The sequence below is a fragment of the Musca domestica genome, unplaced genomic scaffold (genome assembly GCF_030504385.1).
Source record: "Musca domestica strain aabys unplaced genomic scaffold, Musca_domestica.polishedcontigs.V.1.1 11, whole genome shotgun sequence".
Taxonomy (NCBI): Eukaryota; Metazoa; Arthropoda; class Insecta; order Diptera; family Muscidae; genus Musca; species Musca domestica.
This window is the reverse complement of record NW_026712133.1, coordinates 17,110,153-17,254,331: the sequence shown is the minus strand read 5'-3', so window position 1 is coordinate 17,254,331 and position 144,179 is coordinate 17,110,153. Positions and strand designations below refer to the sequence as shown.

Here is a 144,179-nt window from a genome sequence, read left to right as displayed (position 1 = left end):
CTTTAACATTTATTTATGTATAACTCTTATGAATAAGATGTAAATACCGCCACCCAACCCCCCCCCCCCCTTTATCCAATGTTAGTACAAATACTGAGAAGTACAATTATTCCAAATATTGACTCTTCTGGGTAAGATACCAGAAGGGGTGGGCCAACCAGTCCCATATTCAAACTAGATCTAATGTTAGCGGAAGTATAGCGTTTTGGAAAGTTAAAAGAAATATCGTTGAACTATATTACAAATGGTGAGAGCTATAATTATTCAAGAATTTAACCCTGTGTGGGGAAGGTACCGGAAGGAGAGGACTGATTTACTCCATATTCACACTTCACCCATGGATTGTAAAAATACTGAAACATACTAATAATAAAACAAGCTAAAAAAAAAACATTAAGTTCGGCCGGGCCGAACTTTGTATACCCTTCCAATTTAAGCCCATTCCAATAAAAAAAATGTGACTAAAATCATTACATTACCCAAAATAGGGAAATCATTGTGTGGGGGATATCCTGGACCTATATAGACAATTCTCTTTCAGGGGATTAAGAAGTCACAGAGAACTCCTTCTGTAGAATTTCAGAAAATTCCATTTAAAAATGTGGTTAAAATTATCAAAATAACGAATATCGGGGGCACCGTTATATAGGAGCTATACGATATCGTGGACCTATGTAGAAATTTCTTTTTCAGGGGGTAAAGTACTCACAGAAAACTTCTTGTGTAGAATTTCAGACAATGCCATTGAAAAATGTGACTAAAATCATGAAAATAACGAATATCGGGAGGCACCGTTATATGGGGGTTATACGATATCGAATATTTATATTGAAAATTCTCTTCCAGGGAGTAAAGTACCCACAAAGAACTCTTTGTGTAGAATTTTAATCATCTTAATTTAATGTAACTTAAATGATTCCAATTGTAATTCGCATTATTTCATTTGAAATTACAAATTGAAACATTCGAATTACAATTGGAATAATCCGAATTACTCCAATTGCACATTTTATAAGAGTGGTGAATATTTCAAATTTTTACCCTTTGCGGGAGATATTAAGAGAACAGGACCGTTATTTAAAAATTTCACGTCCGACCTTAGACTGGTATAAATATTAGGAATTAAAAAACTTGGGAAAATTGTATAATCCTTTCTCTTTGCATGATGTTAATATTTTTCTTGGAGAATTTTGATCTTTTGTATTGTCTCTTTTGAACAAAAGAGTTGGACCGATATGGCCCGATAATATTGTTATTATGCACCAAGTTTCAAAGAAACCGAATACTTCTTCGAGAGTTATCGTGCGCCTCAGCCTTAAAGACAGACGGACGGACACCGCAAGATCGACTCAAAATATCCTGAAACGGATTTTGTAGAAAGATATCCAAAAGGTAAAAACGTTATTTCGATGAGGTACGTTTTCGCGGCATTAAACCCACTGAAGTTATATTGCTGCGGTTAATAAGAACAATATCAGTGAAAAGGACACCTCGGGCGACATACTTAAAATTTGGAATAACCTAAATACAAAGTGACTGCCATATATGGTCGATAGCCTCACGAAGTCAACGCTGCACTTTAAGCGTATACCTTTTTTACGTGGCCCCAAGGAAAATCTTGACATTTGCACAAAGGCCAGTACAGCCTCGTAGGCATGTGCTAAGGCCAGGTTTTTGGAAATTCATACTAAAAGGGTACGAAAAGTACTTAGAGTCACTGATGGAGTGTGGGGTAAATGTACCAAAGGATTTTTAGAAACACGAACGGAAACATAATGAAAAGTTTTAAAATGGTACTAAACTTCTAAACGGTACCATTATGAGAACGGAAAGAGCAAAAAATATAAAATTTGGTACGAGAGTCAAGGTCGGAAAGTATGTTTGACATACGAAGGTGGTTTTGGACATTGTACGAAATGTACTGAATGGTACTATATTTGGTATTTGGTGAGGGGAAAGAGATACAATGCTGAAATATGATATTAAGATTACTGATGGTATCTGCGGTTGAGATTTGAAAGTGGTTTTGGATCTATGGTAGGGTTGAGATATGGAGGTGTTTTTGGAAATATGTAATATGATTGTACAAAAAATACTGAAGGGTACGGCATTTGGTCTTTGTTGAAAGGATAGAGATAAAATTCAGGAATTTAATATTTTGACAACTGTTGGTATCCGATGTTGAGATATGGGGGTGATTTTTGAAATAGTAGTACGTATTTCCAAAATTGTACGAATAGTACCAAATAGTACTGAATTTGGAATAAGGGGAAGGTGAACAGAGTGCTTGAAATCTAAAATTTGATATTAGAGCATTTTTTTTAATTGATATTCATGTGTAGCCTTGACATAACAATGTGCTTTCGGAAATGTGTAGTATAATTATACGAAAAGTATTAAATGATACTACATTTGGTATTGGGTGAAGACAAAAGTTTGAAATTTGATATTTAGATTACTTATGGTATCTGAGGTTGAGATTTGGCGGTGGTTTGGAAATACGTCCTATATTTCTACGAAAATTCCCAAATGGTACCAAATTTAGTATTGAGTGAAGGGATGGGGCTGGAAACCCCAAATTTAATATTGGAGTCTCCGTTGGTATCTGGAATTGAGTTATGGAGGTGGTTTAAGAGATGTGTAATACAATTGTACGAAAAGTACTAAATGGTACTACATTTGGTATTGGGTAAAGGAATGGAGCTGAAATTTAATATGGGAGTCGCTCTTGATTTTTGAGGTTGAGATATGTAGGTTATTTTGCAAATGTGTACTATAATACTCAATAGTATTATATTCGGTACAATTTAGTATTAGGTGAGCAGAGTGCTTGAAATCTTAAGTTTGTTATTAGAGTCGCTATTCTTGTGTAGCCTTGACATAACGATGTGGCTTCGGAAGTTTGGCATTGGGTGAAGAGATGGTATTTGGGTTTGAAATTTGGCGGTGGTTTGAAAATGCGTCCTATAAATGTTCGAAAAGTACTAAATTTTACTAAATTTGGCATTAGGTGACGGAATAGAGATAAATTCTGAAATTTGGTATTTGGACGCGGGTTTGAAAATGTGTACTATAGTTGATCGAAAGTACTAAATTGGACTAAATTTTGTATTAGGCTAAGGAATAGAGCTGAAACCATGAAATTTTATATTGCGATAACTGTTGGTGTCTAAGATTTCAATTAGTACTAAAATTATACGAATCGTACTGAATGGTACTAAATTTGGTAATGGGTAAAACTACAGAACTGAAATATGATATTGAGGACTTTGTTGGTATCTGGTTGTAGTTTTGCAATTGCGTACTATAACTGTTCAAAAAGATTTGGATTACACTTGGTGTGTAGGATGGGAGATGTACATGTTTTTGAATATGCGTAACAAATGTTACAAAACCTGGTATTGGGTGAAGGGATAGAGGTAAAACTTAAAAATTTGATATTGAAGTAACTATTGGTTTCTAGGGTTGGATTTGGTTTGGTTTCAACGGATTTTTGAAACGAATCTAAAATGTTCAGGTCGACTTTTCGATGAAGAAGAAGTGAGCAATTACTAGAGTTTTTACAAAATTTCTATCAATACAATCACTAGTCTCACAAAGCATGTGTGACGACCCGCGGCACATTTTAAAAGATGCAGAATCTTAATAAAAATATTTATTTCATTTAATACTCACTGTTTACAGTATACTCATCGCTATCAAGCGCTTGAAGGTTCTTTCTTTAATTCTTGGTTAAAAAATAATTGGGGAAGAACCTGAGAGAGAGAGAAATATGTTGATTATATGAGGAGAAAAAATTTTATAAAATATCAAACTAATTGATACTTTTCGCATGGGTAACTCTTTTATTTGTTTGACCGCCAGAACGAGGTTGTCAAAAATATAAAATATTGAAGCGTCTTATGGAAAATCAAAATTCTTAAAGATAATCCATTTTGTCGGCCTTAATCCCACTATTGATATTCGCTGGATATTGTTCGCAACATGTGAAGCCTGACAAAACTCTTGAAACATCCTTTCAAAATTATTTATGAAAGCCTTCTAATGTTGCAAGGCAATATCTTTTTTAAAATCCTTCAAAATACTTTTAGGAAGTATCCTGTTTAAAATTGTAGAAAACGTCCTTTGATATTCGTAGAAATCTTTGAAAAAGGTCTTCTTCAAATTATATGAAATCTTTTTCAAATTTCGTAACGACAATTCAAAATTTATGTATAGAATGCCAAAAAGTTTAACATAATTTTGGAATCAAAACTATTTTTAAACAAGTAAGCAAAGGCTACAGTCGAGCGGGGCCGACCGTTGAATAACCTACAACACTATAGTAAACGATACAGTTTATATAGGCGAGATCCTCGAAAGAATTCCAAAGATATTGTGACAAATAATAAAAGAAAACCATCAGGTTCCGTTCTCTAATTTTCGAATAATAGCAACTTAAACTAATTTGCTCATTTCCAATTTATTGGCAGATGTTGCACGTAAATGGTCTTCCTAGATCTGGAACCAATATTTCCCAAAGACCTATAATCTCTCAGAAGTGGCAAAAGATTAACATTTATTATTGGTTTTTCACTGACAGACATTTGACTATATTCTTCAACGAAATCAGCGTTAACGAAATAGTCGGAAGTGCGTCTTTCCTGTATTTGTGAATTATCCAAAAAGTCACCGGAATGGACATTTTCGTATTTTGTCTACAAAAGTTGGCAAACTATTTCACACATTGAATATTTTTGGATGGCCATCCGAAACTGCTTGGCTTTTGCAATGTGCGGTAACCCCCATTCAAATGTGTGTGAGGATCGGGCGATAATTACGACTTACCGACAATTTTGAAGTTTTTTGGTCCATTTCAACCCCTAAATATATGGCGATCATCTCCAAAAAGAGTAGGCTTCTATTCTGACCCTCATCTTATCCCCATGCAAAATTTCATAAGGATCGGGCCATAAATGCGATCTGTATACGATATCCTGATATCCTAACAACTTAGTTTTGTTAGCTGTAGAAATATTATCAAATATTTAATCCAAAATGAAAATATGCCAAAAATATAACAAAATTGAAAAAAATATGAGAAAATTTTACGAAATCAATATGTTCATCTTTAGAGAGATATTTTTATGCGATTTATTAGACGTTTTTTCTTTCCTGCCAAGAGGCCTTTCTGAATTAATGAGAACTGCCGAAATCAGTTCAGCCGTTCTCGACATATAAGAGATCTTTCAAGCATATCTCCTTTGGTAGACATATATATCGCACATATTTTGCTATATATCCGATTTGTTGGATAATAACATCAATGTAAAGGTCAGAAGTAACCTTGTGATGGCTTTGTGATTTCGCCGGGATTTAAAATATTCACGGTTTAATGAAAAATTTTGATTTTTTTCAACACAAAAGATATGGTCTATTTTACCCGCTAAATATTATCCGATTACCACCCAAATTAGTAGGCTTCTTCCCCGCCCTAAACTCTACCTATATGCGAAATTTCGCGTCGATTGGTCTATAATTGCGACCTGTATAGCTACTGCAAAATCCGACATTTTTTCAGTATTTGGTCCATTTCAACCCCTAAACATTTGGCGATCATCTCCAAAAGCAATTGGGTTCTATTCTGGTCCAAGCCCCACCTACATTCTAAATTTCGTGAAGATCGGGCCATAATTGCGACCTGTAGAGTGATTACAAATTAACATGGACAGACGGACAGACGGACAGACGGACGGACGGACATACATAGCTAGATCGACTCAGCTCGGCGAGCTAGGAAGATCCATATATACTTTCCTATGTGGGAAACCAATATTTCGAGGTGTTACATAATTTTTGGCCCAATCAAACTTATAATACCCCCAACACATAGTGTTGTAGGGTATAAAAACCAACTTTTCCTAAGGTTTCTATATTTCAATTTAAAAATACATTTAAAATAAAGTGTTTGTCTAGCTTTTGTGAAATGCAATATCGGTTTATCCTAGACTTGTTAATTTTGTTGTCTACTAACGTGGAAATTTCTGTTGCATCTAAATTTGAAACTATTCCAATTTTTTATACACTCCACCATACGTAGTATGAAGGGTAAATTAGTTCGTCATTTCGTTTGTCATTCATCGAAGTAGTAATTTTTGGCCCAACAAAGTATATTCAGGGCGAGTTTAAAAAAAACTGCAACAAAGTCAAACGCCATATTTTTTACATTTTTTTTTTAATTTTATTGAATGAAAGCAAAAACTGTCGGAAATAGCATCAAATTTTAGAAAAAGTTTAGATTTGTTCGAATTGATCACCTTTGCTCTGCGGTATTTTGGCACATTCCCGGCGAAGCGCTTGCTTGAGGTGATCGACACTTTTTTTTAGTGCCAACCTTGCTTTCCAAACTACTCCAGACACAATAGTCCAACGAATTGGTATCCGGAGATTTTGGTGGCCATTGTACGCTGGAAATGAAGCGAAGAACCTCATTTTGTAACCACTCTTGGGTGGCGCGCGCTGAGTGCGATTGTGCTGAGTCCTGTTGAAATGTCCAAGGTCTGCGGCCAAAATGTGCCCAAGGCTTTAATACACCCTCCAGAATATTTTCGCTATAATATTCGATATTTATTCTGATGCCACGGTCGATTAATACCAAAGGAGAGCGACCATCGGCTGTTATGGCGGCCCACACCATCACCATGGCCGGCGCTTGAGTTCTGGTGGCCAACCGAAGGTAAACATTTTCAGCTGATCTCTTTGGCAAGTAAACACGATCATTTTGTTTGTTTACAAACTGCTGGACAACGAATGTTTTCTCATCGGAGAATTCAAAATTCGCCAGTTCACCACTTTCGGCCAAGCGAAGCAACTCTATAGCTCTTTTGAGTCTATTTTCTTTCTGTTGCGGTGTAAGTTCTTGCACTTTTTGGAATTTCAATGGCTTTACCCCGAGCTCATTTTCCATATTTGCCGAATGGAATATTGCCATATGTTCAGCTCTCGAGCCATTTTTCGGTCACTGCGACGCGGGTTTTGGGCTACGTACGGGCTACGCTACCAGTATCACGGTAATGAGCGATGTTACGAGGAATTGTTTCAAATTTCGTGTTTAAAGTTCGTAATGGGTACTACAACCTACGACAAATCGTTTATGCAGCACCATGTCTTCGTATAGCCCCCATATAAAGGTTTTCATTTGTGTTATATCTTTCGCCAGGATTTTTTTTTTTGAAATTTTTCACGTTCCTTTCAATTCGTGGAGGGTATAAAAAGTTAGACCCGCTCGAACATAGCTGCTTTTTTACTTGTTCTTGTTTATTCAAAAAAAATACACATGCATATATGTAGCTTTGTTCTACCTAGAAACCAACCGAGACTTCGATACCACATTGCAGAATTATATCTCTATCCCAACACTCTATACAAAATTCCAAATTATTTAGTACTCTTCGAACAATTATAGTACGTATTTTCAAAACAATCTCCATATCTCAACCTCACATACCAAACAGTGACGTCCATATCACATTTCAGGATTTAACCTCAATTTCTTCACCCAATACCAAACTTAGTACTATTCGTTAATTTTATGGTACACATTTCCGAAGTCACCTCCATATCTCAATTCCAGATACCAACCGAGAACTCAATATCAAATTTGATTCCAGCCCTATCCCTTCACCCAATACCAAATTTAGTACCATTTAATACTGTTCCTAGGAATATAGAATGCATTTCCAAACCACCGCCACACATCTCAAACACAGATACCACCAGTAATCTAAATATAAAATTTCAGAATTTTATTCCTATCACTTCACCCAATACCATATATAGAACCATTCAATACTGTTCGTAAAATTTTAGTACACATTTCCGAATTCACCTCCATATGTCCAGGCTACACATGAACAGCGGCTCTAATATCAAATTTAAGATTTCAAGAACTGTCTGTTCATCCAATACCAAATAGTACGATTTAGTACTTTTCGTGCACTTGTAATACACATTTCCAAAACCACCTTTATCACAAACCTACTACCAACTGGGACCTCAATTCAAAATTTCAGATTCATCCGTTCACCTAAAACCAAACTGTACCAAATGTATATCAAAGTTTTGAGCTCTATCGCTTCACATAATACCAATTGATACTATTTTCGATGTTTAGTACCATTTCAGAACTTTTCGTAACCTTAAAGTTCGAGTTTCCAAAAGCCCTTTGGCTTATCTATCCTGCACTCATATTCAATGTTTAGTGCATTTTAGTGTTTTCGTGCCCTTTAGTACGATTTTCCAAATCCCTAGCCTTATCACACGCCTACCTTGATACTAGTGCCAAATTTCAAGATTCCGAATTCGGTCATTTCGTCTGGGCGCTGATGGTTTGGTCAGTCAGCCAGCCAGATAATTCACTGCCCTTGTTTATACCCTCCACCATTCTATGGAGGGTATATTAATTTTGTCATTCCGTTTGTAACTCCTCGAAATACTCATGTCAGACCCAACAAAGTATATATATTCTTGATCAGCATAAAATTCTAAGACGAATTAGCCATTTCCGTCTGTCTGTGTGTCTGTCTGTTTGTCTGTCTGTCTGTCTGTCTGTTGTAATCACGCTATCTTTCGAACAAATTGAGATAGAAGGTTAAAATTTTGCACACATGTATATTTTGCCAGTAGGCAGGTTAAGTTCTTAAATGGGCCATGTAGATCCAAGTTATCATGCAGCTCCATATAACGATACCTCCCGATATTCGGTATTTTGATAATTTTAGCGACATTATTCACCCGAATTGTTTCAAATTTGGCATTTGAAGTCGTGCTGGATACTACAGCATAAGACAGAAAATTATCTGTGCAGGTCCACGTCTTCGTGTAGCCCCCATATAACGGTACCACCCATATTCGGTATTTTGATGATTTTAGCGACATTGTTTACCGGAATCGTTTCAAATTTGGTATTTAAAGTTCGTAATGGATACTACATCCAAAGTCAAAAAATGAGCCATGTAGGTCCACGTCCTTATATAGTCCCCATATAACGGTACCCCCGATATTCGGTATTTTGATGATTTTAGCGACATTATTTAGCGGAATTGTTCCAAATCAGGTATTTGAAGTTCGTAATAGATACTGCAGCATAAAACAGAAAATGGGTCATGTAGGTCCACGTCTTCATATAGCCACCATCAAGTTTCGCATTTAAATATTGTAATAACTTATGACAAAAGTTGCCTATGCAGGTCCACGTCGTCGTATAAGCATTCGGTATTTTTAAGATTTTAACAGAATTTTTAACGGATTTTATTTATTTATTTTTTTTTTGGAAATTGCCAAATTTGTACCAAATGGTGGAGGGTATTAAAAGTTCGGCCCGGCCGAACTTACAGCTTTTTTACTTGTTTAAATATAGATTTACTCTAGACACCAATTATGTAATTCAAATGGTTGCCAGATGATAACTAAAACTAAAATAACATCCTAGTAAGAATATTTCAAATATGTCCACGAACTTTAACTTAATTCCCATGCATAGATATATTTGTTTTCCAATATGAGGAAATATGTACCAAAAAATGATTGCCCACATTGTGCCAGCCTAGCAGACGAAGCAGACGTCTGGTTAACAATTGCCGGGAGACGCAAAAACTTTCCTAGCAAAAATTACATGTAAAACTACAATTAAAATGAAAAGCGAAAAAAAAAAACCGAACCGGAAACGGATGTCTACAATTTCAATTGTGTGCGAAAAACTGTGTTTTATATACACACAGGCACATATATACACCAGCCCTCATTGTGGATTCGCATGTGTATATATATACTCTTTTTTTTTGATATATGTTCACACAGAAACTAGACAAATTTTCTGCAACTAGAATCGATTTGTATCCTTGAGGACACAGACCAACACAATGTAAAGCAAAAAGGGAGTCTGCAATAGCATGTATAGTGTATATATGTATGTAGTCGAATTCAGCTATATGTACATATATATTCCTCATCACATTCATAGCAAAAACTTTGTATATATAATTGCTAGGACTAGGAGTATCTGCCATGCTTAAATAGGACTATGTGTTTGCATGTGTTTGTTTGTGTGTGTATTTTGACTTTTGTTTGTAAGATCCTCTATATACACATACATATGTACGTCTGTGCAACAGTAAATAAATGGGCTGGTTGTTGACATTGGTTACGTATTTACAAAGGAAATCGATTAAATTTAATCGAAGTGGCGTGAAAATCTTCCAAGAGACAACATTTTACATAGGAAAGCCCAACCGAACGGAATAGACGACGTAAATATGTACATTCAGACATTAGAATTGGGCTTCCTATATACTTTTACGCCAATATATGTGTGAGGGTACGTTTGGCAACCAAGGTCAATGACTAAAAGTAAGAGACACAGAAAGCGTCGACAATTCACATTAAAAATCCTTAAAGATTGTTAACTTGCAATAAACTGGCTTTTATTTTTGGGGTTAAAGAAATTAAAGTAGCTAGTGAGTTAGATATCACATTTTAGGTGAAATAAATTTTCTAAATTTAAGTGGCCTACATGTTGATGGTATAATACCAATATGTTAAATTAGGTTCCTTCAAAAATCCACCACTTTTGCCACTTTTTTCGATATTCTAAAGCGAAAATCGGTTAACTTTTATATTTTTGCATTTTTGGAAAAGGACATAAAAAATAAGATAAACATTGAGGCAAATGTCTGATAGCAAAACTAAAGGTCCAATTGACATCACAAATATTTGGTTATTTGGAATTTATTGTCATAAGAGCGTAAAACTAACCCGAAGCTATATGGAGGTTAAGCTTGTTGAGCTATATTGGCAAATTCATGTTTGTGCCAAAATTATCTGTAACTTCTTATACCTCCTCGGCAACTCCTCTGGTACCGCAAATACAAAAAGTGAATGTTTTCAACAGATAGACCACTTGGTAATATGCCATATTTGGTGGATGTCGCATAAGATTGGATCTACAACATATTTGTATATATAAATATATATATATATATATATATATATATATATATATATATATATATATATATATATATATATATATATATATATATATATATATATATATATATATATATATATATATATAAAACAATTGCAACCAACTTCAGACTACTGTCATTTCTAAGCCACTCATACGGCAGCTGTTAAAATTATTCCAGTTATAGCTCATTATATTCTTTATAAGCTTACAAAATCATTTTGGTAAGAATTTTCCAGAAAAAAAGTTATTCGTGATGGAATTCAAACGGGATAGTGTGATATCTTTATATTTGGCTGGAAAACCACAAGTGGCTATCATTAGAGCACTCCAGCATTTAAATGGAATAAATCTTTTGTGTCTCGTACCATCGCTCGTTACTGGTAGCACAGCCCGACGTCAAGGAAGTGGACGGAAGAAAACAGAAACATCAGCAGAAATGGTTCGAAAAGTAAAGAAGCGACTTGATCGAAACCCGCGTCGCAGTGGCCGAAAATGGCTCGTGAGCCGAACGCAATATTGCAAAATTCCATTCGTCAAATATCGAAAAATGAGCTCGGGGTAAAGCCATTGAAATTCCAAAAAGTACAAGAACTTACACCGCAACAGAAAGAAAATAGACTCAAAAGAGCTAAAGAGTTGCTTCGCTTGGCCGAAAGTGGTGAACTGCTGAATTTGGTTTTCTCCGATTAGAAAACATTCGTTGTTCAGGAGTTTGTAAACCAACAAAATGATAGTGTTTACTTGCCAAAGAGGTCAGCTGAAAATGTGCACCTTCGGTTGGCCACCAGAACTCAAGCGCCGGCCATGGTGATGGTGTGGGCCGCCATAACAGCCGATGATCGCTCTCCGCTCGTATTAATCGACCGTAGCATCAGAATAAATGCCGAATATTATAACGAAAATATTATGGATGGTGTATAAAAGGCTTGGGCACGCAAACTTTTTGGCCACAGACCTTGGACATTCCAAGACCTTGGACATTCCATCTGCTGAGTGCACGCGTCACCCAAGAATGGTTACAAAATTAGGTTCCTCGCTTCATTTTCAGCGTACAAATGGCCACCAAAATCTCCGGATATCAATCTGTTTGTCTATTGTGTCTGGAGTATTTTGGAAAGCAAGGTTGGCACTAAAAAATACCAAAGTGTCGATCACCTCAAGCAAACGCTTCGCCGGGAATGGGCCAAATACCGCAGAGCAACATTCGGGTAGCGTGTGACGGTTTCATGGGCCGTTTGAAAGCCATAATTCGTGGCAAAGGTGACCAATTAGAACAAATCTAAACTTATTCTAAAATTTGATGCTATTTCCGACATTTTTGCTTTCATTCAATAAAATTTAAAAAAAAAAATAATAATAAAATTATGGCTTTTGACTTTGTTGCAGTTTATCTATCTCACCCTGTATACGTTCTGTATCGTGCTAATAAACATTCAAAACAATTTCACACGAAAAGTGTGGTCCATTTTACCGCTAAATATAATCCAATGGTTATCCAAAATGCTGCACCTCTGCCCTGTCCCTAACACTCTCCTTATGCAAAATTCCGTGTCGATAGGTTTCAAATTGTGACTTATAGAGGGATTAAAAGATCAGGAAAATTAATTTTTTGGTCCAGTTTTGCCCTTAAATGTACATATTTTAAAACAAACCCTACCCCTGTCCAAAATTTCGTGATTATCGGACCATAATTGCGACCTGTATATAATACCCTCAATACGTAATGTTGTAGATTGCAAAACAAAAATAACTTTACAAATTCAAAATTGTAAGGCAAATTTAAAAAATTGCATGCGGTAAAAAAGATATGACAAAAATTGAAAAAAATGTAGCAAAAAATATTCACTTTTTTGGCATATTTTTACGCGATTTTCTTAGATTTTATCTTTTTCTGGAAGAGAGCTTTTCGAATTGGTGAAAATTGTTCTTGGCTTATAAATAACTAAGATCAATTTCCTTTACATCTATATTGTACCTAATTTGCTATATATCTGCTACTTTGGATATCATAATCAATATAATGGCCCGAAGTGAACTCTTCGTGTGTTTCTGGTTTCGTAAGGATTAAAGATATTCGCGGTTAATTTAAAATGTTAGTATTCTCTTACATAAAAGTTAGGGTCTATTTCACCCGCTAAATATTGTCCGATAACCATCCAAATTGGTAGACTTCTGTCCAGACCTACCTTCTAATTCCATGCTGAATTTCGCGTCGATTGTTCTATAATTGTGGCCTGTAGGGCACCTGAAAAATCTTTTCTGGTTTTTGTACATTTCAACTCCTAAATATAGGCTTCTATTCTGACCCTAACCCATTACCCATAATTGTGACCTGTAGCTTGAATACAAAAATTAACATGGACAGAAGAACATACATAGCTAGATCGACTCAGCTCGGCGAAATTGGAAGATCCATACATAGTTTCCTATGTCGGGGACCAATATTTCGAGGTGTTACATACTTTTTGGCCCAATCAAACTTATAATACCCCCCACACATATAGTGTTGTAGGGTAAAAAATCAAGTTTAAATTTCCTTGATTACCTTAAAACTTTAACAACAATTACCAAAAAACCTCTATATAGTTTCCCTCTACGCCATCTTTAGCTTTAAATTTTAAATTGGCCTGGTAAAGAGAAAGGAAGAAAATTGTAGCGGTTTTTTGGTTGTTGTTTGTTTCTAGAATTCTGTCTCGTCTGGGAAGTGTGGCCCACATCTACAAATGTTCACAGAGGACATAGACCCAGCTTCGGGTGTACTCTTGCTGCTGGTGGTGGTGTTGTTTTCGTGCCTGTCATGGGCAGGAAAAGTGTTTGTTTCATTTCCAATCCATATATATAGGGGAATGGAATGTGTAACGAAAAATAGTGTTGTTGTTGCTGTTGCTACTACTGTTATTGTAATTGTTGTTCACTTCGATGCCACAAGTTGTAGTCGGATACATAGTTTGCTAAAAGACATTTTACTACATTTACTTGCCATCGATTCAAATGACAATTTTCGCACACAGACATACCCAAACACAAATATCCTGAGAGTATATATCCTTTGAGTATATAGAGAAAAACCTATATACATAGTTTGTTATGTGCGTCGTCTGAATGAATGTCTCTCTGTCTGTCTGTGTGTCTGCATACTAATGTACATACGCCCATACATATGGATTGTTGGTCTCCAAACAATTCGAGTTTGTTGTGCTTTTGCCGTTTGCGTTCAACATTTTTGTGTCAATCTTTTAAAGTTGAATGGTTAATGTTTTGTAGATATCAGTTTGTGTGTGTGTGTGTGTAGACATTTGTTATTGTGGCAGGACCATGGTAAGACTGAGCTTTTCAACGTTATTCGAATTAAAGTGTTCTAGCAATTCGGAGGACATTTGCAATCGATATTTTAAAGCTTTTTGGTTGGGTATTTAAGTGCGAAGAGGAAATTGAGAATTTTGAATGTTTTGAATTTAAGAAAGATACGTAATTGTAGAGGGCTTTAAAAAAAAAAGTTTTTGAAAATCTATTTTAAAACTAAACAATATTTCGCAAAGAGTAAAGTACATGAAGATTTTCCGTGTGCCTATTAGCTTTCGATGCGACCCCTAAGATATGTTTAAATTTCTAGGAAAGCCATTTCAAGTCCATAGAGTAAAAATTATTCTTGGGATGTTGAATTGCAAAATCTCTTTATCAGAAAATAATTGGTGATTGAATAGACAAAACACGTTGCATAAGAAGCTGAACAGGATTTTTCTAAGTGACTGCAACTTTCTTAAAAAATAACCTCGTAATTGAGAACAGTATCAAAGCTAACAGATTCTAAGAGAGAAAAAAAATACGTTTGATTGTTTCTTTGTGTGTTTGTTTGTAATTTATACACTCACAACCGAAAGTAATATAGGCTATCTAAAATTTTGAAATTTCACTTAGAACTGGAGATATAGCATCAGAATCGGAGGTACCTCCAAAAAATGTAGATTTTCTATTAACACATATCTACTGATCTGTTATAGATACAGTCTTCAAATTTAGAATGTGTAACGGAATTTGGTACAAAAATTTGCCAAATTATATTGAAATCAGTTCAGATTTATATACAACTCCTAGGGTGAGATGAAAAACTGCTACCAAATTCAGACTGCTGTCATTTCTAAGCCACTCGTCCGATATCTGTTAAAATTATTCCAGTGACAGCTCATTATATTGTTTACAAGCGCACAAAAGCATTTTGGTGAGAATTTTTCAGAAAACCAGTTATTCGTGACGGAATTCAAGCGTGATAGTGTGATTTCTTTATATTTGGCTGGAAAACCACAAGTGGCTATAGTTAGAGCCCTCCAGCCAGTGTCTCGTGATACTGGTAGCGTAGCCCGACATCAAGGAAGTAGACGGAAGGTTACAGCGACATCAGCAGAAATGGTTCGAAAAGTAAAGAAGCGACTCGTGAGCTGAACATATCGGAATATTCCATTCTGCAAATGTTGAAAAATGAGCTCGGGGTAAAGGTAAAGCCATTGAAATTCCAAAAAGTGCAAGAAATTACACCGCAACAGAAAGAAAATAGACTCTAAAGAGCTAAAGAGTTGTTTCGCTTCGCCGAAAGTGGTGAACTGCTGAATTTGGTTTTCTCCGATGAGAAAACATTCGTTGGAAACAAACAAAATTATCGTGTTTACTTGCCATAGAGGTCAGATGAAAATATGTACCTTCGGTTGGGCACCAGAACTCAAGCGACGGCTATGGTGACGTTGTGGGCCGCCATAACAGCCGATGGTCGCTCTCCGCTCATATTAATCGACCGTGGCATCAGAATAAATACCGAATATTATCCCGAAAATATTCTGGAGGGTGTATTAAAGCCTTGGCAACGCAAACATTTTGGCCGCAGACCTTGGACATTAAAACAAGATTCAGCACGCGCCACCCGGAGTATTTTGGAAAGCATGGTTGGCACTAAAAAATACCAAAGTGTCTATCACTTCAAGCAAGCGCTTCGGGCAGCGTGTGACGGTTTCATTTCCATTTGAAGGCCATAATTCGTGCCAAAGGTGACCAATTCGAACAAATCTAAACGTATTTATAAATTTAATGCTATTTCCGACATTTTTTGCTTTCATTCAGTAAAATTAAAAAAAAATGTAAAAATTATGGCATTTGACTTTGTTTCAGCTTTTTTATCTCACCCTGTATTTGCGAAATATTGCCAAGCCAAACTTATAATACCCTCCACTATTTGGAAGGAACAGCAAAATGTACAAATAATCCGTTGAAAAAGTGCCTCTAAAATTATGAAAATACGCATATCGGATAATATAGTTATATGGGGCTTTACGAAAGCATGCATACGGCATAAAGAAAGCATATGACATTTTTTGCTTTCATTCAATAAAATTTAAAAAAAAAAATGTGAAAATTATGCCGTTGGACTTTGTTACAGTTTTTTTTTATTTCACCCTGTATATTCTTGATCCGCATGAAATTCTATGTCGATTTATTGATGTCTGTCCGTCTGTCCGACCGTGGAAATCCTCTAGCTTCTGAACGTAACGAAGTAGGTTGATAAAATGTATATTATGTCAGCAGGACTTTTGGTATTGAAAATGGGCCATGTAGGTCCACGTTTTGGTATAGTCCCCATATAATGGTACCTCTCTATATTCGATATATTGATGATTTTATCGACATTATTCACCGGAATTGTTTCAAATTTGATATTTGAAGTTCGTAATGAATACTACAGCCTAAGACAGAAAATTCTCTGTGCAGGCCCACGTCTTCGCATAGCCCTTATGTAACAGTACCTCCCGATATTCGGTGTTTTCATGATTTTAGCGACATTATTCACAGGAATTGTTTAAACTTTGGTATTTGAAGTTCATAACATATACTAAAGCCTGTGACAGAAAATTCTCTGTGCAGGTTCATGTCTTCGTATAGCCTCCACATAACAGTACCTCCCGACGTTCGGTACTTCGATGATTTTAGCGACATTATTCACCGGAATTATTTCAAATTTGGTATTCGAAGTTCGTAATGGATACTACAGCCTAAGACAGAAAATAGTCTGTGCAGATCCACGCCTTCGTATAGCCCCCATATAATAGTTTCTCCCGATATTCGGTGTTTTCATGATTTTAGCGACATTATTCAGCGGAATTGTTTCAAATTAGGTTTTATAAGTTCGTAATGGATACTACAGCCTAAGATAGAAAATTGTCTGTGCAGGTCCACGTCTTCATATAACCCCCTATATAACGGTACCTCCCGATATTCGGTATTTTGATGATTTTAGCGACATTATTTATCGGAATTATTTCAAATTTGGTATTTGAAGTTCGCAATGGATGCTACAGCCTATGACACGAGATTGTCTGTGAAGGTCCAAGTCTTCGTATAGCCCCCATATAACGACATTATTCACTGATTTTTTTGTTAAGTTTCGCATTTGAATATTTTGGTGGCTTATGACAAAATTTTCCTATGCACGTCCAGGTCGTCGTATAGACATTCGGTATTATTAAGTTTTTAAGAGAATTTTTAAATTTATTTTTTGAGAATTGTCAAATTCGTTCCAAATGATGGAGGGTATTCAAAGTTCCGCCCGGCCGAACTTATAGCTTTTTTACTTGTTTTTTTTTTTTTTTTTTTTTTTTTTTTTTTGATAACAAATCTCCAAATTCTCCGTTTACAACATAAGGAAATTTTAATTCTTTCCATAACAATTACATAATTTTTCTCTACACATCCCATAAATATTTACATTGAATTCAGAATATCAAAGAAATATCTGTCCCAAAAGTGGTGGTGTTTCTTTTGGACAATATTCATTAGACAATTGTCACCAAGCCGGCATATGTTTTCGGTAAACGTTACAGATTTTTCCTATTTCGATTGGTTTCTGATTTGATTACGATTCTTCACGTTTTTTTTTTCTCGCTTTATTTACACAAACATTTTAAATCTCATCTTTATTTTTTGATGGTAACTGAAAGAGGTTGTCGCTGGTGGTTGTTGCACGTTTTCATCGTGTTGTTGTTCTGTTGTTGTTCATATCTGGCACGACAAATGTGACATCTGCTTCATATCACATGGATGAATGAATATGGTTAGCTAGCTAGCTGGATGGGCTGACTGACTGGTTGACTGTGTATGGATGAAATATGGTAATGCTGAGTGGTGATCTAGATGATGTCTCCGGCGATGAGAATGATGATGGTGACGGGTTAAAATGCTATGTGTTAGCTTCCAACCAGCCATCCATCCATTCATCCATCTATGAGTATGAATTTTTAATCAGTTTTCCATATAAAATGGTTTCCTAACATTCATCATGCATGCCTTCCCTCATCATGTATGAATAAATTTTTGAGGCGTAGCTGAGTTATGTGTGATTGTGTCGGTGCGCGTGTGTGTGTGTGTGTGAGTTATAACAACAACAGCAATAATAAAAAATATACAATTTTGATGAATAACAAACGTATGACAAAGTTGATGATGGGACCAATATTGTTTTGTATGTATGTATGTACGTCTGTTTGTATGTGTGTGTGTATGTTCATGTTTTGTGTTATCATAAATTTGAAATTCAACCCTTTTCAAATTTTTGATACAGACTGTGGTTGGTATATTCAGTCAGTCTATCCGCCCGTTTGTTTGTTTGTTAAACTGCTTCTCTGTCTATTTCTATTCTATATGGGTTTGGTGTTATATTTCTAAATCAAAAAAAATAATCTAAATTCATAATGAAGAACGGCTGTAAAAACCTACCCACTCCACTACGTTTGTTCATTGCATATGTCTAAACGATGAGAATGGTATTATTATTCTTTATTATCGAAGAAATGAATATGGTAACCATTGCAACGCCATTTTGTAAGTTTTCAGAACTTCAGTTTTGTGTCAAGAAAAAATATGAGTTCACACTTCATTTTTTTTTTTTGGATATTCAAAGAGATCTTCTGGCCTTAATTAAATTTGAAAGCCGATGCACCCAAAACGAGTCACTGTTTGGTACGGATTTTGATCCAGATGAACAATTGGGTCATTTTTCTTCCAAAACATGTTAAAAGTAAAATTAGAAAAAAATTTAAAAATTTATTAAAATAGGTTTTGGCTTACATTAGCTTATTTAAAATGTTGAACCTTTATGGAGGAGATACTGAAAATGAACCCATATCACTTTTCATCTGAACTAACTCTGATATAAATATTACAATATTCCCGATGTATTGTCCACATCGGGAGTGTCTACTTCCTTCACTTTATATTAGATATGTGATAATTTTTGGAAAATGTTGAAATATGCATGAGGTATCAGATATATGGACTCACTTCACCTAATACTGATAAAAATTATGTGTATGTGCCAAATTTGAACAAGTAAGAAAGCAGCTATGTTAGGCCGGGCCGAACTTTTTATACCCTCCACCATTTGGAAGAAACTTGAAAAATTTCCAAAAAATTCTGTAGAAAAATAGCGCTTGAATGGAAACCGCTACATGGGGGCTATACGAAGACGTGATCCTGCATAAAAAATTTTTGTCATAGGCTGTAGCAACGGTTTCGAACTTCAAATACGACCAATACTAAAATACCGAATATCTGCGAGTTCCGTTATATGGGCGCTATGCTGAAACGTGGATGTATATAGACAATTCTCTTCTAGAGCATAAAGTACTCCGAAGGAATCCCCTGTGTGGATTTTAAGACAATTCCATTGAAAAATTTGGCTGAAATCATCAAAATACCGAATATCGATAAACGACATCGTGGACCTATATAGACAATTCACTGTCAATGGGTAAAGTTCACACAAAGAACTCCTTGTGTAGAATTTCAGACAATTCCATTAAAAATGTTGCCAAAATCAGCAAAATACCGAATATCAGTGGTTCCGTTATGTGGAAGCTGAACGATATTGTGGTCGAAATATAGAACACCTTCAAACTTGACCGGCCTGCATACAAAAGGCAGATCTGTGCAAAATTTTAGCTTCCTATCTTGTTTCGTTTTGACTCTAACGTGATTACAACTACGGACGGACAGGGCTAAATCATCCTAGAATTTTACGCTGATCAAGAATATATAAAGTGTACATAAAAAACTGCAACAAAGTCAAACTCCATAATTTTTAATTTTTTTTTTTTTAATTTTATTGAATGAAAGCCAAAAATGTCGGAAATAGCATCAAATTTTAGAATAAATTTAGAATTGTTCGAATTGGTCACCTTTAGCACGAATTATTGCCTTCAAACGGCCAATGAGACCATCACACGCTGCACGAATGTTAGTGCCAATCTTGCTTTCGAAAATACTTCATACACAATAGTCCAACCGATTGTTATCCGGAGATTTTGGTGGCCATTATGCGCTGGAAATGAAGCGAGGAACCTCATTTTGTAATAATATTTGGCATTTATTCTGATGCCACGGCCATCACCATGGCCAGCGCTTGAGTTCTGGTGGCCAATCGAAGGTGCACATTTTCAGCTGACCTCTTTGGCAAGTAAACACAATCATTTTGTTTGTTTACAAACTGCTGTGCAACGAATGTTTTCTCATCGAAGAAAACCAAATTCGGCAGTTCAACACTTTCGGCCAAGCGAAGCAAATCTTTAGCTCTTTCGAGTCTATTATTTTTTTTTTTTTGTTGCGGTGTAAGTTCTTGCACTTTTTGGAATTTCAATAGCTTTATGGCTTCAGCTCACGAGTCATTTTTCGGCCACTTCTACGGGGGTTTCGATCAAGTCGCTTCTATACTTTTCGAACCATTTCTGCTGATGTTGCTGTTTTCTTTCGTCCACTTCCTTGACATCGGGCTATGCTACCAGTATCAAGTTAACGAGCGATGGTACGAGACACAAAAGATGTATTCGCATTTAAATGCTGGAGTGCTCTAACCATAGCCACTTGTGGTTCTCCAGCCAAATATAAAGAAATGACACTATCACGCTTGAATTCCATCACGAATTATTTTTTTTTTCTGGACGAGTGGCTTAGAAATGACAACAGTCTGAAGTTAGTTGTAGTTACTTCATCTCACCTTGGAGTATAGTTTAAAGGCGATAAACAGATGCTCACCCAATCAAATTCTCCTAGGAAATTCCATCATCTTTCCATACCAAAAATTATCAGAGCTCTGAGTTTTCTTCCCATTTAATTTTGTATACATTTGAAATATATGTCGTAAATATTTTTTATTTTTTTTTACTGATAATCTTATCTAATATTTTCAAAAAAAAAACTACAATGTCAGTCATCGGACCCAAAGAAATTAAATCTTGATTAAATTACCTTAACATTGAAAAAGAAGACTGAATGACTAACATTCCTTCTCAAAGAGAAACTAAGGGCATTTTTTCACAAAAAAAAAAACTAATCAGAGAATATTAAAAATTCATAGCCACAATGTCTAACATCAAAAGTTAAACATTAACCAAATATCAAAAACCAAAAAGAAAAAAGAAAAAAAAAAATAAACATCAAAAGGAAACCCCCAAAGGAAAATACATGTAAATTGAAGAAAAATCCACACAAAAAGAAAACGAAAGAACACTTCTACGCACATCCAAATAAATTTTATGGAAACCCTTTTTTCGTGTTGTTGTTGTCATTACAGCATAATTAATAATAGACATAGAGCAACAACAACAACCGGGAAGAGTTAAAAAACATGTGGTCGAGGAAAATCTCTGATGACGCCGATATGTCTCTTCGTAGAGTAAATGGGAAATCTGAAGGGAATGCCAATAAAAAGTTTAACTAATGGCCGAGATGGAGCGATAGTTAAGAAACAACTTCCAATTATAAAATATTTAAAAATTCGATTTTAATGGGGAAAGAATAGAAAAATAATGTGTTTTAAGTACGATCAGTCTTCTTTAGCATATTTTCTTAATATTTCTGAAATGAATGCCAGAAATAGTTGACGTTCGAATGAAAGAGACATTTTTGTTGATACCCTAAGCAATGACGCTTATATATGAGTAAAAGTATTGAAGCCGAGTAAATGTGTCCATATAAAAAACATTATTTTTTCCAGCCCACATTAATGTCACCAGCAAAGGGTTAAGAATCTTTTCTTCTCAAAAACGCCACCATAGTTGTAACTAATTATAATACATTGAAACATTTTCTAACACATCAAAAAAACGTTTATTTTCTAATTCCAGTTTTCACATTCAGTGCTCTTCGTTTTCCATCTGTCCATTACCTAGGACAATTGGGGGTTGAAAAACTGGTAAGAAACGATCTAAGAGGGCAATGCAGTTCATTTCTTGAGCTAACATCAAATGACAAAATATAAAAAATGCCGATGATAAGCATCTACTTAATGCCTACATAAATGGGTATAACAACAATACAAAGGTATATTCGGATTTTAGGCCATACATAAAAATAGCAGTAGAAACCGAATATTCATAAACATATAGGTAATATGTCCAAGAAACTTGATTTTTATAACCAGAAAAATGAATTGAATGAAACAAGTAAGGAAAGGAGAAAAATCAGGCGAGACCCACTATATGATACACTATTACCCAAGCATATTTTGCAGAGCTACCCGAAAAATAACAACTATAAAACAAATGAGTTAAAAAGTATCAGTCGGTTTTGCCGACAAATGTATACTCTCAGCCAATTTTCTATTATTTAAATATTTTTGGACTTCTGTTATGATTATTAAAATTGTTGGTTCTCTATGGAGTGAGTTCCGAAGGAATGGGCCAATATTGTCAATTTCGTATCGGTCCTAAATATATATGATATAAATATTGTGATGTGCCAGGTTTGGACTATATTGGTTACTTCCTTCACTTTATATGAAATATGTGTTAATTTTTATATCAGCGTGATATAGTCGACCGAAGCATTCAATTTTTATACCCTCCACCATAGAAAGGAGCTTATATTAAGTTTGTCATTCCGTTTGTAATACCTCGAAATATACGTTTTAGATCCTAACAAGTAAAAAAGCTGTAAGTTCGTCCGGGCCGAACTTTGAACACCCTCCACCATTTGGTACAAATTTAAAAAATTTCAAAAAAAAAATCCGTTAAAATTTCTGTTAAAATCTTAAAAATACCGAATGTATCCATTATATTAGGGTCTATACGACGACTTGGACCTGCATAGGCAACTTTTGTCAAAAGCTATTACAATATTCATATGCAAAACTTAAAAAAAATCTGTTTATAATGTAGCTAAAATCATCAAAATACCAAATATAGGGAGGTACCATGGGAGTTATAAATGCCCAGACAATTTTCTGTCATAGGCTTTAGTATTCATAACGAACTTCAAATACAAAATTTGAAATAATTCCGTAAATAATGTCGCTAAAATAATCAAAATACCGAATATCGGGGGATACCGTTTTATGGGGGCTATACGAAGACGTGGACCTCCACAGACAATTTTCTGTTATTCATTACGAACTACAAATACTAAATTTGAAATAGTTCCGATAAATAACGTCTCTAAAATCATCAAAATACCCAATATCGGGAGGTACCGTTATATGGGGGCTATACGAAGACGTGGACGTACATGGCTCATTTTTGGTCTTAGGATGTAGTATCCACTACGAAATTCAAATACCAAAATTGAAACAATTGCGGTAAATAATGCCGCTAAAATCATCAAAGTACCGTATATCGGGAGGTACCGTTATATGGGGGCTATACGAAGACGTGGACCTACATGGCCCATTTTCAATTCCAAAAGTCCTGCAGACATAATACACATTTGAGTAAAATTTTATCAACCTACCTCATTTCATTCGGAAGCTAGAGTGATTTCCACAGACGGACAGACGGACGGACATTGATAAATCGACATAGAATGTTATGCTGATCAAGAATATATATACTTTATGGGGTCTAAAATGTATATTTCGAGGTGTTACAAACGGAATGACAAACTTAATATACCCTCCATACTATGGTGGAGGGTATAAAAAGCATATATATTCTTCATCAGCATAAAATTCGATTAGCGATGTCCGTCCGTCAGTGGAAATCACACTAGCGTTTGAACGAATTGAAGTAGGTTGATAAAATTTAACTCAGAAGTGTGTTTGGTTTGCAGGACTTTTGGTATTGAAAATGAGCTATATAGGTCCACGTTTTGGTATAGCCCCCATATGATAGTACCTCCCTATATTTGGTATTTTTAATGAATTTTGCGACTTTATTTACCGGAATTGATTCAAATTTCATATTTATGTTCGTAATGGGTGTTATAGCTTGTGAAAGAAAATTCGGAATGCAGGTCCACGTCTGCATATGGCCCCCATATCTACAATCGGTATTTTGATGATTTTTGCGACATTATTCACCGGATTTTTTCTAGTTTCCTATTTGAATTTTTAATGGCCTATGACAGAGCTTGCCTGTGCAGGTCCATGTCTTCGTATGGACCCCAATATTACGGTTATTCCATACATTCGGTACTTTTAGATTTTCAACAATATTTTCCAACGTATTGATTTTAATATACAAAAAATTATACAAAATTTCAAATTTTGGAGGGTATTCAAAGAATCGATGACTTGTTTCGAAAGTTATGACAGATAAAATATTGAAAATTGTGACGCTTTTGTGTGCGAGGAACCAGAAGGGGTCCGCAGATACATATCATCTTCACAACAGATCATGTGTTAGCAAAAATGTTTGTGTGTGTGAAATTTGAAGAGAGTCGGATGCTTATTTCGCTTTGTTTGAGTGTTTTTTTTTTTAAATCTTAAAATCTATTTGGGGAGGTACCAGAAGAAATTGTCCGATTTTTACCATCTTTATAATAGCTCTTATGTTAATGGAAATATTGAGATTTACCAAGCCTGAATAGAATAGGATGTTAATTTCGAGTTTTATGAAAAAAATTTTGACCCTCTGTGGGTTAGGTACCAGAACGAGTGGACCGATATATCCCATCTTCATAACAGATCTTTGTTAGAAAAAATAATGGGATGTGTGAAATATGAAGAGAAATGGATTCTTATTTCGGATTTAATAGTCGTTTTGGTTATTCAAAACTTTGACCCTTTGCCAAAATTGGACCCTTTGTGGGGGAGGTGTCAGAAGAAATGGTCTCTATGGATCTCTACCACATTTATAACAGATCTTGTTTTGATGGAAAAAATTAAGATGTATCAAGTCTAAATATGAATCGGATGTTAATTTCGCGTTTTATACGCTTCTTAGTAATTCAAAATGTTGACCCTTTATTTGGGAGGTACCAGAAGGAGTGGATCGATATATTCCACCTTCACACAAGACCTTGGGTTAATAAAAATATTGTGATGATGTGTAATTTTAAGACAATCGAACTCTTACATAGCATTTTATAAGAGTTATAATTATTCAAAATGTTGATGCTTTGTGGTGGAGGTTCTTGATGGAGTGGATCGATATTCTTTATTCTCACACTTGACCTAGCACTGGTGCAAATATTAGGATTTGCAAAGTTGGAGCAAAATCGGACGATCCTTTCTCCTTCTGTGAAGTAAAATATTTTTAAATTTAAAAATAACCTTTTTTAACCTTTTTTTAGGGGAGGTTCCAGAAGGAGTGGACCGATATTGTCCATCTCCGAATTCGATATAAGTTTGACAATCATATTACGATGTACCAAGTTTGGATCAACTCGGATACCCCCTTCGAGAGTTATCGTGAGCACCAGCCAGACATACAGTCGGACGAACATCGCTAGTTCGTTGGTCTTAAACCGTTATTTCGATGAGGCAAGTTTTGGGCCGTATCAAATGATATATAACCCCTCTAGCCATGTGGCTGAGAGTATAAATATTAGTTCAATTAGTTAATGGGTTGGGATATGGGATATGTTTCATCCGATTTTGTATTTAAGTCCCTCACACCCGTAAAATGCTTTGATCCCAGCTATCAGATACAGCATAGAAATACATCTGGTAAATTTTATAGAGATCGATTCAGATTTGAATATAGCTCCCATATATATCTTCATCCGTTATGGGTAGCTTTACTAAATTTTCAAATTGTTATGGGGTACCATAAAGTCGGCCCGTTCGACTTTGGGCCATTCTTTACTGGTTTTATTTGAGAAGTCAAATTTCAATCTATAACTCAAAATGCCTTTTTCTCGGAATGGATTTTTTTTTTTTTTTTTTTTGAGATGCGACACCCTGAGTGAATATGCAATATGTCCTCGCCAGCTTTGCAAAATCCATCTTTGAGCTATTGAATCGATGCTGGGCTGTTGCTATATTCAGACGTAAAAGAGTTGACAGGTTTTACAGCACAGGACAAGATCTCGCTGAGTACTCAGGATCACCTCTCCGAAAGATAAAATGATTCGAGAACTTTTCCCACAATAATTCCTCGCTAACATGTAGTGCCCTTTTCCTGAAAAAAAAAAATTGTGTAGATAAGTTATAGAAATTTTTCTGAAATAAAGAACATTAACTTCCAAGTCTCACGCAATTCGGATAATTTTAGTTGAATAAATGCATCGGTAATCGAAAGGCTAAACGATGGGTTGAGCGGTAAAACACTCACCAACCAAACATATTAATAAGAAAATGCTGTCACAAAATAATCTAGATTTTAATAAATTAGAAATAGTTCTGAATTAATATGGTTACCAATACGCATTTCAGAATAATCTGAAGCGGCAGTAATACTATTTTGTATACCCTTTGTCACATGAGTGTGGATAGCATTGGAAAAGGTCAGTTTGGTGTTGTTGCTATACCTAATGACTCACATAGGCTCATTTAAATCGTCGTTTAATTTTAAATCCCTACATTTCCTCTAAATGAAATTTATTCAAAAATTCAGCCCTCCACTTGGTTTTATTTATGCCTTCATTGCCCACCATATTGAGGTGTTGTATCATAAAATCAGAAATGCACGTAAGACAACATTTATTTGAAATTTAGATTTATTTCTTTAACAGATCGTATTTTTTCACATTTTATTACGAACCAAAATGGAATGAGGAAAGAACAAAATATCGGCCAACCTTTAAAAAAGAAAAATTGGGCAACCAAAAATCTTCTTCATTTCTTTAAAATAAAATTTAAATTAAAGAAAAATTTTCTTCGAATTAACATTAAAAGACCACAAAAAAGAGTACATTTGATAGATGTTTAATGTTCTATTTAAACTCATTATATAATTACGATGTGAAGTACCGCAGTCACACACACACACAAACTCACTTCAAGAAAGGGCCCCGTCGTTTTATTGTTCGGATTGTTAGCTTGAATAGAATACTCTCGCATTTGAATTAATTTTATTGGAATTTAATTTTTGAAACTCTTTCAAACAATTATTTGTCGTGATGTAAATCATTGTAGGTATCTTTTGTTTCGGTGTGTGTTATTGTTGTTGTTGCTGTTGCGATGAGACCACATGTTGTAATGTTGCAACGACATCTTAAAGTCGTTAAAATGACTCCCACGTTATTCTCGTTTGATGACACTTATAAATCAATCATTAAACTGTCCAACCACAAATTAAAATAATTAGAAGTCGAAGTATCGAAGGAGACGAAGAAGTTGGAAAAGAGTTTCGAACTTTCATTACAATGGCATTTTTATGTGAAGAAAAATTAATTAGAATATTATTATTTTAATACAATTTAAGGCAGTGTGCATAATTTGTTTAAGTAGGTTAGTATTGTTGCATATTTGCAAATAAGTTTAATTAAGAATTTAAGTGCAAAATGTATCCCCATAAATAAAAATTGTTAAATTCGAACTTTGAATTGTATCCAATAAAATGGGCTCCAAAAATCCAAATGATTTGTTCAACAACCTGAACAAAAATTTAACATACAGCCATTACGAATAATTTTTTTTAGAATCCTCAAATCACCCAATGCAAAATCGTGGACAGATATATTTCATTATTGAAAATGCATCTAAATGTGACCAATGTAGCATAGTTTGTTCATCATTTAAATCAAGTCGGAAGGAAGTAAATATGTGAACAGTACCTAGATCGGAGCCGAATCTAGGCAAAGTTATGTCTAGGCTATACTTGTTGTTTTGTTATTTAATGCGTAGTGTGGTTTTCGAAGATATTAAATATCAAAACCGATAAACATATATGAAAGATATATTTTTTAAAATTGAAATATAGTTATCTGGAAAGACGTCGAAATTTGTTGTAAGTAGATCATACCAACCTTTCTTGAATGCGTATTATGGCTTTAGAACAGTTACAACTTGAAACAAGTAAGGAAAAGTCAGGGTCCGAGTATACAATACCCTTCACCACTATGCATATTTTGGAGCTCTCTCGTAACAAAATATTTTATTTGAAGCAGATCATACGACCTACCAACCTTTAGCTTTAAAGTAGTTATAGTTTGGTATCAGAGGGAACTAATAAATAAGAGGCATATCCCAATCTAAACCGATTTTCACCAAATTTGACGGAGACATTTTTATCTTTTATACCAAATATGATTATAGTTATAATTTAAATTTCAAATTCCGATTTCTACTAAATTCACCGGAGCATTTGTGCCTTTACAATTCCGGCTTGTATTACCCATTTGGTGCACAATTAACTTGGAATCGGATAAAGATATATCCAAATGTGAACCGATCTTGATAAAATTTAGCAAAAGAATTTCTGAGCTGAATTTGATATATTTTCCCAAATATCGTTGTTGCAGAGTGTATATTACGGCTGCTGAAGACAAAAATAAATATCGGATGAATAATATACATTGGAGTTATAGCTATATCTGATCCGATTTCAAAGTTGTTATAGCTATTTTCAGGCCTGAGTTGATCGTATGTGCAAAATTGTGTAATATTTGGGCTGATATTACACGTTTGGTACACAATAAAAGGCAAATCGGACGATGATATACAGGGTGAGATAAAAAACTGCAACAAAGTCAAACGCCATAATTTTTACACTTTTTTTTAATTTTATTGAATGAAAGCAAAAAATGTTGGAAATAGCATCAAATTTTAGAATAAGTTTAGATTTGTTCGAATTGGTCACCTTTGGCACGAATTATGGCCTTCAAATGGCCAATGAAACCATCACACGCTGCCCGAATGTTGCTCTGCGCTATTTTGGTCCATTCCCGGCGAAGAGCTTGTGATCGACACTTTGGTATTTTTTAGTGCCAACCTTGCTTTCCAAAATACTCCAGACACAATAGTCCAACGGATTGGTATCCGGAGATTTTGGTGGCCATTGTGCGCTTGAAATGAAGCGAGGAACCTCATTTTGTAACCAATCTTGGGTGGAGCCAGCTGAGTGCGAGTGTGCTGAGTCCTGTTGGAATGTCCAAGGTCTGTGGCCAAAATGGTTGCGTGCCCAAGGCTTTAATTCACCCTCCAGAATATTTTCGTCATAATATTCGGTATTTATTCTGATGCCACGGTCGATTAATACAAACGGAGAGCGACCATCGGTTGTTATGGCGGCCCCATCACGCTTGAGTTCTGGTGGCCAACCGAAGGTGCACATTTTCAGCTGAACACGATCATTTTGTTTGTCAACAAACTGCTGGACAACGAATGTTTTCCCATTGGAGAAAACCAGCTCACGACCCATTTTTCTGCCACTGCGACGCAGGTTTCGATCAAGTCGCTTCTTTACTTTTCGAACCATTACTGCTGATGTTGCTGTCTTCTTCCGTCCACTTCCTTGGCGTTGGGCTACGCTACCAGTATCACGGTAACGAGCGATGATACGAGACACGACACAAAATATTTATTCACATTTAAATGCTGGAGTGCTCTAACGATAGCCACTTGTGGTTTTCCAGCCAAATATAAAGAAATCACACTATCCCCCTTGAATTTCATCGCGAATAACTTTTTTCTGGAAAATTTTTACCAAAATGTTCTTGTAAACAATATAATGAGCTGTCACTGGAATAATTTTAATAGCTGTCGGACGAGTGGCTTAGAAATGACAGCAGTCTGAAGTTTGGTTGGTTTTTCATCGTACCCTGTATGTGACTGATATAGGCATATCTGAAGCGATTTTCACAAAATTTTATTTTATGCTGCAACCCATTTTATTTGGGAAAAAGTTACATTTTAGGTGCACGTAACAAATAAACGTTAATATTGCACATTTATGTGAAGTAGATCATTCCAACTAAGAACCTTTTATGAGTGCGTATTATGGCAAATTTGACACACTTACTTCTAGGCCTAATTCTGTCGTATGTACCGAAATCCAGCCTATTTGGGCAAATATTGCACATATGACATTTACCTACAGCCATAATATTTGCGGTAAAGTTTTTACAGATCAGCATCCCTTTTGACTAGAATGAACGAATTCCTTGAGATTTGTGTGATATACTAATTTCCAATTTGAAGATGTCGTCATTATTACATTACTCTGTCCGATCAATCCTCATAGATACCAATCTCTCCCACAAAAAAAAAAAAAAAAAACATTTTTGGTACATATCAATCTTGAAATAATATCATGTAGTCATCGAAGTCGAAGAATTGATTTTTGACCGGAACCACGAGACCATGCTAAATATCGAGGTTACTGCTCAAAACTGTATTAAAAAATTAAGATTTCTGTGTATTTTTGTACATATCAAGGCAGCATCAGCGGAGGAAACCATTTTTTTTTTTTTAATTTCCTATTTAAACTAGAAGTGGCTTTCAGGATTAACAATTTTAACTCAAATGTATTTTCGGTCTGTAGAATTTGTATACCCTTCACAATACATAATATGGAGGGTATATTAAGTTTGTCATTCCGTTTGTAACTCATCGAAATAATGTTTTTAGATTTTGAAAGTGGGCGATATATACAATATACAATAACTTATAGTCCCCATACAACTGTACCCGCAGATATTCTGTATTTTAGAGATTGTCAATGGAATAGTCTGAAATTCTTCACATGAAGTTCACTTCGGCTACTTTACCCCCTGAAAGAGAATAGTCTATGTCGGTCCACGATAAAGATATGTATGTAAAGATATGCCCAAATCAAACTGCTTTTTTGCTTGTCGGTATTAAAAATAGCATATACAACTCCACGATTTTTTATAGCATTCATTAAACGGTACAACCCGAATTAGGGTATTTTAAGTCAGCAGTTAATTATCCTGCGGACAGAAAACATTGTTGGAAAGAACTGTCTATATAGGTCCAAATTGTGGTTTATACCTCCCGATAATCCGTATTTAGACCATTTTAATCCAGGTTAAGTCGCATAAATATGTGGAAAGTACATATTGTGAAGTGGTCATGAAAACAAAATGAGGCGATTTTTTGGACATTAAATAATTTCACTCGCACTACAGAGTTTGGCAACCCACTTTAATGTTCAGTGGGGAACTCCTATCAAAGAACATATTTCTTATAAATATTAGTAAAAGTTATAAACATTTTATGCATTATTGGTATATTTTCGATGTGAAAACAGAGTGCAATACGATGTTTAAGGCACATTGAAAAAAAATTCAGATAATTCTGGCATTCTTTCTGAATAATAACAAGTTAAACAAGTGATGTGCGAAATTTGAAGAGAATCGGATGCTTGTTCTGCGTTTTATAAGAGTTACAATGATTCCAGATTGACCCCTTGTGGGGAAGGTGCCAGAAGGAGTGAGCTGATATATACCATTTAGATAACATCTATTAGATAACAGCGGTCCTAAAATAGACTATGGGAACATTTCAACAATTCTAAAGTTGTGACGACTACGGTAGCGCTATTTCACCTAATTTGAAATTTTCAGCAATTTAAGAAAAACTAATTAAAAGTTTGTTTTCTTTTATCCGCAAGCATAAAACTTTATAGTGCTGTCTACTGGGGCCACTTACCTTATAATAACAAGAATCTTTATGTCAAAGAAGGACCTGCTGCAATGAACTCTAAATAAAAACACCAATTCCATGAGTATTTTTTTTAAATAATTAAAAATGTGAGGAAAATAAAACAAGTAGGCGATTTTCTTTCGAGTTTAAAACAGGTCATAATTTTTAATTCAATAAATCGCCCTACCTCAATTAAATTTTATACAAAAATAGCTATCTATATCAAAGATAGCTATGTTAAATCTGTTTTCATATTAAGTTCCAGAAATTGTCATATTTTTATTTTAAACACGAAAAAATACCTAATACATGCCAACCTAAGGAGCACTTACCCTACATTGGCAGCGATATTAATTGAATACTGTAATTTGTGAGCAAGGTTAGTTTTATTGCTTATTTCTCATTTTATTTTAAAGCAAAACTTCTCAGTGGTCGCTCCTCATCAATCATCAAATTTACATTAAAACAAAATAGTTTGAAGAACCACCCAGCCACATATTGTTGAAATGCCGTCGGCATTCAGAAAAAATTATTAGAAAAAAGACTTGTTAGTTGGCTAAAGCGTTTTGCGTTTCATGTTCCTTATCACAAATATTATTTCCCTATAAAAAAAAATGGCGACGTCATTATTAATCTCAATTTGTACAACAGCAAATACAGAAACATTTATGCCCCGCCTTAAGTTGTCATAATTTGTTAACTTCATAATTGCCGCGTTGCTGCTATGTTCGTTGAGACCATATCTTGTGTGCTTGATGTTGTTGTTTCACACAGGAATACTCTACAACACTTTTTACGAAAAAAAAAAAAACAACTCTCTGCCAATACAACGTCTGTACATAAAGAAATTGTTATTTGTTTAATATTTTTTCGTTTTGCATTTATCAAATTGTGTGCTTGTGTATGTATGTTGCGCCGCTACAATACAACACACAACATTCACCTTTAATAACGCTCATATTACTGATATGATTATGAACCAAAAAACACCCTCCTATCAGCACCGAATAAAAAAAAACCAACAACAACTGCCACCACCAATACAATGAATGAACGAAGTAAAAAACACTCATAACGAGAGAAACAGCGGCGTACGAACTCAGGAGTAGTCTCCCCAAATTGTTGTTCTCAATGGCACTACTACCGGAGCACCCAAGCAGCGAGAGATTCACAATCAAACCCAAATAATATATTCTCTTTCTCTCAACACAATTTCATTGCTCGCTCTTTTTTTAGCTTACTCAGTCATTTTGATTTATGGTTTAATGGAGGGACTGCATACGTTATCCATATACATATGTCTGATTGTGGTGTATATGTGTTTTGTATTAAATCATAAATACCTATATGTAATAAGAGTGTAGTGGTTATTTTATATTTTGATTACTGAAGACCTCTATTATAATTGGTTAAAAGAGTACAGCTATAGAATCGCTTTTATTCAGTAGATTTACAATAAAAATGTTATTACCACTGCTTCTAATAACATAACAGAGGTGGGGAAGTCACTGTTAGCTGTTACTGTTAAAAATATTCCTTTCGAAAACAAATGTTAAAAAGTCTTATACTGTTGTAATGTTAGTTGTTCGAAAACGAGAAATGTATGTAACAGAGCTAAGGGGTAAATGTAAAAACACAAATGTTAAAATAAATTGGAATCATTGAAATGTAATGTAAGAGTAAATGTTAAATGAATTGTTTGGTTCTGTAGATTTTTGTTTGGGGGTGGCTCAGTGAGTTTCAACATATTTAGCATTCCCTTAGAACTTTTGAAATATAGACTTGATTCTCGCTTAAATAAAATGTTGCTACCGAAATGACAATTTATAATTATTTGTTTTCGGAATTTTATTCATAGCTTCGCTGTCTGTACTTCATACCCATTCCTACAGTTTACATTTATAGACTTTATAATGTCCCAACATCATATTTTTATAACAGATCCTGCAATAATACTTCTGAATTCATGACGAAGACTTTTTTCCCCCGCTTTCTAGTTTTATACCCCACAATGCTTGTTGTGATGGTTTTATAAATTTGATTAGGTCATAAAATATTGGTCCTAGACCCACGATGTGATGGAGTAAGTGTATTTTTAATTAAAACATTCAAACTCAAAATGTTGTTTAATTTTCCAAATAAACAAAGTTTGAATAGCTTTTTATAAAATTTTTAAAATTTTCAATTTAATTAAAATAGTATTTTTTGCGGCACCACTTTCTAATTGTCGGCATGATATATATTGTTGTTGTAAAATGGTCATTCTTAATTCCGGTCAGGCTTAAACACTATGGTATCCCGAACAAAAAAAAACCAACACTGTTCGAAAAATAATATATTTCAAAAAATTGTTTGTTTTCCATTTAATAAAATTGATTCGACATTGTAACCGTACATTTTAAGCTATGTAATATAGACAAACTTATGCCGAACTTGGGACAGCTTTTGTCGTATAGTCGAGAGGTTTTCCATTCTCATTGTTAAAGTTGAAGACACTTCATTTTAATGGCCCTGTTTGTGAATAAAAGTTATTTTAAAGTATTAATTTCAAAAAATTTAAATTTTTGGTAAGTTACAATGTCTAAAATTTATGTTTTCCACCCACATGCCCACTTTAGGAAAATCCTTAATAATTCGTGTTCCAGTAGTCGGCATCAGAAAAAATTGCATAATTATAAATATTTTTGTCGAAATAGTTCTTTTCATAGTCTTTTAATGTTTTAAAAAGAAACTGTTGATGACGATTAAGAGTCTTTCAAATTTGACGTCTATACTAATTTTCTTCCTTCGTGCTGAAGGACCTTTACTGACAAAAATGTAAATTTTTATAGAATAAATCATATTTTCTTAGCGAAATTTTATACAAATATAGCTGATTTTATATTCGAAGTTATGAATTTCTATTTACATTTATTTATAAACATTCTTATATATTGGAGTTTAAAGAATTCCGACTACTGGGACATGTCGAACTTAGAAGGTATTTGTATATATATGTATGCCAGGTTTCAAATATGATTGTTGCCTGAATTCGGTGCCAAAATGTACTGATATTAGCCATTTCGTGCACAAAAAATCCTAAAATCTGATAATGATATATATGTTAATATTTGGTATGTTCCAGAACTGTAAGAATGAAAACTTTTTACTACGATAACCAATTTTCCCTTTACGATATCCAAAATTACTGCAGACCAATTGTTTGCAAAATTTCATGGCAATCGGATAATAAATGCGACCTGCATTTTGTTCACAAGAATACATGGACGGACGGACAGATGGACTGACATGCATAAATCGACTCGGAAAGCGAATTTATAAAGATCCTCAAGAGTAACTATGGGTCTATCTCGCTTCCTTCTCAATCTCCAATAATAGCGGTTTAATCGAAATTTTCGTATTTTTTATATAAAAGTAATGGTCTATTTCAGCCGGCTATGTTATTTGATGACCATCCAAATTGGTACGCTTCTATTCCCATGCATAATTCCAAGCCGATTGGTCTATATTTGTGACCTTTAGACCAACTGCAAAATCAGGAAATTGTTTCTCTTTTTCGTTAATTTCAATATTTTCTATGTTAGGCTCCTATTTTGGCCTTAACCCCACCTCCATGGAACATTTCGTGAGGATCGCGTCATAATTGCAACCTGCAGCATAATTACAAATTTAGATGGAGAGACGGATGGGCATACATAGGTAGATCGACTCAGTTCGGAGAGATAGGAAGATCTATATATGACCAATATTTCGAGTTACATCATTTTTGGCTTAATCTAACTTATAAAACCCCAAAACACATAGTGTTGTAGGGCATAAACATATACAATCTAATCTAACGTCCCAGCTAACATATTTTCCGAATTCGGAAAAGAACTCTGCACAAGTTTCCGATTCTGATCTCGACTTCGATTTTGATGACGAACTTGGAACAAGTAAAAAAGCAGCTAAGTTCGGCCGGGCTGAACTTTTAATACCCCCCACCATTTGGAAGGAACGTGAAAATTTTCAAAAAAAAAACTTCCGGAAACTACCACTTGAATGAAAACTGTTATATGGAAACTATACGATGACGTGGACTGCTTACGATTTTTTTTATCGTAGGCTGTAGTACCAATTACGAACTTCAAATACCAAATTTGAAACAATTCCGGTGAATAATGTCGCACAAATCATAAGCATACGAATTTTTTTCAATAGGTTGTACTAACCATTAAGATCTCCCAAAATGAAATTTGAAACGATCCCGGTGAATAATATTGCTGAAATCATCAAAATACCGAATATCGGTTACATAGGGGCTATACGACGACGTGGACCTGCATACAAAAATGTTTTTCATATGCTGTGGAATTTTGTCATATGCTGTAGTACCCATTATGAACTTTAAATATGAAATTTGATATAATTCCGTTAAATACTGTCGCTAAAATCATGAAAATACCGAATATCGGGAGGTATCGTTATATGGGGGCTATACGAAAACGTGGACCGACATGGCCCATTTACGAAATTAACCTGCCTGGTAAAGTTTGGAAACAAAAATTCGAGTTTTGTGACGAATTCAGAACATTTTTGTATGTTTGATATGAAATTCGAAAAAAAAAAAATAAGTCTGAATTCATTCTATAGTGTTACCCGAAAATCGGGAAAATTCAATTTCAGTTTTTTAAGTAATTGTTTTTGTTTATTTATTTTTTCAATTCGATTACTATTTTATGTACCTACATTGCTGAACAATACTTTGCACCTCTGCAAAATTTGCACCTCTACCACCGAAATATCCCAGAGTGTATTTTGTACTTGAACTGTAATGTTTTTGAAGGCCAAATTTAAAATTTAAAGATTTTTTGTACTTTAAAATTGAATTAATGGAAAATGTTCTCAAAACATGTAGGGGTTGAAATGGACCAAAAACAGAATTTTTTCCCGATTTTGCTGTTGCTCTACAGGCCACAATTATAAACCAATCGATTGTCATAGTACAATATTAGTGGGTAAAATAAACCATAACTTTTATGTCAAAAATGCAAACATTTCCACTAAACCGCCAATATTTTTACTCCCAACCAAATCACAAATACATTAAAAGGCCACTTCTGACCATTACGGTGATGCTGATAAGCAAGAAATCGGATACATAGCAAAATAGGTAGAATATATATAAAAAGCACTAGATCTTAGTTATTCTGCTCACAATTCTCATTCTTGAATGGTCTCCTCCCACAAAAACATAAATCTAAGAAAATCGTGTTAAAATATGACAATAAAAAGTAAATATTTTTTTTTACTTTTTTTTTTTTTGTTAAATTTTTATCATTTTTTTATAGCATGCGATTTTTTCAATTTGACTTACAATTTTTAAATGTAAAATTTCGAAAGTTTTTCTACACCTGCAACAATATGTGTTTAGGGTATTATATACTGGTCGCAATTATCGTCGGATCCTCAAATTTTGCTCGGGGGTAGTGCTAACGCCTATTGTTTTTCAAGATGTACATTTAGATGTTCAAATGGACCAAAAAAATTAAATTTTCCTGATTTTGCAGTCGCTTTACAGGTCCCAATTGAAAACCCGTCCACTCGGAATTTTACATGAGAATAGAGTTAAGGACAGGGAAGAAGTCTAGAATTTTGGCTGACCATTGGATTATATTTAGCTGTAAATGGACCACAACTTTCGATTGAATACGTAACAACACAACGGAGTGCATAAATATTGGGCAAATGCCCCTGGTTAAAAAGGGTAACATCTGGGCAGGGCTCTAAGACATTATTTCAAAAACGAAACCTTCCAAAATGGATTTGGACATAAGGGGGCTTTTTTGTAGTGTTGTAGGGTATCACATGGTCGGCCCCGCACGAGTATATCCTTTGCCTACTTGTTAATTACTTTTTTCACAGGAGGATGTATATCGCCATGTGTCATACAAATTTCCAGGGATACTGATATCTTTATATTTTAGCTACAAGTAACAGTGATCGATTTTATGTACATTCAGTTTTTTTTCTACAATTATAAACTGATTTCACTAAAAAATACCGATTTTGATTAGTAGGGAACCTTTTTGCGAAAGGATTATCAATATGACGATCCTAGTTTAATAGTAGCGATGGTAATGGTACCACAAAGTTTAAAGTTTGAACCGAAAGTGTATGAAAGTCGGCTCCCAGTGATGCAAACGATCTGACGAGCAAATTTGAGTTGAAAGGGGTAAATTTCACTTTGCCTTCGCCAAACCCCCATTTTAATCAAACCGGTTTTGTCTCAATTATATCAATTTGGCCTGTAAAAATAACAACTACTTTGATTTCTCTTTATCTATACACTGAGAATATTAAATATCGAATAATACTCAATTGTTTGAAAATTGTGGCTGAAACCAACAAATTGCTAACATTTGCTAGCGATCATTATAGTCTTTATTCACTTTCATAATTTCCTCTTAAGAATTTGGAATTATTAATGGGTCTAGAAGAGGACCGAAATACTCTGTTGATATAATAATAATAATAATAATAATAATAATAATAATAATAATAATAATAATAATAATAATAATAATAATAATAATAATAATAATAATATAATAATAATAATAATAATAATAATAATAATAATAATAATAATAATAATAATAATAATAATAATAATAATAATAATAATAATAATATAATAATAATAATAATAATAATAATAATAATAATAATAATAATAATAATAATAATAATAATAATAATAATAATAATAATAATAATAATAATAATAATAATAATAATAATAATAATAATAATAATAATAATAATAATAATAATAATAATAATAATAATAATAATAATAATAATAATAATAATAATAGGCCATTAAACAAAAGAAAAAACGAGTAAAAAACCAGCTAATTTCGGTCGGGCCGAACTTTTAATACCCTCCACCATTTAGAAACATTTAAACATTTTCAACAAAAAAAATCCGTAAACTACCACTTAATTGAAAACCGTTATATGGGGACTATACGAAGACGTGGACCTGCTTATTAAATTTGTATACCCTACACTACAAGGTGGTCAGGGTATTATAACTTTGTGCATTTGTTTGTAACAGGCAAAAGGCAAACCTTTTATTGTGCACCAAACGTGTAATATCAGCCCGAATAGTATGGAATTTTCTACATACAACCAAATTAGGCCTGCAAATAAGTATGCCAAATTTGATCGAAATCGTTTCAGATATAGCTATAGCTCCCATATATATTGTTCATTCGATTTGTTATATTTTTTACCCACAGCCGTAATATGCACTCTCTAACAACGATATTCAGGGAAATATATCAAATACAGCTCAGAAATATCTTTGCTAAATTTTTATCGAGATCGGTTCCCATTTGGATATAGCTCCCATATATATATCTTTATCCGATCTCATATTAATTGTGCACCAAATGGGCAATACAAATCCGAATTTAAAAGATAAAAATGCTTCGGCATTTTTAGTCCTTTGAACTTTAATTTATAATTATAATCATAGTGTGTATGATTGAATTCTGCAATAAAAACTTTTAATTGTTATGTGGAGCTCTACTAAATTATCAAAGTGCTGTATGGTATCATAAAGTCGGCCCCGCCCGACTTTAAGACTCTTTACTGGTTTGTCATATGTCGTAGTTACGAAATGTAAATACGATTACAATTCCAGTGAATAATGCCGCAAAAACCTTGAAAATACCGAGTATCGGGAGGTACCGTCATATGGGGGCTATACGATACAAAATATCCGAAAGTATCGTTAAATGGGGCTATACGAAGACGTGCACCTGCATACACAATTTTCGAGTCATATGTTGTAGTATCCATTAAGAATTTGAAGTACGCAATTTTATTCAATTCCGGTGAATTATGTACCTAAAATCATCACAATACCGAATAAAAAAGGTACCGTTTTATATACGAAAACTTGGACCGACATGGCGCATTTACGGACTTAACCTGCCTACAGGTAAAATACACACGCGTGTGCAAAATATTAGACTTTTATCTCAATTCGTTCGAAGGATAGTGTGATTAGAACATACGGACAGAAAGGCGGACATAAAAAAATGACTTACAATTTTACCCCGATCCAGAATATATATACTTTGTAGGGTCTAACAGGAGTATTTCGAGGAGTTCCAAATGTAATGACAAATTTAAAATGCCCTCCCTAATCACAAACCCTAATCAGGAATTTCCTTTTCCTGTTGTAACGAACTAAAATTTTTGAATTGAGTGCTTCATTTAGTTTGCATGTTATAACAAAAATTAAAAGTCACTTTTGTATAACATCCTCACTTACACATATTGTCAAATTTGTCAAATGGGTGTATATACAAATGGACATCAACGAAATGAAGGGTTCTATTCTGTCGTCATTAAATGGACAACCAAAAAAAAAAAAAAAAAAAATACAGAAACCAACAAAATCTAACTTAATACAATTATTATTTATCTGTTTTATTTTTTTCTACCTAATATTTTGAAATCTGAGAAATAAAATCAATATCCATTCAACTCCATTCATTTTATTGTGTTTGCCTTTTTATCTCAAGGATTTGCTCTTTTTTTACTTGTTGGTTGGCTGGCTGGATGTCTTTTTCCACCTTCACTCAGTGTGGCAAGGAAGAAAATAAAGACGAACAAGTGTGGCCTGCCGTTGGCCATGTTAGTAGTACGTCGTCTGCCTCCCATGGCAAAAAAAAAAACGAAACAAAAATACGAAAATCAAAAAAATACAACACTTGCAACATGACTCTGTGAGAAGAAAACTCTGTCTGCTCCTGCTGCGGCTGCTGGTGGTGCTGAATATGTAGTAAAACTTAAGATATCTCGTCTATTTGTACAAGGCAACAACTTAGCGACAGACAGACAGACAGGCACAAGGACGGACAGACGACATACGATGCCACACGGCATAATGCAAAGGCTGCTTGCTTGCTGGCTGACTGGTGGCAGAGCCCCACTACCAACAACAGCAGCAGCTGCCGTTGCCGCCGCCACAACAACAAAAAAATCTGTTGTAAATAAATTTGTGAATAAACTTTTAGTATGCAACTTCCAGCAGTACAACAGAGACCAAGTGGTTGTTTGGGGGTCTCTTTTAATAGCTCTGGCTAGCGACTGTGTGTGGTGTCCAACGGACGTCGGACAACGAACGACTCAACAACGCGTGACTCCGTGACTAGTGAGTGTGTGCGACGCGAAATGGTCAACAATAAAGCTTTTGCCGTCGCCGCCGTCGCCTGGCGATTTGCAATGGAAGACGACGACACGGACTAAGGCAAACGCAAGAACATAATAACAGAGCAACCGGAAAAATACAGAATAAATAACAAAAATTATTGTGAGCAGAAAAATTGGCAAAAGAACGAAAAAAAAAACAAGAATGCAATAAAAAAATAAAAGAAGTTTTGAGTGGTGTTGGTTGCTCTCCGCGATTTCGCTCTCTCACTCTCTCTCTCAGTTTTTTGGAAGGCAGAAACAAGTGTCGGTTTGTTGGTTGGCTGATTGTGGGGTTTGCAATTTTTTTTAAAGAGATAATCACAACATAATATGTAGTGAAAGAGAGGAGAGAGAAAGTACGGTGCAATGAGCGTGTAAAAAAATAATTGTAAATTTTTCTTCTGGTTATATTTTCTCACTTTAATTTGGAAAGAGGCTCTCTCGGAATAAAAGAAACAAGAGAGAGAGAGAGAGAGAGTGTGTGTGTGTTATAATGAGCAATGGGAGCTTAAATGTGGTGATGTTGTATATAACTTTGTTGCTGCTCTCCTTTACTTGTATTAACATTGCCAATGTCTGGTTGTTTTTTGGCCTCCAACTGCCGCCGCCACCGCCTCCACTGATTTTGCTGAGGTGCCCAAATGTGAATGGATGGATAGCTGCTGGATTAGAGAGATGATGATGTGGAACACACAAACGAACGAAGACAACTGGCTGGCTGGCTGTTTGTTGGTTGGCTGGTTGATTGGTGGTGCGCAGCACCAAAACTTTTATGCTCTAGTTTGAATTTTGGCACATAAGGTTGCGCCAGGACTTTTCTGCTACTTCTGCTGCTGCTCCTGGCTGGCTGCAGCAGTGGCTATATTTGATAAAATAATAATATTTCGACAACAACAGCAATGAATTGCAATAACCTCTGGCAAGTGCGATATAGAATGTATAAGATGAACTGGGATTCTTATACGTTGGCAACAACAACAAGAAACTCATGACTTGTTGTTGCTGTTGTCATTAGGATTCGCCTCTTGCTCCTTCAATGGATATGTGTGTGTGTAAAAAGATTTTTTTTTTGGTTTTTGGTGGATACACTTAACATAACTGGCAACGTTAACGTCAGCGCCAACACTGACGTTGCCGACCAGCCAGCCCCATTTAGAGAGAGACATTCAAATAACATCGACTACGACACCAAACACTAACGTTGTCGTCGTGGTGGAGAACTATGACTACAACGAGATGGCTACGACACCAAAAGTGTATTAAAATTCTCTGGTATTGAAAAACGGCTATAATTGTGGGCTGCTGACAACTGGATTTTTGCGAGTTATTCCAAAAAAACACCAAAAAATTGTTGTTGTAATTTTGCAAAATTTTTTTCTTCTTTTTTCTTCTTCTTTTGGATTATGAAGTTAGTGCGTAACAATTTTGTTGTTGTTGTCGTAGTGTTGTGATAGTCTGTCATAAAAAAATGAAAAAAAGTACATAATTCTCTTCATCAAACTGTCACAATATTAAGTTCTAAAAGCCAACACCAATACATGGAAAAGCCAAAGGAATACAAAAAACATAGCTAGAATCGCAGCATCAACGTCAAGGGGCACTCTGCTTCTCAAAAAAAAAGGAAAAAAAATGGAATAAAGCACTCAAAAAACCCAGAGCCATGGATTTTTATAAGGACCTCATAAAAGTGAGAAAATACAACGAAGAAACATTTTAATGCCAATAAAGGATACAAGTGCATATCCCTCAACAAAAATAGAAAAAAAGTACAAAGGAAGAAATTGCAAAGGAATATGGCAAATAAAAACAGGAAATTAAAATTAAAAAAATAAAAAAAAAAACAAAATCTAGTGAAAAAATTCTTAATAAAAAAAAGTTTTTCATAAAATTATATTCAAATCCTTCTTGGAAAATGTCCATACATCAACGGAAGGAAGCAAGCCATCCAAAAAAATTAACAATTTCATTGGCAACCAAAAAATAAATAAATAATACCGCCGTCAAAAAATATGCTCCCATGGAACAAAAAGGAAATAATCCCGCGAGCGTGAGTGATTAGTGACCAAAAGTTCCATGTCGTATGTCGTTTTGTGCGAATGTCGTGTGCGTGCCTAGTACCCTAAATGACAGTGCGTAGCTATATGCTGGCCTTTACCTTTAAAGGCCTATGACGACGTACTGTAAATTGTCAACGTCTGGCGTTGCTGCCTTTAAAAAACATGAATAAAACAAAACTTCGCTGTTGTTGCGCTGATGCCCCCTCCTCCACAACGCTTGCTGCCCCAACTAACTAAACCCACGAGAGCTATTTATTTTTAGTGCAATAATTAATATCTAAATAAATTTGATTAAAAAAAATATTTAAGAGAATTTAATGTGATTTTATTTTTCATATGCAGAATTTAATATTCAATGAAATTGACAAATAATTGTAAAAACAAAGAAATAAAATGTTGCCGTCGGTAAATGCATGCCCATGGAAGAAAATGTGTGAAATTATGCCGAAGAAACGGATTAGCTGTTAATTGAAATTTTGGGGTGAGTTTATGTTTTATTTAAAGCATTAATGTGTGACTGTTCCATGCTATGAACACACGAAAGGCAAAATATGATTTTTTTTATTAAAAAAAAAAATGATTTGAGATTTATATGTAAAACTTAGTTATTTTGAAAGAGATTGTACTGGTATGTCCCAGTAGTCGGCATTTTTCATATTCAATACATATTAGCTTCGATTGACAGCTTCGAATATAATTTCAGCTATCTTTGTGCAATTTTACACAAGTTAATGGGTATCAGTCGGTATTGCCGACATATTGATACCCTCAGCCTTTATCCGTTTATTCAAATATATTTATTCATTCATTCGTTATTAAAAATGTTGACCCTCTACCGATGGAGTAGAACAGTATTGTTCATTTCGTATATGTCCTTAGTCTGATAAAATCATTGGAGGTGATAGCTTTGAACAATGTGTACATACTATTCGAAAATGTTCAAAGGCACCAGAAAGAGTGGGTCAACATACTCCATATACACGATTTTTGAAGAAAATCGCTTATTTGTTTCGCATGTATAAGGGTTATAATTTTCATAATGTTAAAAACTGGGAAAGGTACCAGCGGGAGTGGGCCCATAAATTTCATATTCAGATCAGATCTCTTGTTGTTAAAGATATTTTGTAATACACAAGATTTGAAGAAAATCGTTGACATATTTAGCATGTTATGAGAGTTATAATTATTCAGAGGACCGATATTTTATAAATCCATATTCGATCCTATGTAGTATTTGGTTGATTCAAGTTACCTAATGCTTGTTTATTCAAAATATTGTGGGGGAGTATCAGAAGGAAAAGTTCGTGGTAGATGTTCCCGTTTTGGTATGACCCCCATATATCGGACTCATGTACTTTATGGTTCATTTGAAAAGTTTAACAGCTTTATCCAAACGGTCTTACTGATATTAGTAGTTTATATATTCAAATGTTTTATTTTCCCAATGGTGGAGGGTATTAAAAGTTCGGACCGACCAAACTTAATGGTTTTTTATTACTTGTTTTACATAAAAGTTATGGTCTATTTCACCCGCTAAATATTATCCGATGGCCATACAACTTGGTATGCATCTGCCAAGTCTTGAACTCCATTCCATGCAAAATAATTGTGTACAGTAAAGAAATTGTAAAATCAGTAAATTTTTATGTTTTTGGTTAATTTCAACACCTAATTCTCCAAACGTAATAGACTTCTATTCTGAACATAACACCATCTCCATGCTAATTTTCGTGAGGATCGGGCCATATTTGCGACTCGTAGCGTGATTACAAATTAACATGGACATACGGACGGAGGGACGAAGAAACATAGCTAGAACGACTCAACTCGGCGATATAGGAAGATCCATATAGGAAGATCCATCCATCAACGGTGAAGAAAAACGGCTTAATTATACCTATGGGCCAAAATCCATACCAAACAATGACCAAAGCCATTATCTTTTTGTAAAACATGTTTGTTAATTTTTGTTCCATTCTTCGATATTAATGTGGTTCCGGCTCCTTGGATATTTATGGCATTTTTAAAATGACTTTTCAAAAACTGCAATCTTTCTTAATTTTTGACACTTGTCTTCATATAGCCATATCTCAGAGCTAAATTAATAAAGGGATTAATAAGAGTCTCATTTAATACCAAAAGCCTCACATGTTATCAAGTTTAAGGGTTTAAAAAGACACATGAACCCAGAAATATTTGAGAGGGAAACGAATAGGATTTATTTCATTTGTAGAGTACAAATGTATTTAGTATTTACAAAAATATATAAATCCAAAATAAATCCATATATATTTAAAGAATGTCAAATTCGTTAAAAAATACGCCAAATATAATTTCAATTTTATGGATTTCATTTATATTCGTTTATTAAATGCAACTGACCGCAACGATTCTCACCTTAAGCTAATCCCTTTAATCTGATTGAATAAAATTTATTTGAAAATAAAACATAACATAATAATTTATTAACCGGTCTCATTTTCAGAACGAACGAAAATTATAAATTAATGACAACAACCTTAACGTGTCATATGGCAATTCATTCGGCCGTTCTTAAGTCAATACGTAGCAAAAATATATACAAAAAAAAAAAAAAAAAATGTGTACATACTTGTTTACGCTTATGTTGCCACATGTCATTGACACATAGAAATATTCCTAGAGTGTGGGTGATCGGAGAGGTATGGCGGGTGGTACAAGTAGACGGAATTATAAGATTTAACAAATATTTAAATACTGTCTTACCGTTGTATGTGGGATATATCTAAACCTGTACTGGCGTTGTACTAAATGGCCTTCTTTTCGTTAGGGACTAGAAAAGTTCAATTTGGCTTCGCTTGGAAAATTCAGCTACGACCTCTATAAACCAAATGCTGGGCAGTCCTTTATACGAGGTATCCTTCCTATATAAAACCAGGTAAAAATTGAATTATGTTCCGACCGTGCCAAACTTTAGTCGATGAAATTAGCTATCTTTGATATCTGGGTAACGAATTTGAGATTATATTTCCAAGGAAACAGGTTTCAAATCAGAAAAACAACCAGTAAGGAAAGGTAAAAGACGTACGGGGCCAACTACATGATACCCTACACCACTACGCATATTTAGTAGAGCTCTCGGAACAAAAAAACTTTATATGGGGAACTATATCCAACTCTGAAACGATTTTCAACTAATTTCACGGAGGCTTTTGCACATGATGCATGAAATGACTTCGATTTCACCCACCACCCTGTGGAAAGAATTTGGATATTTTCAAAATAAAAAATCTGTTGAAATGTTAAGAATACCGAATATAGCCCTTATATTGGGGTCTATACGAAGACGTGGACCTGCATAGGCAACTTTTGTCATAAGCCATTACAACATTCAAATACGAAACTTGAAACAAAAATCCGCTGAATAATGTAGCTAAAATCATCAAAACACCGAATATATGAAGGTACAGATATATGGGGCCCATACGAATGACTGGACCTGTATAGACAATTCTCTGCCATAGACTGTAGTTCCCATTACGAAATTTTAAACAACTCCGTTTAAAACTGTCCCTAAAATCGTCAAAATATTGTAAATCGGGGGTACCGTACTATGGGGGCTATGCGATATCGTGAACCTATATAAACAATTCTCTTCCAGAGAGTAAAGTACTCAGAAAGAACTCCTTGTGTGGATTTTCCGACAATTTCTTTTGGAAAATGTGACCAACATTATCAAAATACTGAATATCGGAGGTACAGTTATATGGGGGATATACGATATCGTGGACCTATATAGACAATAATTTTCCAGGGGGCAAAGTACTCAGAAGGAAATCTTGTTGTGGATTTTCTGATCATTTCATTGAAAAAATTGACTGCAATTATCAAAATACCGAATTAGGGGGGTGGGGGTAGTGGTTCCGTTGTATTGGGGCTATACGATATCATGGACCTATATTAAAAATTCTCCCCCAGAGGGTAAAGTAAAGAGAAAAACTTCGAACTTCACCTGCCTGCACACAAAAGACTGATCTGTGCGAAATTTTAGCCTTCTTCTGAACCGATCTCGATAAAATTTGGCAGAGGCTTTTTCGAGCAGTATCTCATGCTTGGTATCAAATATAATTGTTGTGGAGTACATATTACGAATCTGAGGGATATTAACACTGAATCGGATAAAACATGTATACGGGAGCTTTAGCTATATCTGAACTGATTTTCACAAAAATTTAAGAACTTTCTTTTAGAATGAATGACGTCGGAAGGGCCAAAATTCAGTCCATTTGGGCTGATATTAGCCATTTGGTGCACAATTAACCTGATATCGGATAGAAGTATATGTGGGTGCTATAATTCGGAATATAATTCGATCTGAATAAAATTTGTCAGATGCATTTCTGGGATGTATCTGATAACTGGTACCAAATATCATTATTGTGGAGTGTATATAACGAATGTTAGGGACTAACATATTAAATCGGACGAAACATGTAGAGTGAGATAAAAAAACTGCAACAAAGTCAAACGCCATTATTTTTATTTTTTTTTAATTTTATTGAATGAAAACTTAAAACGTCGGAATAAGTTTAGATTTGTTCAAATTGTTCACCTTTGGCTCAAACTATGGCCTTCAATCGGCCAATGAAACCGTCAAACGCTGGTCCATTCCCGGCGAAGCGGTTGCTTGAGATGCTGGACACTTTTGTATTTTTTAGTGCCAACCTTGCATTCCAAAATACTCTAGGCACACTAGTCCGACGGATTGGTATCCGGAGATTTTGATGGCCATAGTGCGCTGGAAATGAAGCGAGGAACCTCATTTTGTAACCATTCTTGGGTGGCGCGAGTTACCTACAGCCACCAATAAACAACATTATTATTAAGTTCATTATTTTCAACCACAACCTCATTTATTAAAAACATCATTATTGTTAACACCATTATTATTAACATCATTATTATTAACATCATTATTATTAATATCATTATTATTAACATCATTATTAGTTACAACATTGTCATAAGCACCAAAGAGCTAACACCAATATTGTTGACATTATTTCGTCAGCAATAATTCTCCACTTCAACATCACAATAACAACACTAGTAATAAAACTATGACGGAAATAACCCAAAAAGAAATGTTTACTTTTACTGTACCCAATACAAATTTTTAGCTTAAGTATTTTTCTTGATAGCTCTAGATTTTATGTTCCTTTGTTCTTTGTTAACTCTAAGAAAAATCAATAATTGTAAAATCGCTTAAATATAAGAATTTTTTGAATAAAGTATCAGTTGTATTTGGCATCTAAAACAGAATAATTCTTGTTTTCTGATTTTTCGGCGGTACGGAAGTTAACTGGCGCAGTCGTACGGCCATTGTTGGTGCGGTCTTTCTCAAGTGAAAAAATATAATTAAATAAATGTATCCTTAAAACAGAAAAATAAAAAACCAAAAAAAAAAAAAAAAACAGTGACAAGTTAATTGTGGAAAAAACAGTGAACTATCCTTTAAAGGACATAAAAAAATTTTTTTTTTGAGAAAAATTTGGTGAAGAAAAAAAATATATTAAATTAATTAGGCTTGACGGTATATCAAGTAATCCTTAAGGAGAAAAATCGTGCGCCAACAATCGGGAAAAAAAAGAACCTACGTCCGTACAACCGAGAAAATCAAGTGCCAATACAATATAGTATTTTGTTGAAGGAATATCAACAATTTACTATAAGAAGAGAAGGAATATCTCTTAAATAAAAATATATATTTAAAATCAAAAATAATATTTTGTTGACGGAATATCAACAAATATAACCATCCAGAGAGAATTAATATCTTTTTGGTTGGAATAAATATTTAATAAAAATTGTTGAAGGAATATCAACAAATTATATCTTAAATAAAAAATATATATAAATTCATAAATAATATTTTGTTGAAGGAATATCAACAAATATTACCATCCGGAGAGAATGAATATCTTTTTGGTTGGAATAAATATTTAATAAAAATTGTTGAAGGAATATCAACAAATTATATCTTAAATAAAAAATATATATAAATTCATAAATAATATTTTGTTGAAGGAATATCAACAAATATTACCATCCGGAGAGAATGAATATCTTTTTGGTTGGAATAAATATTTAATGAAAATCGTTGAAGGAATATCAACAAATAATACGGTCATAGTGGATCAGATCAGATAAAACAAGAAAAAAACCAACTAACAAAAACAAATAACAATACAGTGAAGATCAAAAAAAAAAAGGAAAATCAACTAAAAATAACAATTAAAAAGTTAATAACATATAACAATAACAACAACCGTAACAAAAACGAAAAAAAAAAACTAAAAAAAAAAAAAAAAAAAAACAAAAACAAGCAACAATTAAAACAACAAACAACAACTACAAGTGAAGAACAAGAAATAGTCCTGAAGCAGTCCATATCTACAAGCAACTTATACAGGTCTCATCGGAGGAAAGAAGCAGATAAAAACCTTGGAAATCAACAATGAAATTATTTATTATGATAATACTAGGGTAATTATTTTAAGAAAATTATAATATTTATCACTATTATATTACTTTATAAAATATAAAACAGAAATAAGCAAAGAAATATTTCAATTATAAAGAAAAAGGCTAATCAAAATATCTCAAATCAATAAAAACGGTAATTATATTAAATGCGAAGACTAAGACCAAGACCATATTCTATTCGATACTTAACTGCAATACCGGAACAACAAGAAATGACTACCGTTAATGACATTAGTGCCCCTCAGGCGCTACAATCTCAACAACCGTCACAATCCTCTCAAGCATACGAAACATTAAAAATTCCAGATGCCGTAAAAGATTTACCAACATTTAATGGAAATCCAAGGCAACTAAATGATTTTTTAGAAAACGTTGAAGAGATTTTAAGAATATTAGCGAATATCGATGGTTCTAACCAAGCAACAGTAGTGCTTAGAGCCATCAGAAACAAAATAGTGGGAGAAGCTAATGAAGTACTTAATTCATCCGGTACTCCGTTAGTTTGGGAGGTAATTAAAGCGAATCTAATACTTAAATATTCGGATAAAAGGAGTGAAACCTCCCTTGTGCGTGAACTCCACAATTTACGACAAAATAATCAGACTGTGCAAGAATTTTATGGTTCAGTTATAGAGCTACAGGCAGCAATAAATAATAATATATCAATTCATGAAACTAACAAACATGTCATAAACTCGAGGCGCGAATTTAACGCTAAAATGTGCTTAGATGCATTCTTAATAGGCCTCCGAGAACCTCTTGGCTCAATGATTAGGTCTATGAGACCCGATTCATTAGATGAAGCATTAACATTCTGCATTCAGGAACAAAATATACAATATTCAAGAAGACTTACTTACAACCAACCATTCTACCAACCAAGGTATAGACAGAATACACGGAATTATGCCCCTGCTCGTAATTACCAACCAAATATGAATAACACACATAGATTTACACACGGACAAATTCACCATTACGCACAAAACAATATAAATAGATTCCAAAACACGGTTAATACTCAGGGAAGAAATCAATATAATCCAATAACTAATGCATTTTCACAAAAGGGACCTCAAGCACCTAATGGAAATACCTTTTCTCACAATGGGTCCGGACAGAGCAAATTCAGCAACTTCAGGCAGCAACAGCTTACGACCAAACCCTTACCACCACCAGAACCAATGGATGTTAGTTCTGGTTATAGTCATTTAAGAAAACCTATGACTACACAAACGAGACAGACATCGTACCTAAACAACGTCAATGTGTCTCAAGCTTACCATAATGATCTAGACGGATATTACCACGGACAAACACATGACAATGACTTCGAACAAAACTACACTTATCATCAAAATGATGATAATGACATGAACGATCTAAAAGACCAACAAAATAATGGTATTAGAACGGAATACGAAAATGTAATAGTTGATAATGAAAATTTTCATATGAATGCCTACCCACACCAACGGGATACTTAGATATTAACAAACATGGACACACATTACCCTATATTAACATATCCTCCCCATTTGGTAGACCCCTGAAATTTTTAATAGATACTGGAGCATCGTCATCATTCATAAACCCAGAATTTGTAAATGACGAAGAGTGTATGACTTGCAAACCAATTACAATCACAACAATTTTAACTAAACACTCACTGGACAAAAAAATTAAACTACCCTTATTTACGGAATTCAAACAAAAAGGAGATACAGAATTTTTTGTCTTCAAATTTCACAACTATTTCGATGGACTAATAGGATTGGACATATTAGATTTTCTCAAAGCTAAAATAGACCTAGGTAACAAAACTCTAGTAACAAGTCAAGCCATCATACCTATTCATCTCAAACCCAATTTTACTTCTGAGAAATTCATTATTCCAAGCTCTTCCAGAGTTGTTATTAATGTACCGGTAGACACACAAAATGGTAGCTTTTTTCTCCCAAGGACTTTTTTGGGTTCCGACCTCTTTATTTCAGAGGGACTGTATCATTCTAAAAAGTGGTACAGCCTTGTGGAAATAGTTAATACTTCTGGACATGATAAAATTGCATACATTGAACAACCAATAAAGACGACACCATACAACGACCAGAATTACATCGAAGTTAATAACTTCAGTTTAGAACACAACTGTATGAATGATAATCATGACATTTTAGATTCGATAAGGACCGGTCATCTTAATAAAGAGGAAAAACAAGCTTTGCTGAAGGTTTGCAAATGCTTTGAAGATGTGTTTTTCAAGGAGGGAGAACAATTGACATTCTCGAATCAAATCAAACACCAAATAAGGACAACTGACGACAAACCCATTTTTACAAAATCATACAGGTACCCTTACATACACAAAGAGGAAATACGCAAACAAATCGATAAAATGTTGCAACAAGGTGTAATTAGAAGAAGTTTTTCACCATGGAGTGCTCCTATATGGATCGTACCAAAAAAATTAGACTCGAGCAATATACAAAAATGGAGACTTGTTATAGATTATCGCAAATTAAACGAGAAAACTGTTTCTGATAAATATCCCATACCCAACATAACTGACATATTAGATAAATTGGGGAGAAGTCTCTACTTCACAACTTTAGATTTAGCTAGCGGTTTTCACCAGATCGAAATGCACCCAAAAGATATTGGTAAAACAGCATTTTCTGTCGATAGAGGTCACTATGAATTCGTAAGGATGCCTTTTGGATTAAAAAATGCTCCATCCACTTTCCAAAGGGTAATGGACAATGTATTAAATGACTTGATCGGGACAGTCTGCCTTGTATATTTAGATGACATAGTTATATATTCAACTTCCTTAGAGGAGCACATACAACACTTGAAAAAAGTACTCGGTAAATTACGTACAGCCAATCTTAAGATACAACTGGACAAATCAGAATTCCTAAAGAAAGAATGTTCTTTTCTCGGACATGTTATTTCCACTGATGGTATTAAACCCAACCCTGATAAAATTCATGCCATAAAAGCTTTCCCCGTACCAAAAACACAAAAACAAATAAAATCATTTTTAGGACTACTAGGTTATTACAGGAAATTTATTCAAGATTTCTCGAAATTAACGAAACCCCTCACAGAATGTCTTAAGAAAGGGAGAAAAATAATATTAAACGAGAGATATTTGAACACATTTGCTACTTGCAAAAATCTTTTAATGAACGACCCACTGCTCCAATATCCTGACTTTTCAAAACCATTTAATTTAACCACCGACGCTAGCGACTTTGCTTTAGGAGCAATACTTTCCCAAGGACCAATAGGTAGTGACAAGCCTATATGTTACGCAAGTCGTACATTATCGAATAGCGAAATAAATTACTCGACGATAGAAAAAGAATTACTTGCTATCGTATGGGCGACAAAATATTTCAGGCCATACCTTTTTGGAAGGAAATTTAAAATAATTACCGACCATAGGCCCCTTACATGGATCATGAGTCTAAAAGAACCAAATTCAAAATTAATCCGCTGGAGATTAAAACTAGAAGAATATGACTATGAAATTATCTACAAAAAAGGAAAATTAAATACTAACGCAGACGCACTAAGTCGTATTAAATTAGACAATCTATCTGTAAATGAACATGTCGATATAAACACTAATTCAGTTGATAACATCTCAAACCATGGTACACAAGGAACAACAATCCATTCCTCCGACGAAAATGTTGACGATGGAATACCGATATCAGAAAGACCAATTAACGAATTTAATATTCAAATTATATTTCAAACTCAAATCGGTGGCTCACCAATAACCTTAGAAACAATATTTAAAAATAAAATACGCAAGACTATACGTAGAGAAAAGTACGACGAACAAACATTGACTAACATTTTCCAAATTTATATAACACCAAATAAAGTCTCTGCGCTTATGGCAGATGACGATACATTTAAATTAATTCAAAGCACCTACTCAAAATACTTTGCAAACAGCAAACTATTTAAGTTAGTACGATGCATGGACATTCTACAAGACATAAGAACCATTGATGAGCAAGACAAAATAATTAATGAATACCATATGAACCATAACCATAGAGGTATTCAAGAGACATATGCACATTTAAAACGAGAGTACTACTTCCCTTTCATGAAAAACAAAATACAAAATTGTATTAATCATTGTCATACATGCCAAACTTTAAAATATGACAGGAAACCACCAAAACCCAAATTTCAAAAACCTGAAATTCCCGAAAAACCACTGGATATTATCCACACAGATATCTATTGTATAAACAAGCGTAACATACTTACCATCATAGACAAATTTTCTAAATTTGCAGCCGCTTACTCTTTAGACTCTAGGAATAGCCTATCAATTCTGAAAAGTTTCAAACATTTCATAAGCCTACACGGCATACCCAAGAAAATTGTTTGTGATCAGGGCGCTGAATTTAATGCATCCATTATAAAAGATTTTTGTAAAATGCATCAGATAACCTTACATTATACATCATTTCATCAAAGTACAGGAAACTCTCCCGTAGAAAGATTACATTCAACCATTACCGAGACCTACAGAATAGTTTACGAAAAGTATAAGTCATCAGAAATACCACTAAATCACGACGAAATACTATTAGAAGTCATTTTTACCTATAACAACGCAATCCATAGTGCTACAAATTTAACCCCATTTGAACTCTTCTATGGTAGGACTTATAACTTCGAAAAGACATTAAGCTATAACTCTGAACATGACTACTTAAATAGACTACAAGAATTTCAAAATGACTTACACAAAATTATTAAAGATAAATTATCCATGGACACTGACAAACGTATAAAAAAACTAAACGCAAATAGGGAAGAACCAGAAGATTTAACTGAAAACCAGACAATATACAGAAGGGAATCAGGGAGGAACAAAATGACCCCTCGCTTCTCAAAGAGGGTAGTCAAGGAAAACAAGAAAGTGACGCTGATAACGTCAAATAACCAAAAACTACATAAAGCCAAAATTAAAAGAAAACGTCTTACATAAACTGACTTCTATTTGTCTTTTAGGTTCGTACCTGTACAATCCGACGTCACAATAACAAACATAACGCAGACTCAGGGACTTATACCACTACAACTAGGCGATGCTAAATTAATCACAGACTTTCAACATCTAATCCATGTTATTAACCTTAAAACATATAACGACAATATTAACACTATAAAGCAAACTTTGGATCGAATAGAGGAGACAAGATTTACAGCATCACAACTTAGAACTACGAAACTGAAACTGAATAATCTCTCAGCCAAATTGGATATATTAACCCCAAATTATAGGAAAAAACGGGGAAATATGGACTACAAAGAATGCAGAAGAACTAAATAAAAACATTGACAATTTAACTAAAGGAAATACCCAAATAAAAACAACGCTTAAAAACCAAATGATGTTAAATAACAAAATGATAACAAGATTCGAAAACATTACCAATCACATAAATGAAGAACAAAACCTAATAGAACGTTCTATAATGATGATTCAAAACCAGACAAGAAATGCCATAAACCCCTCGGTTAATGCAATAATCCAAATGCAAAATTTACTTCAAATCAGTTTTAACATAGATATACTTACCGACCACCTTAATGATATCGCAGAATCAGTAGTATTAGCAAGGCTTAACACCGTCCCAAAATTAATATTAACTACTGACGAACTGAATGAAATACACAACATACTTAACAATGCAACGGACATTATATCACCAGAACATATATATGAATTACTACAACTGACAGCATATTATAACGACACAAACATAATATTTGACATACAAATTCCTATAATTTCTAATGAACTATTTAATTTATTACACATAATCAAAACCCCCATAAATAACACCTTAGAAATAATAACCGGTGAATACGCTTTAATAAACAATGATAACCTTTATCTTTTCGACAACCGATGCAAACAAATAGAACAAAAATTTTACTGCAACTATGAAACTCAATACGAAAGAAATAGAGATTGCCTAAAATCAATTTTGCTTAGAGAAGAAACGGTGGCATGTCACCTTAGAGACATAGGATTAACTACGGACATAATATATCCAGAACCAAATTACCTAGTGCTTATAAACCCTCCAATAGGAAACATAACCACAGTATGTAACAACGTAACTAAGAGTCTACCAATCAAGTCTTCCTCTGTTATTAATTTTAATGAATGCAAAATCTTATTTAATAATGTCTGGTATACAGATAAACCGAATATTCACCAAGAAAACATTAGCACAATAACCTTCCAAACTAGCTTCTCAAACAATATTACAACACTCTCCATAAGAGACGAACTAACATTACCCAAACTAGATCAATACAGATTCCAAAATAAAGCAAATATCGAATTTCTTCAAACAGACTCTGACAATTACAAAACAATTTCTTATTCCGCATTTGGTATAATTAGTTCTATAATCATAATATTATCAATAATATTAGTAATAAGAAAGCCTATAAAATTAATCTACTCCATAACCCACAACAATAATGAAGTTCTGGCCACAAATGATCCGAAGCCCCTTTGGCCCTCACTTCATTCTGGAGAGGGAGGAGTTACCTACAGCCACCAATAAACAACATTATTATTAAGTTCATTATTTTCAACCACAACCTCATTTATTAAAAACATCATTATTGTTAACACCATTATTATTAACATCATTATTATTAACATCATTATTATTAATATCATTATTATTAACATCATTATTAGTTACAACATTGTCATAAGCACCAAAGAGCTAACACCAATATTGTTGACATTATTTCGTCAGCAATAATTCTCCACTTCAACATCACAATAACAACACTAGTAATAAAACTATGACGGAAATAACCCAAAAAGAAATGTTTACTTTTACTGTACCCAATACAAATTTTTAGCTTAAGTATTTTTCTTGATAGCTCTAGATTTTATGTTCCTTTGTTCTTTGTTAACTCTAAGAAAAATCAATAATTGTAAAATCGCTTAAATATAAGAATTTTTTGAATAAAGTATCAGTTGTATTTGGCATCTAAAACAGAATAATTCTTGTTTTCTTATTTTTCGGCGGTACGGAAGTTAACTCGCGTGCTGAGTACGATGGTGCTGAGTCCTGTTGGAATGTCCAAGGTCTGCGGCCAAAATGTTTGCGAGCCCAAGGCTTTAATACACCCTCCACAGTATTTTCACGATAAACACAATCATTTTGTTTGTTAACAAACTTTTGGACAATGAATGTTTTCTCATTGGAGAAAACCAAATTCGGCAGTTCACCACTTTCGGCCAAGCGAAGAAACTCCTTAGCTCTTTTGAATATATTTTCTTTCTGTTGCGGTGTAAGTTCTTGCACTTTTTGGAATTTCAATGCCCTTACCCCGAGCTCATTTTTCAATATTTTCCGAATGGAATATTGCAATATGTTCAGAAGACGAGCCATTTTTCGAGACACAAATGATTTATTTGCATTTATATGCTGGGGTGTTCTAACGGCAGCCAATTGTGTTTTTGCTGTCAAATATAAAGAAATCACACTTACACACTTGAATTCCATCACGAATAGTTTTTTCTGGAAAATTCACACCAAAATGCTTTAGTACGCTTGTAAAAATATAATGAGCTCCCACTGGAATAATTTCAACAGCTCTCGGGCTTAGAAATGCCAGCAGTCTGAAGTTATTTGCGGTTTTTTCATCTCACCATGTACATATGGGAGCTATAGCTATATCTGAACCGAGGACGGACGGAGGGACATGCATAAATCCACTCAAAAAGTGATGCTATGAAGATCCTCAAAAGTAACTACGGGTCTATCTCGCTTCCTTCTCAATTGTACAAAAAAATGCACAACATAATACCCTTACCAATATGTGGTGTAGGGTGTAGCGCGAATGTCATGCAATTTCTTTATGAAAAAATGTTACATCAAAAATAAAATATTGTATTTTCATAATACATCAAAAATAAAAATTCACAAATATGTACAAATGTATGTGCATCTGTATGTATCAATTTTCCTCTGTGGACACTATGTAGAATTGCCTATAAAAGCTCAGACGCATAGTTCATGACAAAATATCTACAGCAGCCCCAAGCTATCACAAAAAAAAACATGAAAATTGGCCGTCTGACAGACACAACAGGCAGGCAGACAGTAGATTTTGTAACGTAGACATTGAACCCCAAACTGTCATAGTACGTATGCAGGAAGGGAGATGATGATGAACCAAGTAGTGTATTAAGTTGCAAACATAAAACACACACACAGTCACACTCATGGCTAATAGCTCGACCTTAGATGACACTATTTTAGAAAACAATAAAGTAAATGATTTTAATGAAAAACATACATATAAACACAAAAAAAACAATAGTTCGTTTTTTTGATGACCTATTAAAGCGGCAAAAAAACTAAATTGGGGCTTTCCACTCTATTTCGAAAAACTTACATTATAAATTAAAGTTTTATAAAGTATATACCAAAACGCAAACAGGGGAGTAAATAGTGGAGATATTATTGTTAAGATATCGGATATCATTGTTTAAGATATCGGAGTCAACAATGGAAGCCAGTAAAGAAATCATACCAACTATAATCGTTTTTGAATTCATATTTTGACTTAAAAGAAGTTAAAATTTAAAGCCGTACGGTACTAATATATTGGAGGTATATCCTCCTCTGAATCGATTTCTACTAAATTTGACTGAAAATTCTGTTTCAGCTAATATAACACTTCTTAAGCACGGATGAAGTTATATATGGAAGATATATCCAAATCTGAATCGATTTCTATAAAATTAAGCATAGGAATTTCTATGCTGAATCTGATAGTTGGTACCAAATATCGTATTTGTGGAGAGCATTTTACGGGTGTGAGGGACATAAATGCAAAATCGGATGAAACATATATATGGGTCGTATAGCTATATCTGAAGGCTTTTTCACACTCGCTCCTTGGTTGAATTAAGTCATGTGTGCCAAAATCCATTTTATTGGAGCTTATATTTACTATTTGGTGCACAATAAATTTCGAATCGGGTAAAGATATATATGGGAGCTATATCCAAATCTGAACCGGTCTCAATGAAATTTGGCAATGGTATTGCAATATTTGATTTAATATCGTTGTTACGGAGTGCATATTACGGCTGTGGAGGACAAAAATAACAATTCTGATTAAACATATACATGGAAGCTATAGCTATATCTGAACCGATTTCCATCTAATTCGGCACAGTTATTTCTAGGATCAGTTTTGTTGTACGACCTGTTCTTTGTTTACAAAAACAGATTGACCGACGGGCAGACGGACGGACACGCATAAATGGACTCAGAATGAGATTCTACCCAGGTCATCAAAAGGAACATGGATTTATCTCGCGTCCTTCTGCGTGTTACATCCCATCCCATTATTTTGATGATGCAAAATTTTTTAAGAATGCATATACTTTATTGGGTCTTTTATAATTATTCCGCGGTAATGCATAAGAAAAAGGGTAAAACGCGTTGAGTTCATCCATTCCGAACTCTTAATGCCCTCCATAATGAGATAAGGAAACTTCTAAAATTAAAAAAATCGGGATTGAATCTTGGCCAACTCCATTTTTTTGCCAGTGAAATCGGTAGGTAAAAGTCTTAAAAATGCCGCAAAAACCCTGTTTCCTACTAAGTTGTTCTTATACCGTGTGAGATGAAAAAACTGCAACCAAATTCAGACTGCTGTCATTTCTAAGCCTCTCGTCCGACAGTTTTTAAAATTATTCCAGTGGCAGTTGTTTACAAGCGTACAAAAGAATTTTGGTGAGAATTTTCCAGAAAAAAATTCTTCGTGGTGGAATTCAATGGTGTGATTTCTTTATATTTGGCTGGAAAACCACAAGTGGCTATCGTTAGAACACTTCAGTATCCAAATGTGAATAAATCTTTTGTGTCTCGTACCATCGCTGGTACTGGTAGCGTAACCCGTCGTCAAGGAAGTAGACGTAAGAAAACAGCGACAACAGCAGAAATGGTTCGAAAAGTAAAGAAGCGACTTGATCGAAACCCGCGTCGCAGTGGCCGAAAAATGGCTCGTGAGCTGAACTTATCAGAATATTCCATTCAGCAAATATTGAAAAATGAGCTCGGGGTAAAGCCATTGAAATTCCAAAAAGTGCAAGAACTTACACTGCAACAGAAAGAAAAAAAACTCAAAAGAGCTAAAGAGTTGCTTTGCTTGGCCGAAGGTGGTGAACTGCCGAATTTGGTTTTCTCCGATGAGAAAACATTCGTTGTTGTCCAGCAAATTTGTAAAAAAAATAAACTAATCGTGTTTACTTGCCAAAGAGGTTAGCTGAAAATGTGCACCTTCGGTTGGCTGTTGTTGGTGTGGGCCGCCAGAACTGCCGATGGTCGCTCTACGCTCGTATTAATCGACCGTGGCATCAGAATAAATGCCGAATATCATCGCGAAAATATTCTGGAGGGTGTATTAAAGCCTTGGGCACGCTAACATTTTGGCCGCAGACCTTGGACATTCCAACAGGACTCAGCACCATCGCCTCAGCACGCGCCACCCAAGAATGGTTACAAAATGAGGTCATTTCCAGCGCACAATGGCAACCAAATTCTCCGGATACCAATCCGTTCGACTATTGTGTCTGGAGTATTTTGGAAAGCAAGGTTGGCACTAAAAAAATCCCAAGTGTCGATCAGTTCAAGCAAGCGCTTCGCCGGGAATGGGCCAAAATACCACAGAGCAACACTCGGGCAGCGTGTGATGGTTTAATTGGCCATTTGAAGGCCATAATTCTTGCCAAAGTTGACCAATTCGAACGAATGTAAACTTCTTCTTTAAAAAAAAAATATGTACAAATTATGGCGTTTGACTTTGTTGCAGTTTTTTTATCTCATCCTGTATATTCTTGATCAGCGTAAAATTCTAAGACGATTTAGCCCTGTCCGTCCGTCTGTTGTAATCACGCTACAGTCAAAACGAATTAAAATAGAAGGTAAAATTTTGCACAGATCTGTCTTTTGTCTGCAGACGGGTCAAGTTCGAAGATGGTCTATATCGGTCCACGGTATCGTATATCCCCCATACATCGGTAAACCCCCGATATTCGGAATTTTGATGATTTTTGCCACGTTTTCAACGGAATTGTCTGAGAATTCGCACAAAGAGTTCCTTGTGAGTACTTTTTCCCTGGAAGAGAATTATCTGTATAGGTCCACGATATCGTACATCCCCTATACATCGTACCACCCGATATTGGGTATTTTGATGATTTTAGCCACATTTTTCAATTGAATTGTCTGAAACAGTACACAAGGAGTTCTTTATAAGTACTTTACCTCCTGACCGAGAAAAGTCTATATAGGTCCACGATATCGTATAACCCCGATATAACGGATATGCATGACCACGTCTTCGTATAGCCCCCATATAGTGGTTTTCATTCGAGCGGTATTTTTCGACAGAATTTTTTGGAAATTTTTCAAGTTTCCTCCAAATGGTGGTGGGTATAAAAAGTTTGGCCTGGCCGAACTTAGCTGCTTTTTTACTTGTTTTATAAACTATTTAGTCGGCATCGGTGTTCTTTTCCCATTGTATTTTTCTAAGAGAAATATTTCGTTGTCATGTAAACTCTGAGGAATATTTGATTTAAATAAATTATGACTACGGTGACCTAAATAAAACCATAAATATCCAAGGGATATCAAAAATATGCACCACCGAAATGTTCTTAAAAAATACTCTTACTTTTCAACAATAGAACATTCCTAAGCATTTTTGTGATGTGTCAAATATTTTTTTCCATTTTCCTATTGTCTGGAATACAAATTTTCTTTTGTTTTATTACATTTTAGAGATTTTTGTGTGTGCGTGCGGAAAACTTAAAATGAATATTTTTTTAAGTTTTTCTCCATTTATTGGCTATATCGCTGCGGAGAAAAATATACACATAGCTGACGCTTGTCACACTCAAACACACATCCAAAGCCACACACAAACGATAGAGAACAAACTTGTTGCAACATTTTTACACTTGTACGATAATAACCTGATGTGACAGACGGACAGACAGACAATCTGGCAGACGGATATTCTGTCATCTGTTCGTTCGATTTGATTGTTCATTTGTCGTGGCGCTTTGCTTCAGAAGTGTAATGAAATCATTTCTCAAATGTTTATATGTGTACATACATACATACATATATGTATGTACGAGCATGAATACGAGTTCGTATACACTTTATTTTATACCGTAGCCGGTTTTCGTTTTCTTCCATTGGCCCATAGCTATCATATCTGAAAATTTGCAAACAAATGTTCATTAGGCAAAAAATAAATATATTGTACGTATGTATGTATGTATGTTTGCACATACATAAATATACATATCGAGTGTGGTGTGGAAGACAAAGATAAATTTGAAATTTATTAAATGTGCAAAAGCACACGTCTAGGAAAAAAATAATAAACAAAAAATTAGAAATTGTAGCGTTCGGTGGTGATGGTATTTAAATACCCTACGTCTTGGTAGATAATTGTGGAGTCCAATCTTAGGCATCCTAAACTTATTTAAAAAGTAATATATCTAAAATGGAAATTTGGCAAGTAGGTAGCTAAGAAGTATGCAGCTGGGCGATAAGATGGAGTTTTTGGCACCAAACCTTATTTGGCAAATTCTATAAGGTACAGCAAGTAAAAAAGGAGCTAAGTTCGGCCGGGCCGAACTTTTAATGCCCTCCACCATTTTCAATGAACTTGAATACTTAAAAAAAACATTGAAAAATTCCGCTCAACGGAACCCCGTTTTATGGGGCATATACGAAGACATGGTCCTGCATATACAATTTTTATACCCTCCACCGTACATAGTATGGAGGGTATATATTCTTGATCAGCGTAACATTCTTAAACGATTTAGCCCTGTCCGTCTTTTGTACTTACGCTAGAGTCAAAACGAATAAAGATGGGAAGGTACAATTAGTCTGTCGGCAGGTCAAGATCGAAGATGGGATATATCGGTCAATGATATCGTATAGTCCTCATATAAGGGTCCCCTCGATATTCGGTACTTTTATGATTTTAGCCAAAATTTTCAATGAAATTGTCTGAAAATCCGTAAAAGGAGTTCCTTCTGAGTACCTTACCCCCTGGAAGAGAAATGTCTATATAGGTACACGATATCGTATATCCCACATACAACGGTATCCCCGATAGTTGATATTTTGTCCATTTTAGCGACATTATTCACCGGAATTGTTTCAAATTTCGTATTTAGAGTTCTTAATGGGAACTGCAGACTATAACAGAAAATTGTTTCTGCATGTCCTGGTCCTCGTATAGTCGCCATATATCAGTGCCTCCATATTCTCTGCATTTAGACGATTTTATGTAAAATATTCACCGAAATTGTTTGAAATTTCGTATTTGAAGTTCCTCATAGGTACTACAGCCTGTGACAAAAAATTGTCCATACAGGTCCAGGTATAACGGTACCTCCCCATATTCGGTATTTTGATGATTTTGGCTACATAATTCGCAGGTTTTTTTCAAGTTTCGTATTTAAATGGCTTATAACAAAAGTTGCCTATGCAGGTCCAGGTCTTCGTATAGACCGCAGTATAACGGCTGTATTCGGTATTTTTAAAATTTTAACAGAATTTTTAAAGGATATTTTTTTTGAAAATTTCCAAATTCGTTCCAAATGGTGGAGGGTATTCGGGCATGCCGAACGTTCTGCTTTTTTGTTTGTTTATTATAGGCTGAAGTACCCATTATAAGCTTCAAATTTTAAACGATTCCGGTGAAAAATCTCGATAAAATCATCAAAATAGCGAATATCGGGAGGTACCGTTGTATGGGGAGCTATTCGATATCGTGAACCAATATAGTCCATTCTCTTCCAGGGGGCAAAGTACTCAGAAGAAAGTCCTTGTGTGGATTTTCAGACAATTCCATTGAAAAATGTAGCTAAAATCATCAAATACCGAATATGGGAGAGTACCGTTATATAGCGGATATACGATATCGTGGACCGATGTAGTATCTTCGAACTTGACCTACATGCAGACGAAAGATTGATCTGTGCTAAATCTTAGCTTCCTGCCTTTATTAGTTTTGATTCTAGCGTGATTACAACAGAAGGAAAGGCGGATAGACGGCTAAATCGTCTTAGAATTTTACGCTGATCAAGGTCTAAAATTATTATTTCGACGGAGTGACCAAAACATTTTTAGGGAGGTACTTGATGGAGTGGACCGGTATTGTCCATTGTAGCACCTGACCTACCACTAATACGAATATTAGGATTTGTAGTGATTGGATGATCTTTTCTTATTCTGTGGCGGAAATTATTTTCTATGAAAATGTTGACTTTTTGTGGGGGAGGTACCAATAGGAGTGGACCGATAATGCCTATTTTCGAGCGTTATCGTACATTCGAGCGTTTTCGTCCGCGCCAGCCAAACAGACATCGACTTCAAATAGCCTGAAACGGGTTTGGTCCAAAGAGACCTACGGTTTAAAACCGTTATTTCGATAGAGGAACGTTTTCGCCGTACCAAACGATATATACTCTTTTGTAGCCATATGGCTGAGGCTGATATGAAGAGCTTGCCATATTTTTGGTATGTTCCAGCACTGTTTGTTATAACAACCAAGTCAAACTTACCGACTACACAACACGAGATCAGACTCAACCCCTAATATTTTCTTTAATATATTTTGTAATGTAATGTATGTAATATTTTTACTTATTGTAATTGAAAAATCGGTCATATACAGGGTGAGATGAAAAAACTGCAACCAAATTCAGGCTGCTGTCATGTCAAAGCCACTCTTCCGACAGCTTTTAAAATTATTCCAGTGAAAGCTCATTATAATGTTTGCAAGCGTACAAAAGCATTTTGGTGAGCATTTTCCTGAAAAAAAGTTATTCGTGATGGAATTCAAGCGTGATAGTGTGATTTCTTTATATTTGGCTTCAAACCACAAATGGCTATCGTTAGAGCACTCCAGCATTTAAATGTGAATAAATCTTTTGTATCTCGTACAATCGATCGTTACTGTGATGCTGGTAGCTTACTGGTAGCGACGTCAAGGAAGTGGACGGAAGAAAACAGCGACATCAGCGGAAATGGTTCGAAAAGTAAAGAAGCGACTTGATTGAAACCCGCGTCTCAGTGGCCTAAAAATGGCTCGTGACCTGAACAAATCTCAATATTCCATTCGGCAAATATTGAAAAATGAGCTCGGGGTAAAGCGATTGAAATTCCATAGAAAGAAAATAGACTCTAAAGAGCTAAAGGGTTGTTTCGCTCGGCAAAGCACCACTTGGAAAGTGGTGAACTGTCGAATTTGGTTTTCTCCTATGAGAAAACATTCTATGCCCAGCAGTTTGTAAAGAAACAAAAAGATCGTGTTTACTTGCCAAAGAGGTCAGCTGAGAATGTGCAGCTTCTACCGTGGCCACCAGAACTCTAGCGCCGGCCATGGTGATGGTGTGGGCCGCCAATAACAGCCGATGGTCGCTCTCCACTCATATTAATCGACCATGGCATCAGAATAAATGCCGAATATTATCGCGAAAATATTCTGGAGGGTGTATTAAAGCTTTGGGCACGCAAACATTTTGGCCGCCGACCTTGGACATTCCAACAGGATTCAACACCATCGCACTCAGTACGCGTCACCTAAGTACGCGTCACCCAAAATGAGGTTCCTCGCTTCATTTCCAGCACACAATGGCCACCAAAATCTCCGGATACCAATCCGTTGCACAATTGTGTCTGGAGTATTTTGGAAAGCAAGGTTGGCACTAAAAAATACCCAAGTGTCGATCAACTCAAGCAAGCGCTTCGCCGGGAATGGTCCAAAATACCGCAGAGCAACATTCGGGCAGCGTATGACGGTTTCATTGGCCGTTTGAAGGCCATAATTCGTGCCAAAGGTGACCAATTCGAACAAATCTCAACATACTCTAAAATTTGATGCTATTTCCGACAATTGTTGCTTTCATTCAATAAAATTAAAAAAAAAAAAACAATAAGCAAAGGCTACAGTCGTGCGGGTCCGACCATGTGATACCCTACAACACTACAATATGTACGAAGTCCCCTTATATCCAAATTCATTTTGGAAGATTGCGTTTTTGAAATAATGTCAAAGAGCCCCGCCCGTTTTTTGACCCGGAGAATTTGGCCAATATTTACGCACTCCGTAGTGTTTTTAAGTAATCAAAACAATTTCACACGAAAGTTGTGGTCCATTTTACAGTCATCCAAAATGCTAGACTTCTTCCCCGACTTTAACTCTCTTCTGATGCGAAATTCTGTGTCTATTAGTTTCAATTGTGGCCTATACAACGACTACAAAATTAGAAAAAAAAAAAAACTTTTTTAGTCCATTTGCACCTCTAAATGTACATCTTAAGAACAATAGGCTTTAATTCTGGCCTGCAAAATTTCGTTAGGACCGGACGATAATTGCATATAATACCCTCGAAACGTAGTGTTGGGGGGAGGTGTAAACATTTAGAAAATTTACTATTCAAAATTGTAAGTCAAATTGAAAAAATCGCATGCGATAAAAATTATGACAAAAAATTGAAATAATTCGACAAAAGATATTCACTGTAGATTTTATTGTTATCTGGCAAGAGACCATTCCGAATTGGTGGGAATTGTGAAAATCGGTCCAGCGCTTCTTGATTTATATGCAGAATAAATAAGACTAATTCGTTTACATATTATTGTACCTATTTTGCTGTATATCTGATTTCTTGGCTATTAGCATCACTGTAATGGTCAGAAGTGACCTTATAATGTATTTGTAATTTGGCCGGGTTAAAAAATATTTGCGGTTTAGTAGAAATTTTCGTATTTTTTTTTACAAAAAAATGGTTTATTTTACCCGCTAAATATTGCCTAATTGGTAGGTTTCTGACCACTCCTAAACTCTAACTCCATGTAAATCTTCGCGTCAATTGGTTCATAATTTTGACATATAGAGCAACTGCAAAATCAGGAAATTTTCTGTTTTTGGTCCATTTCAACCCCTAAATATCGTGCGATCATCTATAAAAACAATAGGGTTCTATTCTTACCATAACTCCACCTCCATTTTCAATTTCGTGAGGATCGTTTCACAATTGCGACCTGTAGCTTGATTACAAATTAACATGGACAGACGGACAGACGGACGGACGGACGGACGGACGGACATACATAGGTAGATCGACTCATCTCGGCGAGATAGGAAGATCCATATATACTTACGTATGTGGGAAACCAATATTTCGGGGTGTTACATAATTTTTGGTCCAATCAAACTTATAATACCCCCAACACATAGTGTTGTAGGGTATAAAAATGTAAAAATTATGGCGTTTGACTTTGTTGTAGTTTTTTTTTTAGGTCCACATTTTTTTGTCTTTAGTCGAACATGCTATTAATTGTTATTTCATGCATATTTCCTAAGAAAATAGAGAAGTTTTGCAAATCTCCCGGATTTATTGATCTAGTATCACAATATTCAATTGAAATGCTAAATAACTACTTCTAAATGCCTTAATTCTGGTAGTGATATAAATTGTCAAATTTATCACACAAACACCATTATCATATCTTCTAATGTAGGGAATAAAATATAAATGAATAAAATTCATGATATTTTCATAGCGAAAATAAAAAATAAAAAAACATGACAATTCAATATTTTCATCTTGCGGACGTCCCAAGAAAAATAATCAAATCTAGACAGGCATATATTTTTCATTTTCATGAAATGCATACTCATCCTCAAATATTGTACTGAACACATACACCGTCAAACAATGGTATATTTATTTACATATTTTTGCAAAGAAATTTTATTATAGATATTTTTATGTCAGAAATAAAAATTATAGTTTTTTTTCTATATTAGGGTGGGTGTGAGTAATATCAGTTTGTAAATTTCAGATAATTCTAGCCAAATTTCCACATATCTAAAGTATGCCACCGAAGTTTTTATCATCTTTTTTAGATAATTAAAACAATAACGCCTCTTTGCGTTAGGGAGAAGGATGGTCATGATGAAAGAAGTTTGTTTGATTTTAACGGTTCATGTTACCACCCTAATGTTATAGTAAGACATATAAGTCTTGTCCAACAAATTTCCCACCTCAGTGTGGCTGACTAAATGTTGCATTCATATTTGATTTGTCTTCGTGTTATTGTCGTTGTTTTTGTTTTCATTTAAATATTTTGCCTTATGAAATATTTAGGGCGTACCAATTTGTGCGGTGCATAACAAAATGCAAATTTTGAAATTTTTTACATTTTAAATGTAGCAAAAATATTTTAAATTGAAATATTTTGAATATCATTTTTATGGCGCAAAATATCACGACATGTTGTAGTCGTTTCATATTTTTCTGACTCAATTTTAAAGAATTTCTAATATTTTTCTGTTTTTTGCTATTGTAATAAGTGCACACGTATTTCAGACGCGACAATGTTGCCAATTTTTGTTTCGGACATCTTGATAGCTTTTACTAGTATTTTGAAATGTAATTTTGTAAGTGCCTCATATTAAACCTAGTAAGGATCTATGAATACTCTCCACCATTTGGGACGATTTTGGCAATATTCAAAAAAATAAAATCCTTTAAAAAATGCATTCAAAATCTTAAAAATACCGAATGCAGCCGTTATATTAGGGTCTATACGACGACGTGGACCTGCATAGGCAACTTTTGTCATAAACCATTACAATATTCAAACGCGAAACTTGAATAAAAAATTTCCGTGAATAATGTAGCTAAAATCATCAAAATACCAAATATAGGGAGGTACCCTTACGTACCGAAGACATGGACCTGAAAAATTTTCTGTCGTAGTGTGTAGTAATCATTACGAACTTCAAACACCAATTTTGAAACATTTCGCTTGTATAATGTCGCTTAAATCACAAAAATACCGAAAAACGGGAGGTACCATACCACAGAAGGACAGAGGGATAGACGGACATCGCTAAATCGACATAGAATTTTATGCTGATCAAGAATATATATACTTTGTGGGGTCTAAAATGTATATTTTGAGGTGTTACAAGCGGAACGACAAACTTAATATACTCTCCATACTATGGTGGAAGGTATAAAAATAATTATTGAAGCAATATATGTTCCGGACAGAGTTTCGCCAAATAGTAAAATTCGGTTGAATATGAAAAAATCTATTCAATTTGGGCTTATATTATATTTGGTAAGTAATAACCGCAAAATCGGATGAAGACGTATGTCAAAGCTATAGAAAAATCTGAACCGATCTCTATAAAATGTGGGAGAGGTATATGTGTAAGATCTTGCCATTTTTGGAATTTCAATGGCTTTACCCCGAGCTCATTTTTCAATATTTGTCGAATGGAATATTGCGATATGTTCAGCTCACAAGCCATTTTTCGGCCACAGCGACGCGGATTTCGAACAAGTCGAAATCGAACCATTTCTGCTGATGTTGCTGTTTTCTTCCACCCATTTCCTTGACGTCGGGCTACGCTACCAGTATCACGGTAACGAGCGATGGTACGAGACACAAAAGATTTATTTACATTTAAATGCTGGAGTACTCTAACGATAGCCACTTGTGGTTTTCCAGCCAAATATAAAAAAATCACACTATCACGCTTGAATTCCATTTCGAATAACTTTTTTCCTAGAAAATTTTCACTAAAATGCTTCTGCACGCTTGTAAACAATATAATAAGCTGTCACTTGAATAATGTTAACAGCTGTCGGACGAGTAGCTTAGAAATGACAGCTATCTGAAGTTGGTTGCAGTTTTTTCATCTCACCTTCTATATCGGTCTAATCCTTCTGGTATCGCTCTCACAAAGGGTCAAGGTTCGAATAACCGAAATACTTATAAATGCGAAGTAAGCATATGATTCCCTTCACAATATTTGTATATCCTGCACCAAATTATGGAGGGTTATTAAGTTTGTATATATTCTTGAACAGCATAAAATTCTATGTCGATTTAGCGATGTCCGTCCGCCTGTCTGTCTATATGTGACAATCACTCTATCTTCCGAAGGAGTTTAATAATAATCAGGTATGGGGATGAAATACATCAATCTTCTCCATCTGGTACCGTCCCCACAAAGGGTCACAAATTTTCCAATCTTTAGCTATTAATCCGGGACCATGCCAAACGTGGGCGATTTTTGCATTTGTGTGTGGGAAGTTTTTTTGTTTTGTTTATTTATCATTGACTTCTCCTAGAATCTTTACCGCCAAACTGCATCAAAATGTATTTGAATATAATTGAGTACCTTACATATTGATATGCAATATATATCATGAATTTTTTCTATTTGCATATTTAATCTACTGAAATATAATTGCATATATAATTAAAGTATATCTACAGAATATTAAAATTGGAAAATAATCATCTTTCAAATGTTGATTTTCATATCTAAGTAAAAATCTTTTGTAAATCCGGACACGAATCCGCAATTAACATATCAAATAAGATGTAGATGAATAAGATGAATTTGAAGAATTCGATCGTCTTGTCTGTCATTTTTATACCCTACACCACAAGGTGGTCAGGGTATTATGTCTTTGTGCATTTGTTTGTAACAGGCAAACGGAAACGAGATAGGCCCATAGTTTCTTTTGATGATTTCCATAGAATCACTTTCTGAGTTGATTTATGCATGTCCCTCCGTCTGTCCGTCTTTCCATGTATTTTTGTAAAAAAAGTACAGTTCGCATTTATTGCCTTATCCAGTTGAAATTTTGCACAAATCATTTGTTTGGCCCAAGGACGAACCCTATTGAAATTGGAGATAATCGGTAAAAATTTAGATATAGCTCCCACATATATCTTCGTCCGATTTGTCTTTTATTGTGCACCAAATGTCTAATATCAGCCCGAGTAGTATGGAATTTTGCACATACAACCAAATTAGGCCTGCAAATAAGTATGCCAAATTTGTTTGAAATCGGTTCAGATATAGCTAGATATATATATTGTTCACTCGATTTGTTATTTTTGCCTTCCGCAGCCGTAATATGCACTCTGTAACAACAATATTTGGGGAAATATATCATCTCAGAAATACCTTTGCTGATTTTTTGATATTCGTACTAAGAGGGTACGAAAGAACTAAAGTGTACTAGGTCTGGAATTAAGATATTTATGTAGTTTGGGAAATGCACGAAAAGTACTAAATTTAAATGGGCAAAGGAATGGAGCAGAAATCCAATAATTAGTTATAATGTCCCTGTTGGTGTCAACAACAGATAACAAATGTGTACTTCAATTGTACGAAAAGTACTAAGTGGTACTATACTTAGTATTCTCTAATTTGATTTTTAGATTAATGATGGTATTTGGGATTCAGATTTGCCTGTGGTTTGATAATGCGTCCTATATTTGTACGAAAAGTACTAAATGGTACTAAATGTTATATGAAGCGAAGGGATAGAACTTAAATCGTAAAATGTGGTATTGCGATAACAGTTGGTGTCTAGGATTTACTTATATATTTCAATTGAGTACTAAACTTATACGAAAAGTACTAAATGGTACTAAGTTTGGTATTGTGTGAACTCGGAAATTTGATATTGAGGTCTCTGTTGGTATCTTGTGGTGGTTTTGAAAATGCGTACTACAGGGTGAGATGAAAAAACTGCAACCAACTTCAGACTGCTGCCATTTCTAAGCTACTCGTCCGACAGCTGATAAAATTATTCCAGTGACAGCTCATTATATTGTTTACAAGCGTACAAAAGCATGTTGGTGAGAATTTGCGAGAAAAAGTTATTCGTGATAGAATTCAAGCGTGATAGTGTGATTTCTTTATATTTGGCTGGAAAACCAAAAGTCGCTATCGTTAGAGCACTCCAGCATTTAAATATGAATAAATCTTTTGTATCTTGTACGTACCATCGCTCGTTACCCGACGCCAAGGAAGTGGACGGAAGAAAGCAGCAACATCAGCGGAAATGGTTCGAAATGTAAAGAAGCGACTTGATCGAAACCCACGTCGCAGTGGCCGAAAAATGGCACGTAAACTGAACATATCGCAATATTCCATTCGACAAATATTGAAAAATGAGCTCGGGGTAAAGGTAAAGCCATTGAAATTCCAAAAAGTTCAAGAAATTACACCGCAACAGAAAGAAAATAGACTCAAAAGAGCTAAAGAGTTGCTTCGTTTGGCCGAAAGTGGTGAACTTTCGAAGTTGGTTATCTCCGAAAACATTTGTTATCCAGCATTTTGTTAAAAAAAAAAAAAAAAAAAAAAATTTATGAACAAGAAATTATCATGTTTACTTTACCAAGAGGTCGGTTGGCCCCTAGAACTCAAGCGCTGGCCATGGTGATGGTGTGGGCCATCATAACGGCCGATGGTCGCTCTCCACTCGTATTAATCGACCGTGGCATCAAAATAAATAATCTGGAGGGTGTATTAAAGCCTTGGGCACGCAAACATTTTGGCCGCAGACCTTGTACATTTCAACAGGACTCAGCACCCTCCTCCTCGTTCCAGCGCACAATGGCCACCAAAATCCCCGGATACCAAGCCGTTGGACTATTGTGTCTGGAATATTTTGGAAAGCAAGGTTGGCACTAAAACATACCAAAGTGTCGATCACTTCAAGCAAGCGCTTCGCCGGGAATGGGCCAAAATACAGCAGAGAAACATTCGGGCAGTGTGTTACGGTTTCATGGGACGTTTGAAGGCCATAATTCGTGCCAAAGGTGACTAATTCGAACAAATTTAAAGTTATTCTAAAATTTGATGCTATTTTCGACATGTTTTGCTTTCATTCAAAAAATTTAAAGAAAAAATGTAAAAATTGTGGCGTTTGACTTTGTTGCAGTTTTTCTATCTCACCCTGTATATACAGTTTATATATTCTTGATCAGTGTAAAATTCTAAAACGATTTAGCCGTGTCCATCTGTCCGTTTGTTGGAATCATGCTAGAGTCAAAACGAATTAATAAAGGGAGGTAAAATTTTGCACAGATCAGTTTTTTTTTTCTGTATGCTGGTCAAGTTCGAAGATGGACCATATCGGTCCACAGTATCGTACAGTCCCCATATAGCGGTACCCCGAAATTCGTTACTTTGATCATTTTAGCCACATTTTCAATGGAATTGTCCAAAACTACTTACCCCCTTTTCAGGGTGATCAATCAATCATTTGATGATCTTTGGTATGAATCGTAAACGCACTTGTTGTTGCTGTTTTGCATTGCGTATAAATTGACAAGACCACCTGCTGACAGGAAATCTCTTGAAGTTTGAACTCACATGGGATTTGAAATTTGAATGTAGTTCAATTTGATACAACCTTAACTTGCTCTTGTTTTGATGCACTTCCAATTGGAATGTGTTGTGCTCCCCTAATCGATACAATCTGATATTGGCAAATAGGCAAAAAATTTGTTTCGAGGGGGGTCAGGTATCGCAAAATAGAGAATTAAACGTTTTGTGTTTTCCCTCTGCATATTTTGTGTTTATTAAGAAAACAAAATGCCCAGACCCAAATGAGTGAGTGAGTGAGTGAGTGAGTGACTGGTTCATTGTCTGACTGACTGGTTAGCTGACTCTGTGAGCGAGTTGGCCAGTATCTGGATCAATTCATTGTTTAGCTTTAATCATAAAAATCCACCATGTTTTTGGTTGAGTTTTTTTTTTTCATTTGTCATGGGGTCAGTTTGTGGTCAGTTTGTTTTTATTGGTTTTTATTTTATATTCATTTCATCTTATCTTTATTTGCACACACACACACACTCACAAACCCCGAGGTATGGACAGATATTCTGGGAGCCATACATTCATATATATATAAAGTATATGAAATTTTGCCGTTTTTTTTTCCTCTCTTGCATATATCGAGATTGTCCACTTTAGATTAAGATTGTTTGCTGGTGCCATTGGTGATATTGTTGCTGTTGTTGTTATGGGTCTGCTGCTGGCGAATGGCTAGCTGGCAGGCTGGTTGACTTGCTGTTGAGGGCATGAATAATTTATGTACATTTCATATGATTTTAATTGTTTGCAATGTTTGCATACACTAACCAACTTGGGTTGTTGTTGTTGTTGTTGTTTTTGATATTCCTTCATCATCGATTCATCGTTCTCCCATACTAGTCGGTCTTGGTGTTGTTGTTACTGCCTGGACTTGGTTGAAGCCATGTCAAAAGTTGTTGTTTATACTGAACCTCAAGTCAAGTCTCCGAAAAAAATGAACGACCACAACAACTCTTGGAAACCTCTTCCAGTTCTTATTTTTTATTATGAATTTATGCAAAAGAGCACCTCAGAGGTCTGCAGAAAAATTAACAAAAACAACAAGAAAAATAAAACCCAACTACAAAAGACTTCATAATAAAAATTATAGTTGAAAACAATTTGCAGGAGTACAACAGGCCAACAACAAATAAGTATGAAGTACAAAACGCTTATTTCCATGCATAGATGAATGCTTATTGTTTTGGGGAAGTATTCCCCATAACAGTTATTCATCTCTGGCAAAAAAGGTTTATTTCATATGTTTGAGAATTAATTGTATATTAAACAAGTAAAAAAGCAGCTAATTTTGGCAGGGCAGAGCTTTTAATACCCTGAAGGAACTTTAAAAGTTTCCAAAGAATTCCTTAGAAAAATACCGCTCAAAGGAAAACTGTAATATGGGGGCTATTCCTGCATATGCAATATTTTGTCACTACGAACTTTAAATGCGAAATTTGAAACAATTCCGGTGAAAAATGCCACTAATATCATCGAAATATCATATAAAGGGAGGTGCCGTTATATGTAGGCTATACGAAGGAGTGGACCTACATAGACAATTTTCGGTCATAGAAACGAGCCACAACTACGAAATTTGAAACAATTCCAGTGAATAATGTTCTTAGAATCATCAAAATACCGAATATCAGGAGGTATCGTTATATGGGGGAAAGTTGAAACTTCTGTTGTATGTTGTTCATTGAAAAATGTGGCTACTATCATAAAAAAACCGAATATCGTGAGGAATCGTAATATTGGGAATATACGATAACGTAAACTTTATGTGTGGTGACGTTATATGTGGGCTAGACAGTTTTCGGTCCTAGGTTGTAGTGCCCATTACGAGCTTTGAATACGAAATTTTAAACAATTCTGGTAAAAAATTTCGCTAAAATCATCGAAATAGCGAAAATGGTGGGTATACGACCTGCATATGTAATTTGTTGTCATAGGATGTAGGACTCATTACGAACTTTAAATACGATATTAGAAACAATTCTTGTCGTTAAAATCATCAAAATATCGAATGTTGGGGGTACCGTTGTATGGGGGCTATGCGATATCGTGGGCCTTTATAGACAATTCTCTTCTAGGGGGTAAATAATTTCCCACAATTCCATTGAAAAGTGTGACTAAAATCATGAAAATACCGAATATCGGGGGTAACGATATATTGTGGATATACGATATCGTGGACGGATACAGCTCGTCTTGGAACTTGACCTGCCCGCAGACAAAAGACTAATCTGTGCTTCTTATCGTAATAAAAATAAAATCCACTGCGAGAAATCTTCACTTATAGTCAAATCGTTTGTGTGAATATCTTAAAACTTGGGGCTCTTGATCTTTGGCATGATTTAAAAAGACTCAAGAACTCGTCAAATAATTTTGTGTGAAGTTGTGTGCCAAGTTTAATCATATTCGGGCAAGGAAACCAATGTAAGATTTTTATTCTATTTATTATTTTCTTTTTGCAAATTGTTGAACATTTGTGTGTCCGTCTTCGAATTCGCTAAAAATTTTGTAAAAATATTAAGATGTACCAAGTTAAGATCAAATCGAATGCCCCTGTTGACTTTTATTGTGCATATTGCTAGATCGACGTCCTAAAGGATTTAGGGTCAAAGCGCGTTATTTCGATAATACACATTTTATATGGCTGGTAGTTTTGTGTATCAAGTGGAGTTCTTATGGGTTTGAACCTGCCTCCTACATTCACATAGGGCGGTCCGTTCCCCCTACGATATGCTAAATTTTTAGATATTTTCAGAGGATTTTGTTGTAAAATCTCATTTCTTATCAGCTGGGCTCCCCGGACAATGGCACACTTGAACATAGCTGTTTTATCCAGACAGAGAAAATTATTCAGCATCAACGGATACAGATCAGACTAATCGCCTTACTTTTATTTTTGTGAATGTAATATTCTATATTAATAAAAGAGTAAATTAATTGACAGACAGACCGAATAACTGACTTAACGATTAATCAAGGACAGACAAAACGGTTGAAGCTAGGATCTTGAAATTTCGGGTGAAGGTCACACTTAGTCCAAAGGTGACGGATAAGTCTGGGTTTTTGGAAATTTGTACTAGAACGGTGTGAAAAGTACTAAATGGTACTTACTGTGACCTAGACCTCCTAAAAAATTGGAATGATAGTCACTGATAAAGTGTATGCTGAGTGGACCAAAAAGCTTTTGAAAATTCTCACTATAAGGGTACGAAAAGTATTACATTTGATACCATTTCGTATCATGTGAACGGTTAGAGGTAAAAACATGAAATTTGGAATGGGATTCAAAATTAAGGAGTAGGGCCGATTTTATGAGGTACTTTTGGAAGTGGGTACTCATGCATGCAAGAAGTAGTAAACGGTACTAAATTTAGTACAATTCGAATGTGAAGGAACAGATAGAGCTGAAATTCTGCAAATTGAAATTAAAATTACTGTTGGAGTGTATGTATGCCATGATAGCTTTTTAGTACTCAAAATTCACAATTTGTTCAATTTGACATTTTTTTTTTTTTAATTTTTTTTTATCAAAACTCATACATCGTGCTAAATTTTCAAGGTTTTATATATTATTCAAATTTTAATGTTTCAGAAAGAATAATATGAAAATGTTTCCCTTTCACATCAAATAGTCTTCAAAATCTTTCATTTAGAAGTTTATCGAGAAGGATATTAGTAAAATCAAAACTTTTTCAACGTCTCCATATGTAAACACTAGAAACCAACAGTGAACTCAAATTTCAGAATTTAAGCTCTCTCTCTCTCTCTTTTCACCCACTACCAAATTTAGTAACATTTAATACGCATATCCAAAACAATCTACATCTCTCTACCCTAGACACCAATGGTGATCTAAAATTTGTACCATTTAGTACTTTGCGTACAATTATAGTGCGCATTTCCAAACCATCTCCATATTTCACTTTCCGATACCAACAGAGATGTCAATATCAAATTTCGGGATTCCAGCTCTATCGCTTCACCGAATACCAAATGTTGTACCGTTTAGTACTTTTCGTACAATTGTAGTATATGTTTCCGAAACAGCATATGTCCATCAACTCTAATAACAAATCTCAGATTTCAAGCACTATTTGTTTGTCCAATACAAACTGTACCAAATATAGTACTATTTAGTGGTCTTTGTGCAATTTTAGTACGCATTTCCATTTCTTTATCCCAACCCTATACTCCAACTGTAATTTCAATTTCATTTTGCAGGGTTCCAGCTCTTTCCCTTCCTCAACATTATCACTATCCCTTCACCCAATACCATATTTAGTACCACTTAGTACTATTCGAACAATTATTGTACATATTTGGTGTCTGTGGCTAAGATATGACACCAACAGTGACATTTTTATCAAATTTCAACTCTATTCCTTCACCCAATACCAAATTTAGTGCCATTTAGTACTTTTCGAACTATTATAGTACACATTTCCAAAACCACGTCCATATCACAATTACGGATATCAATAAAGATCTCAATATCAAATTTGAAGATTCCAGCCCTATCCCTTCACCCAATACAAAATTTTGTGCCATTTAGCAATTTTCGTACAAATACAGAACGAAATTAAAAAAAATATATACCCAAAATTCAAACATAGATACCATTTGTAATCTAAATATCATACAATTATGGTACATATTTAAGAAAGTATTTCTATATGCCCAGGCACTTATTACCAAATTTCAGATTTCAATTCAGATTTGTGTGGTGCACATTTCCAAAGCCAACTCTTTATAACAAACCTACCTCCAACAGAAACCCCAATAAAAACTTCAAAATTCCATCTTCATCCGTTCATCCTAAACCAAACGTTTCCATATTAAGTGACAGTTTGTACAGTTCGTACACTTAATACCCATTTCCAAAACCACCTTCAAATATCAAACTTACTTTCCAACCTTGCTTCTGATACCAATTTTCAAATTTTTAGCTCTACAGATTCATATAATACCAAATGGTACCAATTTAGAAAAAGATTCTTTCTTCAGCCGTTTGAGTCAAATATTTCACTACTCTTTTATATATTTTATATATGTAGAGAATAAAATCTTCTCAGCCCTGCCAAAAAAAAAAATGTAATATGCACTATTTGATACCTTTCACCAAAAATCATTATTATTATATTTTGGGTGAATGACATGAAAAACAATCTGGAAATACCTTTGTCAAATTTTGTCGAAATCGGTTCAGATTTCGATATAGCAAACCAGTCCCTCATAAAACAAATCAATATTGGCTCAGGTCATGTAAAATTATCCCTAGAATTGATGAATTTTAAAGTGTCTTAGCAACATTTTCCAACTGATTTGGAGAACTGACTGAACTTAACTATATATGTTTCTTTTTATATGCACTCGCTAAAATTTGATACCAAATATGCCTTATTTACGCTAGGAACTCTTTCCCATCCCCTTAGTCTATTTAATATTCGTTTCGGTAACTTTTTGTTGGCGCTTTAATTTTTTTTTACTTTTTTTCTTTGTTTAAATGAATAATTTTCATACAGGCAGTTTTGACCAGCTAAGCATGTGGTCTAAAAGTTCTTTGTTTGTCCCTTTTAGTTTGTGTCTGATATTAACTTCAGGGAATGGCAAAAGTGTGGCGCTTAAGCGAAATATACATATTTACAAAGTTACTGCTGTTGTTGTTGGTTGGTTGAATGGTTGGTTGATGTGGTCGCCATCATCGGCAACAGAACGACAAAATCCAGTACATACATACAACTGAGATCTCAACGATTTGAAGAAGTAACGCTTTTATATTAATAGGGGTAGCTGGGAAAGCGGAGATGGACAATATGCCCAATTCAATTTCATATTTAATTTAGGTTCTTAAGAATTTGCCATGACCAGGATTCAACACTAATTTGCTAAAATACTAAGAAGATATATTAAATGTTGAGGATCAATTGAGTTGGTTACAATTCGCCTTACCAACCCATTACTTTTTTAAAGAATGTAGCACAAAATATAATTACCAATAAGGAAAGGTCAAAAGTCGGGTGCGACCAACTGTTTGATATTCTACACCACTATGCGTATTTAGTATAGCTCAAGTAACAAAAAAGTTTATATTGGGGATTTATGTGAAGTAAATCAATTTGGGTTGATATTACATATATAAATGGTGAGAAATAACCGTAATATCAGATGAAGACGTATATCGTGAAGCTATATGAATATCAGAACCGATCTCGATAACATGTTTCTAAGATGAATTCGGTCGGAAGTGTCACAATTCACTCCATTTGGACTGATATTAGCCACTTGGTGCACAATAAACCTGAAATCGGATAAATATATATACAGGGTAAGATGAAATAACTGCAACCAACTTCAGATTGCTCTCATTTATAAGCCACTCCTCTGACAGCTGTTAAAATTATTTTATTCTTTACAAGCGTATGAAAGCATTTTGGTGAGAATTTTCCAGAAAAAAGTTATTCGTGATAGAATTCAAGTATGATATTGTGATTTCTTTATATTTGGCTGGAGAACCACAAGTGGCTATCGTTAGAGCACTCCCGCATATAAATGTGAATAAATCTTTTTGTCTCGTACCATCGCTCGTTACCCTGATACTGGAAGTGGACGGAGGAAAACAGCAACATCAGTAGAAACGGTTCGAAAAGTAAAGAAGCAGTGGCCGAAAAATGGCTCGTGAGCTGATCATATCGCAATATTCCATTCGGCAAATATTGAAAAATGAGCTCGGGGTAAAGCTATTGAAATTCCAAAAAGTGCAAGAACTTACATCGCAACACAAAGAAAATAGACTCTAAAGAGCTAAAGAGTTGCTTCGCTTGGCCGAAAGTGGTGAACTGCCGAATTTGGTTTTGTCCGATGAGAAAATATTCGTTGTTCAGCAGTTTGTAAACAAACAAAATGATCGTGTTTACTTGCCAAAGAGGTCAGCTGAAAATGTGTACCTTCGGTTGGCCACCAGAACTCAAGCGCCGGTCATGGTGATGGTGTGGGCCGCCATAACAGCCGATGGTCGCTCTCCGCTCGTATTAATCGATCGTGGCATCAGAATAAATGCCGAATATTATCGCGAAAATATTCTGGAGGGTGTATTAAAGCCCTGGGCACGCAAACATTTCGCCCGCAGACCTTGGACATTCCAACAGGACTCAGCACCATCGCACTCAGCACGCGCCAACAAAGAATTGTTACAAAATGACTTCACTTCTTCTTCACTTCCAGTGCACAATAGCCACCAAAATCTCCACTATTGTGTCTGAAGTTTTTTGGAAAGCAAAGTTGACACTAAAAAATACCAAAGTGTCGATCACCTCAAGTAAGCGCTTCGCCGGGAATGGGCGAAAATACCGCAGAGGAACATTCGGGCAGCGTGTGGCGGTTTCATTGGCCGTTGAAGGCCATAAGTTGTGCCAAAGGTGACTAATCCGAACAAATCAAGACTTATTCTAAAATTTGGTGTTATTTTCGAATTTTTTTGCTTTCATTCAATAAAATTAAAAAAAAAAAAACACAATTAAAAATTATGGCGTTTGACTTTGTTGCAGTTTTTTTAATTTCACTCTGTATATGCAATTTGACAGAGGTAGTTTTGAGCTCCATAAGTTATCTGGTACCAAATATAATTCTCATGGGTTGCATATTACAATTTGAGGGACTGAAAACACCACATCGGATGAAACATATATATAGGAGCAATAGCTATGTCTGAACCGACTGTCTCCAAATGTAATGTACTTGCTTCTAGACTGAATTCGGTCGGACGTGCCAAAACTCAGTTCTTTTGGACTGATATTGGCCATTTGGTGATATTGGCCGAAATTGGTTGAAGATATATGTATATGGGATCTATATCTAAATTTGAACCGATTCCCACCAATTTCAATAGATTTCGTCTTCGGGCCAAACAAATATTGTGTGGAAAATTTCATCTCAATCGGATAATAAATGCAGCCTGAATTTTGTTTGTTTTGACATGCATAAATTGACTCAAGAAGTCATTCTATGAAGAACCTCAAGTTACAGACAAATGCACAAAGATATAATACCCTTGTCACTATGTGGTGTAGGGTATATATTTTCTGGGTTGGATAAAGCCTATAAGGGGTATCACTACACCAACGTATTTGGGAGGTTTTAAGCAAATATTGAAAAAATGCCCAAAAGTTATTATTCAGATTCACTGTGCTTATGAATTTTTCTTGTAAGGGAAAATAAATTCAGGTTGATGTTTCGGCATAAGCCCCCTAGAACAATTCTAGGAAGTGATACATTTGGGTTCCGGTTTGACTTACACATGATGAGGAATGAGGAGTTTTGGACCATGTTGTAATAGAGTTACATTGACTATACCCGCTTCAATACTGAAACCTCACTCAGAAAAATTACAAAAAAGGCCCTGAACGTGCCAAACGGCAATGGATGGCAAAAAATGAGGGAAAAATTATATGAAAATTATACCAAACAACTCATAAACATTTTTCGTTGCAGTTTGCATTGTTTCGCTCTTTTCAACGTCTTTTTTCTGTTTTTCTGTTTCTCTCTTCATTTTTTTCTTGTCATCCGCCGTTTATTAAACAGCATAATAAATTCATTATAGAAGACATTTTGTTGAATGGAAACATAAAATGTTGAAGACGTCGACCGGCGACCACAATAACGTAAAAGACTATGGCGATGACAGTTTTGTATGTGTGTATGTATGTACATATCAAACACAAAAAACACACAAACAAGAAACAAAAATATACAGAAGTGGAAAAACATGGATTGTTTATGCAAAAACTTAAGGATATGGTCACACGATGAGGATGTATTCACTGCTTATACGCCACCAAAGGGGGAGTAAACCCAACAGACATTTATGTAAATTATGAGAAGTAACTATGTTGGAGGCGGTACGTAGTGGGTTAATGAGGGCCGTAATAGAATTGTGGTTAGTCGAGGGAATTTTTGTCAGCGTTATCAATATCTGAATTTGTAAAGTATGCATTTAAACTAGAAGATTGAAAATAATAATTAAAATTGGATGTTTCACTAAATTGGAACTGCTTGTTTCTAGGATGAATTCAGTCGGAAATGCCAAAATTCAGTTCATTTGGGCTGAAATTAGCCGTTTGGTACACAAAAACCCGGAAATCGGGTAAAGATATAAATGGGAGCTATATACAAATCTCAAACACTTATTTCTGAGCTGTATCTGACATCTGGTACCAAATATCGGTTTTGTAGAGTGCATATTACGCATGTGTGGAGGCCTGAAACCCCAAGTCGGACGAAACAAATATATGGGAGCTATAGCTATATCTGAACCGATTTTCACCAAATTCGATTTACTTGCTTCGGTGGGATGTACCAAAATACAGGTCATTTGGACTGATATTAGCCATTTGGTGCACAATTCAACCGAAATCTGGTGAAGATATATGGGAGCTATATCTAAATCTAATTCGAATATCACCAATTCTGGTAGGGTTCATCTTTGGGCCAAACAATTATTGTTTGCAAAATTTCATCTGAATCGGATAATAAATGCGATCTGCAAGATTACATGGACACACGAACTGACTGACATGCATAAGTCAACACAGAAAGTGATTCAATGAAGATCTTCAAAAGCGACTATGGGTCTATCTCCCTTCATGTTACAACAAAATGCACGAAGACACCTTACAGCCATGTGGTGTATGGTATAAATATAATAATAAGTAACTACAGGAAAAATCTAGCAGATTGTGAAGATGAGATAAAAAACACTTATATCTGCGTTTTTAATGTTTACATTTGGAAATTTTCGGATTAAGATTTCCCGAAATTCGTGCATTTCAGGCCCTCGAGCGAGTCAACAAAGAGGTATTTTTGGTCCTGTTTTTACACCCTCCACCATAGTATGGAGGGTATATTAAGTTTGTCATTCCATTTGTAACACCTCGAAATATACATTTTAGACCATACAAAGTATATATTCCTGATCGGCATAAAATTCTATGTTGATTTAGCCGTGGATACTACAGCCTTTGAGAGAAAATTGTCTGTGAAGGTCCACGTCTTCGTATAGCCCCCATATGACGGTTCCTCCCAATATTCGGAATTTTGACGATTTTAGCGTCATTATTCACCGCAGCAGTTTCAAATTCTTTATTTAGAGTTCGTAATGGGAACTACAGCCGGTGACAGAAAATTGTCTATACAGGTCTAGGTCTTCGTATAGGCCCTATATATCAGTACATCCCTATATTTGGTATTTTGACGATTTTAGGTACAATACTCACCGAAATAGTTTGAGATGTCATATTTGTTCGTAATGGATGCTGCAGCCTGTGACAGAAAATTGTCTATAGAGGTCTAGGTCTTCGTATAGGCCCCATATATCAGTAGCTCCCTATATTCGGTAAATTGTTTGAGATGTCGTATTTGAAGTTCGAAATGGATGCTACAGCCTGTGAGAGAAAATTGTCTATGCAGGTCCAGGTCTTCGTATAGCTCCGATATAACGGTACATTGCTATATACTTTAGCCTCCCTCCCTATATGATTTAAGCTACATTATTCACCGTTTATTTCAAGTTTCGAATTTGAATATGGGAATGGCTTATGACAAACAAAGCCTATGTAGGTTCACGTCCTAGAGACCCCAATTAATGGTAAATAATTAACAGAATTTTTAACGGATTTATTTTTTTAAAAATTTCCAAATTTGTTCCAAATGGTGAAGGGTATTCAAAGTTCGGCCCGGCCGAACTTACTGCTTTTTAACTTGTTCTTTTTTCGGAAAGAACAATAGGAAATGTTTTTTTTACACCAAAAATCGTTAATTTTGAAGTTTATTTAGATATTGATATAACCACAGCACAATGGACCCACATCCAATTTTCTGTCCGAAACTATTTCAACATCTCCATATAAACTCTAGAAACCAGCCGTGACCTCAATATGAAATTTCAGAATTTTAGCTCTATCATTTCACCTAATACAAAATTCAGTAGCACTTTGTGCGCATATCCAAGACAATCTAAACTTTTCCATTGTAGACATCAACAATGATCCGATATTAGTATAATTTAGTACTTTTCGTACAAATATAGGACGCATTTCCATTTTCGGCCAATACCCAATTTAGTACCACTTAGTACTTTACGAACAATCTCCATATCTAACCACATACACAAACAGAGACATTTATATCAAATTCCAGCATTTCTGCCCTATTGTTTCAACAAATACCAAAATTAGTACACATTTAGTACAATTATAATACTCATATCCAAAATCACCGATATATCTCAATTACAGATAACAACAGAGACCTCAATATAACATTTTCTGAAATTTATATGTATCCCTTCATCCAGTTAGTACATTTCTTACAATTATAGGCCGCATTTCAAAACCACAGCTAAATCAAGTATCAAGTTTCCCTTCACCCAATACCAAATTTAGTAGTATTTAGTACTTTCCGTAGAATTATAGTACACATTTCCGACCTCCACCCCCATACGTCCAGGTTACACATGAGTAAATTTCAGATTTCAAGCGCCTAATTTTACCAAATATAATAATTTTAGTACTTTTCGTGCGCTTGTAGAACACATCAAAATCACATCTTTATCACAAACCTACTACCAACAGGGACCCCAATACAAAATTCCAGCTTCATCCGTACAGTTCGCACACTTAGTACATATATTCAAAACCACCTTCATGTATCTAGCCTCTGCTGGGAAATTTTGTCTTACTTCAGATATTCCGTGGTCATGTAATAGCGGGTAGTTTCAGCATTGATGATGTCTCGAAAGAACCTTTCGTATACCCGTATGTAAGAAGTTTGGGGCAGTTCTCTGAAGCGAAGGTTGGTGAACTCTCTAAATTCTGGCCAATGAGCTTTCTCATGGTTTAGGAAAGTGCGGCGTTCGGATCTGCGATTATCGGGAGATGGTCTGATCGAAGAGAAATTATGGGTTGCCAAGGCACGTCATTTATGTAACTGGGTGGGTCATCCTCGTTTACCGCGCTGAATCAGTCAATTTGCTCTGCCAGCGCTGATCTCCTCTGGTCATTACCTAGGAAGGAATGCCTCAACTCGAATTTCCAAAAACCCTTTGCTACGCCTATCGTGCACTCCATCAGTGACTCTGATTCCAAATTTCAGAATCCTAGCTTATTCCGCTTGCCCAATACAAATTAATAAAGTTTAGTACATTTTAGTACCCTTCGCACTCTTTTAATACGATTTTTCAGTAACCCAGCTAGAAATATAAATTTTAAACCCCACTAAGTATACTTACTTGATCAGCATACAATTCTATGTCGATTCGGCGATCTTTGTCTGTCTGTGAAAATTGCTCTAGCTTCCGAACGAAATTAAGTAGATTGATTAAATTTTACTCAGATGTATTTTATGTATATAGGGCCAAGTAGTTTCACCTTTCGGTTTAGCCTCCATATAACTGTACCACCAGATTTCAGGTGTTCTGGTTGTTTTAGTCACAATTGTAACCCGCATTTTGCTGTAAATTGGCACCTTGTGTTCTCAGAATATAGGCAACATCCTTCCATAGAACTGTCTATATATGTTCAAGTTTTGTTATAGTCCCCATGTGACTGTTTTTTCAGATGATCGGTATTTTAAGAATTTTAGGTTCATTTTTCAAAAGAATAATTTTAAACTTGATATTTGGAGTTCGTAATAGCCGCCGCATTCTTTGGCAGATAATTGGCTATAGAGGTCCACGTTTTTGTATAGACCCCATAAAACTGGACCTCCAGATATTCGGTATTTTGGTGGTTTATGTCACACTTTTTACTTAAATTATTTCAAACTTGGCATTTAGAGTTCGTAGTCGATACTACCTGGTATGACAGAAAATTGTACATATATACAAGTCCACGTCTTCGAATAACCCCCATATAATGGTACCTCTCAATATTGGGCAGCTATAGCTATATCTGAACCGATTTTCACCGATTTTCACTAGACTGAATTCGGTCGGATGTGCCAAAATTCAGGTCATTTGGACTGATATTGGCCATTTGGCGCACAATTAACCCGAAATCGGTTGAAGATATATGTGGGAGCTATAACCAAATCTGACCCGATCTTGATACAATTTGGCAGAGGTATTTCTGGGCTGTATCTGATATCTGGTACTAAATATCATTCTTGTGGAGTGCATATTACGGATGTGAGGGACTTAGAACCCCAAATCGGATGAAACATATATATGGGAGCTAAAGCTGTATCTGAACCGATTTTCAACAAATTTGATGTACTTATTTCTAGACTGAATTCGGCCGGAATTGCCAAATTTCAGGTTATTTGTACTGATATTTCAATAGAGTCCGTTCTTGGGTCAAAAAAATATTGTTTGGAAAATTTCATCTCAATCGGCGACCTGGGTTTTGTTCACAAGAATACATAGACATACGGACGGGCGGACAGACGGACTGATATGCATAAATCGACTCAGAGGTGATTCTATGAAGATTCTCAAAAGTAACTATGGGTCTGTCTCGCTTCCTTCTCCATGTTACAAACAAAAGCACAAAGACACAATATCCTTATGTGGTGTAGGGTATAAAAATTAGTATCTAAAACTGGTGCCAAAGGATTGCGTTAGCACGTATAACCTTAAAGGTGGCAACTCAAAACTATGAATTGAACAAATCTCCACCAGCTGTGATGTTATGAGTCCTTTGCCCTTTTGCAATTGGGCACACGTTATTTGCTCAATTGAACACAATGAACCAATAGGTCGCCGAGTGGAGCACAACCACGCATCCTTTAACCTATTTGCTCAATTTCTGTCTATATTTTTTGGCTATTTTTTAATCACTCACCCTTCTTGTGACATTGTATATTCATATATGTTAAGTTTTCAAATTTTTGCATACTTATTCATTTCCAAAACTTTTCACACCCCCCTCCTTGTGTTGTCAACCATTTCGAAAAGTATTTACATTTATTTTTATATTTATGTTGCCTGTGGCACCATGGAAGGAAAATCACTTTAATTATTCCTCTTCTTGGAATATTGATGAAGTGGGAGCCATCATAATTTTTGTTTCTCTTTCTCTGCTTGGTTTTTTTTTTTTTTGTTATTTGCTTTGTGGGAATTTCATTGCATTCATTAATGGCCCACCCTCTATGGGAAAAGTTTACAACTACTTTCTATGCAATTGTTGCATTAATGGCGTAGGAACAAGTTTCCGACCAACAATGTTTATGCCTTTGGGTGAGGAGTTATGTAAATATAATTAGAATAGTTGGAGGGCATTCTTTTTGAATTGCAGTAAGTTATTTAAGGAGTAAATTTGAAAAGATTTTTCATTAGATTTCATGATAAATAGCCGCTTTTCTAGATCCAATATTTTCTAAATTATAATGACATGAAGTAGAAAAATATTATTATTATTTTGATAATCATTTGTGATTTTTACGATTTTGTATCGAATTGAAAAATGCCAAGTTCACATGATACCTACACTCTCATATGTTGACATGCAAATATTTCCCTAATTCAACACTGTCGCCCGATTTTCCCAACTTGCAAAAACTTGCATTATCTTCTTGCCGTTCTGATAAGTTGTGAAATATTTTCCCTAATAAAAATCATCATCCTCGCTTAATTTGATTCCAACTCACATTCATTGCACTTTATCTAACTAATGAATACACCACATTCACCTACACACACACACAGGTACATGCTCACATATAATCGTCTAAAGCAATTTTTGCCGCAAAAATAATTACAACGCATAGATTTATTATCAGCCAACAGCTATAATTCCGACAAAGAATGCAAAAATGTATAGCTGCAGTCTAGCAAAAACATGCTGTGTATCTATTATATTTTAACTAAAAGAACCAATCAACAACCAACTTCCAAACGTTGCCACCAACACCACCTTCGCTTTGCCAAAGAAGGCCAACGAAAAGGTCCCCATGCAGATCCCCGGCATCCATGGCCATGTAAAGAAGATAAACCTTGTGCCAGAATGAGAGCGCGGCATCTATTTTCTCTGACATGAAATTATCGCCAACTATGACTTTTTATGCAAAACGCACCGGCAGCAGCAACAGGCCATCCTACGAGCCAGTTACCTTGCCGCTACAATCGCGGCGACGAAGAAGATGAAAAATGTTAACAAAAATATGCCACAATATTGGAAGCAAGTTTTTGGCTTCATACAATTTATGCTCAAGATATGAAGCAAAAACGATGAACGGACTATGGCGTTGAAGTTGGTTATTCCTTTCGGCGGTGTAAAATAAAAACCGGTGTCGCTAATAAATGTCTGTCGCCCGTAAAAATACAAAATGAGTTGGCGTATCACAAAAAAAAGAACAAAATACATATAAGGAACAAAGTAAGGTTATGCTTAATTTTATTTTGAAAGGAGTTGCAACAACAAATGTGGGCCAGAGAATTGTGGCGATATTTTCTTTGCTCATACATGTTAATTTCTATAATAACACCAATATGTAAGCCCCATGAAGAACTAATTTTCTTAGAGAACATTTTCAGAGATGGTTAACATTTTCCAACGAAGGCTTTACAAATGCTTATAAATCTCATTCGACTCTCCTTAAATCCACTTCCATATTGGAATTTCAAAATTCATATGGAGTGCATATTATACAAAATAACATGAAAAATTTATATGCGAGCTTTAGGTATATCTGAACTGATTTTCAAGCACTTGCTTTTGGGCTGAACTCCGTCAGAAGTGCCAAGATTCAGTTCATTTTGGATATGATAAATAGGATAAAGATATATATGGGAGCTAAAACCAAATCTGAACCGATCATGACAAAATTTTATGCATTTATTTCTGAGCTATATCTGATATTCGGTACAAAAGATTATCGGATGACACATATATATGGGAGCAATGGCTATATCTGATCCGATTTTGATGTACTTGCTTCTAGACTGAATTCAGTCGGATGTGCCAAAAATCAGGCCATTTGGACTGATATTGGCAGACTGACTGACATGGATAAATCGACTCCGAAAGTGATTCTATGAAGATCCTCAAAAGTAACTATGTGTCTAACTCGATTCCTTCTCCATGTTACACACAAATGCACAAGGACATAATACCCTAACCATTTCTGGTGTATACCGAATATCTGGAAGTAATGTTTCTTATGTGGACAGTATACGAAAACCTGAATATATATCTTTCTGCCGAAGAATTGGTGGAGGAGATAAAAACGTTGATAGTGGGAAGTCTGCAACGAATCCTATTCATATGCCATCTTGGGAATTACTCCTTAGATTATACGGAAATTGCCAAACGCATACTATCATATTTACTAATCATATTTACCCTGGCTATAACTTATTAATCTCTGAACCGATTTTCAACAAAATGTTTACTATTTGAGCTGATATTATACGAAATTCAAAGGTAGCTGTATTTGATATATGTTCCCGAATATCGTTGTTATGGTGTGCATATTACGGCCGATAAAAAAAAACTGGATGAAAAATATGCATGGAAGCTACAGCTATATCTGAATCGATTATCACTAAATTTGACATACTTGCTCCTAGGCTCAATTCATGTGTTAAATTCCTTTCTATTTGGAGGAATATTACACATTTGGTGCACAATAAAAGGCAAATCGGGCGACGATATCTATGGAAGCTAAGTTTAAATTTTAACGATTATCTCTAATTTCAATAAGGTTCGTCCTTATGCCAAACAAATGGTTTGTGAAAAATTTCATCTCGAAATTTCGTTTTCATAAATCACGAAATTTTGAATGGGAGTAGGTTACGATCAGAATAGAACAGAGCTGAAGCCCAGCATTTTGAATGGTCATCAATTTGAAGACTTATCGAAGACATATCATTTATTCTACAGCAATGTGATTTTTTGGTGGAGATTGATTCAGAGATGGATCAATTAGTTCCTTCCGATTTTAAATTATTGCTGCTCTAAAGCCATAACACCCATTAAAAAAAGATTAATAGTAGGTATGATCTGCTTCACATAAATTCCCAATATCAACATTAATTTGCTATGGGTAGCTCCACTAAATATGCACAGTGGAGTAGGGTATCATATATCATATATTGGGCTACGACCGACTTTTGACCGTTCTTTACTGTGTCGGTAGTCCAATTATGTATCCAAATATGTTGAGTGATTCGTTCTCCAGAGGGATTCTCTAACGCATTTTTTGAGTTACAGATTTCGGTAAAATTAAAACGTCAATTTGTTAATGAAAAATCCAAATTAAAGTTGACAACACTGTTGCTGTCGGTAGGACTTAACGACTACTTCGTTTTGGTCGGAAACTTGATGAAAATTATCGTTAATTACCGAAATCATAAGCATTTTAATCTTATAGATTTTGCCGGTAATTCTAACAGGTAATTTGAATGCCCTCCACCATTTGAAACGAATTTGGAAAATTTTTAAAAAATAAAATTTGTTAAAAATCGTGTTAAAATTTTAAAAATACCGAATATAGGAAGTTACCGTTATATTGGCGTCTATACGCAGGCGTGGACTAGCATAGGCAACTTTTGTCATGGGCCATAATAATATTTAAATACGAAATTTGAAAAAAAAAGTGAATAATGGAACTAAAATCATGCAAATAGGGAGGTGTCGTTATATGGGAGCTATACGAAGATGTGGGCCAGCATACGCAATTTTTACGTTGGATACGAAATTTAAAACAATTCCAGTGTCGGGTTGGGGGGGGGGGGGGGGTGGTTGTCTATACGATATCGTGGACCCATATAGACAATTCTCTTCCTACCTACCTACCTACACGCAAAAAAATATAAGCCTCTCTAACATATGTCCCAAACATATTTTGCAGCAAACAAATATATGTTTGCAAACATTCCCAAACATAACATATGTTTGGGTGCTGCAAACAAATTATGTTTGGGTCCAAACATAATTAATGTTTGGGTCCAAACATAATTAATGTTTGGGTCCAAACATAATTAATGTTTGGGTCCAAACATATTTTTTGTTCGGGTGCAAACATAATTTATGTTTGGGTCCAAACATAATATATATTGGGGTGCAAACATAAATTTATGATTGGGTCCATTTGTATACTTACTGCAGATATAATTCAACCATAATGCAAACTAGTTTTAAAATCAATTTTTGATATTCACATTTTATTTAACATAAAAGAAATTCATACATATTATAATATATAATATAAAATTAATTGTAATAATTAATATAATATTAATATCAGTAATAAAAAATTGTTAAAAATAATAATATTAAAATAAAAATTCTAATTATAAAAATATTAAAGAAAATAAATAATTTATAATGAAACATAGTTTTATATTTTCTTTAATATTTTTATAATTAGAATTTTTATTTTAATATTATTATTTTTAACAATTTTTTATTACAGATATTAATATTATATTAATTATTACAATTTTTATTATGCTTAAAATTATTCTTATGTTTCTAATATTAATTTATTATGTTTTAATTTTTATAAATAATATATTGTTGTTATTGATAAAATAAAATAAACATTTGTTAATAAGTTTATAATTTATATCGTGCCAGTTTTCATAAAATTTTTATTTTATATTAATTTTTTAATTTATTGTTATTAATATTATTCTTAATATTTGTTATTATTTTTATTTATTAATTTATTATTTTTCCTTTTATTACAATCACTATTTTTTCAATAAAGTAAAATACTTACAATCTGTTAGGGTCTTCTTTTAGACATTCGTCAATAAGGGCCTTCGAAATATTCACCCTATCTTTATTTTGCAGGCGTTTTTCGGCAATAAAAATTCTCCATATTTTGTTGACAGCCGGAATTGACTTGATGGACTCTATGTCAGTCTTTAAAGTTGAAATAACATTTGTTTTTGGGGTAAGATCCCCAAAACCACCTACGGATTCACACTCCGATAGAGTGCCACTAACTGTCGATGCTGATGCCACTGATCGAACGGAGTCTAAATGAAAATTAAATATATTATTTAAAAAAAGAAATATATTATTTAAAAAAAGAAAAAAATATTAACAGCCTGTTTCTTTATTTTGAAACGAAATTTTTTTTGTTCCGACATAAAGAAACAGGCTGTAAATCCAGTGTACTTACCTCCAAATTGCAACTCAATATGAAAAGTAGGTGTTGACATATATTGATGAATTACTTTTTCAAACTGGTCTTCTTTAATGGTTGCACCAAACACTAAGGCTGTTATTTTTCTTGAGGCATCAATTTTTAACTCTAATTTGGCTGCTTTTATAAAGCTTTGTAGATTTAAAGGCTCCGGCGCTTCGACAAATAATTTGTCTTCCCCCCAAAACAGTTGGTATCAACATTTATTACAACACTTGTGACACGACGCGAAGGCACAAAACAAATAAAAAGAATAAAAAAAGAACACAACCAGAATGCCAACATGAGACACGCGCAAATGTTACGCTCTTTTGTTCTCATCAAGCAAATCGGTGTGTATGCGAAAAACGCATGTATGTATGTATGCATGAACATTAGTAAGAAGCAACGTCTCAGCAACAAAAAAACATCCAAACAGCTCTTTGTGTGTTGTTGTTGGCATTTTTTGGTGCATGGACAATAGAAAAGAAATAAACGTCTCAGCAACAGTTTCCATCCCTCTTGCCGCGCACACACCACACATAGTTACAGCAGCGATCGGCAGTGTTTGCTTGGTGAGAGCAAAAGAGCGTAACATTGGCGCGTGTCTCAAGTTGAGACACTCATCAACGCAAAAACAGACTTCTCACCCTCCTGTCTTCTTTTAAGTCACCTATAACACCAATTCAAAAGTAATCGAGAGCTCTGTTGTTTAGCTCTTTGAAAAAAATCCTCTCCGCACCCATAAAAAAATATGTTCTAACATATAAAATATGTTGGTACCTAACAAATAAAATTGAGTTATGTTACAAAATGTTGCAAACAAATATTTGTTTGCACCGAAACAAATTATGTTTGCATCCAAAAATATATTTGTTTGCAACCAGTCTCAAACAAATATATGTTTGGATCCAAACATATTTCTAACATATATTTTTCTGCGTGTACCTAGAAAGAACTCCTTATGACAGACAATTCCATTGAAAGAGTTGACTACAGTAATCAAAATACCGAATATCGGGGGTACCGTTATATGGGGGCTATATGATATCGTGGACCGATATCATATCTAGATATCTTCGTTTCAAGAATATGTATACTTTGTTAGAGCTATTATTATTATTATTTCGATGAGTTAAAAACGGAATGCCGAACTTAATATACCATCCATACTATGTATGGTGGAGGGTAAAAAAATGAGTTAGAGAGTTGCACTGCAAATCTGCGAAATATAACAGTTAATTATAGTTGTCAACCTTCCTCTGCTTTAGGCATAGCTTTTAAATTATTTTCTCGTACCTCCCCTAGACTAGACTACTACTTACTCTTACTATATTTTGAAATTTATTTCCCATTTTCTCCGAATTTTGCATATTAGAATCAGACAACATTATATCTCGCATCAAGTCATGTAGCTCCTATTTTTTTAATATATCTCCCATAAAGACTGACTTTTTAACAATTCTAACTCGCATTAAATGCAAAGTTATTCTCCAGCTCGCTCCTAAGTGCGTCCCCTGAGAATATTTTACATAATTCTGAGGGTATATATATTTGTCGGAATACCGGTTAAAACTTAATAAATTTCCCAAATATAGAGTCGCAATGACATATATTTGCTGATATCTTAAAATTCCTTTCCTCCCTCCTCGAAATGAAATATTAAACTTTTTTTGAATACAATACCGGTCCGATTTCATTGCATCACTGTATCCCTTAAAGAAATATGAAAAAAACCCTTCCGTTCAATTCCACATATGAATGCACATACATATTTATGTGTAAGAGAATGTTTAATGTCTGGTCATCATGTAGCTCATCATCGCCATCAGTTTGTTTAACTTTATCATCGAATAGCAAGTTGTGAGGTAAACTTGACTAAACATAATTAATGCTAAAAATAATGCACGCAAATTTAAGGCCATAATTTTATGTACAGGAGGAAACGCTTTCGTCAACAAATCCTCCCCGGGGCAGTTCCTCCCAGTCAAGACAAACGTGCACAATACTGCATCCGAACATTTGCAAGCAACAACAATGGTGACAGCGTCAAGTGATGGCCACAAAAAGGTTTCTGTTTGGCCAACAAACGAGTTGCATGCGGGGACAACTTCGAGGAGCATGTTGAACAGTTCTGAAATCTGAAAAATATTCATTTTAATTAATGTTGAAAAGATTAAATACATTTAAAGCTTCTCAAGAGCTCTAAGCTGAGATTTATAACCGAAATGTGAACGACGACCGGAGTGTGTTCGTGTGCGTGTGTGTGCGGCAGCCATTTGCTTACGGCAAGTTACTGTTGTTGTTTTTTTCTTTCGCCTTCCACTTTAATCAGTTACCATTTGTAACCTCAGCTTTTAACCTCAAGTAAACTGTGATGTCCTTTTGGACTCAATTTCATCGTTGCTTTACATATCCAAATGTTTTTATAATTTAATTTATGTTTTATTTCTGTTGCGAATGTCGCGCCGCGCTCGCTCCACAGACTCTGGTTCTTGATGGTTGCCTTCATTGTAGGAATTTTCTTTTGGTAATTTTTCGTTTTTTATTTTTTTTTTTTTTTATAAAAAATCATTCATTCAATATTCGTAAAATGCTTTTTATTTCGCCTTTCGAAGAGAGTGGCTGAATACACAAATTTGGTTATTAGCAGCAGATTTTTATCCTGTAAAATGGAGCGTATTAATACTATATGATGACGGCTTGATTGTATCACATTTCTGTCGGGGTGGTGGTGGTGTTGTACACAAGAATTGTACAGAAATGACTTTCCAACATGTTGAAATATTTTTTCAGAAAATATTTTGTCTAAGGTGGCCAGGCTTGAATGAACAGAATTTTCAGGTGTTGTGAATTCGACATGAACGATTCTACTTACAAATCAGTCATCTAACACATTATTTTAACAAGCACGTATCAAACTAAATATTTAAAACAAGTAAAACCAGTAAGGGAAGGACGAAAGTAGGGCGGGCCGACTTTAGAATACTACACCTATATACTACATACCACCTATGAACCTTTTTCGAATGCGTATTATGGCTTTTTCCGATATCCTGGTACGAAATATCGTTGTTGGGAAGTGTATATTACGAATGTGAGGAACTTAATTAACAAATCGGATGAAACATGTATATGGGAGCTATATTCAAATCTAAATCGATTTTCATCAACTTTGAAGTATTTGCTTCGAGACTGAAGTCGGCCGGATGTGCCGAAATCTTTTCCTTTTGTACTGATATTAATCAGTTGATGCACAATAAACCTCAAATCGGGTAAAGATATATATGGGAGTTATGCTCACCAAATTTAAAGTAATTCTGGGCAGAACTCGGTCGGATGTGCTGAAATCCATCCCATTTGGGGGAATATTACAGATATAAAATTTAAATCGGACTAAAATAAACTATAGCTAAATCTGAACTGATATTCACCACAATTGCCACACATACTTCTGGACTAAACTTGGCCTTGTATGCTGAAACACAGGGTGAGATGAAAAAACTGCAACCAATTTCAGACTGATGTCATTTCTAAGCCACTCGTCCGACAGTTGTTAAAATTATTCCAGTGACAGCTCTTTATATTGTTTTCAAGCGTACAAAGGCATTGTTGTGAGAATTTTCCAAAAAAAAAGTTATTCGTGATGGAATTCAAGCGTGCATCAGCAGAAATGGTTCGAAACGGCCTGATCGAAATCCGCGTCGCAGTGGCCGAAAATGGCTCGCGAGCTGAACATATCGCAATGTTCCATTCGGCAAATATTGAAAAATGAGCTCGGGGTAAAACCAGTGAAATTCCAAACAGTGCAAGAATTTACCCCGTAGCAGAAAGAAATAGACTCAAAACAGATAAAGAGTTGATTCGCTTGGCCGAAAGTAGTGAACTGCCGAATTTGGTTTTCTCCGATCAGAAAACATTCGTTGTCAAGCTGTTTGTAAACAAACAAAATGATCGTGTTTACATGCCAAAGAGGTCAGCTGAAAATGTGCCACCAGAACTCAATCGCCGGCCGTGGTGATGGTATGGGTCGCCATAACAGCCGATGTTCGCTCTCCGCTCGTATTAATCGATCGCGGCATCAGAATAAATGTCGAATATTATCGCGAAAATATTCTGGAGGGCGTATTAATGCCTTGGGCACGCAAACATTTTGTCCGCAGACCTTGGACATGCCAAAAGGTTTCAGCACCATCGTACTCAGCACGCGCCACCCAAGAATGGTTACAAAATGAAGCTAGGAACCTCGCTTCATTTCCATCGCACAATGGCCACCAAAATCTCCGGATACTAACCCGTTGGACTATTGTGTAAGGAGTATTTGGAAACCAAGATTGGCGCTTCGCCGGGAATGGGTCAAAATACCGCAGAGCAATATTCTGTCAGCGTGTGACGGTTTCATTGGCCGTTTGAAGACCATAATTCATGCCAAATATGACCATCTCGATCAAATCTAAACTTATTCTAAAATTTGATGCTATTTCCGACATTTTTTGCTTTCATTCAATAAAATTAAAAAAAAATGTAAAAATTATGACGGTTGACATTGTTGCAGTTTTTTATCTCATATTTTTTTATTTTTTATCTGAATACTGGCATATCTTGAATTTCTGAATTTCGGAGAATCAGTGTAATATATTCGATGATTATTTTTAAACCCTGCAAAGTACATAAAGTACAAAGATTTCACAATGTTAGTCCGCCCGTTGGTCTCTTGAAAATAATAACTATTTCGACGGGTGTGTGTGTCCTCAAAAGCGTCATAACCCAATGTGGTTAAGTCGGACGAGGCCATTCTGTGCCGCCATTACTCATTACTTGGTAGGACAAAAGTAAGTTATTTTACGTTGTAAATTTTATAAAAATAACTCATTATTTGTTAGCTCACTATTGCCATTATTGCAGTTGCAGTCGCCATTATTTTTATTATGCCGGTAATGAAAAGGGTATGCGGTAGTCATTACATGTAATGCTGAAAGCGCCACATGCGGCTATCAAATTTTTGCTGCATATGACCCCAATATGAGGGCTCAATAAATATCCTGCACCTTGATAGGTTTTATGAAATTTTTGAGCTGTACCGTTTGAGCCTGGGACTCATTGACAGGAAGTTGTTCATTTAGGTCCACATTTTTGAACACCCTAGGCTATCCAGTAATTTGGTTATATTTGCAATATTTTATGATAGAATTGTATTTGATCTTCGTAATATTAAGCAACTGTCGCCGCCCAATTTTCTTGGCGATATTCATATGTTAATCCTAGAAACCAACAGTGACCTCGATACATTTCTATTCTAACACCCAACGGTGTTGCATTTTGGACTAGTAGCATTTCGAACAATTATAGTACCTTTATATCAAATTTATCCAAAATTAGATCCTCTTTTCAACCACAGGTAACAACAGTGACATCCACATTAAATTTTAGGATTTCAGCCCTATCCCTTCACCGACTACCACATTTGGTACAATTTAATTCGTTTCGTACAGTTAAAGTACACATTTGCAAAACAATCTCTATATTTCAACCTCAAATATCAACCTTGGCCTTAATATAAAATTTCAACATTTTTGCTCTGAAATTTCCCTCATTACCAAATATAGTACTATTTAGTACAATTATAGTACGCATATCCAAAATCTGTTCCTTATCTAAACCACAGAAACCAATAGTGACATCCATATCCAATTTTAGGATTCTAGTTCTATCCCTTCACCCAATATGAAATTTAGTACTTTCTCACAGTTGTAGTACGCATTTCCACAACCACCTACATATCTTAATCCTAGATACCAACAGAGACCTCAACATCAAATTTCGGGATTATATCTCTATCCTTTCACCCAATACCAAATTTAATACCTTCAAGTATTTTTCGTACATTTATAGTACACATTTCCGAAACAACCTCCACATGAACAGCGAGCCTTATACCAAATTTCAGATTTCAAGCACTATCTGTTCATCCAATACCAAATTGATCTTTTCGTGTAATTGTAGCACACATTTTCAACACAATGTCTTACGCAAATATCAAAGTAAGTACCATTTAGTACTACCCATCAACATTGAACCACATGCAAAAATTCAAGATTCTAGCATCAGTCGTTCCGCCTATACGTTGGTGAATCAGTTAGTAAGTCAGTCACTCATTTTGTACTTTTTTAGAACCCTTCACTATTTTATGGAGGGTATATTAAATTTGTAATTCCGTTTGAAACATTTCGAAATATTCGTTGCAGAACCGAAAAGTATGTATATTCCTGATCAGAATAGAATTATAAGTCGATTTGGCGATGTTCGTCCCTCTGTCTGTCTGTTGAAATCACTTTATGTTTTGGGGAACTTGGTAGGTCTGTTCTCTCCCTTTAAAAATATTCGCTACAGGTCCACTAATTGACATAGCCCCCTTACCTGAACTTGACAATTGGGGTTCTCGGTAGGTCTGTTCTCTCCTTGCAAAAAATGTTCGTCTTGGGTAAACTAATTGGTATATCCCCCATATAACCGCTAATTGCTAGTGGAACACGTTTTTCATCAGATATTTTTATTTAAAAACGGTTTTTACCAAATGGTAAAGGGTATTGAAATACGACTCGTCGAACTTTATGTTTTTTTATACCCTCCATCTTGGAAAGATTGGTATATTATCTTTGTCATTCCGTTTTTAACATCCCTAAAATTCGTAGTATACCCGATTTTTTTTTTTTTTTACGATTTCTGCCTGTCTGTCTCTCTGACATCACGATACACATTTTCCACGGATTTGTCTTAAAATTGGTATTTGTTGTTCGAAATGGGTTTCAGCTGGCAGAACAGGATACAGGGTAAGATAAAAAAACTGCAACCAATTTCAGACATTCAAGGCCACTCGTCCGACTGCTTCTAAAATTTTTCCAGTAACAGCTCATTATACTATTAACATGCGTACAAAAACATTTTAGTGAGAATTTTCCAGAAAAAAAGTTATTCGTGATGGAATTTAAGCTTGATAGTGTGATTTCTTTATATTTGGCTTGAAAATTACAAGTGGCTATCGTTAGAGTACTTCGGCATTTAAATGTGAATAAATCCTTTGTGTCTCGTACCATCGCTCGTTACCCTGATACTTGTAGCGTAGCCCGATGTCAAGGAAGTGGACAGAAGAAAACAGTAACATCAGCAGAAATGGTTCGAAAAGTAAAGAAGCGACTTAATCGAAACCCGCGTCACAGTGGCCGAAAAATGGCTCGCGAGCTGAACACTCGGCAAATATTGAAAAATGAGGGTAAAATGTTACCCCATTGAAAATCCAAATCCGTTGAAAATCCAAAAAGTGCAAGAACTTAAACTGCAACAGAAAGAAAATAGACTCAAAAGAGCTAAAACGTTGCTTCGCTGGCCGAAAGTGGTGAACTGCCGAATTTGGTCTTCTTCGATGAGAAAACATTCGTTGTCCAGTAGTTTGTAAACAAACAAAGTCTTCGTGTTTACTTGTTAAAGAGGTCAACTGAAAATGTGCATCTTCGGTTGGCCACCAGAACTCAAGCGCCGGTCATGGTGATGGTGTGGGCCGCCATAACAGCCGATGGTCAGAATAAATGCCGAATATTATCGCGAAAATATTCTTGAGGGTGTATTAAAGCCTTGGGCACGCAAACATTTTGGCAGCAGACCTTGGAATTCCAACAGGACTCAGCATCATCGCACTCAGCACGCGCACATGGTTACAAAATGAGGTTCCTCGCTTCATTGTCAGCGCAAAATGACCACCAAAATCTCCGGATACCACTATTGTCTGGATTATTGTGTCTGGATTATTTTGGAATGCATGGTTGACACTAAAAAATACCAAAGGGTCGATCACCGCAAGCAAACGCTTCGCCGGGAACGGGGCAAAATACCGCAGAGCAACATTCGGGCAGCGTGTGACGGTTGCATTGGTCACAATTCATGTCAAAGGTGACCAGTTCATACAAATCTAAACTTATTATAAAATTTGATGCTATTTCCGACATTTTTTGCTTTCATTCAATAAATTAAAAAAAATGTAAAAATTATGGCGATTGACTTAGATGCCGTTTTTTTATCTCATCCTGTATATGGGAGCTATATCTCAATTTAAACCGATTCTCACCAATTGCGATAGAGTTGTCCTTGGGGGAAACAAGTATTGTTTGTAAAATCTCATCCCAATCGGATAATAAATGCGACATGCATTTAGTTCACAAGAATACATGGACGGACGGACAGACGGACTGACATGCATAAATCGACTCAGAAAGTGATTCTATGAATATCCTCAAAAGTAGCTATGGGTCTATCTCGCCTCCTTCTCCATGTTACAAAAAACATCCACAAAGACATAATACCCTTACCACTATGTGGTGTAGTGCATAAATATAGATTTTGAATAGCAATCGGATTTAAACCCTTACATGCATAGAACCACTTGATGTATCAATTAAATTTAAATTTCCTTCTAGTTTATATCCTCCTAATCAATACGTTTAAAATCAATTCCCAACAAAAAAATGTTCTCCGATAAAATTGGGTTTGATCGCAATGCTTGTTGTCATCGTTCGCTGCTCTTATGTCTTTGGATCACTTGTTACAAATACAAAATTAAACAATAACAAACCTTGGCCACCTTATAACTCTGATATTATTCCCACTGCCACTTAACTCCTTCAATATACAACACCTCATCATATATTCCTGATTGATATTTAAAAAAAAAAAACTTCTGTTTCTCGATTTCAAATAAACGATAAAAGTTCAACGACAAAATAAAAGAAAGAAAAACCACAGTTGCAGTATCATAACAATTCCTTCTGGACCAATGGCTTTTGAAATGACTTTTCAGAAATAATAAATTAAATTAAGCAAAAAACAATAAATTAATAAATTTTGGTATATAACAACAGACTTCGTTTGTCAATGTGCGCACTCGAAACAGAATAAATCCAATTTAGTTGGGTTTGGTTGACAGAGAAAATATATTAATAAATTACAAATGGGCTATGGGCTTTTGGTGTTGGCATCAATACAATATTCAGTTATATTGGCCTGGCCCCATGGTAATCGCTGACGACCATAGCTGCAACAGCGGGAATGATCGCTCACTGGGCATTTGAAACAGAGTCTGAGTCAAAAATTTGCGTAGACGTAAAATAATCATTTATTCATAAAGAAATTTATAAAATCCATCGATCCATCCAATCCTCGGCGATAACTAAAACTATTCATATATTCATTTTGAGAATTTCTCATATATATGGCGGGGAGGGTAGGCAGATCGGCAGGCGGTCTATAAAATAATAGCTGTAGTAGGAACTGACTGATGTGGTCCAATATGTGCATATATAATGGGCGATTGAGTTGCGATATGACGGTAGTATTTGCAGATTGTTGTCCAGCGATTGGTCATATAAGAGGTGTGATTTGCTTCGATGGCTGATTGATTTTTGTTGTTTTGTTTGGCGGTCATTGTACTGGACTCATTTGGTGTCCCAGGCCAACTGTTATTTTTTTTTGGAATTACACAATGGTCTTTTGGGTAAAATTTGTTATGGGAATTTTGTCATCATCCATTTTTTATTCCTCCGATATTCTGTGATTTTGTAATGCCTTATTTTCTTGTTTTCAATTTTCATTTCAGACTTTATGGAAATTCCATAGCATCTCGAAAAAAACATCAAAATATTTTAACGTTTAAATTTCCACCATGTGTTCGATCTTCCACAATCGTATTAATTATCGTGGTGGTGGAACGGCGAACAACACGAATAGTTCCCCCGGGAGTCCGCCAACCCTTACCAAAGATTTAGATCCGGATAGCAATAACAATGATAATGATAGCAATATAATGTCGGGCAAAAGTGAAACCCCAACAGATGAACGTGAGGATGAGCCCAAGAGTCCTCGTAGCCCCTTGGTGGGGAATCAAAATTCTAAGGGGAATAATGAAGAAATGGCTGAGGAACAGGAGGAAGAAGAGGAGACCAGCAATGGTGTCTCCGATCATCCAAGTAAAGAAGAAGCTTTAGATTTGTCGGTATTGCCAAATGGCCTGGCCTCAAAGGGCCATGTGGCATTGGAAGCGTTGCAACATACCAAAGTAGCTGTGGCTCAATTTGCTGCCTCCGCCCTGGCCAATTCTCAATATTTTGGTGATAATCCTACTCCCGATCTGGCAGCTATATTACAGCGGCAACATTTAATGCAATTACAGTTTATACAACATTTACAAAGTCAATTGAAACGCCGTGATAGGCAAGGTGTGGAGGATGAAGAAGATCTGGACGAGGAAGAAGGTGAGGTGGAACAGGAGGAGGAATCACATCAAGAGGTGGTAAGGAGACATAAGGACAATGCCAGCAGAGAGAAGGATAATGAAAATTCCTGGCTAGAAAATGTGCAAATAGATTTGACTCAGAGCAACAGGACGAGAAGAAATTCTGCAGAAGAAATCGAACGGAGCCATTCACCAAAAACTATCAAGGACACAGAAAGCAGCAAGACTGATCATGAATTTTCGAAAAATTCCAAGGATAAAGATAAAGTGCAATCACCCCATTATCAGCCCTTGTTGAGCGGCATTAGCTCATCATTGGCCTCGACCATCATTACCGACCATGATCCCATACCCCCGCCCAGTGAAACGAATTGCCTGGAAATGCTACAGCGTAGAACTGAAGAGGTCCTCGATTCGGCTTCCCAGAGTCTACATGCCTCCCAAATGCAAGATGAATATGAATACATGCAAAAGGATGGTCAGGGAAGGGGAGAGATATTCAAACATCGTTGTAAATATTGTGGTAAGATTTTCGGCTCCTTCTCGGCCCTCCAGATACATTTGAGGTCACACACAGGCGAACGGCCATTTGTGTGTAATGTGTGTGGCAGTAAATTCACCACCAAAGGAAATCTGAAGGTTCATTATCAAAGACACACCCAAATATACCCGCCCATTTTAATGCCACCCGGTGTGGGACCACCTCTGGATATGCCACCCACAATCAATGCTCAACCACCAGCGCCTCACTCCCATCCCCATTCCCATCATCCGCCGCCCCCTCCTCCTCCACCACCTCCATCTGGTCTCTTGGGCATGCCAATTCGTTTGCCCCTGCCCTTTGAGAAATCTCAGGTGAAGGAAACGAATGAAAACGAAGGAAGAAGGAAAACTCCTGAAGAAACCAAAGAAATCGCTGTGGAAGACGAAGAAGAAGAACCGAAAGAATCTCCCAGAGACTTAACATCGGCAAGTTGCAAATCAAACAATGAGCACCCCGAAGATCTTAGCAAACCACCCAGCCGGGATGAAGAGCCAAAACCCAAACCTTTGGTAAGGGTGAAAACCCCACAAGCTTTAATGGAACCTACAGGCATAGAACAACAGCAGCAGCAGCAGGAGTCGCAGAAAATCATCGACAAAACTGAACGACCTCTGGCATCAGTAACCCCAAAACGTAATAGCTCACATAGGAAACGCAATTCGAACAGCTCAACACCTCCCCAAGAATTTAGAAAAAGTTTTCCTGGCAATGGCATAGGAGATAGCGCCGCCGTCGACGACCATGCTCTATCCAAACATTTTCGGCGGTCTTCTTCCCTGAGTCGTAACAGCAGCCTGGAACACCTAACCGGCGATTTTTGTCAAGTAGAAACATATGTCGACAAATCATGGGAAGATCTAATCGAAATCGATACCACTTCGGAAACCTCAAAGCTCCAGCAATTGGTCGACAACATTGAAAATAAACTCACAGATCCCAATCAATGTATATTCTGCCAAAAGGTCATGTCCTGTCGTAGCTCCCTGCAAATGCATATTCGAACACATACGGGTGAGCGACCCTTTCGCTGTAAGATATGTGGTCGAGCCTTTGCCACGAAGGGCAATCTTAAGGCTCACATGAGTATTCACAAAATTAAACCTCCAATGCGTTCGCAGTTCAAGTGTCCCGTGTGTCATCAGAAATTCTCTAATGGAATAATACTACAACAACACATACGTATCCATACCATAGATGATGGGTCGGGTGGAGGTCCACAAATTGCTGGCGCCTCCAGTGAAATGGCTGCCGCAATTGCTGAACACAATCAACGTATACGTGCCCACATGGAGGCGGCCATATTGGAAGATCAAAATTCCAACAAATCACTGGGCAACTCGGAGACATTTGATTTCTCCACAACATCTGAATATTCTGGTCAACGTTCGGAATCGTCGCAGGGTGATTTCGATGAATACATGACCATGGAGAGTACCGATGATTCAAGGGAAAACACCTTATCGTTAACGCCGTTGGATAAACGTCAATTTGAAGATGCCGATGAAAAGGGCGAGAGTGTTGGAGGTGGTGGCCCAGATACCATGGAATCTGGTCTATCTCAAGCCATGGATTTGACAGCCCGTAACGGCACCTCTCAGCACACGCAAAGAGCTCTGGATCATCTGCCACATTTGATGGGTATGCCGCCGAATATTTGGCTGATGGCTGCCGCACGCGAAGAAATACAAAATCTCGGAAATCAGGGAAAATTTCCATTGTTACCATTTGGACCATTAGGATTTATGGGTGAGTACATTTTTTGAATACTATGGAATTTATAACATTTAGGACCCAGAAGTGGAATGGAAAAATCTATTGAAATATTTGGCTTACGAATTTATCTTCACGTCAATACATTTGGGCTACGGATAGGTCCTAGTAAACTTATTTATTTATAGTGGTAAGGGTATTAAGTCTTTGTGCATTTTTTGTAACATGGAGAAGGGCGCGAGATAGACCCATAGTTACTTATGAGGATCTTCATAGAATCACTTTCTGAGTCGATTTATGCATCGGACAGTCCATATGTCCGTCCGTACATATATTTTTGTGAAGAAAATGCAGGTCGCATTTATTTCCCGATTGAGATGAAATTTTCCAAACAATATTTGTTTGGCCCAAGGACGAGACCTATTGAAATTGGTGCGAATCTGTTCAAATTTCGATATAGCTCCCAAAAATATCCTCAACCGATTTCGGTTTAAATGTGCACCAAGTGGCCAATATCAGCCCAAATGGACTGAATTTTGGCACATCCGACCAAATTAAGTGTAGAAACAAGTACATCAAATTTGGTTCTGATATAGGTGTAGGTCCCACATATATATTTCATCAGATGTGGGTTTTAATTCCCTCACATGCGTAATATACAGGTTGGGATTAAAACCCAACAGCAACCAACTTCAGACTGCTCTCATTTCTAAGCCACTCGTCCGACAGCTGTTAAAATTATTCCAGTGACAGATCATTATATTGTTTACGAGCGTACAAATGCATTTTGGTGAGAATTTTCCAGAAAAAAAGTTATTCGGAATTTCTTTATATTTGGCTGGAATACAACAAGTGGCTATCGTTAGAGCATTCCGGCATTTAAATGTGAATAAATCTTTTGTGTCTCGTACCATCGCTCGTTACCGTGATACTGGTAGCGTAGCCCGTCGTCAAAAAAGTGGATGGAAAAAAAACAGCAACATCAGCAGAAATAGTTCGAAAAGTAAAGAAGCGACTTGATCGAATCCTACGTCGCAGTGGCCAAAAAATGGCTCGTGAGCTGAACTTATCGGAATATCCATTCGGCAAATATTGAAAAATGAGCTCGGGGTAAAGCCATTGATATTCCAAAAAGTGCAAGAATTTACACCGCAGCGGAAAGAAAATAGACTCAAAAGAGCTAAAGAGTTGCTTCGCTTGGCCGAAAGTGGTGAACTGCCGAATTTGGTTTTCTCCGATGAGAAAACATTCGTTGTCCAGCAGTTTGTAAACAAACAAAATGATCGTGTTTACTTGCCAAAGAGGTAAGCTGAAAATGTGCACCTTTGGTTGGCCACCAGAACTCAAGCGCCGGCCATGGTGATGATGTGGGTCGTCTTAACAGCCGAAAGCCGTGGCATCAAAATTAATGTCGAATATTATCGCGAAAATATTCTGGAGGGTGCATTTTGGGCACGCAAAAAGTTTGGCCGCAGATCTTGGACATTCCAACAGGACTCAGCATCATCGCAGTCAGTAGGCGCCACCCAAGAATGGTTACGACATAAGGTTCCTCCCTTCATTTCCAGCGCACGATGGCCACCAAAATCTCCGGATTCCAATCCGTTAGACTGTTGTGTCTGGAGTATTTTGAAAAGCAAGGTTGGCCTTAGAAAATACCTGTTGTGGCGACACAGTTTGATATCTCGATACCTCTGATCCCCACATGACCTCGTACCCATATAATGCGAACTGAGCCGTGTTGAGAATAGTTATAGATTGAATTTCTATTTTCCAATACAGTTTTTATAACCTACAACACTTTATGTTGGGGGTATTATAAGTTTCATTGACCCAAAAATTATGTAACACCTCGAAATATTGGTTTCCAACAATATTTCCTATCTCGCCGAGCTGAGTCGATCTAGCTATGTATCTCCGTCCGTCTGTCTGTCCATGTTTATTTGTAATCATTATACAGGTCGCAATTATGGCCCGATCTTCACGAAATTCGGAATGGAAGTGAGGCTAGAGAATAAAAGCCTATTGCTTTTGGACGCGGAAGTTACCATGCGGCTAGAGCTTAGAGCTTTCCAATTTTGATAGTAATCAGGTAATATTTAGTGGGTGAAATAGACCATAACATTTGTGTTAAATAAAAGTCAAATTTCCATTAAACCGCGAATATTTTTAATCCCGGTGCAATCGCAAATAGACGAAAAGGTCAATTCTGATCGTTACGTAGATGCCGCTAGTATATATATCGGATATATATAGCGAAATATATATATATATAGGGTTGCCCATATTCGACGGACCTTTAGGCCCTTTGGGCCCATTCCAATCGACGAGGCTTGTCCGCAGGCAACATTCTTTGCGTCAATTGAATTTTGTACGGGAACAAATGCAAATCAATGCGAATAATCCGTTGTAAAGTGGACCGAGCCACGCCCAACTGCTGGGAACGTCGTTTTTGGGATGTTCTTGGGGACCTCTCAACACTGGCTCGTACGGCAGCGATATTCTCTGCCGATCGACTTGGTCGACTTTTATATGGCCTCTTCGGATTAGAAAGAGCCTTACCAGTCGAAAATTTTTCGTATAAACGCTTAATGGTGTTCTTAGAAGGCGCACTTCTCACATTTTTTTAATGTTTTAAAAGCACGTTGAGTTTTCACAATTGACTTCTTCTGTTGAATGTAAATTTCAACTATTTCAGAGCGCTCGCGTGGCGTGTATTGGTTCATGGTAAAAATCTGCTTGGACTGACGCTTCAAACGCGATGTGACATCTCTGTCAAAAGTTATGGCGTTGCCAGATGGGTCCGTCGAATATGGGCAACCCAAACGCTAAAAAAATAACTTACAGGCGGAATCCAAAAAACACAACAGGCGAAATTCTGGCTATTTTTTTTTTTTTTTTTTTTTTTTGACGAATATAGCCAAATATCACAGACAAGCAAATCATATAGATGAGACTAAATTTGGCGATACAGAGTGGCCTCTTGCATTTGGAAAAAAAATTCCTGATCAATCAATCAAGTCAATCGACACGCCTGAGAAGAGAGTTAAGCACAGGGAAAAATTATAGCATTTTGTATGACCATTAGATTATATTTACCTGTAAAATGGACCACAATAACTAACATCATGACGGAGTGCGTAAATATTGGGCAAATGTTCCTGGTCAAAATGCTAAGGATAATATCTGGGCAGTGCTCCATGACATTTTAAAAGCGAAATCTTCCAAAATGGATTTGGACATAAGAGGGCTTCTAACATATTATAGTGTTGTAGGGTATTACATGGTCGGTCATGCACGACTATAGCCTTGGCTTACTTGTTGATATTAATGTCTTGGATTATTGCGATGTCCGTTAGGAAGTTTTCGGTAGCCGGTCTCGTGTTGGTATTAAGTCAGTTTAGACACACTGCAATCGCCCGGACCTCCGCTTGAAGTATCATATTATGATCGAGAAAGCAAAATGCGATTACAGTAATTAGTTCTTCAATAAAAAGTGCAAATAAAAGTTTCCAGTTTTCGAAGTTATTTGATATTGAAAGCCTTCAAAAGTTTGCACAACACAGTACAAATAGCTGAAAATGAATATACATAAGTCTTCTGAGGGCAGTTTTCCAGAAAATCACATATATAACATTAAATTAAGAATTATGTATAATAGTATCTTGCAATATTTCAAAGCATTTATTCAATAAATTCCGATTCCATAATATTTGTCTACGCAATATTTTTTGGCCTGCAACATCGTCACATCACCATCGAATAACACAATTCGCTAACAATGCTAGGAAATAATTCCATACGCTATTGTTACCAAAACAAAAAGAACAACAAAGACATATCAATGGGAGGATGATGATGAAACTACCGAAAAAGAAAACGCGCAGAAGGAAATTGGTATTCCGGCATAAATTTCCATCACTGTCAAAAGATGTTATTTAAAGCGTAATTTCAGTACTTAAATCATGGCATTGCCTGCCTCAATGTGTGTAACAAGGCGCAAATAGTGGCGCATAAGAGACAACAGTTTGCCATGTGACGACGACGGTGACACACTCACGCACATCATACATACGAGTACATATGTATGTACATGGCAAGCGAGTGAGTGGCACACTCCTCCATTCTTGTTGGCGTTCAAGAAATGATATAGCCGTTTTGTCTGTCACCTTTGACCGGCAGAAACAAAAAGACAACGACAACAGCAAATATATCACACCAAAGAGGAATTTATAAATAAAAATCGCTTAAAACGAACGACATAATTCAATTGGACCCAAACAACAAAGAGTGTTTTTCAAATAGGGCATTTTCCGATGATGATTCAATATGAGAACTGAAATGTTGTAGTTGTTTCTTTTTGTTTTGATCGTACACTACAATATAACATATAAAAATATTTCATGGGGTACCACAAATTTACAAGTCGAATAGGAAGCAGGTCAAACCGAACTTTTTATACGCTCCACAAGGAGAAATATAGACAGTGAGCAAAAGGTATAGTCAATTCACTATAATATATTAGACAACCCACTTAGGTCCAAACATATTTTGGGCGATTTTTATACCCTCCACCATAGAATGGAGGGTATATTAAGTTTGACATTCCGTTTGTAACACCTCGGAATATACATTTTAGACCCCACAAAGTATATATATTCTTGATCAGCATAAAATTCTATGACGATTTAGCAATACGACCGTCTATCCGTATGTTCGTCTATCCGTCTGTCCGTATGTGAAAATCACACTAGCTTCCAAACGAAATGAAGTAGGTTGATAAAATTTTACTCAAAGGTGCATTATGTCTGCAGGACTTTTGGTATTGAAAATGGCCATGTAGGTCCACGTCTTCGTATAGCCCCCATATAACGGAACCCCCGATATTCGGTATTTTGATGATTTTAGCGACGTTATTTACCGGAATTATTTCAAATTTTGTGTTTGAAGTTCGTAATGCATACTACAGCCTATGCCAGAAAATTGTCTGGGCATGGGGGGCACCTCCTTATTATATTCGGTATTTTGATGATTTTAGCTACATTATAAACAGATTTTTTTTCAAGTTTCGCATTTGAATATTGTAATAGCTTGTGACAAAAGTTGCCTATGCAGGTCCACGTCGTCGTATAGACCCTAATATACGACTACATTCGGTATTTTTAAGATTTTATCAAAATTTTTAACGGATTTTATTTTTTGAAAACTGCCAAATTTGTATCAAATGGTGGAAGGTATTCAAAGTTCGTCCCGGCCAAACTTACAGCTTTTTTACTTGTTTTTTAATAAAATCATACCGTCCTGTAAAAATGTTGCCTTTGATTTCTGACCGGTAGGTATTCCAAAAATGTCACACATGTTGTAATCCATTTTACAAAATATAAATATCCGATCATCATCCAATATGCAGATCCTGCAGATCGACGTTTTGGTATAGGTCCCATATAACTGTACCGACATATTTAAGGTTTTTTAGTCAACATTGCAAGCTAAATTTGCTGTACATTGGGAAAACATTCTTGTAGAGAACTCTACCTACAGTCTTTTCATGATTTCTGTCATAGTTTTCATCGGAATTTTTTTAAATTTAGTATCGTATAGCCAATATAAGGGTCCTTTTCGATATTTTGAAGCACTTATCACCAGAATTATTTCTAATTCTGAATTTGAGCTTCGACAGAAAATTGCCAATAAATACATATTCACGACTAAGTATGGTCCCCATATATCGGTACTTTCCAATATTCGATATTTTGATGATTTTAGCTGAATTTTCAACAGGATAATCTTAAATTTGCAAAGGAACCAACTTCTCTGGCAGATAATTTGCTGTCTAGGCCCATTCAACAGAATATTAAAAATTATGGCGGCATTTTTGTTTAATTTTCAAGGTCCTTTCAAATGGAGGAACTTGGCTGCTTTCTTACTTGTTTTCCACTTAGATCAAGTTGGAAGATGGGAAATAAAGGCCTAGTCTTTCTGGTGCTACTCCCCTCAAGTGTTCTAAAGTTTTTTTGTTTCAAAACAAATCTCATATTGAGTTATGAGAGTACCCCATAAAGTTCAAACTGGGCATATTGAAATAGTTTTATCAAACCTTGGTATTGCTTAAAAATGTCCAATGTCGTGGCACTCCCTCTGGCACCTTCCAAATTTTCATTTTTCTATTAGCACTAAACCAAAAGCGAGGATGGACCACATGGGCACACTCCTTCACCAAAAATTAAGTTTTCAATAAATTGTTAATTCAATACAAATCAAGTAAGCAATGGCTATAATCGTGCTGGGCCGACCATGTGATACCCTCCAACACTACAATATGCTGGAAGCCCCTTATATCCAAATCCATTTTAGAATAGATCGTTTTTGAAATTATGTCGTAGAGTCCTGCCCAGATGTTACCCTTATGTTTTTGACCTAGGGCATTTTCTAAGTATTTACGCACTCCGTCGTGTTGTTAGGTATTCAAAACACCCTACCCCCCCTAGCTAAACTTTATAAGGATCGGATTGTTGCGGGGAGAAACTTAAGAAACATTTTCGAAATTTTTTCACAAAAAAATTATGGTTTATTTTATCCGCTAAATATTGCCAAATTGGTTGGCTTCTGCCCAACCCTAAATTCTAACTCCATGCTAAAGTCCGTGTCGTTTGGTTTATAACTGTGGCCTGTAGAGCAAAAATTATAGGCTTCTATTCTGAACCTAACCCCACCTCCATTTTCAATTTCGTGAGAGCCATAACTGCGACCTGTAGCGTGAATACAAATTAACATGGACAGACGCCGTACATAGCTAGATCTACTCAGCTCGGCGACATAGGAAGATCCATATATAGCTTCCTATGTCGGGGACCAATATTTCGAGATGTTAATTTTTTTTTTGGCCAATCAAACTTATAATATCTCCAACACATATTTGTTGTAGGGTATTGAAATTGTAGGAGTATCCGTCTAAACGTGACTTCATACATTGTAATATTTGTATCAGACTTGGATCAGGAGGACATAATATGCAACATCAGGTCACTTCCTTAGGTCCATTTCACCCACAAAATATTATACCATGACAATTTATGGTGACTGACTCCCGGGCGGTACAATATTCAGACCTCATGCAAAATTCCACGTCGATTGGTCCTTAGTACTGACTTGTAGAGCGCCTGCAAAGTAACAAATAAGTTCTGTTTTGGGGACATCTCTGATGGGCTGTAGTACCCAATACGAACTTTAAATACGAAATTAGTTACAATTCCTGTGAATAATGTAGCAAAAATCATGAAAATACCGTCATATGGGGGCTATACAAAATCGTGGGTACAAATGCTGTAGTACCCACTACGAACTTCAAATACAATAATCTGAAACGATTCCGGTAAATAATGTGGCTAAAATCAGGAAAATACCTAATATGGGGAGGTACCGTTATAGGGGGGTTATACGAAGACGTGGGGTTATACGAAGACCTGTATACAATTTTTTTCTATAGGTTGTGGAGCCCTTTAAGATCTTTTAACAGGAAATTTGAAACGATTCCGGCGAATAATGTTGCTGAAATCATCAAAACACCGAAAATAGGGAGATACTATTATATGGGGGCTATACGAAGACGTGGACCTGCATTTATTTCATAGACTGTAGAACCCATTACGAACTTTTAATATGAAATTTGAAATAATTCCGGTAAATACTGTCGCTAAAATCATTAAAATACCGAATATCGGGAGCTACCGTTATATGGGGACTATACGAAAACGCGGACCGACATGGCCCATTTACGAAATTAATCTGCATGCTGGTAAACTACGCATGTATGCAAAGTTGAAGCCTTCTATCTTATATCGTTCGAAAGATAGCGTGCTATATCGTCTTAGATTTTTACGCTGATCCAGAATATGTATACTTTGTGGGGTCTGTTATAAATATTTCGAGGAGTTACAAACGGAATGAAAAATTTAATATACCCTCCATAGTCGTCTATGCTCGACACTTTTCACTTGTTTTTCCTTAAATCAACTTAAAAACAAATGAAAATAAATATATTTTAATTTTAAACATGGCAATATTTTCATTTTATGTCAGCGCCGTTCAGCAAAATTAAACAGCCAACAAAGGAAACAATTCGCACCAAAAAGAAAATCTCATACAAAGTTAGGCGTGCTTACATTTTGTGCGTGTGACTTGATTTCTTGTCAATCTGCCATTGCATCCATGGCACACAAAAAAACCTATCTCGGAAAAGAAAATTTATATCCAATTGACATACGTTGCGATTTTATGGGACATTTAGTAATTAAACGGTGTTCGGTGTTGACAAAAATTAATGTTCAATTCTATGAAATGTGATTTTTTCTTTTGGCGCGAGCTTTAATTTATTTTTCGCATATCTTCACTTTACTTGTATTGCAGGTTTGCCACCACAAGCTCATATTTGCCAATTGTGCTTTAAATTGTTTCCGAATCCAACGGCTTTGGAAACGCATTTTCAAACGGAACATACCAAAGAGGCTGCAAACCGAAGTACTCCACATTCTTCGGGTAGCGGTGGAGGTGGTGCCAGCAGTAGTAATGTGGCATCGATTGAGACGGACACTTCAAATGTTGCCGATAACGGTCATGTGGTTACGGCGGAGGACAAGAATGTCAATGCGGCTGCCATCAGCAATAAAGACAACAGCTGTGATGCATCTGATGCAGCGGAAGCGCCTTTATATGACAACAAGGTAAGTAGATATTTAATTGTAATGATTAAAAATGTAAAAATACGGCAATGGTTATTTATAGAGTCAATTTATTCTTAATATATACTCGTTTTTTTCCTCCATATTATTAATCGGCGTAAGCTTGTTACCCAGTCTGCCCGTCATAACCAACATTTCGTTGCTTTGCCCACTAAACCATAATCCTAGAATTTTCCATGTTAAATTCCTTATGCTTACACACATTTAAATTCCTCTTTACGAGTATCTCACACACCAGACCATTTTCATGTTATTCGCCCCACAAACACACATTCTTCCGGTTAAGTGGAAGTGCCATAGTCAAGAGTTACATACTTATGCCAAATTTATCATCTGCAACAGCTCTAATGATGTTTTCAGTTTTCCGTGTTGCTTTTGTTTTTACTGCTGCTCCTTCTCGCCACATGTAATCCCACCAAATTTGGTATATCCACTCCATTTGTGGTCATGTGTAATTAATAATCTCATCATAATTTGTTACTCTAACAACCATATTTGTTGCCATAAATACGCATTGGCCACGGAACGGCATATTTTGCGATTACATCTTCTTCTTCGACATCGTCGTTGTCGTTGTAGTGGTCGTCAGACTATGGCTGTTATTTCTTTGGCTTGCGCTTAACATCATTTCTCATTTATTTGAGTTTTACTTGTGTTTTTGTGTGCCATATATGGTGTGAGACCATTCTGTCGTGGTCTATTAGTTGTTACTTGAATCTTTGGCCAAAACAATTAACAGTTAACTTGTTCCTATTCTGTGAGAAATTTATACAATTTTTATAAAAATGTTATGGATTTCGATTTTTTTTGCTTGGCATAATTTTTTTTTTTTCAATTTCATATTTAAAACAAGAACCATGTTCCGTTGTATATTGGCTAAACGATATTTTGAACCTATATAGATAGTTCTCTTTCAGGGAGTAAAGTGCTTGGAAAGATCTTCTCGAATGGATTTTTAAACAATTCCATTGAAAAATGTTGCTAAACTCATCAAAATACGGAATATAGGGAGGAGGATAAACGATATCGTGGACAGTGTTGCCGTTTGAAATTTTTATTTCAGCCCAAATTTTTTCTAAAAACCGCCCAAAATCGACCATATCCGCCCAAACTGTAAAAAGTTGAATAATTTATATGTAGTTTGTATTCAAGTAAATTTTATTGAAAATTTTACACTATACATAAAAAAAGGTACTCAAGTTTTATTACATTCAATGTATTAAATACATTAGAGAAAATAAATTAAATACATTAAAGTCATTATTATTATTCAGGTTTTATACCCTACAACACTATGTGTTGGGGAAAGTAGGAAAGTATATATGGATCGTCCTATCTCGCCGAGCTGAGTCGATCTAGCTATGTATGTCTATCCGTCCGTCTCTCCATGTTGATTTGTAATCACTCTATAGGTCGCAATTATGGCCCGATCTTCACGAAATTTAGAATGTAGCTGGGGTTAAGGTCGGAATAGAACCCTATTTCTTTTGGAGATAATCGCATAATATTTAGGGGTTGAAATGGACCAAAAACTGAAAAATTTCCTGATTGCTCTACTACAACAATTATAGACCAATCGAAGCGAAATTTAGCATTGGGCTAGATTTTGGACTGGGCAGAAGCCTTCCAATTTTGATGGTCATCGGGTAACATTTAGTGGTTTAGTAGACCATAGCATTTGCGATAAATAAAATTCAAATTTTCCATTAATCCGCGAATATTTTTACTGCCGGCGAAATCACAAATAGACGAACAGGTCAATTCTGACCGTTACGTAGATGCCGATAATAAAAATATCGGATATATATAGAGAAATATATACAATGTATATATACAAAGGAAGGGGATGTCAGCTAGAATGCTTATATCTTCAGAATGGCTGGAGCGATTTTGACAAATTTTGTCAATTTAGAATGCCCTTTTGGCATAAAAGTATAAAATCAAAAAAAAATCGCATAAAAAGATACGAATAATGATGTTAATATAGATTTTGTAGTATTTTGTGACATTTTTTTATTTTTTCATATTTTTTATCGCATGCAATTTTTTCAAATTGACTTATAATATTGAAGTATTTGTTTTGTAATATTTTTTCACTTTACAACACAGGTTAGGGTTATTATTTATATACAGATTGCAATTATCGTTCGATCCTCACGAAATTTTTCACAAAGGTAGGGTAAGGCTCAGAAGGGCTTAGCCTATTGTATTCAAAGATGTTCGCAATATATTTAGGGGTTGAAATTGACCAGCAACTCAAAATGTTCCGGATTTTGCAGCCGTTATAAAGGTCCCAAATATAAACCTAAGGACACGAAATCTCGCATGAAGTTAGAGCTTAGGACAGCGGGTAGAATGGACCACTACTTTTGTGTAAAAAAATACCAATATTACTTACAGGCGATACACAATAGGGAACTTCTGGCTTTTTTTGCTGATTTCGTTGACGAATATAGCCAAATATCGTATACAAGCAAATCAAATAGATGAGTCTAAATTTGGAGACACAGAGGGGTCTATTGCTTTTGGAGATGATCGCAAAATATTTAGAGGTTTAAATGAACCAAAAACAGAAAAAAAAATTCCTGATCACACAATTGAAGCCAATCGACACGCCTGTGAAGAGAATTAAGGACAGGGAAGAATTGTAGCATTTTGGATGACCATTGGAATATATTTAGCCGTAAAATGGACCACAAAAACTAACAGCACGACGGAGTGCATAAATATTGGGAAAATGTCCCTGGTCAAAATGCTAAGGGTAATATCTGGGCAGTGCTCCGTGACATAATTTCAAAAGCGAAATCTTCCAAAATGGATTTGGACATGAGGGGGCTTCTAAACTATTGTAGTGTTGTAGGATATCACATGGTCGGCCCCGCACGACTATAGCCTAATGTATTATATATATTATTAAAAAACTTAAATTACGTAAAAATAAACAATGAAAAATAAATTTATACCCAATATGGAAAAAATCCGCCCAAACCACAAAATTTATCTTTTTTCCGCCCAAATTTGGACGGAAACGCCCAAAACGGCAACACTGATCGTGGACCTATATTGACAATAATCTTCCAGTGAATGAAATACTCAGAAGGAAATCCTTATGTGCATGTTCAGACAATGTTATTGAAAAATTTAGCTACAATCATCAAAATACCCAATATCGGGGGTACCGTTGTAAGGGGGCTATATGATATCGTAGACTTATATAGACAATTCTCTCCCAGAGGGTAAAGTACTTAGAAGGAACCGCTTGTGTGGATTTTCAGACAATTCCATTGGAAAATCTGGCTAAAATCATTTAAATACCGAATATCGGGGATACCGTTGTATGATGGCTATACAATATCATGGACCGACGTGGCAGACAAAAGACTGATCTGTGCAAAATTTTAGCTTCCTATCTTTATTCGTTTTGACTCCAGCGTGATTACAACAGACGGACAGGCGGACGGACGGACAGGGCTAAATTGTCTTAGAATTTTACGCTGATCACGAATATATATACTTTGTTATGTCTAAAATGATTATTTCGATTAGTTACAAACATAATGACGAACTGAATATACCCCCCATACTATGTATGGTGGAGGGTATAAACTGGAGCCGAGTTCCACCAAATGAAATCTTACGTCCCTAAATTTTCTCCATTTGGGCTGATATTAGCCATTATTTGCACAATAAACCCGAAATCGGATTAAGGATATATATGGTAGCTGTATCCGAATCTTAGCCGTTATCGATAAAATTTCGCAAAGGCATTTCCGAGCTCTTTAAGATATCTGGTACCAAATGTCATTCTTGTGAAGTGCATATTTCGAATGTGAGGAACTTATAACTCCAAATCGGATGAAACATATATATGGGAGCAAATTCGATGTACTTGCTTCTAGACTGAATTTGGTTGGATGTGCCAAAATTCAGGTAATTTGGACTGATATTGGCCATTTGGTGCACAATTAACCCGAAATCGGTTGACGGTATATATGGGAGCTATATCTAAATCTGATCCGATTATCTCCAATTTCAACAGGGTTCGTCCTTAAGCCAAACAAATGACTTGTACAAAAAAAAAAAAAAAAAAACATGGACAGACGGCTCGTGAGCTGCACATATCGCAATATTCCATTCGGCAAATTTTGAAAAATGAGCTCGGTGTAATGCCATTAAAATTCCAAAAAGTGCAAGAACTTACACCGCAACAGAAAGAAAATAGACTCAAGAGCTAAAGAGTTGCTTCGATTGGCCGAAAGTGGCGAACTGCCGAATTTGGTTTTCTCCGATGAGAAAACATTCGTTGTCCAGCAGCTTGTAAACAAACAAAATGATCGTGTTTACTTTCAAAGAGGTCAGCTGAAAATGTACACCTTCGGTTGGCCACCAGAACTCACGCGCCGGCCATGGTGATGGTGTGGGCCGCCTTAACAGCCGATTGCTCCTATTAATCGACCGTGGCATCAGAATAAATACCAAATATTATCGCGAAAATATTCTGGAGGGTGTATTAATGCCTTGCCCACGCAAATATTTTGGCCACATACCTTGGACATTCCAACAGGACTTAGCAAAACAAAATGAGGTTCCTCACTTCATTTCCAGAGCACAATGGCCACCAAAATCTCCATATACCGTTGGATTATTGTGTCTGGAGTATTTTGGATAGCAAAGTTGGCACTAACAAATACCAAAGTGTCAATCACCTCAAGCAAGCGCTTCGCCGGTAATGGGCTAAAATACCGCAGAGCAACATTCGTGCAGGGTGTGACGGTTACATTGCCCATTTGAGGCCATAATTCTTGCCAAAGATGACCAATTCGAACAAATCTAAACTTATTCTAAAATTTGATGATATTTCCGACATTTTTTGCATTCATTCAATAAAATTTAAAAAAAATGTAAAAACTATGGCGTTTGACTTTGTTGCAATTTTATATTTCCCCCTGTATTGATGTTCTCTATCATATAGGCTTTTAACCCTAAAAATAAAGTATATGGCTGAAAAATAAGATTAGGCTATTCCAAATATCTAGAACCGACGGTAGGTGAACATCTATTATCATTTTTGCCAAGAATATTCATTTCTATTTAGAAATTACAATGGAATAATTAATTATAATAAAAATTGTGTCACTTGCATAAGTCAGATCTGTGCAGTTTTTGCTATATTGACCCAGTATCTTCAACAATACTTGATTTTTTTAGTTTCAAGTTCGGATTTCAAAATTAGGGAAATACCTGCGGATATTAATACCACATTTATCAACATAAATCCTATAGCTCAAATGCTTTTTAGAATACCTTACCGTTTACCTTAATTTCAAATAATATGGATTGTCCTCAGTTGTTCATATATATCAACATTTCCTCAAAAGTTTAGAAAAACCCAAAATTATATTTATAATTTATGAGTCAATTTTTCTAAAACAACAGAGCATTTTTCTCCCATATCCTCACATGTCTCATACTGATTCCAACACACGCTAAATGTCTTTCTAATATAAATATTTATGCGCATATATATGCGTATTTTCTTTAATACATTTTATTGAAAATAATTTGACATTACATATTCAGAATTTATGACCGCAAAACTATAAATCACTTGGCGAGTGTGAATTTCTGATGAAAAACAAATGTACGCACCAGAACACAATACTATCAGAACTTATGCTGTACATCTTCATCAGATTGCCGCCCATCATCCTCCCTCCCTACCAACACACACACAGACCAACACAAACATATACGTAATGCTCGATTTCAACTCTTTAATGTATGACGTTCTCACATCCATGTCGTCACGGCGGCATGCTGCATATGAGACTGATGAGAAGTACTCGTGTAAGATGTGGCGTCTGGATTGTGATTTTCAGTTGAAAAACATTGTTGCTGTTTTTGTTGTTGCTTATTCATGTCACAAGACATTACATTGCCATTAAAATGACAATTAAATTGCAATAATTATTTAAACGTTTAAAAGTGCCACAGTGTTGATATTGAATTTTTGTAGTTCACTAAACGATTGGTGTTGCATACGAAAAGAAAAACGCTGATGTTTTCAAATCAATTGATTACAGACAATTTTTGAAATTAAATTTATTTCTGACGGTATCGAATTCACTTTTGCTTATTATATATAGATTGGGTTTTTCATAGCAGTCTTTACGGAGGGCCAGTTCACTTGCATCTTGTCTTTAGTGGCTGTCTTATAATTTGTCAAAATCTTCAATAAATTGTTATGGACAAATGAGAAAATAACTAAAATCCAGTAAAGAAGATGTCAATTGACCATGTAAAACTTTTGTATAAAGACCGGGCTGAAGTAGTCTCAAGTATTTTATTTATTTTGAAGAATTATGTAACAAAATAATTTCTAGGGCAAATTGATTGGGTATAGAAATCCCTTAAAACGTAGAGAGTGGCGTTGGGACCGATCGAAAAAAAAAAACTCTCATTTCGCTAGCGCATTCGTATTGCGTGGGAAAATGCCGCACATATAGCATAACACTGTCCAATAATTTTCGGGTCATGGTCTGTGGGTGGGAAATTCTAAATAGAGGTTCGAAGATACGATTTTAGTGTCCTTTATATAGTCCTAACCATGCGCACAAAAGGTCTGCAATAGAGCTTTGGACTATATCTAGAATTATTGATACAAAATATGGATCATATCGGTCCACTCTTAGTTATAGTCCCAATATGAAGGTATATCTTGATTTCAAGCATTTTTATACCCTCCACCATACTATGGAGGGTATATTTTTATTGTCATTCCGTTTGTAACTCCTCGAAAAACTCATGTCAGACCCAACAAAGTATATATATTCTTGATTTTGTTGTTGCAAAATGGTCAGGCTTATCCCTTTATTGTTGTTTTTATAAAAACAACGTTTGTTTATTAGTGGAGAACGATGGTAATGTTTACCAGGGGGTAATGTTTTTGATCAAAAAAAAAAAAAAAAAAAAAAAAAAAAAAATTCTAAGTCGATTTAGCGATGTCCGTTTGTCTGTCCGTCTGTCTGTTGTAATCACGCTATCATTCGAACGAATTGAGATAGAAGGCTACAATTTTGCACACATGTTTATTTTGACAGTAGGCAGTTCGTAAATGGGCCATGTAGGTCCACGTTTTCATATAGCCCCCATACAACGGTACTTCACGATATTCGGTATTTTGATGAATTTAGCGACATTATTCACCTGAATTGGTATTTGAAGTTCGTAATGGATACTTCAGCTTGTGACAAAAAATTGTCAGTGCAGGTCCAGGTCTTCGTATAGCCCCCATATAACGGCACCTCGTTATATTCGGTATTTTGATGATTTTAGCGACATTATTAACCGAAAATGTTTCAAATTTCGTATTATAAGTTCGAAATGGAAAGTACAGCCTAAGACAGAAAATTGTCTGAGCAGGCCCACGTCTTTGTATAGCTCCCACAGACACGGTACCTCCCTATATTTGGTATTTTGATAATTTTAGCGACATTATTAAGCGGAAATATTTCAAATTTGGTATTTGAAGTTCGTAATGGATACTGTAGCCTATGAGAGAAAATTGTCAGTACAGGTCCACGTCTTCGTATAGCCCCCATATAACGGTACCTCCCGATATTCGGTATTTTGATGATTTTATCGTCATTATTCACCGGAATTGTTTCAAATTACCTATTTAGAGTTCGTAATGGGAACTACAGTCTGTGACAGAAAATTGTCTATGCAGGTCCAGGTCTTCGTATAGGCCCGATATATCAGTGCCTCCCTATATACGATATTTTGATGATTTTAGCTACATTATTCACCGTTTATTTCAAGTTTCGAATTTGAATATGATAATGGATTATGACAAAAAATGCCTATGTAGGTCCACGTCGTATAGACCCCAATATAACGGCTATATTCGGTATTTTTAAAAATTTAACAGAATTTTTAAAGGATTTTATTTTTTTGAAAATTTCCAAATTCGTTCAAATGGTGGAGAGTATTCAAAGTTCGGCCCGGTCGAACTTACTGCTTTTTAACTTGTTTACATCTCAGCCATACTCTCCAACTAATTTGGGAACTTAGCGTTTCGAGGTTTTTAGCCAGCAGGGGTCATTCGGCAGGGTCACCCTAAAAGTCAGACACAAATTCAAACTTTTCTTCAGGGATAGTTCACATATTCTGAGAACATGGAACTCCAAATGCTCATAAAACACAGGATCCTGAGATCATATATTTTCAGACTTGTTGGACAGATTCGTTTGAGATTTTTTTACCCTCCACCCTACATAGTATGGAGGGTATATTAAGTTCGTCTTTTTATTTTTAACTCATAGAAATAAAAATTTTAGACCTAACATAGCATATATATTCTTGATCAACGTAAAATTTTAAGACTAGTTGCCCTGTGCATCCGTCCGTCTGTTGTAATCACGCTAGAGTCAAAACGAATTAGGATAGGTACCTACAATTTTGCACAGATTAGTCTTTTGTCTGCAGGCAGGTCAAGTTCGAAGATAGGCGGTCTACTATATCGGTTCACGATATCGTATAGACCCTATACACGGTACGCCCCTATATTCTATATTTTGATGGATTTAGCTACATTTTTCAACGGAATTGTCTGAAAATTAACACAAGGAGTTCCTTCTGTGTACTCTACCCCCTGGAAGAGTATTGTCTATATGGGTCCACGATATCGTATATCCCCCATACAACGTTACCACCGTTTATGTTGATGATTATAGCTACATTTTTCAACGGAATTGTCTAAAAATTAACACCAGGACTTCCTTCTGAGTAGTTTATTCCCAGGAAGAGAATTGTCTATATACCTCTTCGATATCGTGTACATCCCCAAATTCGGTATTTTGATGACATTAGCGACATAATTCACCCGAATTGTTTCAAATTTCGTATTTAAAGGAATATTTTTGATCCTTTTTCCAAATATGGTTAAAACTCCCTGTAAACGCAGTTAGAGCAAGTCAAAATATTCCACAAAATTATATGACATCAAATTCTGCTATAGGTACTAGAGAACGTCAGGGGTATAAATCTTACCTAAATGCCAGGAATTCATACACATTTTAGGGTTAAACATCATCATCAAATTTTACTCTAAATCATAGAATAAAAGAAATTTATATTTCCATTGTATATCAAAAAGATATTTGCATCAATGTCCATAAAAAAGCCGAAAATATTCCCGAAATATTTTTTTTTTTGATCAAATTTTACACACACAAATATTTTACACACAATTGCATCATAAATCTCTGAATAAATCGTAGATCTAGGTGCAATAGATTTTATGAAATTTTTATTCAAAATGTAATACCAATTCGAGTTAAAATCTCTCTTTTTTTGGGAAAAGTGTTAAAGTAAGAATAATTCTAAGAATGTGCTCAATTGGACTAAAATCGGACGAAGATTTCACATTATATGAGCGGTCATATCATTCACAATTTTTACCCTTTGTGGGGCAGGTGCTCGGAGGAGTGGGCCTATATTGTCCTTACGATCAGTATGCTATGCACAACATTTTGATCTTTTGTGGGCAAGGTACCAGAAGTAGAGGAGCAATATTGTCGATCTCTGAACTCTACATAAATGTCATTAAAAAATATTACCACGTACAATTTCGGATCAAATTGCATACTGCCTTCGCGAGTTATCGTACATAACGAATATATTCTGAAAATTACTTAATTTGAAGATATATCTTAATCGCAATTGATTTTCACTAAATTTGACTAACGTATTTTAAGCTGTACAGGGTGAGATAAAATAAAACTGCAACAAAGCCAAACGCAATATTTTTTACATTTTTTTTAAATTTTATTGAATGAAAGTAAAAAATGTCGGAAATAGCACGAATGGCACTTTGACACGAATTATGGCCTTCAAACGGCCAATGAAACCGTCACACGCTGCCCGAATGTTGCTCTGCGGTATTTTGGCTCATTCTCAGCGAAGTGCTTGCTTGAGGTGATCGACACTTTGGTATTTTTTAGGGCCAACCTTGCTTTCCAAAATACTCCAGACACAATAGTCCAACGGATTGGTATCCGGAAAATTTAGTGGCCATTGTGCGCTGGAAATTAAGCGAGGAACCTCATTTTGTAACCATTCTTGGGTGGCGCGTTCTGAGTGCGATGGTGCTGAGTCCTGTTGGAATGTCCAAGGTCTGCGGAGTAATACGAGCGTTCGAGTAATACAAGCGGAGAGCGACCATCGGCTGTTATGGGGGCCCACACCATCTCTATGACCGGCGCTTGAGTTCTGGTGGCTAACCGAAGGTGCACAGCTGACCTCTTTGGCAAGTAAACACGATAATTTTGTTTGTTTTCAAAATGCTGGACAACGAATGTTTTCTCATTGGAGAAAACCAAATTCGGCAGTTCACCACTTTCAGCCAAGCGAAGCAATTCTTTAGCTCTTTTGAGTCTATTTTCTTTCAGTTGCGGTGTAAGTTCTTGCACTTTTTGGAATTTCAATGAATGATGAATTTTTGAATTTCAATACTCCGAGCACATTTTTCAATATGTGCCGAAAGGAATATTGCGATATGTTCAGCTCACGAGCCATTTTTCGGCCACTGCGACGCGGGTTTCGATTAAGTCGCTTCTTTACTTTTCGAACCATTTCTGCTGGTGTTTTGATGATGATGTTTTCTTTCGTCCACTTCCTTGACGTCGGGCTACGCTACCAGTATAACGGTAACGAACGATGGTACGAAACACAAAAGATTTATTCACATTTAATTGCTGGAGTGCTCTAACCATAGCCACTTCTTATTTTCCAGCCAAATATAAAGAAATCACACTATCACGCTTGAATTCCATCAGGAATAATCTTTTTTTCTGGAAAATTCTCACCAAAATGCTTTAGTACGCTTGTAAACAATATAATGAGCTGTCATTGGAATAATTTAAACAGCTGTCGGACGAGTGCCTTAGAAATGACAGTAGTCTGAAGTTGGTTGCAATTTTTTCATCTCACCCTGTATATCTGGTATCATTTTTACTGTGTGCATATTATGGCTTTTAGGAGATTTAATATCAAATCTCAATTGGATACCTGTACTTTGTCCCAAAAATTACATGTACAGACAGATGGACGGGTATTCATATGTACATCGTTCTATGCAAATCATCTAGGGGTACATCGGGTCTAACATGGTTCCTTCTGCCAAATGTACCACTCTTTTGTGTGGAGTATAAATATCCATGATTGTGGCTCTTCTTATAGTCTGCAAGTTTTACGGGATTGAAAATGGGTTGTATCGGTGCCAGTTTTGTAATAGCTTCCATATATCAGTACATCGGTATTTCAGATATTTCTAAGGTGGTAACCACATTTTCTAACCGAATTAGCATTTTTTTGATATTGGGAAATGGAATTTCTTTTTTGTTTTGGTATACGCCCGTTAAAAATGGTTAGTCCATCATTGCCGAGTTTTCCAGCGGAAGTTCCTGTTTTTTTTTATACCCTACCCCACAAGGTGGTCAGGGTATTATGTCCTTGTGCATTTGTTTGTAACAGGCAGACCCATAGTTCGTTGTGATGATCTGCATAGAATCGCATTCTGAGTCTATTTATGCATGTCCGACCTACCGTCTGTCTGTCCTTCTGTCCATGTATTTTTGTAGGTCGCATTTATTGCACAAATACTTTGTCTGTCAAAATTTCCCATATATATTTCCGTCCAGTTTGCCTTATATTGGGCACAAAACTTGTAATATCAAATAGTATGGAATTTTGCATGTACGACCAGACTGGTCCTGAAAATAAGTATGCCAATTTTGATAGAAATCGATTCAGGTATAGATATAGCTCCCATATATATTGTCATCCGATTTGTTATTTTTGTCCTCCGCAGCCGTAATATGCACTCTGTAACAACGATATTTGGGAAAATATATCAAATATAACTCAGAAATACCCTTGATAAATTTTATCGAGATCGGTTAAAAATATTTGGATATAGCTCCCATATATATCTTCGTCCGATTTGCCTTTTATTGTGCACCAAACGTGTAATATTAGTCCAAATGGAATGGTATTTGGTACTTACGACTACTTACTTACGAAACCAGTATGTCGAATTTGGTGGAAATCGGGTCAGATATAGCTATAGCTCCCATACATATTGTTCATCCGATTTGTTGAATTTGCTCTGCATAGTCGTAATATGGGCACCGTTGTAACGATATGCACCAAATGGATAATACAAGCCCGAATTGAAAAGGCGCAAATGCTTCGACAAATTTAGTAGAAATCGATTCAGAGGAGGATATTCCTCCCATATATTTGTTCCTTTGGACATTTAATTATTGCTATAATCATTGTCACAAATTCCCCATAAAAACTTTTATTTGTTATGTGAAGATCTACTAAAAATGCAAAGTGGTATAGGATATCGTAAAGTCCGCCCCGCCAGACTTTAAGACTTTTTACAGGTTTTTATTTGGGATTCCCACTGATTATGCCAACTTTGTGCAAATAATTTACATCAATTTACGCTGTTCAAAACTGCAAACATATATTTTATAAAATCTTTTTAGTAAATCTAAGACCTCGATACTTAAAGTTTACCTTCTTTCAAGGAGATTTTGGTCTTAAATTTCCCAGGCACCCATAATTTCTCTCTCCATTTTCCTTTTAGCACCTCAATCAATGTTTTCAAATAGAAATGATTTTTAGTTAAAATACAAAACATTTGTGCCGACTATTTAAGTCAGCATCCGTATGTCTCATTATGTCTGCATTACATTGTCGTCTTTGACTAATGACAATGTTTATATTTTGCCGATTTCTTGTACACCACCATGAGTTGGAGTTATTCCAAAGATTTGCGTCTGCAATCCAACTATGTCACTGAGTTCGGTAGCATTGCCTTTTTGGATGCTAAAGTCGACGACTGCGACGACCACGACATCATCTCATTTTGCGGTCTATGACAGAAATGATGCAGACATCAGACACACACACACACACACTGACAGCGGCAGCAGCCGCACCACCAGGGAGACCTGTTAATAATCTATCCGTATTATCTCCACACATAATATTCATACTAAGTAAACATTTGGTTCGTTTGGATACTTATTAAGATGACTGTATTTTTGAAATAGTTTTCGCTGCGGACGACATCTGGGGTTTGGGGGATCGGGGAAAATAAAGACAAAATCAACACACACGCCAAGTGTTTTGCAGCAGACAAAGCAGACACAATGGAGTGCCGTTTTGGCATTCACTAGTTACTGGTCATTAAATTGGAATTATGTTGGCTGTAAATTTACACAAAATTTAGCATATCGCATTATTAAAAATGTGTTTTTATATTCGGATTTTCGTCTATTCATGGTCCGCATATGAACACAAATAAATTATGTTATGGTTTTATTGTAGATTTGAAAATTTGTTTGTTTTGTTAAGGCATTCTTTTTTTGGCGTTTTCAACAATAATGACTTGGCCTGTGTTTTTGAAATGAAAATGTAAATATGTGTAAAATACAAAATGCATTTACAATATTGGAATAATACGCAAAGGCGATAAGTGTCATTTGGTCGAATCTGGTGTACACTCTATCGGAATATGAACTCTAACGTATGTAAAGTTATTAATAGAAAATAAACATTACTTCCTGCTCACACTAGAATTTTCGCCCACAAGATGTCATCATATACAAATAATCCTTCAAGATCTTCTACAAAGGCAAAAACACTCTCTTAACTAACCTAAGCTCGCCTAAAAAGAATTCGTTAAGCTCATCTAAAAAGACAACCTTAAGATAGCCGTTAAACATGGACTCGAGCTCGTCTATAGAAACGACCTCCACAGCTCATATTAGAGACGACCTCTACAGCTCGTTTATGGAGACGACCTCTACATCTCGTTTATGGAGACGACCTCTACATCTCGTCTATATAGACGACGACCTCCACAGTTCGTCCTTAGAGACGACGACCTCCACAGCTGGTCTATAGAGACGACGACCTCCATAGCTCGTCTATACAGTCGACGACCTCCACAGCTCGTCTATAGAGACGACGACCTCCACAGCTCGTCTATAGAGACGACGACCACCACAGCTCGTCTATAGAGACGACGACCTCCACAGCTCGTCTATAGAGACGACCTCCACAGCTCGTTTATAGGGACGACCTCCACAGCTCGTCTATAGAGACGACGACCTCCATAGCTCGTCTATAAAGGCGGCCTTCAGAGCTTGTCTATAAAGGCGCCCTTCAGAGCTTGTCTACAAACGCGTTCTTCCGATCTCGTCTAAAATATGCCCTTCAGAGCTCATCGTTAAAGAAGCCATTCCGAGCTTGGCTATAAAGACGTCCCCTATAAAAATGCCCTATAGAGCGTCTATAAAAACGTCATTCAACGCATCTAAAGGGACGTAGTTTAGATCGTCAATAATAACATCCTTCAGTACGTGTAAAAGGGTATCTTTCAGCTCGTCTAAAAGGACGTCTTTCAGCGCGTCTATAAGTCGTATTTTAGCTCGTCTATAAGAGCGTCCTTTAACTCCTCAATAAGGACGTCGTTTAGCTCCTCTATAAGGACGTCCTTTAGCTCCTCTATAAGGACGTCCTTTAGCTCCTCTATAAGGACGTCATTTAGCTCCTCTATAAGGGCGTCCTTTGGATCCTCTATAAGAACATCATTAAGCTCCGCTATAAGGACGTCCTTTAGCTCCTCTGTAAGGATGTCTTTCAGCTCGTCTAAGAGGACGTGTTTCAGCTCGTCTATGATGACATCTTTCAGCTCTCCTATAAGGACGTTCTTCAGTTCAGCTTCTCTATAAGGACGTCCTACAGCTCTTCTATAAGGCCGTTCTTCAGTTCAGCTTCTCTATAAGGACGTCCTTCAGCTCCTCTATAAAGATTATCTTCCTATCCACTATATATACTCTCTTCCGCTCTTCTAAAGAGATTTTCTATCGCTCTTCTATAGAGACTCTCTTTTGCTCCTCTCTTCCGATCCTCTATAGATACTCTCTTTCGCTTCTCAAAAGAATTGTTCCTCTATAAAGAGTATAAATGCTTCTTTCTAGAGATTATCTCTTGAACTCGTCGTTTGTGACCCTATGCAGCTCATAAACCTTTTCTCTTTATTTTTTTTCAGTCTTCGATGAATCAAATACTCTTTGAAAAATATCAGCAACATGCATCGGAACAGCTTCATAGAGAATCCCAGAAATCACCCTTTGAACGCAGGACTAGAATTAGCAATGACGAAGATGAGAGCAGACGAGAAACACCCCATAAAGCATCCTCTGATTGCGAGGAAATTGGACAGCATATCAAAACCGAACCTATGGCCGATGAACCTGAAGATGTGACAAAATCACGAGCAGAAATAGAAGAGGCCGATGAAGATGATGCTTATCGGGAGGCAACATCTTCGCCACCCAGTCATACAAGTTACTCTTTCCATTCGGCTGGTGCTATGGCGATGGGAGGTTTATTGCCACCACCGCTGGCCACCGCATCATCGGATGCCTCGGAACATTCGCTGATGAAAATGCAAATGCGTAAGTAATCGATTAGTATGTAAGTTATTTGGTTGCCATTCAATAGCCATACCACAAAAATGTTTGAAAACTTTATAGTAACCACAATTCCTCATCAATTTTCGAATTCCCATTCGACATCGATGTTGCAACACCAACAACAACACAACCACCACTTAGAAGCTCATCGTTTTCCTGCAACACCATTGGATTTCCAGCAGGCCCTCATGTCGGTGGGTCCACCAACATCCAGTCTGGATCCGCCAGTGAATAATAAACATTTCTGTCATATTTGTCGAAGGAATTTCAGTTCCAGTTCTGCTCTACAAATACACATGCGTACGCATACGGGCGACAAGCCGTTTCAGTGTAATGTGTGTCAGAAGGCTTTCACCACAAAAGGCAATTTAAAGGTAGGTGATGGGAGGGCTAAGATGGGTGAGAGCGGGGTTTGTTATATGTTGTGTTTCGTTTTTAGGTTCATATGGGCACCCACATGTGGACAAATCCAACATCCCGCCGTGGACGTCGGATGTCTTTGGAATTGCCCATACATCGACCGGGCGGTAGTATGCCACCAGAATCGGAATTTCTACCCCGAAGACCGGATATATTTTTTCCATATTTACCACCGTTTTTCAATGGTCTACCACCAAAGGTAAGTTGCCGTGCTATAAAAAATATTTAAAAATATGAGGTATTAAAATGATTTTGAGTTCTGGGATTTTCCATGTGTGAGGAAACCTTTTTTAGTTTTTTTATGGAAGGTCGTCTACAGGGTCCTAGTGACATTTCATGTGGCTCTTGATTACAGAAAACCTTCATAATCCCAACGAGCTTTATTTTATGGTAGATATTTGTCATACCTTCAATATTTCGATGGACTTCCAATGAAATTTTATTTTTTAAGACCTGGCAGATAATTCCGTTATGGTCCCTCATAAGCCTTCCAATCTCCCTTGGCCAGAGTATATAGAAAACCTGTCAAAGGTCACTGGGCTTCTTAAGATATTCTGTCTATGGTAGGCGTTCAAAAGGCCATCTATCTTTGAAGGGCCTTCAAAGGGCTTCTTTTAATAGAAGAACAATGACTGGCTTTCTATATTTCGAAAGCCTTCAAATGGAATTTTTTTAGAAGAGAGGAAACATAATTCCTTCCAAATAACTTATCTACTGAAATCCCCCAAAAAATCCTACCAAATGGGTTCTTTTCCGACAACTCCTTAACAGGATTTCTACATCTGAAAATTTTTGTATTGACTTTTCGAAATTTTTTTCTAAACATTTATATTTGAAGGATTTCCTAACCATGAATGTCTTCCAAAAGTTCTCCTTCAACTTTACGTGATCTTCCTTCTATTGAAAAGTATTTTATCTTTCACCTTCTGCCAAATAATCTCCCAAAAATTAATTTGTTTTACTCTTTGCTCTCTCTCTCTCTCTCTTTCTCCTTTATTCTTGCTTTCTTTCTAGCCCGGTGATTTGAATTCAACACCTCCATTCCCGCCCCACATAAATCCGCCTCATTTGCCAAATGGCACAAACGCCGGGCCACCAAAATATCCACCACCTGGCTTACCGCTGGGATTTCCACCATTCCTACAACCTCCCTATGGCTTCAATCCCATGCTGAATCAGGCTCACTTGGAGCGACAAAATAATGCAAAAACCCCGCAAAATCAAGATGAGGACACCACCTCAATTGAACCAAAGAATTTACAGCAGCAGCATAGCAGCGGCAGTAGTAGTCGAGCAACATCTCCACAACTGTATCTACATCAGCATCAACACTCGCTGAGAACCTCACCAATGGAGAAAGAAGATGCGATGACGTCATCGACATCCAGTTCACTCTGGAATCCAATGATAAAAATTAAAACTGAAAACAATCAAAATGATATTAATCATCTGCAGGATCATAACAGTGAGTCATCTAATCAGGATTAGTTTCATGAAATGGTCCCAAGAATTTGAAATTAAAATGGAAATAAAAATGGGATAACCAAAATATCTACAACATAAACTTAGTGACTTTAAGAGAATCTATCTATACATGCAGACACACACACGCATTCACACACACACAAACACATATATGATATATATGAGAAAAAGAAATGATTGAAAATCATGGTTTTTAAGGAGTACATATCTTAAAGCTAACAGTCTTTTTTCTCCTCCTCCTCTTCGGAGAGGAGATAATATTTTTTCTAGGCTTAAAATCACTTAGTACTAGAGATAAAAGTAATGAAAATGCAGACTAACACACACACACACATGCCCACACAGATAATTAGTTTTAGTTATTTTAGCATATAACCTATACATACTTACACCTAATTATATTCTTACAAACAAAAGCGATACGAGCAGCAGTATAATAATGAGGGGAAAAAATTGATTGGTATTTTTATTTCAAAATCACACACACTCACACATGCAACAAGGATGCATTGCAAAGAAATGAAATTGCATTTTAGCTTTTAAGCTGTAAAAAGTCGTTCGTTTTTAAGTTTAAATTGTAGTGGCTAAATATATCTGAATGGCCTGAGGAATGATTAAAATATTAAAAATAGGAATAATATGGAAGTACTTATAAATATAATATAAAATATTATATATATGGCCGTAATAATATAACAAAACAAAAAAAAATCATAAAACAAAATTATAGTAAAACCTGTGGTAGTTGCATATGAAATTAAATTATAAATTATAATTCATTGAGAAATGAAAGAAAGAAAACAAGAATAAATAAAGATATTAAAAATAATATGCACTGATTATTATTTTTGGTGGTGAGTATCGGTGAGTAAAAAAACCATATGAATTTTAAACATAAACTGTAAACGGATAGAAGTAGAATTATAAAATTTGGGATGAAGGTCACTGATGGTGTATTGGATAGATGCACTAATGTTTTTTTTTTTTTTTTTTTTAATTCAAACTAACGCTGTACTAAAATTACCAAAAACACTACAGTGTAGGTGGTTTTTATAATGTATACTAAGTATAATTTGGATTTGGGTGAACTAATGGACCTGGAAGTTTGAAATGTTTATATTGGGGTCACTCTTAGAGTGTACCAAACAAGTAAAAAGTATCAGTCGGTTTTGTCGACAGATATATACCCTCAGCTTATATAAAATTATATGCAACAAATTGTTTTCATATGTTTGATATTTTCGCTCATAGAACAGTGTTGGCTTATTTGTTCGGGATACCATAGTGTTTTGTTGTTGGAAAATGGTCAGGCTTATTCCCTTTATTGTTGTTTTTATAAAAACAACTTTGTTTGTTGGTGGAGAACGATGGTAATGTTTAGGGACTACCAAGGTTTCGGAAAGAGCCACCAATTCTCATCAGTTGCCTTGTTTTTTGTCTGGGATATTCTCCCCAGAAGTTATTTTAAAAATAACTTCTATGACAAAAAACTTTTTTTAGCCAAGTGAGGGATTAAGCCTGACTATTTTGCAACAACAAAATACTATGGTATCCTCAACAAACAAGCCATCACTGTCTAATTAATAGACAAAGCACGGTCGACGAAGGGGTTTTTGTTGTAACAGACAAAACCAACTTACATGGATATGCTACTTCGTTCATGTAAAACAAATAAACTAACGTTGTTTTTATAAAAACAGCATTAAACAAATTAAGCCTGAACATTTTGCAACAACAAAATTTTCCCTCATATTTAAAATTACGAGGGCAGTTCGGAAACTACTTAGCCTATCAATGAATGAGAATAGTCAGTTTTTAAAAAATATTTTTATTTTTCAACATAATCTTCTGAAATTTCATACACCTACGAAGGCAGTTCGGAAGCTTCTTAGCCTAGCACACAAAGCGAGATATAAACAGAAAAAAGTTCAAGTTAAGTTTTGGAAATTTCCATCTCTGTTATTAGCACGTGCTAAATTTTGTTTCGATCTGGCAACTCTTCATATAGAATCAGGTGTTCAAAAAAGACGCATCCACAATTTTTATACCCTACACCACATTACTGGTAAGGATATTATGTCTTTGTGCATTTGTTTGTAACAAGGAGAAGGAAGCGAGATAGAACCGTCGTTACTTTTGAGGATCTTCATAGAATCAGATTCTGAGTCGACTTATGCATGTCAGTCCGTCCGTCTGTCCATGTATTCTTGTAAACAAAATTTTTAATCCGATTGAGATGAAATTTTGCAAACAATATTTGTTTGGCCCAAGGAGAAACCCTATTGAAATTGGTGAGAGTTGGTTCAAATTTATATATAGCTCACATATATCTTCAACCGATTTTGGGTTAATTGTGCACCAAATGGCTAATGTAAGTTCAAATGTCCTGTATTTTGGTACTTCTCACCGAATTCAGTCTAGAAGCAGCTAAATTAAAAAAACGGCTCAGATATAGCTATAGCTACCATATATACAAGTTGAGATGAAAAAATTGCAACCAACTGCAGACTGTTGGCATTTACAAGAAATCGGTCCGACAGCTGTTAAAATTATATTATTTACAAGCGTATAAAAGCATTTTAGTGAGAATTTTCCAGAAAAAAAGTTATTCGTAATGGAATTCAAACGTGATAGTGTGATTTCTTTATATTTGGCTGGAAAACCACAAATGGCTATAGTTAGAGCACTCCAACATAAAAATATGAATACATCTTTTGTGTCTCGAACCATCGCTCGTTACCGTGATACTGGTAGCGTAGCCCGGCGTTCATCATTCAAGATCGGTTTGATTTGGACATAGATCCCATATGTATCTACCGATTTCGGGTTAAGTGTGTACCAAAAACTTTCAAAAAGTCTTGAATTTTTGTGCATCCGACCGAATTCAGTCCAGAAGCTAGTACATCAAATTTGCAGAAAGTCGGTTCAGATATAGCTATAGCTCCCATATATATTTTTTAACCGATTTGGTGTTTAAGTCCATCAATTTCGTGATGCATTCGACAACAATGATATTGGTAGCAGATATTTTACAGAGCTCGGAAATACCTCTGCCAAATTTTATAGAGAACGGCTAAGATTTGGATTTAGCTTCCATACATATCCTTAATCCAATTTCAGGTTTGTTGTGCAAATAATGGCTAATATCAACCCAAATGGAGTGAATTTCGGGACGTACCTTTCCATTTTGTGCAAGTCGGATCCGATATATATATTTTTAATATAATCCTTCTCCAAGTGATATCATGCACTCTATAGCAATGTTGCAAAGAATCAAATGTCTCCGTCAAATTTAGTGAAAATAGATTCAAAATTGATATTCCTCCCAGATATTAGTTCACTCTGAAGCCAAACTATAACTGCTCTAAAGCCAAATTTTGATAGGTTGTACGATCTACTTGAAATAAATTATTTTGTTACTTGAGCTCCGCTAAATATGCATAATGGTGTAGATTATCATATAGTTGGTCCCGCGCGACTTTTGACTTTTCCTTACTGCTTTTATAATTCAGCAGAACATCCGTAAAATTTGATTATTATTTTAACAAGAACGGAACAGATAGTGGCCTGATATTTTCGTATGGTGTTTGGGACAACTAAAGTATTTAAACAATATAAATCGCCTTCAAAGTTTCATCGCTTGCTATAACAACGAAATAAATTTATAATCTATCTCAACACAATAGCATCATTTTTTTTTGTTGCCGTTTCCTTTAGTTTCAATTAAATTGAAATTCATATACTTGAAGATCAGTTTTTTTAATAAAATTCATTATACATGCGTATGAAAATTGGCACGTTCCACCACCAAGGAAATATCACACACGCCAGCACATTCATCTTCGTTGTTTGGTTTATGGCGATGCATAACATCCAGTGAAGGGTAAGTTGTAAATCAATGAAATAAACATATGTTTTAATTCGAACCACTTATCACATTCGATAACACCCACTCTACGCATCCTCCTTCGAGTGACTTGAAGGGAAGAATCGAAATCACAAATAAGAAAAAAAAAAACGACACTAAACTTCCTATTTGAATTCATTGATAACATTAAGAAATTGGGGGGTGGATGGAAGAAACAATTGTTGCTGTTAAATGATATTTCAATGTTGAATAAAATTCCAAATATTTTAACTACATTTTAAAATTTTTCTCAAAAAAATAAAAAAACAAGCAAAAGCTGGCATATCATATGGTAAACGAAGATCTTTGAATGAAACAATGCCACAAGCCAGGCATTTATCATCTTGAGAACACACACACACATGGATCGCCAACTCTCCCCTTAAAGAGATATATCTTCCAAAGCGAAGAACATCTTCCGTATTTAAACATGTCCCCCACCCCAAAAAAGCACCCATCGCAGAATGGCTTACAAGAACATAAGTTTATTAATGATGAAGTTAATATTTTCTACCATGCCACACATACTTCGAACACAAGTAGCACTTGTGCCACACGCTGATGCCTTTCTGCGGAGGCTCTTTTACACTGTTAATGGCCCTACATGTCTCACTGTCCTTATGTCACATCTGTCTGTCTGTCTGTCTGCCTCTGACTGAAGTTGTTGTGGTTTCATGAGTTCACTTATAATTCATAAGGATTGTGTGCAACTGGCGGCATTGTTGTTGCTGGTTGTCTTATTTATTGTACATTTTAACATATTTGTTAAATATTTTCCACAATTACCACCCAAAAAATATGCGGGGAAAATTTTGTCAGATGGTTCTAAAGGGATATATATCTACACAGTCCAATCAAAACTTGGAAACCACATGAACAAAAACTCCACTATAAGGTAATGAAAACAGACAACATAGTGCATTACCTATAGGTGGTAAATAATGGGTAATTATATTTAAAATGACTAGTGAAAAAGAAACAAGTAAAAAAGTTGTAACTTTGTATAACCTCTTTGTCAATTTTCAAAAAATAAAATCGGTTAATAATCCTTTTAAAATCTTAAAAATATACCGAATGTAGTCGTATATTAGGGTCTATATGCAAAAGTTAAACAAGTAAAAAAGCAGTAAGTTCGGCCGGGCCGAACTTTGAATAGGCTCCAACATTTGGAACGAATTAGCAAATTTTCAAAAAATAAAATCCATTAAAAATTCTGTTAAAATCTTTAAAATATCGGAAGGTGCCGATATCTGGGAACCTATATAGACAATTACCTTTCAGGGGTTAAATTGCTCGCAAAGAACTCCTTATGTGGATTTTCAGACAATACCATCAAAATACCGAATATCGGGAGTACCGTTATATGGGGGATATGCGATATCGTTAACCTATATAGAGAATTCTCTGTCAGGGGGTAAACTGCTCACAAAGAACCTCTTGTGTACAATTTCTGACAATTCCGTTGAAAAATGTACCTAAAATCATGAAAATACCGAATATCGGGGGTACCGTTATATGGGGGGCAAACGATATCGTGAACCTATATAGATAATTCTCTTGCAAGGGATAAAGTACTCACAATGAACTCCTCGTGTGGAATTTCAGACAATTCCATTGAAAAATGTGGCTGAAATCTTCAATATACCGAATATCTGGGGGTGCGTTATATGGGGGCTATACGATATCGTGGACCTTTATAGATAATTCTCTTCCGAGGTACAAAGTACCCACATGGTACTCCTTGTGTGGATTTTCAGATGAAAAGTGTAGGTAAAATTATCAAAATACCGAATATCGGGGGGTACCGTTATATGGGGGATATACGATATCGTGGACCTATATAGATAATGGATAAAGTACTCATAAGGAACTTCTTGTGTGGATTTTCAGACCATATGAACACGTGTACCTGCACGGACAATTTTCTGTCACAGGCTGTAATATCCATTACGAACTTCAAATGCGAAAATTTGAAACAATTCCGGTAAAAATATCGCTAAAATCATCAAAATACCGAATATAGGTAGGTACCATTATATGGGAACTACACCAAAACGTGTACCTGCACAGAAACATTTCTGTAGTATCAATTACGAACTTCAAATAACAAATTTGAAACAATTCCGGTGAATAATGTAACTAAAATTATCAAAATACAGAATATGGTGAGGTACCGTTATATGAGGGCTATACGAAGACGTGGACCTGCACAGACAATTTTCTGTCTTAGGCTGTAGTATCCATTACTAAGTCCAAATGTCAAATTTGAAACAATTCCGGTGAATAATGTAACTAAAATCATCAAAATACCGAATATCGGGAGGTACCGTTATATGAGGGCTATACCAAAACGTGGACCTAAAATTTTATCAATCCACTTCATTTCGTTCGGAAACTAGAGAGATTTGCATAGACGGACGGACACCGCTAACTCGACATAGAATTTTATGTTGATCAAAAGTATATATGCATTGTGGTATATGTCGTGGTGTTACAAACGGATTGACAAACTTAATATGTATGGTGGAGGGTATAAAAATATTTCTTGGAGCAATAGATATACCGAACCGAATTTCGCCATTTGGAAAAGCTCTGTTGAATATGAAAGCAATAACCGTATAAGCGAAAAAATGTATATAGAAGCTATATAAATATATGAGACGATCTCCATACATTTTGTCAGAGGTATTTTCGAGCAGTATTTGATGATCTGTATTAAATATCAGTGCACATTACGGATGTGAGTGACTTTCATAACATGCTATATATATATATAGAATAGAATATATATATAGAAGCTATAATTTTCGGAAGTGCCCAAATTCGTCCATTTTGACTGATGTGGGTCATTTGGTACCAAAGATCAATGTTGTGGATTGGATATTACGCATGTAAAGAACTTAAATCCCAAAATCGAATGAAACATATAAATGGGAGCTATAGCTATATCTCAACCGAATTTTTCCAAATCGGAAGTACTTGTTTCTAGGCTGCATTCGGACTTAAAACCTTGAACTCGGATCGATATATCTGCATCGGGTTTTAAACCCTAAAACACATAGTGGTAAGAGTATGATGCAGTTGTTTGTAACATTTACAAGGAAGCGAGATAGCTAATAGTTAATGTTGAGGATCTTTATAGAATCAATTTCTGAGACGATTTGCGCGTATCAGACTGGGTGTCCGTCCGTCCCTCCGTCTGTGTGTCCGTCTGTCTATGTATTTTTGTGAACAAAATGCAGGTCGCATTTATTATCCTATTGAAATGAAATTTTCCAAATTTGTTTGGCCCAAGGACGAACCCTATTGAAATTGATGAGAATCGGTTCAAATTTTGATGTAGCTCCCATATATATCTTCAACCGATATCGGGTTAATTGTGCACAAAATTGTACTAATCATTGTACCATTTAGTACTTTTCGTGTACTTGTTGTACACATTTCCAAAACTACCACTTTATTACAAACCTATTACCAACAGGGACCTCAAAATAAAATTTCAAAATTCCAGCTTCATCCGTTTATCCTAAGCCAAACTCTTCCGAATTCAGTACCATTTTGTACAGTTCGCCCATTTATTTGTTTGGCCTATATTTGTTTGGCCCAATACCAATACCATACCAATTCTTAGGTTTTTTACATTATCCGTTCACATTGTACCAAATGTATTCTTTTAGAAATTTAGTACCATTTCGGAACTTTTCGTCACCTTAAGGTTCGAATTTCCAAAAAAAAAAACCATTGGTATGACTTTTTTCCCATTTTTTAGCTCATTTCGTTTGTCCAATACAATGTATTATATTTTTAGTAAATTTTACCACATTTCATAACATTTTAATACGAATTCTCAACAATCTAGTCTTATCACATATTTACGCACCAATGCTGATCCTCGTGAAAAATTTCAAGATTCTAGCTTAAACCGTTTCGTCTGGGCGGTGATTGAAAAACATATCTTGGAATATTCTTTAATCGCTACAGTCAACTCTTTAGGAGGAGAAGAAGAACAAATAATAGTCCCACCGAGGCCTCAATCTTTAATTCATTGTCTGGAACGATGGCGTAGCAACGAATAAAAAAGAACTTGACTATATGTTAATGTCGTGAGTCATTAATGAGTATTTCATCACCATTTAGCAGATCCACATTTTGATAAAGTCCATATATTTATTTATTTTATTTTTTTGAGTCGTTAGGATTCCCTAGTTTTAATTATTGCGGAGGGTACTAAATAATTCGACATAACCGAATTTACGTTTTTCATTTGTTGCTGCTTTTTATCCAGCAAGTATGTCATACTCCGACACAGATGCTGGCTCTTTGACGCTACCTCATGTTGCCGTTGTGTTTTATGAAAGAAGATGACACCAGGCGTGTTGCACATACGAACAACACCAACAACCAACACCAGACGACAGCCAACAACAACAACAGCAACACTTGTCATTTTCATAAATAAAACTCTATTTGTTATTGTCTTCGACGAGGTGGCAGGCAAGAGGGGATGTCACACAGCAGTCCTTTCTTAGCTACTTGTATTTTATGATTTAAATGCAAAATTTAATTTTGACTGCGGGACATGAGTTGTTGTAGCAACGACATTGTACTTAAAGAGAAGGGGAGCTATGGTGGCGCTCGGGACTGTGCGTGTGAAATAAATTACTTTTTTTCTAGACCGCAGCAATATGCTAAATGCATAAAGTAATTAAAATTATTTAAATTACACAATGATGATAATGATGACGCTGATCGCAATAAAATGAGTTCGTTAAAATTTTTGCAAACATTTTCAGGAGGCCATAATAAACATACCAGAAATGAGGTTTAATGATAATTGAAGGGGGAAGTATGTTTGGTGCTTAAGGTTAGACTTTGGAAATTGGAGAAATTAAAAATAATTTAAAATCTGGTAATTGCACCGTATTTATGCTTCTAATGATAAACCCGAACATCAGAGGAATGTATTGTTGCTCCATATAGTTTGAGCGACAAATGAGGAATTAAGAATTTAAAGTTAGGTTATTTAAAAGAAAAGTAAAACAGCAGAATACACCGCACCATTCGGAAAAAAATTTGGCAATTTTCAAAAAAAAAAATCAGTTAAAAATTCTGTTCAAATCTTAAAAATACCGAATGTAGCCGTTATATTACGGTCTATACGACGACGTGGATCTGCATAGGCCACTTTTGTCATAAACCATTAGAATATTAAAATGCGAAACTTGAAAAAAAATTCTGTGAATAATGTAGCTAAAATCATCAAAATACCGAATATCGGAGGTACCGTTATATGGGGGCTATACGAAGACGTGGACCTGCACAGATAATTTTCGAAAAAAAAAAAAACAGAAAATTCGGAAGTTTTTGTAAAATTCCGAATTTTTGGCATTTTTCTGATTTTAGCCACATTTTTTAGCAGATCTTTTTATGCCTTCAGCGATATGGCTAAAGAGGGTATATATCGTTTGTTACGGTCAAAACGTGCCTTGTCGAAACAACGGTGTTGCACCTAAGGTCTCTTTGGACCAAATCCGTTGCAGGACATTTTGTGTCGATCTCCTATAACCCTCAAAGGAAGTATCCGATTTTGTCAAAACTAGGTACTTTGTAATAGTATTGCCAAACTTGATTGAAGTTAGAGATGGGCAACATCGGTCCACTCCTTCAGGCCATTCCCCACAAAAATTCAAAATTTTCAAAAAAATAATTTACTTTACGAAAAGAGAGAGGATCATTAGATTTTGAGCAAACTTTGCAAATATTTGTCTGTGCTATGTCAGGTACGAAAATCGACAATATCGGCCCACTGCATCAAGTACCTCATCCACAATGGGTCAACATTTGAAATAATACTAAGTCTAATAAAATGTGGAGTAAGAATCCGATTGTCTTCAAATTTCACACATCCCAATATTTCTACCAACAAAATATCTGCTGTTATAACAGAGTATATCGGACCACTTCTGCTAGTACCTTCCCCACAAATGGCCAAAATTTGGAATTACTATAATTCGTATAAAATGTGAAATAAGAGTCCAATTGTCCTTAAATATCACATATTCCAATATTTCTATTAGTAAAAGATCTTGTGAGAAGTTAGGATATATCGGCCCACTCCTTCTGGAACCTCCCTCACAACGGGTTTTGATTCTCAGATTCTCTTCAAATTTCATATTCGTATATCTACATATTTTTATCAAGCAAAGATCTGATGTGTCAATAAAGAATTTAACGGCTCACTCACATGACAAGCTAAAGGTATTAATCTATCGGCAAAACCGACTGATACTTTTTAACTTGTTTTTTTTTTTCTTTTTTGGTATTCGACACTTTGACAACCACTTTGGCAGGAAACCGGTACCATCGACGTCATATAATTTTTAAGACTTCGATCCCACCAGCAAAAATGTAATTGGATCCAATATTCAATCCCGATCCTCACGATTGGAGGTATTTAAACTCCGGCCCTGCCGAACCTATTCTCTTTTTTTTCTTTTTCTAGGTTAAGTTTATGCAAGACAACCGGTTGGACTTTTATGCGAGTGATCTTAAAAAGTTCTCAAGCAGTACCAATACGTATTACTACGTATTTCTAGAGAGATGCGAAAAGATACGGCTGCCAGAGACCTTACTGAAGCATGATCGGCAAGGATATGCTAGGTTATGTCTGCGAAAGACTTTAATAGGTACTCAAACATGTCCTTCAAGAATAGCATGAGGCCTTAAGCTTGATCAACAAGGATATGCGAAGTAACTTCTGCAAGAGACCTTAATAAATACACCAGCTGGACTTACAAAGATATGTTGGGCTATGTCTTTGAGAGACCTTAATAAGTTTTGGCTTCCCAAAAAAGAAGTTCCACGTCTTACCGTAGCTTTCATATATGCGTTTCCTGATGTACAATTCTTCCTACTTCTCCAAAATATTTATATTTTACAAATATTCAATAAAGGTCGATATTATCTTAAAGTTCGATTCCGTTATAATTAGTTCAATATAACTTCACACACATCCCCCACACAGTACATCCCCCCACAACAATATGTATTTGAAACGTTTTAGCTACATTGCAATTAAACGATCGCCTTGTTCCTTTTGAAAGCTTTGTTTTATGCTATAAATCTTATTCAAAAGGAACTTCTAACCTCATCCCCAATTCCCCCATTTTGGTAATAGTTCCTCATAAATTACACATCATTATATCTATGATTACAAGGTCATTAAATAACCTATGATCATCATAATTTCTATTTTGTCTGGCTATCATAAATCTGTTTACATTTTCCAACTCTATCTCCCTTTCTCTCTATCTCTCGCCCACCAAACAAATAATGCACAACTAAAACTATTAAAATTTTATGTTGAGTGTCTAATAAATGTCCACACACTTTTTGCTAGGGATTTCTTTACTACATTTCACTCCCATAAAACATCTGCTGTCTGTGCAATATACAACAAGTTGCCGGGTACGATGCTCTGTCTGTCTGGAAATTTTCGATTTTCCACTACCATGCATATTTCCCGAGAAATGCAATTAATATAATCATCATATTTCATAAAGCATAAGAAAAGCATAGAACATTTAATAAAAATGCGATGCAATCACACCGAAACGCCATATCAACTTGAACATTACGTTTTGGGGCTCGCTGAATGTGTCTAGGGCATTGTTGTGATTGGTGATGAATAAAAAAATGCTGTTGCGGTTTGGAGGAACCGGTTATTTTTACTTGTTTGTGGAGAATTTTTCAGAAAATTATTTTGTTTTTAATATAGACAAAATCTATAGGTAGTAATAATATTTTCTTTCATTGCTTATATCAAGTCTATAAAAAACCATATATAACTATTTTGAGGCTTTTCGCCAGGGTAGCGCAGGGTTGGCAATATATCCAGAAAAATCAAAGTTTGGTTAGGTTTATTGGCTAGTGACATTATTAGTCCCATAATGTTAGCTCAAGTCTATACAGACGAGCCCGCATCAATTGATTCCAACATTGTAGGATTTATTCATGATATACCGGGCCAAATGGTTGAACGATACACCAAAATTGAGTTAAAAATCGCGGTCATCATTAGCATGAAATAATCTTCAAATCTATATTAATTAATCCCCCGCCATTTGGAACGAAATTAGTAATTAAACAAAAAAATAAAATTCGTTAAAAATCTTGGTAAATATGAAAACTACCGAATGTTGCCGTTATATTAGGGTCTATACGACAATGTGGACCTGTTTCATCAAAATACCAAATATCGGGAGGTACCGTTATATGGGGCTATACGATGACGTGGACCTGCACAGAGAATTTTCGGTCTTATACTAACCTATTACGAACTTCAAATACCGAATTTGAAACAATTCCGGTGATAAATGTCGCTAAAACCATCAAAATACCGCATATCGGGAGGTACCATTATATGGGGGGCTATAAGAAGACTTGGACCTGTATAGACAATTTTCTGTCTTATACTGAAGTATTCATTACAAACTTCAAGTACCAAATTTGAAGCAATTCCGGTGAATAATGTCGCTAAAATCATCAAAGTACGGAATATCGGGAGGTACCGTTATATGGGGGCTATACCAAAACGTGGACCTACATGGCCCATTTTCAATTTCAAAAGTCCTGCAGATATAATATGCATATGGGTAAAATTTTATCAACCTACTTCATTTAGTTCGGAAGCTAGATTGATTTCCACAGACGGACAGGCGGACGGAGATAGCTAAATCGACATAGAATTTTATGCTGATCAAGAATATATATACTTTGTGAAGTGTATACAAAGTAAAGTAACTGACTGACTGACTTAAAGATTCATCAACGACCAGACGAAAAAAATCTACAATCTTGAAATTTTGAGTAAGGGTCACACTTGACCTGAAGGAGTCAGATAAATCTGGGTTGTTGGAAATGTGTACTAGAACGGTACAAAAAGTATTAATATATACTAAATATGGTACCCTTTGCATTTGAGGAAGCAATAGAACAAGAACTTTTAAACTTGGAATGAGGGACGCTGATGGAAGTTTTGGAAATTCGTATTTATGTGTACTAAATTTGGTACAATTTGGATTTGTGTGAACCGATAGAGCTAGAATTTCGGCATTTTATATTAAGGTCACTGTTGGTGTATGGACGTGGTTTCGAAAATTTGTTCTGTAATTGTTCGAAAAGTACTAAGTGGTACTAAATTGGCAATTGGGTGAAGGGATAGAGCTGGAATCTCGAAATTTGATATTGAATGTTGCTCTGCGGTATTTTGACTCATTGCCGGCGAAGCGCTTGCTTTAGGTGGTCGATATTTTGGTATTTTTTAGTGCCAACCTTGCTTTTCAAAATACTCCAGACACAATAGCCAAACGGATTGGTATCCGGCGATTTTGGTGGCCATTGTGCGTTAGAAATTAGGCGAGGAACCTCATT

At 35.6% G+C, this 144,179-nt stretch overlaps 1 protein-coding gene and 1 long non-coding RNA gene across 3 annotated transcripts; one reads left to right on the top strand and one right to left on the bottom strand.

Annotated features, from left to right (window-relative positions):
* The first annotated feature begins 41,554 nt into the window (after positions 1 to 41,554).
* On the top strand, positions 41,555 to 131,609 carry LOC101895647 (homeotic protein spalt-major). Of its 2 annotated transcripts, none has more exons than XM_059131808.1 (7): positions 41,555 to 43,598; positions 101,748 to 104,673; positions 113,044 to 113,357; positions 128,509 to 128,917; positions 129,077 to 129,309; positions 129,375 to 129,554; positions 130,370 to 131,609. In XM_059131808.1, exons 2-7 carry the CDS (start codon positions 101,814 to 101,816, stop codon positions 130,841 to 130,843), a joined length of 4,470 nt encoding a protein of 1,489 aa, XP_058987791.1. In that variant the 5' UTR covers positions 41,555 to 43,598; positions 101,748 to 101,813; the 3' UTR covers positions 130,844 to 131,609. The 2 variants fall into 2 exon arrangements, with proteins under 2 accessions (XP_058987791.1, XP_058987789.1); XM_059131806.1 differs by having other exon boundaries at positions 128,996 to 129,309.
* LOC131806926 (uncharacterized) lies at positions 91,662 to 92,974 on the bottom strand. Its single transcript, XR_009344230.1, has 2 exons — positions 92,102 to 92,974; positions 91,662 to 91,955 (listed from the first exon to the last, which is right to left on the bottom strand). It is a non-coding gene; the product is annotated as an uncharacterized LOC131806926 (long non-coding RNA).
* Positions 131,610 to 144,179: the final 12,570 nt, after the last annotated feature.

Coding starts and splice junctions, on each gene's coding strand:
- LOC101895647 (XM_059131806.1), top strand. CDS start 101,814: ATGTGTTCGATCTTCCACAATCGTATTAATTATCGTGGTGGTGGAACG. Junction 104,674..113,043: donor TGGACCATTAGGATTTATGG/GTGAGTACATTT, acceptor CTTGTATTGCAG/GTTTGCCACCACAAGCTCAT. Junction 129,310..129,374: donor CCACAAAAGGCAATTTAAAG/GTAGGTGATGGG, acceptor TTTCGTTTTTAG/GTTCATATGGGCACCCACAT.